Below are 144179 nucleotides of genomic sequence, written 5' to 3' on the forward strand. Positions count from 1 at the left end.
AACTGTTAGGAATATAGTATACAAACATGCACCAGTCACTCAAGCGTATCAGACAACGTATTGAATATATGCACTGACATGTGAGAAGGACAGTGCCGTAAAATTTTTTCTGAAGTAACCAGGACAGAGCAAAATCAGTATCAGTGCTTACCTCCGAATTGATAACACGTAACAGAACGCGAATAGACCGTTCAAACGAACTATATGAGGCTACGGACATTTGCTTACCGGAATGAGATGGTCTTATAACGTCATCTACAACGTTTGCAAATTAAACATAGAAACAGGCATTGTAATTTTCTACACGTTGCAAAACTATATGGGATCTCATATATTGTTTTGTATTAGTCACCAAACAGTAAGGTTCGTAATATCGTTTATGAATGTAAAATATTAAAGAGAAGGAGAAGAAATTTAATCGGAAGAAACCTTATCTTTGTCCACGGACGGAAGTAGGCCTGACTGACTCGCTCCCTTGTGCAGTCCCCGGATTCCAGTCGACAAGAAATGGCCTGCTGGTCTTACGTCGGAATTTTAACTGTCGCTCTCGGGTCACGTGGACTGCGGCTGTTTTAAGAAACGGCCTTATTTGTTTGACATCGCGTCTCTCGAAGCTCTAATGTATACCCTGCGGTTCAAAGAGCTGTCATTCCTTCACCAAATGGAAAGCTTCATAGGCGCGTCAATCATAAATACTGGTTCCCGTGGCGTAGACAGACCGTTGCAGGAGCCAACGACAGCTCTTACTGTCTGTGGAAAGCCTATTGAATAATACACTGACAAAACACGGAGCGCACCTTACGTGGACTCAAACAGTTTTAATCGCAGACCACTATACGTTTCTTATAGACATCTGTTGTTCGGCAGGTACTTATTCTATATGCATTGTATATTAAACAGTCGCGCCCGGAAGTATAGTTTCATTAATACAGATAAATTCGTTCAAAGTGGGATGACAATCAGATAACAACTGCGCCACACAGCACGGAGGTCTTTCCCGATGACATCGTCGCCAGTAATGTAAGGACTCTAAGAGCTGTTAAATTTCATTTATCTGTGTCGATATACTTATTCTAATATTTACACCGCATCCTAGAAAAGTGAAACTGATTCCGTTACCATGAGGGATCATGAATGTTTGTTGAAGAGCAGCGCATTCAATCTGGGCTACGGTAGAATTTTGTAATGCATATAAATGTTAATTGTAGCTCTTTACGAACATGTAGACATTACAGATACATATCCAGAATGATCCTTACACTTTAATGCTATTCCACGGACGCTGTTCCCTTCATTTTTTATCACTTTAGATTCCTTTATCCAGAACGATCGCCTGCCGGCGTGGCCATGCGGCTCTAGGCGCTACAGTCTGGAACCTCACGACCGCTACGGTCGCAGGTTCGAATCCTGCCTCGGGCATGGATGTGTGTGATGTCCTTAGGTTAGTTAGGTTTAAGTAGTTCTATGTTCTAGGGGACTGATGACCTCGGAAGTTAAGTCCCATTGTGCTCAGAGCCATTTTGAACCAGAACGATCGAGCTATGTCTGTGACACCCAATTTATATTCTTATAGCTGCTGATTTGACTGGAGCGCTCTGCTTGCTTCCTGTAACATCCGAGAGAAAGTGTTCACATCATGAATAAGGTTTTGCATTGTTTGGCAGCCTTCCAAAAAGCGCGCGGGTCTGTCAGGCCGTTTACGTTACTAATTTCTGCCAGTACGATCCTATTATTCTTTTCGTGTAGGTCTACCACTGAGCTACTTTGCGAACTATTTTTGATGTCCTAAAACTGAATTATCATCGTCAATAGTTTACAATTTAAAGTGGCAAGAGAAAATCCTCCATACATTGAAATTTACAGAATTTTACGTGATGATGAGAGTGAAGTACACGATTCTGTTCTGACAGGGACCCAAATTTCGAAATAAACAGCGATCATGACAGTAATAGTGGAATAACTGGTGGTGCAGTGGAAGATGTTTGACTTTCTGTCAGCACCGGTGCACCTACTGTTGTTAATTCGAGTACATCTCCCGTAACTCAGCTACGTCACCTATGCGATTTAATAAAGGAAGGAATGGAGCAATTAAATGGAAAAAAACTTGTTTCCCACAAAGTGTTTGAACAAGACATCACAACATAGTACCATGCATTTGCCTGGAAGCATTCAAGTTGTGATGGATGTTCGGTGATAGTAGAGGACGATGTCTCACAAAATATTCCTTATATTCATTGGTTTCACATATCTCAGCAAACACACGTTGTAATTGAAAACACTGTAAATATTTCCAGAAATTAGTCTGATGTAATATTTCTGTGGAAAATATAATCAAAATCGAAGAAAGCTTCGCTCGCGTTGAAGTTGAACAACTATGACTTGGCATGAGACGTAAGTCATCGAAGTAAAGCCGAATGCGGTTCACTTAACTGCAGTTCTCAGCCAGTGCAGCCGTATGGATATGTAGGAGCTGATCGATAGCATGAGACTGATCTCATCTCATAATGAACAGACAGTTTTAAGTCCTTTTTTTTTAAAAAAAAAATACGACTCATGCAAAAATAAAACTAAAAGAATATCCGGAGTAATTTTCATTTGCCGGCCAGAGTGGCCGAGCGGTTAAAGGCGCTACAGTCTGGAACCGCACGACCGCTACGGTCGCAGGTTCGAATCCTGCCTCGGGCATGGATGTGTGTGATGTCCTTAGGTTAGTTAGGTTTAAGTAGTTCTAAGTTCTAGGGAACTTATGACCACAGCAGTTGAGTCCCATAGTGCTCAGAGCCATTTGAACCATTTTTTGAGCCATTTTTTTCATTTACTTTTTACCTACACATCCTCGATTTCGGTGATTAGCTAAGTTGAACTCTGCGTTCTGGTCGCGAAGGCCCTCTTTGGACCTACCGACCACCGTGTCACCCTCTGCCAATGGCGTCACTCGATTCGATGCGATATGTAGGAGAATGAGGTCAGCACACCGCTCTATTGGAATCTGTCGGCTTTCTTGACGTCGAAGCCAATTACTTCTCCCTGAAGTAGCTCCCCAACTGGCCTCATGAGTGTGAGTGCGTTCCTTACCATTTCTCCCATCAAGGAAAAATCGTTTGCAGCGCTGAGAATCGAACCAGGGTCCTTCATGTGGGAGCCAGACAAGCTGAGCACGGAATTATGGAGGCAGGCATTTTCGTGAAAGGCACGTACGAAAAGTATATCGCAAATCAAAGGAACTGTACACACATATCAGCAAGAACTGTGCCTGGCAGAGATGTCTCAGTTATTTCTAGATGCATTCTAATTTGCTGTCGGCGCCAGTGGTTAATATGTCTCACAACAGCCTTCAGCTCTTAGAATAGAAGTGTATTTTAGACACACACACCAAAAATTAAATGAAGCATATTGTTCGTGGTCATTCGGCTTCAGCCAACGAATTTATGTCATTTCCGCTACTTGAATGAGTGGTATTTTTCCTCCACTATTAACGGCAAGTCGTGACAGCAAAATACTAACACGAACTCTTCACAGAAGAATGGAAAAACTGCTAGAAGACGACCTTGGGGAGGATAAGATTGGATTCCACAGATATGTGGACACATAGGTTATAACTGACAGTACGACTTATCTTAGAATATAGGTTAAGGAAAGTTTAACCTAAGTTTATAACATTTGCAGACGTAGAAAAAGGTTTTGATATTTTTTACTGGAATACTGTAAAATAAAGGATATTTACAACTCGTTCAGAAAACAGATGACAGTTACAAGAGTCGAGGGACACGAAAAGGAAGCAATGATTGAGAAGGGAGTAACATACGGTTGTAGTTTATCCCTGATGTTAATATGTACACTGAGCAAGCAGTAAAGGAAACCAAAGGGAAATTAGGGGAAGGAAATAAAATTCAACGAGAAGAACTAAAAACTTTAAGGTTTACCAATGACACTGTAATTCTGACAGAGACGGCAAAGGACTTGGAAGAGTAGCTGCAGAGAATGTCTTGAAAGGTGGGTACAAGATGAACATCAACAAAAGGAAATCAATAATAATGGAGTGTAATCGAATTAAATCACTCCAACCTCAGTGAACTAGATTAGGAAACGAGACGGTTAAAGCAATAGATGAGTTTTGCTGTTTGGGCAGCAGAATAAGTGATGATGGGCGAAGTAGGGAGGGTGTGAAATGTAGGCTAGCAATGGCAAGAAAAGCGTTTCTGTAGAAAAGGAATTTTGTAACATCGTGTATTGATTTAAGAGTTAGGAAATATTTTCTGAAAGTGTCTGTATGGAGGGTAGCCATCTATGTAACTGAAACATGGACGATAAACAGTTTAGACAAGTAGAGAATACAAGTTTTTGAAATGTAGTGTTGCAGAAGAATGCTGAAGATTGGATAGGTAAATCACATAACTAACGTGGAAGTATAATTGAGGGGGGGGGGGGGGAAGAAATTTCGGACATCACCTTACTAGAAGAAGGGATCGGTTGACAGGACTCATTCTAAGACCTCAAGGGCTCACCAGTTGAGTGTTGACGGGAGGTTTGGGGGATAAAGATTGTAGAGGGAGACCAAGAGAGAAATGCAGTGAGCAGATTCAGAACGAAGTATGCTGCAATAGTTATTCAGAGATGAAGAAGCTTGCACAGGATCGAGTGGCAAAGAGTGACACACCAAACCAGTCTTTGTACTTAAGACTACACCAACAACACCACTAACTGTGGCTCCCTAGAATCCCTCAAGCCCCCTGCCGACGGTATACAAAGAAAGGCATCGGTCTGCTGATGGAATAGTGACCACTGAATGGTATCACTTTAAATGATTAGAGATCCCACAACACTATTGTAAACAACAATGTTTTCAGTATAAAATCCTCCTAGTCCATGTACAACAGGAGCCATGTGTGATTAAACTTGCATTTACTTTAACGTGAACGTAATGAGCCTTAAGGTTATTGAGGCTGCCATGGCAGCAATGAAGAGTAAGTTTTCCTATACAAAGTAGTTAGCTCATTATTGACCATTCTTGGAACGAATATAATTATACCGACTTAAATTAACCCCATTTCATATTTTCCATTCTTAATGTTCATTAATTTACTTCACAAAAACCGTATACCTAGTTAACCAATCTTTGACACAAAGAACTGTCCATAGGATAAGTTACAAATGTAATTCACATGTTACACTTTTCTTGATGTAGATGTGTGAAAATGAATCAGTATCATGTATTGTCGAAAATCACATAATAACCACAATCTTGGCATCAGGTGTTGTTGAGGAGTTCATAATAACGACAGTTCTCAAGTCAGATATATTTAATGTATACTAGATAATGATGTGTTTCACAAACTGTAAATAGATAAAAATGAAATGAAATTTACTTAAATCAGATCCCTGTAACTAGTGTGGGATGATGAAGATATCAAAATCAAGTCCAAACAATCAATACTGATTATTAATTTAAAAGTTCTGTTCCCTAGTATAATCAATTAACGGAAATTTACAAGATATGTATGAGAGCTGTGGATTGTACATGGTGTCTGTTCATTTGGACATGTCTGAAAGAACAGATACTATACATTCATATAAATAATCAACTCTGTCTGCCTGTCACTCATGGTAACAATAAGTAAACAGCATTATCAACAGGTAATAACGTACTCACTTCCTTTCTATTGAATCATCTTCAGTGGTCACTGTAATAATTGTAATTTTTCTTGCAAACAGTTTGTCAAGATTATATCAAGTTTTCATAATTTAAATTATTAATCAGTTCTCACATTTTAAATTACTGTTACTACTCATGTAGCTTTCGTGTCCCTACTTCATTTACTATCGTTCTCCTACACATACACTCCTGGAAATGGAAAAAAGAACACATTGACACCGGTGTGTCAGACCCACCATACTTGCTCCGGACACTGCGAGAGGGCTGTACAAGCAATGATCACACGCACGGCACAGCTGACACACCAGGAACCGCGGTGTTGGCCGTCGAATGGCGCTAGCTGCGCAGCATTTGTGCACCGCCGCCGTCAGTGTCAGCCAGTTTGCCGTGGCATACGGAGCTCCATCGCAGTCTTTAACACTGGTAGCATGCCGCGACAGCGTGGACGTGAACCGTATGTGCAGTTGACGGACTTTGAGCGAGGGCGTATAGTGGGCATGCGGGAGGCCGGGTGGACGTACCGCCGAATTGCTCAACACGTGGGGCGTAAGGTCTCCACAGTACATCGATGTTGTCGCCAGTGGTCGGCGGAAGGTGCACGTGCCCGTCGACCTGGGACCGGACCGCAGCGGCGCACGGATGCACGCCAAGACCGTAGGATCCTACGCAGTGCCGTAGGGGACCGCACCGCCACTTCCCAGCAAATTAGGGACACTGTTGCTCCTGGGGTATCGGCGAGCACCATTCGCAACCGTCTCCATGAAGCTGGGCTACGGTCCCGCACACCGTTAGGCCATCTTCCGCTCACGCCCCAACATCGTGCAGCCCGCCTCCAGTGGTGTCGCGACAGGCGTGAATGGAGGGACGAATGGAGACGTGTCGTCTTCAGCGATGAGAGTCGCTTCTGCCTTGGTGCCAATGATGGTCGTATGCGTGTTTGGCGCCGTGTAGGTGAGCACCACAATCAGGACTGCATACGACCGAGGCACACAGGGCCAACACCCGGCATCATGGTGTGGGGAGCGATCTCCTACACTGGCCGTACACCACTGGTGATCGTCGAGGGGACACTGAATAGTGCACGGTACATCCAAACCGTCATCGAACCCATCGTTCTACCATTCCTAGACCGGCAAGGGAACTTGCTGTTCCAACAGGACAATGCACGTCCGCATGTATCCCGTGCCACCCAACGTGCTCTAGAAGGTGTAGGTCATTTACCCTGGCCAGCAAGATCTCCGGATCTGTCCCTCATTGAGCATGTTTGGGACTGGATGAAGCGTCGTCTCACGCGGTCTGCACGTCCAGCACGAACGCTGGTCCAACTGAGGCGCCAGGTGGAAATGACATGGCAAGCCGTTCCACAGGACTACATCCAGCATCTCTACGATCGTCTCCATGGGAGAATAGCAGCCTGCATTGCTGCGAAAGGTGGATATACACTGTACTAGTGCCGACATTGTGCATGCTCTGTTGCCTGTGTCAATGTGCCTGTGGTTCTGTCAGTGTGATCATGTGATGTATCTGACCCCAGGAATGTGTCAATAAAGTTTCCCTTTCCTGGGACAATGAATTCACGGTGTTCTTATTTCAATTTCCAGGAGTGTAGATGTTTGATCTTTAACACACTGACACCTCAGTGACCCACAATATATTTCTGTTTTCATGTTTTTAAAGGTAAAATTCACCTTGTGTACTTTGTTTTCATCTCATGGAATCTGGCCATTTTTTAATTTGGTTTTACAGCTTTAGCAGCATCTGCTATGGTACTACTTTTTATCTTCCTATATATATCTTCATATGAGGTAGTTATTATTTATGTACTATATGTTTTACTGACTTTAAATACTTTTATGGTAATGTTTGTTAGGTTCTTTGGGATGTGTTTGATTTCTGTGCTTGCCTTTTGTGTTTGTAAATTTGTTCTAGTGTTGGATATTGTAGGATGGTGGTATCCTTATCAGACTTGTTCTGTGGATGCCGAATGGCTACTATCGAATTTTGCATGATAACTTATGCACTTTGAATCTCATGTAAAGTATTCTGCTGATATGTTCTAAGCACAGAGCATTATAACTGTTACGCTGAATTTGGTAAGCGTTAGGTTTCTTGTATATGGCAGTGTTACCCTCTTTTTTTTAACCTGTTCTGAAGGAAGCCATAATATTTTTAGGAAGCTTTATCCATTGTTTATAGATTAGTTTCCCAATTCCTCATCTCAGTTTCTTTTCACTTGTGAGTGTGTACTAGCTTCTATGTAGAGCTTTAAGTTGTGTTCTTCTAATGTAATAGTAATATTGTTGATGAGCGTTTGGTAAGTGTTGTGGGTTGCTGGATATATATGATGTTCTGCTGCTCTGGTTTAGCCTGTTTTATTTTTATATCTCTGTGGGATTTCTTACTTAATTCTGTAATCAGAAATGTCTTTTGTTTGTTGTTTCCCCATTATTTCACTTGTGCTGTTGAGCTACTTACTGCAGATATGTTTTGACTAATGGTTCTGTGTTAATTTGTGGTGCATTTATTTGAGAGGTTTTGTTTGTGAAAGTTAGTGTGGTTTGATGACTGTTATAGTATTGCATTTCTGGTGACTGTTTTCCCATAAATACTGTATGTCAATTATTGTTCATTGTGGTAGTTGTAACTAGCAATATTATTTGTGCTGCTTTTGTCCCTAAAGTGACTCTATGCTTTTGTATAGAGTGTTTATCTCTGTGCATATTTGGTCGATCTTAGTTTCGGGTTTATCCACCAAGTAGAGAATGTCATCTGTTTATCTCCACCGATATAATATGTTTTATTTTCGCGGTAGTATTTTTTGTAGTAGGGAATAGCATTCTAGAATTTGAAGAAATTCTAGTTTAGAACAAGGTATAAGAGCGTGTTTACTTCAGAGATGTATTGTTGTGCTAAGTTGCTGGGAGCATCTGTCTTTTCCTTTTATCTTAATTTTTTATTTAAATGGTATCTAGAATACAAGTTCTCCACATCAAATGAGATCAGTATAGCTGTATTTTGAATATATATGGCTTAATGTAATTTCCTTGTTCCTCTGTGTTTTCAGTGTTATGCCATTTTGTGTATTTGTATTGTGATGTGATAGTGTATAATATGTCATTTGTTAGTATAAACATGCTTATCTTTAATTTATGACTGTTATCATGCAAGATGAGTGTGTATTCCAGTCTTCAGACCATTTTCCATTTTTGTGCAACCTTTTTCAAGGATTGATGTAACTTTTGTGATTTCCTTCTGTGTAAAGGTAACTTTAGTTTCATTAATGTTCTCATGTTTATCTATGGGAACAACTGCGTTGCCCTTGTCCACCTTTGTTATAACAGAAGTCAGAACGTGTCACTCCTCTTCCTTTTACACACAAATATATTTACGAAACATTAACATAAAAACTGTATTGTCTAAGTAAAGTGAAATGTTCCGAAAAATTGAACACGCTTTTGTAGAAGAATGCTAGGAATTCTGCTGTAAGAAGAAATTTAATTACAGTCGCAAAATGCAGCATATATCACATATCACTTATTTACGGGGACTGCAGAAGAGAGACCTAAGAAAAAGAAACAAAAAAAATTTCATCCGTAAGTTTCTACCAATCACACCAGTGCAAGTGAATTCGCAATTGATCCAGATGAACAGGCATATTGCATTTATCTAGATTTGCGGAAACTCTTTGACACTGTAACTAGTTTGTAGCGGCACCACAGTTCAAGATAGGGAAGTTAGATTTGGTGCAATATTTCGGAGCACAGAACTTATAGCCAGGTGCGGGCTGGATTGTAGTAAGTTACGCTGACCAGTAGTTGCGAAGTGGAATGAAGGCCACAGGAGCCATCGAACCGCTGAAAAGAGTAAACGCAGCGGTTCGCGTAGTGCAAGCTATAGGCAGAAGGGGCCTACTGGCGCAACCAGGGTGTGGGGCGTACGTGATTCGGAGCGGTGCGTTAGCGAAACAGAGGCCACATCTGGCGTCTGATACCACTACATTTGGTGTCGGAACTGTGGATGGAACTAAGATACCTCAATAATAAGACAGTAATGGACGCCTACCCCATTCCAAACATATCGGATACTTTGGATCACTTAGGACAGTGCCAGTACTTTTCTACGATGTATTTGACAAGCGGTTATCATCAGTTAGAGGTGGCTCCAGAGGATCGTCCAAAAACTGCTTTCTCTACACCTGGAGGCCCTTACTAGTACATTAGAATACCATTCGCTTTGGAAAACGCTCCAGCAACGTTTCAGAGGTTGCTAGACTGCGTCTTGAGGGTTTGAAACAACGGCAGCGTATTGTCTGTTTGGATGACACTATAGTGTTTTCAAGTAGTATGGAGCAACATAGACAGCGGTTAAGAGCAGCTCGTTGGACGTTGAGCCTGGAGAAATGTCATTTCGCATTAGAAGGAGTAAAATATTTGTGTGATATTATCAGTGAGGACGGAGTGCGAACAGATCTGAGGTTCGTACAGGCTGTAAGGGATTTTCGGGAACTGAAAACAGTTAAGGAAGTGCAGTCATTCATCGCAATTGGCAGTTTTTATCGAAAGTTCATGAAGGGTTTTGAAATTTAGCACAGCCGTTGACGTGATTGTTAGTGAAGGGTGTGAAATTTGAATGGACAGAAGAGTGTCAGAAAGCATTTGACCAACTGAAAGAATTGTTAACATCTAGTCCGGTTCTTTGTTTCCATATTTTGAAAAGGAGTTTATACTAACATTCGATCCATCGAAACTAGCATTAGGGTGTGTTGTTAATCAGGAAACTAATGGGAAAGAGAATACTGTGCCTTATGCGTCCAGGCATTTGAATGCCGCAGAGAAGAATTACTCAACAACAGAGAGGGAGATGCTTAGCGTAATCTATGGAATCACTTATTTTAAATGTTATTTATTTGGGAGAAGATTTCTGGTAGTGGCGGATCATGCTGCATTGAAGTGGTTGCTGGGGTTGAGGGATCCGTCCACTAGACTTGCTCGATGGGCTGTGAGGCTTAGTGAATTCGACTACGAGGTGGTGCACAAGCCTGGGAAGAAGCACGGTAATGCGGATGCACTAAGTAAGAAGGTGGCAAAAGTGGGAGTCTTGGGTTATGACCTAGCAGTACGGCAAAAACTACAGGACGCGGACAACGATTGTAAATTGTATCGGACACAACCACAGTTTAATGTGGACGACGGTCTTCTGTCCAGGGAAACGAAGTTAGGGCCAAGGGTAGTAGTGCCATTGAAGTTGAGGGATGATGTTTTCAAGGAAGGACATGATCACGTGTTATCCGGTCATGGAGAGTGTTGAGTGACGAACAGGAGAGTGGCGGAGAGGTATTGGTGGAGAGGTAGGAAAGGAGATGTGGATCAGTATTTTAAGAATTGCATACCATGTGCGCAGAGAGCAGATTTGAGTCGGAAACAGATACAGCTACAATGATTACTGAAAGCAACATGTCCATTCTCTTTCCTGGGGATCGATGTCTTATGACCTTTTAAGCAAACACTATCTGGGAACAGAATCGTTCTGACTATAATAGACCATTTTTCATGGTATGAGGAGATGGTCGCTATGCCAAATCAACAGGCAGCAGTGGTCACGCAAGTGTTAGTAAACAACTGGATTTTGAAGTTTGGTGCACCAGAGACAATAATTACTGACCAAGGACCAACTTCATGTCGGATTTAATGAAAGAGCTGCGTAAATTGTTGAACGTAAAAAAGTTGGGGACGAGCGCGTTGCATCCACATGCTAACGGAATGACAGAATGAGTACACAGAAGAATCGGGAAGATGGTGAGTTTTTCTGTGGACTGTCATCACCATCAGTGGGACGTGTATTTGAAGCATATTGTATGCGCATACAATGCAAAAGTCCATACAAATACCAGTTTGTCTCCATATGAAGTAGTGCACAGGCGAAAAATGCCGTCACCATTTGATTTAGTGAAGCTACAGGAGGGAAGGACTGGTGAAGCTGTATGTCAGTTCGCAAGGACTATTCAGGACGTTCGGAAACGAGTACAAAAGGTGAATACAAAGGCTTTGGAAAGGCAGGAGGATACAGTAAAGCGGAAAGGAGGTTAACCGCAGTATAGGGTGGGGCAATGGGTAATGCAGTCCAGCCCCTATACGCTAAAAGGGTAAACGAAGAGGTTCCTCAGGAGGTATCAAGGGCCTTACCAAGTTGTTGAAACTACATCTCCTGTGAATGTTAAGCTTCAGCTGCCAACTATAACGACGATAGTACATGTTGGGCGATTACGGCCATTTAAGGGTTGCCCGGATGTGATTCCAGGCGTGTCACAGGAGGGAAAGAGGAAGAAAGAGAGAGTGAAGAGAGGTGCTAAGCACAGAGTAAACCAGGAAGATAGAGTACAGCAGAAGTACCATATGCTTTGCGTTCTAGAAAGTAGTAGTTTTTTTGTGTTTTCGTGTCATGAATCATTGGGTTTGTGTAGATTACTTAGTCATTGTTTTTTATATGTGTTTTGGAGTATTGTGAGTCCGCTAGGGGCATCAATCTTTTTGAAGAGGGAGGAAGGGTGATGATCCCTATCCCCAGGTCACTGAAACGGGAAGTGTATTGTCTGACGTATGTGGAGTGTTGTTGGAGGAGAAATAGAATGCACTTCTAGAGAAATAAATGCGTCGGGAGTAAATTTTGCGGCAAAGCCGTGATAAATTTGTCTTGAAAGATAGAGTCGTACGATTTCTTGTTTAAATGTTTAGTAATCGACTATGCTGGGTCAGGAAAGTAGTGTTTATTGCACTAGTTCATATAATGTAAATTTAAGGGTGAAAGCAGTCACACAATCGATGTTCGGTTTGGATAAAAAATAGTGAATGTTGGAGGAGAATCTGTGAAGCTACAAATATGGGACACGTGCACTGTGGAAAGGAATAGACGGTTCAAGGACATCGTGGAGCCAAAATTGATCTTGCAACAGGTCGAGATGCATTGGATCTTCTCCGCCTACGAGAATCTGGTAGTAGTAGCAAGTTGTTTGAGCAAAGAATGATTACGGAAGTGAAACGTGTAGTGCTCGAATGAAGCGGAATTTTTATCAGTGGAACTAAGTGTAACATAATAGCACCAACCTTCCATCCGCCAGCATCAATTTCAGGAGACACACAATTGAATGTTACGCAGCCACAGATTTACTGGCCAGAAACCACTTTAGAGTTATGCCAAAGCAGAATCATGAAATTAAACTCTCAAGCCAGGTCTGTTGAGATCCATAAACCAGTTCGTTATAGACCAAGAGGGGTGCAAATCAAGCCGAACAGCTTGTTCAACATGTCATGCAGTATAGGGAAAGGCAACGGCAAATAACGATCATTTTGAACACCTCTGTGCCAAGTGTCATCGCAGCCTTAACTTTGTTAATAACCGTTTGGGAATTGTTTGGAATCGGTGTTTCCTGTCGACCCTCTTGTAGACGATCAAACTTCTTCTTCTGCCTATTGGAAGACACTTCTGCACTAATCTCCATAGATCTAAATGTTAAACTGTCCACTTTGTTCCAATGACAAAACTGCATAGTATTGCTAATAAGTAAATGAAGATTTAGCAGTTGACCATCACATACCGCCAGTCCTCGTCGTGTCTGATGTATCCGCTCACGTAGTAATGCCTACATGGAATGATTCGACGCCTCTACGGGGAGGAAATGTCAACTAGGGTACGACGACTGGAGAACCTACGCAAGAAGAAAGGTCAACAACTTTGCTCACTCACGTTTCTGCTACGCTGTCGTGATACCGGTATAGTTCCCAAGTTTTTAAAAGTTAGAAGAATGTTTCATTCGGCACAAGCTAACCGTATTTACTCTCGTATGGAACTGGCATTACTACGTGAGCGGATACATCAGACACGACGAGGACTGGCGGTATGTGATGGTCAACTGCTAAATCTTCATTTACTTATTAGCAATACTATGCAGTTTTGTCATTGGAACAAAGTGGACAGTTTAACATTTAGATCTATGGAGATTAGTGCAGAAGTGTCTTCCAATAGGCAGAAGAAGAAGTTTGATCGTCTACAAGAGGGTCGACAGGAAACACCGATTCCAAACAATTCCCAAACGGTTATTAATTTATCAGAAAAAGAGTTGTCTAAGGAAGAACTTTCTGTTCTGTCTAAAGGAGGGAATTTTGCAATAACTCCATCCAAGATTCCTATGGAGGACATTATTGCTAATATAGAGGCAGGAATTCGTCAGTTACCATCATATTCTGCTGACGAAATTAGAATGGAAACCTCCAGGATATTACGCAAAGCTAAGCCACCCAGTAGCAATCTATCTCAAGGGGAAAGGAAGGCATTGCGAGAGATCAATGCAGACAAGAATGTTATTATAGTTGCCGCTGACAAGGGAAATGTTACTGTTTTAATGAATACTGAGGATTATCACAAGAAGATCAGTGATCTCCTGGAACCCAGCACATACAAGAAGTTGAAAAAGGATCCCACAACGAATGTGCTGAATGCCACCAATCGTCTGATAAAACAGTCTTCCATTCCTACAGAAGTTAAAAAGTATCTTTGTAAAACGGAGGCTTATCCTCCGAGATTATATGGATTACCAAAGATACATAAGCCTGATGTTACTTTGAGACCAATAGTCAGTGCAATTGGAGCTCCTACCCAAGAACTAGCCAGACACCTTGCCTCTTTGTTACAACCTTACATAGGCAAAACTGAAAGTCATATTAAAAACTCTCTACATTTCATTGAGAAATTGAGGGAAATTACTGTCGGTCCTAATGACATCCTTGTCAGTTTTGATATAGTGTCTTTGTTCACGATGGTTCCAGTTGATGAAGCTCTCTCCCATATAGCCGATATGTTCCCTACTGATGTAGTAGCCTTGTTCCAACACTGTCTATCCTCTACCTATTTTCAGTACAATGGCGAATTTTATGAACAGATCGATGGGGTAGCCATGGGAAGCCCCCTAAGTCCCGCAATTGCGAATTTATTCATGGAATATTTTGAACATCAAGCACTGCAGTCGGCCAAAAAACGCCCCTCGAAGTGGTATCGGTATGTGGATGATACCTTTGTAATATGGAATCATGAGGAAGAAGACTTGAATGATTTCCTGGTACACTTAAATAGCATCAACCCAAAGATTAAATTTACTATGGAGAAGGAGAAGAACGGACAACTTAACTTCTTGGATGTATCAGTTATCAAACGGGCGGATGGGACCTTAGGCCATAAGGTCTACAGGAAAGGTACACATACTGATCGCTACCTCCATAAGAACTCAAACCACCACCCTAGGCAAAAGAGGGGGGTCATAAAAACATTAGTGGATAGGGCCAATAATATTTGTGAACCAGGCTACTTACAAGAAGAACTAAATCATTTACGAATAGCCTTTGCAAAAAATGGTTATACGAAAAACGAGATTAACCGAGCACTTCACCCAAATAGAAAAATGCCTAAAAATAGGAGAGAGCAACAACCATCAGCTGGAAAAGTATTTCTTCCGTTCATCCATAATATCACGGATCGCATTGGGAAAGTACTAGCCAAGTTTCACGTAGAGACCATTTTCAGACCTACTAAGAAAATTAGTGAATGCCTAAGATCAACAAAAGATGCTCGTCACCCCTTAGCCACCCCAGGGGTATATAAAATTCCGTGCAGTTGTGGCAGGGTTTACATAGGAACTACAAAAAGAAGCATCAATACACGGTTGACGGAGCACAAAAGAAACTGTCGCTTGGGACATATCGACAAATCGGCAGTAGCGGAACATGTTTTTAAGGATGGAGATCACGAAATAAAATTTGGTGAAACCAGCGTGCTAGCGAGGACGTCGCATTATTATACACGTATGTGTAGAGAGGCAATTCAAATCCACAAACATCAATACAATTTTAATCGTAAAGAAGAAGGATTAAAATTGGATAAGATATGGCGTCGACGTTGCATCAATCACGTGACAATCGATTGCCTGCAATCGAGAGAACAGACGATAGCCAGAGATAGCTGCACATCGACGCCACGTGACGTGCGGTGGCGCCCTCTACGATATCCATATAAGCGGCGGCCCCAGCTCCTAGCAGCCAGTCGTTGACTCACCTCCGAAGATGTTCTCCGTAGTTGAGAACGAAACGTTAGGGAGAAGAAGTTTTACAGATCGACCACGGCAACTTAGCCCGGAAGTGTTTATTGATGAAGACGCCGGCCGTGAAAGCCTACATGGAATGATTTGTTATGTGTTGTTTTCTTTCTGATCAGGCGGAGAGCCAATTCCCAGAGGGATACGAGGGCAATCCACGGCCCAGTGGATTGGATACCGAGGGCATGAGACGAGTAGGTAAGGGGTTGATCGAGCAGTGATCGTCCAGTAAGGAATTTTTACGTTCTGTTTTATGTCATGGTTTTAAGGGGGCACTATATCACATTTAAGTTTTCTAGTAGTAAGTAAGTATGTAGTAAGTGCCAATCCAAATAAGTTTAAGAGTTAGTTAAAGGACGAGTGGGGTCCGGGTCTTTCCAAAGAGGGGAATAATGTAGCGACACCACAGTTTATGATAGGGAAGTTAGATTTGGTGCAATATTTCGGAGCTCACAAGTTACAGCCAGATGCAGGCTGGATTGCAGTAAGTTACGCTGACCAGCGGTAGCGAAGTGGAATGGAGGCCACAGGGGCCATAGAACGGCTGAAATGAGTGAACGCAGCGGTTCGCATGTCGCAAGCTATATGAAGAAGGGGCCCACTGGCGCAACCAGGGTGTAGGGCGTACATAACTCGGAGCGATGCGTTAGCGAAACAAAGGTACGCAGTCGAGTATAAATAGGTGTTGTTTTCTAACGAGATTCATTCAAGTGTGGCAGCTCTCCTGGACGGCGGGGCGTATCACACTAGCGGCGACACACGGCAGCAGATGGGGCGACAGCGTCCCAGTCCGCGGCTTCGTTGGTCGACCCTCTGAGGCCAACGCGGGGTCCGCAGCCAGCCAGGGCATGCCACTCTTCGGCTCGCTACCCTCGACTATCGTCTCGCCTCCCAACACACGTCGGAGACTTTCGTGGCGAGTGGCCGCAGATTCTGACGCCGGAACGGGGGCGGTCGTTTCCGCTGCGTTCCCAGCTACGGCAGCCGAGGAAGAAGCAGCAGCGGGGCCGGCCTACGGCTCCCGGTGGAGCAGCGCAGAGTCAACGAGGACGGTGCCGCTGAGCTGGCTGCTGGTGCAGCCATCCTGACGCAATCGGAAATCTACAGTTGGCGTACAAGGCTGGCACAACCCAATTACCATCCCTCCCAACCACGATACCTTCTTCTGCTTCGCTCATTCCCAAGCCACGAACCTTCCCCCCACCTCCTCTTTCTTGTCTTGTACCTCTGTCTTGGAAATAGGCTACTAAGAAAACTTCCATGTCAATACACATTTAGCTCTCCCAATCACAATCTGTATTTCACTGCCAAACCAATTCATCCCAACATATTATTCAATTGATTCGTATGTGAAACCACTTTCCTGAAAATAGGGCAATCAGAGATCGTCTAATCCAGTTTCTCCACACATACGTAGATATCTCAATCACAGATCAGTATTTTAGTGGCATTTCAGGTCAGCAAATCACATTTTACAATCCTTATTAAGACACATCTCCTTCTTTGAAATAGACCAATCAGAGTGCTCCTAAAAAAACTGTGTGATGCATATTTAGATCTCCGAGTCACCGCTCACTTTGTTACTTCAATGAAAGTGAAAGAACAAATCAGGCATCCCCCTACAGCAAGAACGTACGAGGAGGCGTGACATAGTTTTCATCCACTATTTCGCTGCCATATCAACTCGTCCAGTCACATTTTTCAACTCCTTCTTGAAATCACGCCCCTCTCTTGGAAATAGACGTCATAGAGCTTCTAATCCTACAACCTATTCGTATTTATCTCGCCCAATCACAGTTTGAGATTTTACCGACACAGAAATGTAACAGACACTCAATTAGCTACAACACATAGACATCAATAACAATGAATTGTAGTTTTCTAGATCCCCATTGAGAATAACGTGTCCTTCATGTTGTCAATTTACAGATCTAAATGCTCTATCTATGATTGTTGCGAATGGTTTTAGTGGTATCTAATCTCTATACCTGAGCCGAATTTCAATTTTAAATATCTTAAATGTCGTAACGGAGTCTAATGGATCTACAGCAGTGATGTATTCTTTAGTATACTAAAATGGCTTCAATGAGAGCCATGTTACTCATAAGCTACCAGTATGCCTTTGTTAAAACGTAATCCAGGGTTTTCTAAAATGTATAAATCCGAGACAAAACAGGTTGTATATCGAAACCTGGAAATAAATTTACGTGAACATAATACGAATTGAGCTCTCTCTTTAGAGATTAATACAGAAGATGAAATTTGTGACTTTGCTCTTGTTAACTGAGCTGAAATTAGGAGGTTTTATCATTATGAATAGTAAAGTAGTTGGGGGTGTAGAGGCGCACAACGGCAAGGTTATCAGCACCATTAATAGCACTAATGTGTGCCAGGAATTAAAACATATCTCAAGAAAAGACAGGAAACAACAATAAAAGGTGGTGGTCAGGATATCTGGAGGCGCTTATTGAAAATTCTTATACTGTCTGTTTCTCTTCCCACAATCCTGATCACAGATACGCAAAGAATATTCAGTCTGGTCCAGGTGAGGTTACCCATAATATGGGCCTAAACTAAATCCCCAATGAACGTGCAATGGCCCTGACTAGTAGCCTGCATCTGACTACGTAAAATGTTGACTAATCTTCTTCCCTTCTCGGTTAATCTGAAAGATGCTATTCTTTAATAATGTTTATGAATTGCAAGGAGTAAGTGAACATCACTAGTCATAGTTATTTTCACACATTAAATTAAATGTGAATTCTTCTTCTTCTTCTTGTGCCTTTGTCCCGCATCTGCACAGAGTCAGCATGGTTATGAACAGATTTGGCGTGGTTAATTTGAGGGGCGCCCGGGTTCCCTTCCTGTCACCATCATGGTGTGCCACACAGCGGTGTATGTGTACTCCTGTCATTCACGGGAAATTGAGTGAAATTTTTCGAAATGTTAGCGAATCGTGTAACTGAGAGGGCGTTTGGCTTAGCCTGGTATTCACCTACTGGGATGAAGGGAAACCTCCGAACACAACGTCCAGGGTGGCGGGCATGCCATCCCTAGTCCTTAATATGCGGACTCGATCCGGGACTCATGCACATCTCCGTGCCAGAAGCGGTGCTTAAACACACATGGCTTTCCAGGATTGGCAGTTGGTTAAAGACAACTGTTCAGTATTCAACACACTGAAGTACACTCTCACTCCAGTACTCCAAGCTACAAAGCTACTAATCAAAAACTGTGTGTGAATTCCTAAGGGACCAAACTGCTGAGGTCATCGGTCCCTAGACTTACACACTACTTAAACTAACGTAATCTAAGGTATGCTAAGAACAACTCATACATACATGCCCGAGGGAGGACTCGAACCTCCGGCGGGAGCGGCCGCGCAATCCGTGATATGGAGCCTCAAACAGCGCGGCCACTCTGCGCGGCCTCTACTAACCACAAACATTACAAATGCTCTAATATGTTGTATCACATGTTCGGGAAAACACGAGATACATGAAACTGGCCGTATTTCCCCTGCCACAGTGAAATATTTTAAATGAATCAAAGATTCAGAGTTAATCTAATAAAAGACTGGCATGACGAAAAATATAGTACTATGTCGGGTGATAACGAGTTCATGAACAAGGCTGTCTGTACATTACTTTACATTTTATTTAATGATAAGCAGCAGTGGCGTCTCGACGTACTTTGATTGCCAGTATGGTCGAACTTCTGTCATTGATCGCCCAGGTGAGTGCGACGTAATTCCATTTTCCTCAGCCCATCTGGATACTGCGTGACTCTTTACACTAAATACTTTTCCGAAATATATTTTTGGAAACATTAATACTTCTAGTTCCGCTTGTACGCCCAGCAATATCGATCGTTAAAATCTCCTACGTTTATGACGTACAAGTGCACTAAAATTACATCCAGAGGGTCGTCATACGCCAGAGTCGGCCACAACTTGCCAACTGCACGCGAGAAAGACGTACGAGCTGAGGGTCGGCCTGTGTCAGCTTCACTCGATCCTTCTCGGAAGTACTCGCTAATTCGCGACGTTTGTTTTTCGTTCGGCCCGATTTTCTTCAGTTTGGCAGAATCGTGGTTTCAGCGCAGTTTATCCTTCGCTGTTTGTCTAGAGGTTATATGCACGGAAGAGACAGTCTAAGGAGCTTTCGTTAAAAGCCTTTAAAAATGAATGGGAATGACAGAAGAGAATGATGAGAGTTCTCAGTATCCGTTACACAATCGCATAGTCGACGGGTACCGCAAATTCGTTATGGAACATTATCGCAAGACTATGCAGAAATATTTAAAGATCCGTTGGACAGTGAAAGAGCAAAGAATTACAACGATTGACAGACGGAATTAATTTCTGTGTACATCACGAAACATTTTATGATAAATTCACAGACTTGGAACACACGATGAAACTGGTGGTACGAATAATAAATTTACAGAACCTTAACGCATTATTTCGACGTAGGTTGCAACAGTTTTCGATGGAACTAAACTGAGATTTGTAGATTTTATATATTGCTGTAAAGTGCATTCATTGACTCAAGGGGCTTTCTTGGGAAGATTTTCCCATTTAAAACACGCTATTGCGAAAATTATGAAGGAAAAAGAAGAGCAGGGACCAAATCTCGGTCATCCGGAATGGATTGCAGGGCCTCGCATTTTAACTGGACTTCATTACACACTGCCCACAGTAAGACCTTCTAGGTGAGGAACAACTTACTTCTGATTTGATGGGAGTTGCGTTTAAAAAGAAATTTGGATTGTGGAAGAGATAAATTCCGACAAAAAAAGCACTGTCAATTTCCCTAAGGTCACTGGTGTTAAAGAAAATGTGAAAATTTAGAGAAACCACCGTGGCCGTCAAAGACATACAAGAAACGGTTTCTAAATGTTTTGAGGACACTGCCCATTACATCCCTTTCTGAGCTTTCTTCGAGAGCGTTTGCCGTTTCATTTGAAAGCGGTCCTTTGCATATGCAGATGGAACTGACTGATCCGCAGTTGAGCTCCCATTTGAAAGACTGAGTATTTTAAATTAAAACTGTACAGGAGGTCTACATTCTTTTCCGCCAGAAGAGTTTTCAAGTCTCCATAATGAGGTTGCTAGTGTGACAGGATATTCCAATGAACATATGTAGGATAGTTGCGTCTTTAGATTTTGAAAGTGTTTAAGATACGGTTAAGTGGCAATGTGATTACGAAAATCTGTGAAATTGCCTGTATCTGTCCAATGCCAACAGTTTCAACAGTTACGAATTATGTTTCAGAACGCAAAAAATAATTAAGTAAAAATGAAAATTTGTTCTGTTTCTGATCTGTTTTTGAGAACCATGAAACCAAGTCATGTGCAGTACTAATGAACTGTCATTTAAATGCGATTCTTTGGCACTTTTTCCCTCCTCAGGATCAGATAGCATGGCAATGGGCCGTTGGGAAGATTTGCAGACAGGTGAGTGTGCTGTAGCACACGGACCAGAGTCTAGGCTCGTGTGCCAAATTGTTGGCCACCCCTGTTGTAGACGAACCACCATTAACATCTATTTCTTTCCAGTCATGGAAATAATGTAACATCAGTATCCATTTGCCCCCATTTAACGCCTTAGGTCAGGATAGCCAGCAGAGAGTCCTCTACCATTTGTATACTGTCGTCATTAAAGGTATGAGACATTCTGTTGTAATGACATGTTTGCTGTAACAGAAATTTTCTATTATGTAAATTTCGAATGGACAGCAATAGAAGTGTTTCAATATTTTACTGATCGGATACAATAGGAGGTAGTAAAAATAAACAGATCGTTGAGAACGAGAATTCGTACAGGAGTAACTTAACTGTTTCTCCCTCATATTTGCTTCAAATTAACCACTTTTGAAAAACTATATAATACCTAGTAAATTCATAGCATATTTTCAGTTATGTTTCCATTTAGCGGGAGACACTGTTTAATATCTTGTTTGCCAGTCTTGGGAATGAATACATCCCTCATTCTACGTATCAGGGATCCGACAGTTTGTTGATAGGTTTGTGGAGGTATGTAGCATTAGACGGGGTACACGGTGATGGCGCCCAGTAGTGAGCAAGATGTGTTCCTTAGGATTTACATCGGGCAAATCTGGTCGCCGGTACATCAATGTGAGTTCACTTGAATGCTCCTCAAAGCACTGCAGTGCGGTTCTGTGTCCGAGACATGGACAGTTATACTTGGTTGGTTGGTTTGGGGGATTAAAGGGACCTGACTGCTACGGTCATCGGTCCCTTTTTCCAAAACTAAAACACTCACACAGAATAAAAACCACAATGGAAAGGACGACAGACGACACAAGACAAGAAAGACTTAGAGACCAGACAAAACGAATTAAAATCACACAGAGTGTGACGGTGGTTGGCCGACCATAGAGACAAAAAAAGGAAAAGCCAACCACCGAGGAACACAATAAAAACTCAGTCTAAAACCGTAGGCTAAATGCCAGACTCAACACAAAAAAAGACAAACACTTAGATTAAATGATAAAAGCCCCCTGCCCGAATAAAACGCAAAACGAAGCCTGTCATGGCAGTGTCATCTGTTAAAAGGGCAGGGAGCGTATCAGGCAGCGCAAATGTCTGCCTGACCACAGCTAAAAGGGCACAGGCCAACAAAATGTGGGCCACTGTCATAGCCGCCCCACAGTGACATAGAGAATGGCCCTCCCGACGCAGTAAATAACTGTGCGTCAGCCGGGTGTGGCCAATGTGGAGCCGACAAATGACAACTGAATCTCTACGATTGGCTTGCATGAATGACCGCCACACAGTCGTCGTCAGCTTCATAGCATGGAGTTTATTGGGTGTGGTCAGATTGCGCCATTCAGCGTCCCATAGTGGAAAAACTTTGCGGCGTCAGAAGGCTCGCAAATCAGTCTCCGGGAGGCCAACGTCCAGAGATGGTTTACTGGTGGCCTCTTTCGCCAGGCGGTCAAGATTTTCATTACCAGGTATCCCAACATGACCTGCGGTCCACACAAAGACCACAGATCGGCTGCAACGGAAAAGAGCATGGAGGGACTCCTGGACAGCCATCACCAGACGATAGCGAGGGAAACACTGGTCGATAGCTCGTAAACTGCTCAAGGAGTCGCTACAGATAATGAAGGACTCACCTGAGCAGGAGCGGATATACTCTATGGCACGAAAGATGGCGACCAGCTCAGCAGTGAAAACGCTGCAGCCAGCCCTTCAAGGATCGTTGTTCGTAATGGCCCCCTGGAGTTAGAACATAACAGACACGACCAGCAACCATCGAACTGTCAGTGTAAAATACGCCAGAGCCCTGATACATGGCTAGGATGGAATAAAAGCGGCGGCGGAAGGCCTCCGGAGGGACTGAGTCCTTCGGGCCCTGCGCCAATTGGAGCCGAAGGCAAGGGTGAGGCACACACCACGGGGGTATATGCAGAGGGGCCCGGAAAGGAGGTGGAACAGGGAAAACCACAAGCCCGGAGAGAAGCTCTCGGACGCGGACGGCGATCGTACAACCCGACGGGGACCGACGTTCTGGGAGATGGACGACTGACTGCGGGAACAGAAGACGATAATTAGGATGCACGGGCAAGCTACAAGCATGTGCAGCATAAGCGGCCAGTAAATGTTGGCGCCGTAACCGCAGTGGAGGGACACCTGCCTCCACAAGCATGCTGTCCACAGGGCTGGTCCGGAAGGCACCAGTGGCAAGTTGTATCCCACTGTGTAGGATTGAGTCCAGCACCCGCAACGCAGATGGGGATGCTGAGCCATAAGCCAGGCTCCCATAATCGAGACGGGACTGGATTAACGCCTGGTAGAGCCGTAAGAGGGTAGATCGGTCGGCGCCCCAGCTGGTGTGGCTCAAGCATCGCAGAGCATTTAGATACCGCCAACACATCTGTTTAAGCTGCCGAATATGAGGCAGCCAAGTCAACTGGGCATCAAAAACCACACTCAAAAACCTATGTGACTCAACCACAGCAAGAAGTTCGCCGTCAAGGTAAAGCCGCGGCTCCGGATGAACAGTGCGTCGCCGATAGAAATGCATAACGCAGGTCTTGGCAGCCGAAAACTGGAAGCCATGCGCTACAGCCCAAGACTGCACCTTGCAGATAGTGTCCTGCAGCTGACATTCAGCAGTGGCAATGCCAATGTATAATAGAGGCAGAAGTCGTCAGCATACAACGAAACGGAGACAGACGTTCCAACCGCCGCAGCGAGCCCGTTAATTACAATTAAAGACAGGCAGACACTTAAGACTGATCCCTCTGGTACCCCATTCTCCTGAACTTGGGAAGAACTATGGGAGGCCGCGACTTGCACACGGAAGGTACGATGCGCCAGAAAATTGCGTATGAAAATCGGCAGCGGACGCCGAAGACCCCAATCATGAAGTTGTGATGGCGCCACGTCGTATCGTACGCCTTCCGCATGTCAGAAAAGACAGTGATGAGGTGCTGACGGCGGGCAAAGGCCGTACGGATGCCTGACTCCAGGCTCACCAGATTGTCAGCGGCAGAGCGGCCTATACGGAACCCACACTGAGACAGAGCCAGGAGTCCCTGGGACTCGAGTACCCAACTCAATCGCCGGCTCACCATCCGTTCGAGCAACTTGCAAAGAATGTTGGTGAAGCTAATGGGGTGGTAGCTGTCCACCTTCAAAGGGTTCTTTCCAGGTTTCAAAACGAGGATGACAATGCATTCCCGCCATTGCGAGGAAACTCACCCTCGACCCAAAGACGGTTGTAAAGGTCGAGGAGGTGTCGCTTGCAGTCCACTGAATGGTGTTTCAGCATCTGACAGTGGATGCGATCTGGCCCAGGAGCGGTATCAAGGCAAGCAGCTAGGGCACTGTGAAATTCCCACTCACTGAATGGAAGATTGTAAGTTTCAGGATGGTGGGTGCGAAGTGAAAGGCTCTGATGTTCCATCCAGTCATTTATGGAGCGGAAGGCCAGTGGGTAATTCGCAGAAGCGGAACTCAGAGCAAAATGCTCTGCCAAGTGGTTGGCAATTAGTTCGGAGTCAGTACAAACTGCGTCATTCAGTGAGAGCGCAGGGACGCTGACAGAGGTCCGATAGCCATAGAGGCGTCGAATCTTGGCCCAGACCTGCGATGGAGAGACATGGAGGCCAATGGTGGACACTTACCGCTCCCAGCACTCCTGCTTGCGTTGGCGGATAAGGCAGCGGGCCCGCGCATGCAGCCGTTTGAAGGTGATGAGGTGTTCTATGGAGGGATGTCGCTTGTGACGCTGGAGCGCCCTCCGGCGATCTTTAATCGCCTCAGCGATCTCAGGCGACCACCAAGGCACAGTCATCCGCCGAGGGGACCCAGAATAATGGGGAATGGCAGATTCTGCAGCAGTAGGGATGCTGGTGGTGACTGAGTGAACCACCGTATCAATGACTTCATGAGAAACAGCGTCAATAGCGGCAGTGGAGGAAAACAAGTCCCAGACAGCCTTATTCATAGCCCATCTGCAAGGGCGCCTGGAAGAGTGACGCTGTGGCAGTGACAGAAAGATCAGAAAGTGGTCACTACTACACAGGTCGTCATGCACACTCCATTGGACAGAAGCCAAGAGGCTAGGGCTGCAGATCTAAAGGTTGATGGCAGAGTACGTGCCATGCGCTACACTGAAATGGGTGAAGGCACCATCATTTAATATCGAAAGGTCTAGGTGTCAATACATTCTCAACGGTGGCGCCTCGACCTGTTGCCACTGACCCACCCCACAGAGGGTTATGGGCGTTGAAGTCGCCCAGTAACAGGAAAGGCGGCGACAGTTGTGCTATCAGCGCAGCCAGGACATGCTGCAGGACATCACCATCCAGTGGAAGATACACACTCAGACGGTAAGAGCCTGTGGCGTCCACACCCGAACAGCGACAGCCTCTAAAGGTGTTTGCAGAGGGACAGACTCGCTGTGAAGGGAGTGGAGAACATAGATGCCCTTTCATAAGCGGCCCGGCTCCAATAATAACCCCGATAGTCACGGAGGGCGGGGGTTCGCATTGCCGGAAACCAAGTTTCGTGTAGAGCAATACACAGGAAAGGTTCAAATGGTTCAAATGGCTCTGAGCACTATGAGACTCAACTGCTGAGGTTATTAGTCCCCTAGAACTTAGAACTAGTTAAACCTAACTAACCTAAGGACATCACAAACATCCATGCCCGAGGCAGGATTCGAACCTGCGACCGTAGCGGTCTTGCGGTTCCAGACTGCAGCGCCTTTAACCGCACGGCCACCTCGGCCGGCACACAGGAAAGAGTGAAGGGTGATAAATTGTCGGAGCTCAGCTAGATGGGGGAAGAAACTGCTGCGGTTCCACTGGAGGATGATATTGTTCATGGCTGAGAAAGGCGTGAAGGGACTGGGGAGGCAGATTACGCCTCCTGAGCCCCTGCTGCCACCAATTCACTAACTGTGCAACAGCTATCCATCGCGTCTGAGGGACTGGAGATATGCAGGTCCTCAGCGGACGCCAGAATCTCCACCTCATCCTCAGATGCAGAGTTAGAAGGTTGCAGTGGGACAGGTGCCACCGTAATGTCAGGATGCTTGGGAGCCTTTTTTTTCGACTGCTTTGCATGCTGTGCCTTTGGTGGGTCTTGCTGGGAGGGCCTCACTTGGTCAGTCTCAGGGACGGACGACGACCGTGAGGTCTTATGACCAGCGACCGGTGGTTGCTTCAGAAATTTGTGGGTGTCTGCTTTGGCACTGGGCAAAGCCTGGGATGGGAGGGCTCCAAGGGACCCCTTCCTGGCGACAGTAGCCGAAGAAGTCTCACGCTTCTCCTGATTGGAAGTGGGAACTAATGTCCCTGATGGTTGGGGTGGTGTTGCTCCTGAAGTAGATGGAGCAGGAGCAATGGGGAGTGAAGTGCCCCCACAATCAAGGGGGCCGGTGAATTCTGACATAGCTGAGAGACAACTGTATGTGAGGACACAGTATAGGATCATACCGGTGTTGCAGCAGCGGCATAGGTTGATGTCATTGGCACAGGATGTAGCCGCTCATATTTCCACCTTGCATCTGTGTAGGTCAGGCAGTCCAGGGTCTTATATTCCATCATCTTTCTTTCTTTCTGGAATATCCTACAGTCCGGTGAGCAGGGGAAATGGTGTTCTCCGCAGTTAACATAGATTGGAGGCAGAGCACATGGAGTATTGGGATGAGAAAGACGTCCACAATCTTGACACGTGATGCCGGAAGTACAGTGGGATGACATGTGCCCGAACTTCCAGCATTTAAAACACCGCATCGGAGAAGGGATATACGGCTTCACATCACAATGGTAAACCATCACCTTAACCTTCTCGGGTAAGATATCACCCTCGAAGGCCAAGATGAAGGCACCGGTGGCTACTTGATGATCCCTTGGACCCCGATGGACGTGTCGGACGAAGTGAACACCTCGTCGTTCTAGGTTGGCGCGTAGTTCATCGTCGGACTGCAGAAGGAGATCCCTGTGGAATATAATACCCTGGACCATGTTGAGACTCTTATGGGGCGTGATGCTAACTGAAACATCCCACAACTTGTCACAAGCGAGCAACCTCCGTGACTGGGCAGAGGATACTGTTTAGATGAGCACTGAACCAGAACGCATTTTGGACAAGCCTCCACCTCCCCGAACTTGTCCTCTAAATGCTCCACAAAAAACAGGGGCTTGGTCGACATAAATGATTCACCATCAACGTGCATACACACGAGGTACTGGGTGAATAATCTCCACTGCCTTCTTTAGCCATACGTTCCTCCCATGGAGTGGCCAGTGAGGGAAATGATCTTGGTTCGTATTTCTTGGCATTGAGGTTAGACCTCGATCGCTTAGAGACTGCTGGCGGACGCCCACCAGCGAGAGATAATGTACCACACGTCATTGCGGATCATCCACCCTGATGCCACCCACTCTGACCAGGGGCTCTCCCCACTGGCACCACACAACTACAGCAAAGACCACATGGCAGGATGGCCTTTGCCGGGAGTCGTGATGCCGCAGAGGGATAGGCATCGACTCCTCAGCATACGTGGGGAGGTAGCAGCTCAGGCATCACCAGTGCGATCCCTGTATAGTCAGGGGGCTACCACCGAGAGGGTACATGACGACCCCACCACAACGGACTGGCTACCGTGCTGGTTGTCGGGTGTCGAATATCCATTAATAAAGGAAGCAAAAATGGAAGGGCACAATGGAAGGAATATAGGCTACCTGGAACACACTGCAGCCGATGTGGCCGGAAGCTCAGTGTGAGTCCAACTCCATGACAAGAACGAATATGCCAGAACTTAGGGCAAGATGGATATAGAATGCACCACGTAAGGCGTCCTTCCCCAAATGGTAGGCACTAACGGAAAATTTTGAAATGGAGTGGTCAGACCCCTTAGGGGACCATCACATTAAATGCCGAAATAGTTGAGACTCCTTTTAGTCGCCTCTTACGACAGACAGGAATGATAGTTACACTGCTGAAGGATGGTATCGCCTTCGAGGAAGACATCAAGCATGAAGGAATGCAGGTGGTTAGCAGGTGTCAGAGTTTCTTCGATAACTAATAGCATAATACTGCTCCCACCATCTTGCGTCCCTCGCGCGTTGCGCGTTTTGAGCCGTCTTTCACTTCGATGATAGGTTTTGTGGAGACGAACATCGACCTAGTGTAACAAAACTGTGATTCACCTGAAAAGCCGACACGTTTCAATTGATCGACGGTAGAATCCTGACGGTCTCGCTTCCACTGCAGTCCTAACTTACCATGTCGCTGAGTCTACATCTGCACACCTAGGGGTGTTCTGCTGAGGAGCTCTACGTTCACTCACGTACGACGAACGGTATGCTCCGAACACTTGTGCGTGCACCAGTAGAGATGCCACAGATCACCATCTACACTACTTTACAGAGGAGACTAGCATCCGAGCCCCACGTCCTGTGAAGAGTCGTGGATGTCCAACCACTTAGCGTAAAGTGGTAGTTTCATTGCCCTTATTCCGATTTCTGTATATGCTCACGACAGTAGCAGGTGAACATTCGCCCAGCTTCACAGTTTACGAGATACTCGTTCACTTGTTCTGTGTCATAATAATCTACCTTTTGTCAAAGCCGGTTATCTTCATGGATTTCCACAATTGAGCCAATATCTTCGCTAGCGTCCTCTTGCATACTTTTCTTACCGCATCACGTGTACGCAACGCTATCAGGTGGCTTCCAAAGTCGTGGTAGGCAGAGGTTGAAACGTTTTGGCTGATCAATGTACCGGGTGATCAACAAGTCAGTATAAATTTGAAAACTGAATGAATCACGGAATAATGTAGATATAGAGGTACAAATTTACAAACATGCTTGGAATGATATGGGGTTTTATTAGAACCAAGAAAATATAAAAGTTAAAAAATTGTCCGACAGATAGCGCTTCATCTGATCAGTATAGCAATAATTAGTATAACAAAGTAAGACAAAGCAAAGATGATGTTCTTTACAGGAAATGCTCAATATGTCCACTGTCACTCCACAACTATAGCTGTAGTCGAGGAATAATGTTGTGAACAGCACTGTAAAGCATGTCCGGTGTTATGGTGAGGTATTGGCGTCGGATGTTGTCTTTCAGCATCCCTAGAGAAGTCGATCGATCACGATACACTTGCGACTTCAGGTAACCCCAAAGCCAATAACAGCACAGACTGAGGTCTGGGGACCTGGGAGGCCAAGCATGACGAAAGTGGCGGCTGAGCACATGATCATCACCAAACGAGGCGCGGAAGAGATCTTTCACGCGTCTTGCAATATGGGGTGGTTCTAATAAAACCCCATGTCATTCCAAGCATGTGTTTCAATTTTTACCTCTCTATCTACATTATTCCGTGGTTTATTACGTTTTGAGGTTTATACTGACTTTTTGATCACCCGGTATATTGACACAGGCAGACAGGAATGTGTGTCTAAAGTGGGAAAAATAAAATAAAAGAAAGTATCAAATGTTTTAGAAAAGTTATTAAGAAAGCAATAGCTTGAAGTGCACAAAGACAGATCCCTGATAGAATATATTCTTAAGAAAAACATTCGGAAATTTCGAGAGGATCTGAGGTGGTATAGTGCAATTTTATGTAGAGAAGGGACTGAAAACTTTAAGAGTAAGATGAAGCCAAAAGGGCTCTTTATTTGATTAGATAATATGGCTGATGCTAAGCTAAACATCAAGAGAGGCAGAAGTGTACCAGAATTCGAAGGTAGTTTTAAATTCTTATATCTGATGACGTGATAAGTCAGAAAGGTACATAATAAATCATGAGCAAAACTATGACGTGGAAGTAATGAAAGATTATGTAAATAATGTGCTAGGATGTATGAAGAGAGAAAAACACGAAAAGACATTGGAACTTAAAATAGAAATTATTAAGAACAAGAACATGTTTCACGACACCGTCTCTGGAGGGCCGCTGTAATTCGTGTTCACAATGGCCTGATCGGCTAACTTCATTGCTAACTAACTTGGAAACGGCGCAATCAGTTGAATTTTTTCTGAACATTTTTTCTCAGCACAGCCTACCCTGCAATGCCCTTACGAGCTTTTCGAATAGTCTCTGACCACCATATGTACTATTAAGTGGATGATTGTAGAGAATACTGGCACAGAAATTGCGAAAGACTGATCAGCAAAATTGTGAAACGTCCCTCAATTTCAATACGCCTACGCATCTGAGTGTTCAGTGTGTCCAGCTGTCATGAGGCGGAACCGAATTCAGTTCCCTGTACTGCCACACCTTTGTACTTTTGTGGACACACTCAGCCTCGTGATGCCCATTGAAGAGCGATTTCAATAAGAAGCAGCGGCTCAAATATCTGGAACGTAGTGTACAACTAGCCTAGAGAACTCGGTCCATGTCCCTCCATACCGCATCGAAATTACGTCATAAGGCAGAGCATGACACGGTGACCGGTAGGTATTTCACGTGTTTCTGGGCCTAGTTTTTAGTTCTTTTGTGTTAATTCCCACCGATTCTGTGGCATTTCTATGATTTATTAATGTTATGACTTTGCCGGCCGTTGTGGCCGAACGGTTCTAGGCGATTCAGCCTGGAACTGCGATACCGCTACGGTCGCAGGTTAGAATCCTGCCTCGGGCATAGATGTGTGTGATGTCCATTAGGTTAGTTAGGTTTAAGCAGTTCTAAGTCTAGAGGACTGATGAACTCAGATGTTAAGTCATATAGTCCTCAGAGCCATTTGAACCGTTGTTATGACTTTATGTTACTCATTCATGCTGGCCATGTCTCCTTGCTATTCGCAATCAGTACCTGGTAAGAGGCCACAACCTTGCGCCTTTTGATTACGTTTTTGGTGCAGTGAAATAATCGGTGAGGTAAGTAATCACATTTATCTCCTGGACTAGTAAAGGCCCATGACTGAAAGTAGGTTTAAAGTGGAGTACTGAGTGGATACTTTGAAAGACGTGTGTGGCACACAAAAAGCAAAGCTACCTCCATAGTAGAGATAATGATGAAACATAGAGGTCGTTGCATTGAATTAGGGAAGGAAACTTCAGTTTTACAACATCTCTTCGCAACTCCGATGTTTGGTGCTTCTGTGGTTGAAACTAGAGGGAAAGATGAATGGGTGTGTGCGTGATTTAATAGTCTCAGCTGGATTTCTACACAGAGAGAGAGAAATTTCTGGCTTTATAATTTATGTTTCATGTTCTATATGTTTCCACATAAACTGCTTATTTTGTATCTATGCTATATCTCTCCTGTTCCTACTTCAATCTGTTAGAGTGAATGTGTGAGTTGTCTATGTATGATACTTCAGTATTCTTTGATTATAAGAGTTTGAAACGTCCCTTAGAAAAATTATTGAATTACGGAGCTGATAAATCGTTTACATTATTTGATTTTCAAACAGCTGACCAAAACTGAACGTACTCAGACATTTCGCTCTTTACCTATTCTGATCAACACTAAACTGATACACAATATTTTTTAGCACAACGCAATCTGACTTTCAATAATCCCTACAAAAGAATGGCCCTGACTAACATTAACCTATACCTTTCACAAATCACTTACCTCAAAAAAATCTTCGTTACTCTAACTACTGCAATACAGCGAGCGCCACTACTGCCAGCTAAATAAAAGATTCAAACTACTGAAGGCACTAACTACTGATAGGCATAGTTAGCAAATGAAAGATTTTGATAGAGAACAAGCAATGTATTTACCTTAATAGTGTTCAAAAGTCATAATATATATAGCAGTTCATGACAACCATTCTTACAAATGTACTGTTTCTGATGGACACACGTTCAGATCATCCGCTCTCAAAAATCCGCCATCTCACTTCCCCACACCCACCACTGCTGGCGGCTCACCTCCAACTGCACAACGCTACGTGCTGTTAACATCCAGCTGCCCAACACTACAATAGCAAACAACAATGCAAACCAGCCACAGACTGCACACAGCACAGCCAGTAATTTTCATACAGAGCGCTACGTGGCGTTACCAATATAAAAACCTAAACAGCTTACTTACAAGGTTTCTGTTGACGTTACGATAGCTAACATTTGTTTTGACTTTGAATAGAAATACGTCACGTCAAAGAGACATTAGTGGCCAGTTAACAACAGCTATTGTCAGAATGAAATATTCACTCTGCAGGGGAGTGTGCGCTGGTACTAAACTTCATGCCAGAGTAAAACACTGTGCTGGATCGAGACCCGAACTCGGGACCTTTGCCTTTCGTGGGAAAGTGCTCTACCATATGAGCTATCCAAGCAAGAATTTCATTCCGGAAATAGGCTGTGACAAAGCCATGTCTCCGCAATAGCCTTTCTTCTAAGAGTGCTAGTTCTCCAAGTTGCACAGGAGAGCTTCTGTGAAGTTTGGAAGGTACGAGACGAGGTACTGGCTTACGTAAAGAGCTTTACGTGGTCGTGAGTCTTGGTTGGGTTGCTCAGATGGTAGAACACTTGCCAGCGAAAAGCAAAGGTCCCGAGTTTGCGTCTCTGTGCGGTACACAGTTTTAATCTGCCAGGTTGTTTCAGCTATTGTGAGGTTGGCACAGGTAGCCACCGTGCAGAATCTTTTAGCGTTTCCGGATTCTGAGAGGATCCCGGCTACGATAGCGTGTAAGTTTTACTTTTTCCTCGGTCAGCGGTGAGTAGGCGTGGTCTGAGTGGTCAACTAAGGCAGCATAAGGCGATATGTGTAAGTCTTAGTTTAGTTTGAGGAATCGGAATCATACTTCAGGAATCATTCCAGTTAGAAAACTGTGTTACTTTTTAACTTAATGTGATTTTTCGTTCAATTGCAACATGGCATTACGAGGGGTAACGCCAAGTGATGTAAAGACTCAGTTTTGTACACCATGCATGAATATGCATCGTACATTTTGTGTACCTGCGCTAAATTTTATTAGATTCTCATGATTGATTTTCATGGGTTCAATAGCTTGTATTTTGCTGATGTGGAATGTCTTAAATATAATACTGTGCATTTAATTCAGAGTCAAAATTCGTAAATGTTCTTGGTTACGAGAAGTATTATGCTGGTCGTACCAAAGCACTGTGTCTGGCATTTTGTGGATTTTAGTACCGCATAGAGAGGTTACATTGTGACATTCGTTGGACCTTGATCGTCAAACGCTAGAAGCGAGAGTTGTACAGGGAGGACGCAAGTGGTGGGTCTGTAATTATGCACGCTCCAGTACCACAGAGAGACGCTCACAGCACTAACCACGAAAAGTGGTCCAACTTAACCATTCGTATTTCTTTACGTACTACACGAATATGTAATAAAAAATAGGGGTTCCTATTTAAAAAAAACGCAGTTGATATCCGTTTGACCTATGGCAGCGCCATCTAGCGGGCCAACCATAGCGCCATCTGATTTCCCCTTCAAGCTAGACGAGTTTCGTTCTTTGTAGTTTTTTCGTTTGACGCTTATTTCGTGAGATATTTGGCCTGGTCACAATCAACGGACTACCTTGTATATCGAGACGAGACATTCAGTTTCAAACTTTCTTCTTTTCCATTTCATTTCCGAGGCATGGAAAATTCGACCCAAAACTTCAAAATGGTGTGCTGTCATTTAGGAGAATATGTATTATCTTTTTATCGCCATTTCTTATTTACAGTGACAACTGGGTTCTTAAAAAATATCAGGAAATGTATATATGAATGACGGTAAAATTGATTCATGTTTGTTTTGTGATTGTGTTCTCGATGTCATAAAGTCACAATGCAATACGTTCTTGCCCGTGACACGCTGTGATGCCCGAAAATCTGTCATCCCCTGCAGTCCACAGTGGCTACTGCCCAGAGTCGTAGCTGGCCGCTGAGACTGCAGCCGGCAGCCACCACCACCAATACTCAAACAGTTGGCGTTGATGGTGGCGCCGTACATTTCTCCAAAATTTAATGGTTTCCGCCCTTTGGAACAAATAGACATATAATACCATTGCTACTGGACGAAAAAACACTTTGTGACGAGAAGGGTACACGAGTCGTCGGTAGCGAACTAACGTATGAGGTGAGCCGCAAGGACCACAGACCACCGTAAAAATATGTGTTTTCAAGTTTCGTGCCACGATCAGTTGTGTTAGGATGTGACTCGCTGGTTTCTTTCTTGACGAGTTAGGTTTTGCTAAAAAACACTGTTATACTGATAAATCTGTGATTATGGTTTATAATTTGCTGGGCTTCCAATTACTCGCAGTTATTTTTAGCGAGGGAAGTATCTGATGAGCTGTGAGGAACAAGACCTAACGGTTGTGAGTTTTGGTTTGATAGTACCGAACTGGGACACGTAAGCTTCCATGCTGTAAATCTGAGTTGTGGTTTCTTCGTGGTGTGGCACACTCTGAGGTAACAGAGTTTTGGCTGTTATGTTGCTGGTGAATTGTCATTTTGGGCTTTCAGTGTAACAATTGAACAGCGTTATTTTATTGTGACAGACCCTGTTGTGTGCACATAGAAGTTTGGCTTGTTCCTCCAACTTTAATTTGGCCGAGCATTAGTAAAGATCTCCCCTAGCATTGTTAGAGACAGTCCACGAACATTGAAGGAACCATTAACAGCAGCAAATTTACAGAACAGGTGTCATATATTGACTGTGTGACCGTTCAACCTTGGGACTGTAGCAGGGCGCATAACACCAACACCTGAAGAGGGTGTGAGCTTTGAACAAATGTGTGATTGTATGGTTAAAATTGGTAGTGTCACTGTTTCTTCTTTAATTCTTTTGTGCTGTTAGTTAGTGGGGTTATAAATTTTTGCTGGCGCTAGTACACTGCAATGATTTTTGCCTTACTGTATTGGAATGGGAGAAAAAAATAAAATGACGTTACTGAATAGAAAATAGGTAGTTCCCGACTTATAATTCTGAATAGAATTCCGTTCTACGGCTTATATTTGAAACAAAGTCGAAAAGTCTGAAGAATGTATTATTTGCACAAAGTCATGCTAAGAAAGGCAAAAGCAGTTAATTTTTCCTAGGTAATCATAATTGCACTGAAGTTTTCATTAGACGACTGTCTAATTGTGAAAAAGGAAACTACTATTCTTAAATGAAATTGTATGACAAACGTAGCTTCACAAATCTGATCGAATCGTTCAGACAGTCTATACATTTTACGTAAAGGGAAAGATATACAGAAGTGGAAAAAATAAGATTTTATTGTCACAACAGAAAAATAAAAGAAATTCGGTAGGGGTGCTGAATTACGTCGCTGGCCCTATTTGTATCATAATCTCTGTTACAGTATCCAACTGACGGAACAAATGATCGTAATTTTCATTGGGTTTAATTTTCTTTATGAAATTAGTTTACGTTAAGTCATGTTACTATTCAAACTGACACACTGTCAAGGAGTGAAATATTTTATTTACGATGCAGAATACAATATCAGTTTTTAAGTGAATGAGCTTCTATAGATAACGTGTATTATTAATACAAGTATACGATAGCCAGTTCACAGTGGGATCAGCTTTCAAGTGTCTTAAGTTTTATACATAGACTCAGTTAATTCCATTTAGCAAGCTATCGTATTACTAGCCAGACAATGGGTTTTAACTACATTTTTTGTAACTCGCTAGCTACCTCTCGTTGTTTCCGTATGCTATTGCCCAATATCTTCAAATTCATGCACACATATGAAAATTCCGTAACAACTAGGAAATCCTTTCTGACAGTAAGACAGTCAGATGCGTTTAACAGTGCTGATGCGTATAATTTTTTTCAGTTATGCTGTAGAAACCTATATTAAAGGACGTGGTACGTAATAACTCGTAAATCGGCCTTGATTATTGAGGTGCAATAGTGCAATGACTAAACAACATTCTCGCAGTGTACTTTTTTACGAGAGTGCTAGCCCAACTGGGTACGAGGGGGAGAATCAGTGAAAAGCTGGAAAGATTTTCTGCCAGGCTTAAAAAAGATTCGTCGATGAATTCATAGGGAATGACCACTAGGTTGTGTACAGACGGATGCAGTCGTCTTCGGGATACGATATTTCGACAGCGTACCTTGCCAGCATCTTTAGGTGATACCTGTGGTCTGAGCCTCTTTGTTACATCCCAACTCCTTTATTCTGTGATGTCTCCCCATTCCTTCCTCCACTACCCGGTCGCACGAAGTATCGGGTGGGATGGTGGTGGGACGGCGTCGCTGAAATCTGGGTGCGAACCCCGGTCTCTCAGTGCCTCTCTAGTTCTCTTCGGGAGCGAAAGTGGCTCTCGGCTGACGCTGTGATTTTAGTTGGATGTGCGCTAGGTCCCAAGCTTTGCATAGAATCCAGACACTGTTTTTGTTTGTCAGCACAGTGGACCATAATCCTGAACACCTGGCCAAAATTGCCAAATTTGCTCCAGCATGCGCTAAAATGGGTATAATGGGATTTCTGACACTTATGTTAACGATTTTTACATCAAAATTAAAAAAATTAAAAATCAAGGATGAAGTATGGCCAGAGGAATGTGGAAAAATTTAATCAAATACACAAAACATGTCTTCTGTAAACGTTTATAATTTTAATGGTAGACTTTACTATACAACTACTTCTATTACTTTCCCAAGTTTTATAAGTCTTCTTAATTTTCTTCCTTTAGTGCTTCTTGTTCTTCATCGTCATTCCTCTCTTCATCAACTTCCTCACCGAAATCGGTATCTTCTTCTTCATCCTCAGATATTCTTCCTCGCAATCCTCTGCAGTAGGTACCAAGGGGGCAACAGCTGCCGACGACAAAGTTTTCACTTTCGTCAGAGATGGTTTCCGTGAAGAAGAAATATAAAATAGTAAAACAAAATGAAATGTATCAAAGAAAGGTTTATGTATGCGAAATAATATAATTATTTTACAAAGAGTACTTTTCATAGTTTTAATATATTTAAAATAGATTTTTATGTTCAGTAAATATATTTTTATATTGCGCCAGTTTATTTGCAACATTGTATAAATAACAATTTTATGATTACATGTGGATATGTTTTATCCGTAATTTAGCAAAATTTTCATTTCTGTTTTTTCAGTGTAAATAATGGAATTTGGCAACTGTCGCTTAACAATGACTAAAAGCCAGAGTTGTGATAGTTGTTGGATTTTAAGGCTGATCGCGAAGGTAATAGCACACACCTAAGGACGAAATGAAAAAAAGGGGTAATGTTGTAGAATCTAAAACACATATCTTTTTTTTCTCTCGCATTTCACAATCTTTTGCTTGATTCCCACTGAAAAGTTAATTAACAAAACTAGATGTTTAATTGATTAATAAATAATGAAATAAGTGTTCGTAATTAAGTACATACCTAGTGGAACAGCTTACATTTAAAAATAAATTCAGTATGATTTCTTTGAAGAAAAATATTTCAGCCGAACGAAACTGAACCTTCGGAAGAAAGAGATGGCCGCTTCTACGACCGGGAGTTAATGGTCGCAACATTACTCTAGACCACCTGTTAAAGGAAACTTTTTAACTGCGATTTTTTTATTTGTAGCCAATTAAACGACATTCTGACCCAACGTGAGTGGGCCAATCGAAGTTCAATAACCTCATTCAGAACACAGTCCCAAAACGACGAGATCTGTCTTAACAGTTGGATTACTTCGTACTTCATTGAGTGCCCTGTAGCCATGCAATGTTCTGCAACCTCAGATTTTGTTGATTGTGCCTGCTGCGTTTACATTGTCTGAATTACCTTATTTCGGTAGTACATTGTCACTAAGGGATTTACAAATAACAAATTTTCTGTTTTGTAAGTAATTATTTCTTCATTTATACTTACTGTTGTTAAGGAATATGTTAACTCGGTAATACTTAAACTTGAACATTAACAAATGAGCACAATTCATTGACTCTCAGTACTGTTAACGTGTCAGTTCATTGAGGTAGCTGGTGAGAGCTTATAATTATTCGTACAAACCTTTATTAATATAGATGTCCTTGTCATTGACGTAGTCTACGTCTTAATCATATTCAGATCACTTCTTTTCGACCGGTATTACAATAATTTCAGTTTGTGTTTAAGTTGAAAGGAATTAAGTGTATTATCAGCTCAAAAAGACTGTTCTTAAACTGTGAGTGTGTTTCCCTAATCTCATACTCATATACTACACAGGTTGTTGTCTACCTCACAGTTTAAGAGCAGTCTCTTTGTGCTGACAATATACTTTATTTCTTTCAACTCAAACACAAACTGAAATTATTGTAATAGTCATCGAAAAGAAGTGATCTGAATATGATTAACACTGAATCTTCCAAACAAACAAAGGACGGTTTTGGCTTCACTCTTACATGGGTACAAGGACTCGCATGGTCTAATTTTGGAGCCCCCTAACTGGCAAGATACTCCCTGTATGACAAACACTGTTGCAGTTCTTGTCGCATTTTTCAGCTCTGTGGCTGTGGCATGTACTATATTCAAAAGGATATCTCATCCAAAAAGACAGTAAATTACACTACTGGTACAAACGTACAGTGTCTCTTGGTTTGGCACTTTCTGGATACACGAGTGGCTCTGACGTGCGCTTATTTCGTTTGCGGCGTTGGCAAGCTATTTCACATTGTCGTTCATAATTTAATTGTTTTTGTAAAGTGCGAGGGAGGAGACAATCAGAAGTTTTCAAGCTGTACGCTCCCGTAAGTTTATGTATTTCTTAATGCAGCTGTTGGCTTCGATGCAGTGTATAAGTGAACTCCTTAATTATGAGAAGCGAATTAAGAGAGGAGATGTAACATTGTAGGAAGTTGACTTGTGCTACATTCTGGGTGTTGCTAAAAGTTGTATTCAACCCTCAAGAAGTATATAGGAACGCTAATCAAAACAGTAGCTTATTTGGGAGTAAGCGTGAGAAACTGATAATAATAGCGTGAATTACACTACAAATTAATGGTAACATCCAAATGGCCTCGTAGGACAGGAAATGCATTGTACGTAGACATCTTGTTGTCACCAATTAAACTAAGTTGTGCTGAACTACAGGCATCTATCTGGAATATCTTATTGTTATTCATGAAGGACATAGCATAAACTGGTCGTGAGTTCTCTTCCAACCCTCTTCTCTCAATGCGAATTATGCCTCTCCTAAATAATTCGCCACAATAATAATAAATTGACAAGAAGTGAAAATTACAATACACGGTAATCACTTGCAGTTCGCTTACGAATGTAGGATGTTTGATGTCTGTAGTATTACTTGCTGACAACGTCACTACTCAGGTGTACTGATTGACTTTTGAGTCAAAGGGGACTAACAACACAGTGAATACAACTGGTAATAGAACACTGTGCTATGCAGCTTTGTGGAACATCTTTTGTTTAGCTTCTGAATATTAGTGCAACCCAAATTTAAACCTAATGTTTAATCAACCATGGAAGAAGAAATAAATTTAAATCATAATGTATATCCAGACCTCACATTATTTGTTGGAGAAAAGTTAGGTGGAGAAAACGAAGAACAAATTTCACGCGCCCCAGGATCGAGTTATTTAGAGAAAATCTTAGGAGCTACGGTGGCGATTTTGATAATGTTCGCACTAAGAGACACACCAGTTCAGGAAGACAATTAATGTATATAGTCTATAATTCTAGTAATGTTAAATGTTTAAAATGTGTATTGTTACTTGTTTCATATTTAACTTACTTTAGGAGCGACATGTCGTGACAATGAAGGGAGGTACGAGCTGGTCAGTTACAGACGAGTCGGTACCTGATGGGAACAACTATTAAGTGAACAGCCAAAGTAACACCAGAGAACAGTGAAGCTTATCCAGATTCTATATATCTTTACATATCTTCACTACATATTATAAAGCTACTCACCAGAGTTTCCTGTATGCATGTGAAGACTAATCTCAGGAAAAACTGTAGAGAATTAATCCTATTTTGATTAATAGATAGACTGATTTACGATTAAGGTTTATTTATTACTGCAAGGCGAGACAGGTCGTGGGTATCTGCATGGTGCAGCAGCTGAAATTTTGTTTACGATCCACTGTGTAAAGCTGTGATTAAAATCCAGACAACAGCGTTAGGCAACTGAAAGTCTTCACATGCCAGTTTCCTGAATCCTGTGCAAGTTTGGTTGTCAATAACGTTTTGTATGTAAACTTTTCGTCCTTTTTCCTTCCCGTCCTTGTATACGTTCTTAGCTATCTACTATAATACGTCCTGCACTGAAGGTTGTTTAGAAAGTCGTTGTTAACTCACCCCGACTCCTGGTACCAGTAACTTGCGCTCGTGTATTGATGCAGTCGGGCGGCATTACACCTGGTATCTGTTGTGCACACAAACCTTCCTCTTGAAACAGTCTGTCAGTGAAACCCGCATCATAATCCTTCAGTAGTTCATGAATTAGCCTTCTAGTATAGACAGAAAAAATTGCGCCAAGGAACTTCAATTTTTACGGTATATGTTTGAGGGAAGAGAGGCAGATTACGATTTAACACCCATTCGACAACAAGGTCATCAGAGAAGGAGCACAAGCTCCGATTGCGTCAAGGACGTGGAACGAAATCGGTCATTACCTTTCAAAGGAACGATCCCGGAATTTGCTGGGAATGATTTAGTGAAATTACAGAAAACCTAAATCTGGATTGTGAGACACTTATGTGAACCATCGTCCTTCTGAATGCGACTCCAGAATGCTAACCAATGCACCCACTCACTCGTTATAGAAAGACCGGAGATAGAAGAAGATTAATACATGGCGAACCAGACCTCCACAGACAAAATTTCAGTTGTTTAGGGATACTTTCTGAATATTTTTGTACCAGGCAGACACGATCTCCGGCAGATCGTTATAAAATTGTTGCATTTAGTTTGGACAAAAATTGATTGATCGCAGTAATCTTGCTCCCTGGCCAGCCCCGTCACCAGACATAAAATCAATGGACTTATTCTTCCATAGGTATGCGAAGGATCTATTGTACGAGACTCCGGTCGACATCCACACTGACCTGCTTGCAAGGATTCCCACAGACAAAAAGTAGTATGCCAAACTTGTGTAATTTTAAAGCTGGCAAGACTGTCAGTGGTTGAAATTTTGAACAATACTTGTAAGGGAACAGTTCTGCATTTGCTACATGCTGTACTGTACACTAACAGAACAGAATGAATGCGCTATGATAAAAGTGCACGTCTTCCTTCTGAAGATTGTTGCATTAGTCTGCTTTGTGCGTTGTATGGTTAGTTCATCGCATATTACACGTTTCCTCACTAATCTGGAAGGTATATTCACAGAAACAAGGGTGCATGCGGTAACTAATTGAACAGATCTTAATTACATTATAATTCTGTAACAAACCTGGCCTATAAAGCTCAGAACGTTTTGCAGAAATCCTCTGAAACATTCCCAGTGGAGTTCTTGTTCACGTTTTATACGTTGCCAGAACAGAAGAAAGGCAGTTCTTTAGATTATGCAAAGGTGTAAATGCTAGAATATTTTGTTGCGTTGACAGTTATACAAAGATGCTGTGAATTATAGTACACCTCACTTCATCGCAGCCTCATCCCTTATACGTAACATAAATATTACTGTTCATAAATATGACAGACGCAATGTATTAGAAGGAGAAACAACTTTTAACTTTCTTGTTGACTACATAAACCATGCTTATGAAAAAATTTAAGACACCGATAGGCGTAATGGTGATTATTTTTGCTTTTTTTTTAATCAAGTCATCTTTTCTTCTGCGAAGTTTGGAAGATAGATGACGACGTACAGGCTGAAGTAAAGCTATGAGGACAGGTCATGAGTCGTGCTTGGGTAGCTGAGTCGGTAGAGCACTTGCTCGCGAAAAGCCCAGGTCCAGCGATCGATACTCACTCTGCACACAATTTTATTCTGCCAGCGACTTTCAGGGAGGTATCTGGTTGGCTGCTTCATAAATAGCTAAAAGCTGTAAACCAAAACCCGAATTGCAACAGTTCTTGAGAAAACATAGTATTAAGATTTTGTCACAATCATATAATGCTTCATATTTAGTAAGACAGGCAGAGACAGGCATTACACGTTAGACAAAAACATTCATAAATTTTTTAAAGGCACAAATGCGATATTTCTCGCGAGTGACCACTGGGATAAACGAAAATAAAAGTGCAGTTCACCAGAAGACAACTGGAAAATAGTGAGAGGGAAGTATAATACCTGGACAAGCATTACAGTAAAATGGAGATTCATTAGATACAAAAAGCTGAGGTACTGGGAATAGTTCAGTAGACTACAGAAACGGTAGTCGATCTAATGCAGTGGTATACATTTCAAGATTTTAGATTTAACAAAACAACATAAAACATATATCGTCGATATACCTTTGCAGGTACTACAGTTTGGCAGATGTTTAGGAAATAGAAGAAATTGTTAGGCCGATGTGCACTTATGTAACAGCAGGCATGGCCAGGGTTCGCCCTCCCGGAGCACCCTCGCGCTCCGCTAGTGCAGCCGCGTCTGCTCAGCGCTCTGGCTTTCAAGCAGGTGAGTGGTAGGCTGCACACGCGGGCAACTCAGGGAGACATGTTTGCAAAACAGTGCGGCCACTTCTGTGAGGTGAATCTAGCAGCATACTGTTATAGCCAGGCCGGGCAGAGTGGCCGTGCGGTTCTAGGCGCTACAGTCTGGAACCGAACGACCGCTACGGTCGCAGGTTCGAATCCTGCCTCGGGCATGGATGTGTGTGATGTTCTTAGGTTAGTTAGGTTTAAGTAGTTCTGTAGTTCTAAGTTCTAGGGGACTGATGACCTCAGAAGTTAAGTCGCATAGTGCTCAGAGCCATTTGTTATAGCCAATGTTTACATTCAACTTTTTATTTTCCTGCCAAAGCAGTAACGATTGTTGAGTAAATAACAACCTCTCATTCTACTAAGAGAGTGAGCAGAATTACGAAATATTTGCATACAGCCATCTAACGTAAGATCAGATATTTGTAAATTTATACACATTTCGATTTTTGAATGTGTTATATGACTGGAAATATGTTTCGTGATTATTAGAGGCCGGATTATATGCATATCCGTGTTTCATAAACATTTGCATATTTGGGTCCTTTTCACCGGTTATTGCATATTTTAGCTAAAAACTAGTGACGAGGCATAGTTTCGCTCTATGTTTAGTTTACAATATTTTCCAAACTTAAACAGACGGTCTCATGCTCGATCTAGCTTTTGTGTCTACATCTACATCTCACCGATTGACCGCGACCTAGAACTGCGTGCAATCGCGAAATGAGAGGCCATTGCCTATCGAAATCATTACAGAAGAGGAACAGGCAGACACAGTCAATTTTCCTGCGCCCGCGCCCCCCGGTTAATCCTCGCCGCTGTCATAGAGTACGCGTCGGCAACAATTAAAATAAGCAAGCCTTTACTCGCTGGTCCATTGTTTCAGTGTAGCATTCTATTTAGCTGTAAACAGTTGAACGCGTTTACGACGTTTAGTGTGTAACGTGTTGGGCTCCATGCCGGCCGAAAAAAGTAACGTCGTTTCGTGGATACCTGACCATCCCTGAACATTGATATATGACGGAATTGTTTTATATTGTCGAGCTTATGAGTTAACGACCAGTCAGTTGAGCGAGGACAGTCGGCGGGCGGGAAACGCGGCCAGAGACGGGCAGAGGGACAGTGCTGGTGCAGACGCGAAAGCGGACAGTTCGGCTGCAGACACCAAATGGTACAGTTTGGATTGAGACGTGAAAGTGGACAGTTGGTCTTCAGGCAGCTAGGAAGTGAAACAGACTTACAAAATTTCGTGCTGTGTGTTATCGCGGGTGTGAACTCAAAGTTTTCGTGTAAATATCGAGGCGGAGTATTGGAATTGTGTTTCGCGATGAGATTTTGAGTGATCGAACTGTGTCAAATGGGTATGAGCCCGAGTGTAACAATAATTCTTTCGCTATTAGTTTTCTTTCTGAATAAACATTATTCTAACGAAATCGCAACTGTTTGGCCTACATCATTTATGGATCGTTAATTTAGTTCCCGATATTAAAAAGTACTATTACTGTTATTATGTGTTGCATTAAATTTACTTCATACAATTCCTCAAACTTGCCATCAGACAGACAATTTAACCAAAGGGTCACAAGTGTCTAATTTAGGGCGTCTAATGCGAAACGTGCTGTCCAACTCCTAGACGAGTTTGAGCCAAGACATTTCGACCAAGAGGAACCGTACGCGAGCCCAAACATCTTTGGGATGTTAGCTCGCAGTTGGGGGCTCATCCGGGATAGGAATCTGGAAAGTGTTAGTTGCGAAATATGAACTGTGGAAAGTTTACGATTGGATATGAATTCTTCGCTGTTTCCGAAATATTATCTGAACTTCGATGGGCAGGACCTCTCGCAAAAGTTAAAGGTGAGGTCGGTTCAGGACTGAATATTGGGTTTCTTTAATGGTTGTGAAATAACAGTTCTAATACTCACAGTTAACGACATTCTGTGACCGAGATCCCAAGTCTGTGGCTGTTTGCGTGGGGCCTCTGAGCTACGAATTTTGCAACAGCCGTGTGCAACGCGTTTTGGCAGTGGTTAGGAGTGATGAGAAAATAACGCGGAAAAAGAGGTGACATCGAAATCACGTGGTTCCAGCCAGCAGCGGTATCTTCAACGGCGGTTCATCGCACAGCTGCGGTTGCAGTACCACAGCAGATGCTACGAGATCTTCAGCGTCGGCTTCAACTGCAACATCGACGGCAATACCATGGCAGAAGGATCCAGCACAACAAAGCTAAGTACCTGAGATTATGTATGATTCTGTAGTTCAATCGCAAATAATAGACGTAGCTAATATTAAGCAGTCGGCCAGTTTGTGTGGGTCCGAAAATACTAGCGAGCCGCTTAGTCCGAAGTCGGAGCGCGAGAGCGTGATCGGCGATGAATATAGTGGGGCAAATAGTCCGAAATCAAGCAAGGGAGATGAATTTTGGGGAGGCATGATGTCGGAATTAATGCAGATGGTAAGAGGATTGGGATCAAAAATTAATTATGTTAAAACTGATATGGGATCCTTAATTCATTCTGTTAGAACTAATATCGGAGACGTAAATTTAAAAAGTGGCTCTGTTAAAACCGATATGGTTGAAGTAAATTTGAAAATTCATTCGGTTCAGTCCGAAGTAGCTTCGATTGTGAAAGACGAAGTTGGTAAAATGGCCGGTGGAATCGAGGAATTGATAGAGGGAAAATTAAAAAGCATTCGGGATGAAATGGGCAAAATTTCTCATGAAGTTGGAATACTTGACTCTAACGTAGATCAAGCGAAGAAAAATTTGAGTGATAAGGTGGAGAAGTTGCAGGCAGATCTGAAAGGCAACGTAAGAAATTGTATGAGGAGGCAGGATGGTCTAATGGCTGAGACGACAGAGGCTATTAGCAACTTATCCATTTGAATAGGTAAAGGGGAGAAATAAGTAGATAATATAAGGGAACAAGTAGAATCTGGAATTAAAATTACAAATAGTGAATTTAACAAGCTAATCAATGGAATAAAAAGCGAATTGAATTCTTTAGCAGCACGTCAAACCTCTACAGTGATCAGTGTTCCGTGGATGAACTCAGAATCGCTCAAATGTTTTAGAGACGACGGGAAATATCACCCAGTAAATTTTCTAGCAGGATACAGGGATGGTTTTATAAGAGGATTGTCCCTCGAGGCGAAGATAAAATTCGTGGAAAGACATCTGGAACGTGGGCCGCAATCTTGGGCAAATATACACAGTGGTACGTTCACTACCTACGAAATATTTGGAAGCAGTTTCCTGAACAAGTTCTGGATTGAAGCAAATCAAACATGACTCCAAAATGTGTTTCTGAATGGGTCAACATTTAAATACGGGAATGGGTGGCTTTTTTTTTTTTTTAAATGGCTCTGAGCACTATGGGACTTAACTTCTGTGGTCATCAGTCCCCTAGAACTTAGAACTACTTAAACCTAACTAACCTAAGGACATCACACACATCCATGCCCGAAGCAGGATTCAAACCTGCGACCGTAGCGGTCACGCGGTTCCAGACTGAAGCGCCTTTAACCGCACGGCCACACCGGCCGGCTACGGGAATGGGTCTATGCCAGAATTTTGTAATTGTGAATTTGCGAGATTAGCGCATGTGAAACGCCCATCGGGTGTGCTTACCGAAATTACGACGTGGAAAAGGCGGTTACCGGAAAATTTGCAGTGGGGTATACTGTAAACTCCTAGCAACTCAATAGGCGAATTTTTCGTCTTGTAAAACAATAATTAGAACTGGCGTTGAAATTTAAGTCGACAAGTAAGCAGACAAATAGTTTTCAGAGTGGAAATCTTAACTACAGTCCGAGTGATTACTATGAAAGACACCCGGGAAGTTATCAACAGAACGCAAACAACAATTTTGATAAGGGAAATGGTAACAGGAACACATCCAATGAAAAATTTCAAAGGCATAATGGGAACGAATACTTTTGTGACAGGGACCGACACCAAGAACTTAGATTTGAGGGACCGGCTCCTGGCGAAATGAACCAACGTAATGGGAGATCGGGAAACTAAGTTTCGCTGCAACTCAGGTCCGGAGATGGCAAAATAAACCGGCGATGAACAGGACGCGAGTAAACGGAAATGTGACACGTGTTAATAAATAGGCAGAAAGGCGTCAGAATAGTGAAATGAAATTAGTAAGAGATGAGAATCAAATAGATAAATTTTCAAATCAGATCATGCGTAAAAGGTGTAATCCTAAGATAATGGAAGATAACGATAAAGGCGATGACGACGATCTAGAGCTAAATGATTTGTTTTATGAATGTGAGACAACAGAGTGTGTTGTGTCTAGACAAGACAGCCTAGACACAATGAGAGGAAGCCGAAAGGCACGCGCTTAAGCTCACGCAGGCTGGCGTGAGGTCTGAAACGGGATACTTAATGAATGCTATAAAGAAAAGTACGTAGCTTCTGGAATACTTAACTTTAATCCACATTTGTAGAACATCGCTCTTGATGATACATGTTATAACCACAATATATATAGCAAAGGATTATGGCGCCTTGCTAGGTCGTAGAAATTGTAGCTGAAGGCTATGCTAACTATCGTCTCGGCAAATGAGAGCGTATTTGTCAGTGAACCTTTCCTTGCAAAGTCGGCTGTACAACTGGGCGAGTGCTAGTAAGTCTCTCTAGACCTGCCGTGTGGTGGCGCTCGGTCTGCAATTACTGACAGTGGCGACACGCGGGTCCGACGTATACTAATGGACCGCGGCCGATTTAAAGGCTACCACCCCGGCCGCGGTGGTCTAGCGGTTCTAGGCGCTCAGTCCGGAACCGCGCGACTGCTACGGTCGCAGGTTCGAATCCTGCCTCGGGCATGGATGTGTGTGATGTCCTTAGGTTAGTTAGGTTTAAGTAGTTCTAAGTTCTAGGGGACTAATGACCTCAGAAGTTGAGTCCCATAGTGCTCAGAGCCAATTGAATTGAAAGGCTACCACCTAGCAAGTGTGGTGTCTGGCGGTGATACCACAGAGTGTGTGAATGTTAATAGAATGAAAGATTGTATGTGCCAAAAGGAGGCTGAGGGGGAGCTGAATTTGGTGAGACAAACGGTATAGAAAATTGTCAAGAGGTACTAACCAGCGGTAACGATTATTGTGATGAATGTGATGATGTTTCAAGTGATACTGGGCTGCGAAAATTGTTACGGAGGTAAACGAGGGCGGTATAGCTTAGTCTCATAGGCTGTTGATGAATTTGTGTGTGTATCGGCGGATATTGGTGAATTATTTTAATGGAAGGTAGTAGTCATGTTTTATGTGATGAAGTTACGAAAGTTGAAGCTGCTGGTATTAATAATTCAGAGGAAGGAATTTGTGCGGACCTTTCTACTAATAGAGGTGAACCCGACAGTCTGGGTGGAACTGTGGATCTTGAAAGTTTCTTTGAGAGTGAATGTGGATCTGAATCTGATGTGCGATCTGAAATTAATTTGGTGTAGGAGCGTGTAGAAGAGGAAAAAGTATTATGCTCAGGTTTAAGTCAATACTCTGCAGAATTTAGTGGTACTGTTGATTCTGAAATTGCACGAAGCTGTAGCTACAATTTATGTGATGTAACGGCAGAGGATGGTGACTATCTGAGCGGTTCTTATATCTGTGATTTGTCGACGGAGGTAAATAAGGTTTTACTAGCGAGTTGTCTGATGTATCAGCAGCTGTTGAAAGTGCTGTTTGTGAAGGTGTTTGTGATGACATGGAAATGAAAAGTAATGCTTTATTTCGTGATAATGATGTAACTACTAATGTCGATAATTTTAAGGGAGAATACAATGATTTTGATTGTAATATACAAAGTGATATTTGGACAGAATAGTATCTTAAGAAGAAATGTGATTTTACTGTAACTGATTGGTAATGGTACGGTAGAACAAAGCGATCGTTATTGCCTCATTTGTGGACTCGAGAGAAGTTTAAGATAGTGAGAGATTTAGAAGGGAGAAAAAACGAAATTGAGGCTAAAGAAGCATTTAATTAATTGTTTTGGGATGAGAACGAAATTGAGGGGTGGATCGAACACGTTATGTGTACTCGAGAGATGGAAGAGAAGGAACAACCCTTAGAGAAGGATTTATTGAGGGAAGAGTGCTTGGATCGAAAAGAAATGAATAATGTATAGCCTATCATTGAACTGAAAGTAAATGACGAGGAAGTGGATGCGCTGCTCGATTCTGAATATGCCGGCAGTGTCAGAAGGTTTTGTACATAGGGTAAAGAATAAGAAATTAATATCATTGTCTGTAAATTAAAATGGCAGTTCTCAGTTCATGTAAGCAAATAAGGTAGGGGAAAGTAGCTTAAGAAATATGTGTATCTTTGTTTAGATTATAAGATTATCTGGAGGGGTAATTTGCAGTGTTTTATTGCAGCATTTATAGCAGCTTCTTTGTTGTTTTGTCACATAAGGATTTTTTTGGGCATTTATAAAGAGATAATTTAGACGCACATTTGGGTGCATGGAGGTCAGATAACTCGATTATTTGGTGAGTGGTATCAAGTCAAAAATCCGTACACACTGTACGTATAAATTAGGTTCTCGGGAGCATATAAGGAATTTATTTATGTACACTCCTGGAAATGGAAAAAAGAACACATTGACACCGGTGTGTCAGACCCACCATACTTGCTCCGGACACTGCGAGAGGGCTGTACAAGCAATGATCACACGCACGGCACAGCGGACACACCAGGAACCGCGGTGTTGGCCGTCGAATGGCGCTAGCTGCGCAGCATTTGTGCACCGCCGCCGTCAGTGTCAGCCAGTTTGCCGTGGCATACGGAGCTCCATCGCAGTCTTTAACACTGGTAGCATGCCGCGACAGCGTGGACGTGAACCGCATGTGCAGTTGACGGACTTTGAGCGAGGGCGTATAGTGGGCATGCGGGAGGCCGGGTGGACGTACCGCCGAATTGCTCAACACGTGGGGCGTGAGGTCTCCACAGTACATCGATGTTGTCGCCAGTGGTCGGCGGAAGGTGCACGTGCCCGTCGACCTGGGACCGGACCGCAGCGACGCACGGATGCACGCCAAGACCGTAGGATCCTACGCAGTGCCGTAGGGGACCGCACCGCCACTTCCCAGCAAATTAGGGAGACTGTTGCTCCTGGTGTATCGGCGAGGACCATTCGCAACCGTCTCCATGAAGCTGGGCTACGGTCCCGCACACCGTTAGGCCGTCTTCCGCTCACGCCCCAACATCGTCCAGCCCGCCTCCAGTGGTGTCGCGACAGGCGTGAATGGAGGGACGAATGGAGACGTGTCGTCTTCAGCGATGAGAGTCGCTTCTGCCTTGGTGCCAATGATGGTCGTATGCGTGTTTGGCGCTGTGCAGGTGAGCGCCACAATCAGGACTGCATACGACCGAGGCACACAGGGCCAACACCCGGCATCATGGTGTGGGAAGCGATCTCCTACACTGGCCGTACACCACTGGTGATCGTCGAGGGGACACTGAATAGTGCACGGTACATCCAAACCGTCATCGAACCCATCGTTCTACCATTCCTAGACCGGCAAGGGAACGTGATGTTCCAACAGGACAATGCACGTCCGCATGTATCCCGTGCCACCCAACGTGCTCTAGAAGGTGTAAGTCAACTACCCTGGCCAGCAAGATCTCCGGATCTGTCCCCCATTGAGCATGTTTGGGACTGGATGAAGCGTCGTCTCACGCGGTCTGCACGTCCAGCACGAACGCTGGTCCAACTGAGGCGCCAGGTGGAAATGGCATGGCAAGCCGTTCCACAGGACTACATCCAGCATCTCTACGATCGTCTCCATGGGAGAATAGCAGCCTGCATTGCTGCGAAAGGTGGATATACACTGTACTAGTGCCGACATTGTGCATGCTCTGTTGCCTGTGTCTATGTGCCTGTGGGTCTGTCAGTGTGATCATGTGATGTATCTGACCCCAGGAATGTGTCAATAAAGTTTCCCCTTCCTGGGACAATGAATTCACGGTGTTCTTATTTCAATTTCCAGGAGTGTATATGTATGTGTTAGGCCTACGGTTTTGGATGGCTTTATGTTTGTTCTAATTTCGAAATTATGAAATGTGGCCATATCATTTTGTGTGCATGGAGGTCAGAGAAATTTCTGAAATGAAAATTAATAATGCTTACCTAGGAAGACAGATGTATGTTTATCTACTTAGGTGAGAATATTTTTGGGGAATAATTTATTGTTGTATGGAGTAACGATTTGCGTACGCAGTTTCACTGCATGGAATTGAATGAGGGGTGAGATTTGTCCATATTTGTTTTTAGTTTTAAGTCTAAGGGAGTTATTTAAATTAAAAGAACATATTAATCAGCCAATAAAATCGATTGGGAATCTGTTACGAGATGCATGTCTCAAGTGGGACTTGAACAACGTGTCAGAATCATTGAAGAATTTACCAGCATCTTGCAAACACAGTAAATCAATTGTTTACTGTGTTGTTTGGATCTGTTTGTATCGATTCCACTGGGGGAAGCGTTCAGCGCAGATCCTGGGTGGTTCCTGAAAATGTTTGTTTTCTGGTCTCTAAACCCGATTCAAATTTCAACAGATTTGTTCCCGAAAAACTTTGGCGATGGAATGCAGAGCCATACAGAATTTCAACGGGGTACTCGGTTCTGAATGTGTGGAGCGCCGCTGGAGACTTCGTTGTGGCAAAAATGTTTGTAAGTAGGCTGTTTAGGTTTTTATGTTGGTAACGCCACGTAGTGCTCTATATGAAAATCACTGACTGTGCTGTGCGAAGTCTGTGGCTGGTTGGCATTGTTGGAATATTCGCTATTGTAGTGTTGGGCGTTTGGATGTGAACAGCGCGTAGCGTTGGGCAGTTGGAGGTGACCCGCTGCAGTGTTGGATGTGGGGAGTGAGATGGCGGAGTTTTGAGAGCGGATGATCTGGACGTGTGTCCATCAGAGACAGTAAATTTGTAAGACTGGATGTCATGAACTGATATATATATTATGACTTTTGAACACTATTAAGGTAAATACATTGCTTGTTCTCTATCAAAATCTTTCATTTGCTAACTATGCCTATCAGTAGTTAGTGCCTTCAGTAGTTAGAATCTTTTATTTAGCTGGCAGTATTGGCGCTCGCTGTAATGCAGTAGTTCGAGTAACGAAGATTTTTCTGAGGTAAGTGATTCATGAAAGGTACAGGTTAATGTTAGTCAGGGCTATTATTTTGTGGGGATTATTGAAAGTCAGATTGCGTTTCGCTAAAAATATTGTGTGTCAGTTTAGTGTTGATCAGAATAAGTAAAGAGAGAAATGTCTGAGTACGTTCAGTTTCCTCAGCTGTTTGAAAATCAAATAACGTAAGGGGTTTATCAGCACAGTAGTTCATTAATATTTCTAAGGGGGTGTTTCAGGTTCTTTGATACTGAGCCAAGTGGCGCTAATATTTCTGCGGCATTTCAATAGACAGTCTATTTTGATAAATGTATAGTTCCATTTAGCATTTAATTAACATGCCCAAATTCATAACTTATGTTAGATATGACTTCCTTTAAGCTTAAAGCAAGCTGCATCAACACCACTATAAATAATTACACTATTGATCTGGCGCTTACGATATTTATGTTATTGTATGATAAATTTGTATCTTATAATTTTGGGTGCTACTTCATACATACATGGCACGCCAACATGTTATGAAGTGGAGGTGTGTGAGTTAACGAGCATTTCGCTATCATTTAAGTATATGGCCGAAAATAGTTAGCCTTCAGGAATTGTGGAAAGAACCCTGTCGTCCAGAACTCTGTGCCTCAAAGAGCGCAGATTCGCCACGAGATAGGGAAATTCGCAGGCACCTATTGTGCTGTAGTATGCGAGTGAGACAGGCGAGAACCTTGTCATAGGGAAACCCAGTAGAAGGGATTTGTGACCAGGGAGACGTAGCAGTCGAAAATATGGCGGACCTAAGATCAGCCATAAAAGGAAACATTTATGGAAACTATATAATTCTGAAGTAATACAGGGAATGCTGCAATAGTAATTTTAATCCGCCATCCTCCATAAATTTGCATGTTGATCCCAATAAAACTTGAGTATTGATAATATCTATAATAGTTTAGGATTTACTGTTAAAGTGAAATTAACAAGTTTTGTAACAAAGATCTGAATGCTAAAATCTGAACGCTTTGATGAATCTTAACGATCGACATTTCATATAGAAGCGCATCATTAAAATGAAAAACGTTGTAAATATCAACTCTGTAACTTTATTTGTTTAAAAGGTGTAGTATATTTAAATTATCAGTATTTTCAGTTAAGCATCAAATCATCACCTCCTCGACACAAACCACGTTAAACTATTGTAGCATGACACCTTATTGAATCTTTAGGTAAGAGAATTTTTGTTGTAAAGTTTAGTGCGCAATAGTCACGTTTGTTCTTTATTTATTTATCAGAAAGGACACTGGTGCAAGGCTACTTGCCGTGGCATTCAAAGCTAAGAAGGAAATGCTACTGGTTTTATGTAAAAGAATTTAACGTTTATTATGTAATGTAGTTTTTATTATGTAAAGTAGTAAAGGAGTTTTGCTATTTGGGGAGCAAAATAACTGATGATGGTCGAAGTAGAGAGGATATAAAATGTAGAGTGGCAATGGCAAGAAAAGCGTTTCTGAAGAAGAGAAATATGTTTACATCGAGTATAGATTTAAGTGTCAGGAAGCTGTTTCTGAAAGTATTTGTATGGAGTGTAGCCCTGTATGGAAGTGAAACATGGACAATAAAGAGTTTGGACAAGAAGAGAACAGAAGCTTTGGAAATGTGGTGCTACAGAAGAATGCTGAAGATTAGATGGGTAGATCACGTAACTAATGAGGAGGTATTGAATAGAATAGGGGAGAAGAGGAGTTTGTGGCACAACTTGACAAGAAGAAGGGATCGGTTGGTAGGACATGTTCTGAGGCATCAAGGGATCACAAATTTAGCATTGGAGGGCAGTGTGGAGGGTAAAAATCATAGAGGGAGACCAAGACATGAATACACTAAGCAGGTTCAGAAGGACGTAGGTTGCTGTAAGTACTGGGAGATGAAGAAGCTTGCACAGGATAGAGTAGCATGGAGAGGTGCATCAAACCAGTCTCAGGACTGAAGACCACAACAACAACAACATGTAATGGATATTATTGTTACTTAATTTAGAGTGTGAGTGGTCAAGCTTTGATTATTTAAATATTTTAAAATGTAAAATAATGTAGAATAAGCAGTAGCCAATCAGATGTACCACTTCAGGCAAGGGAACTGCCCTAGACAGTTGAGCGGCCGCGGACGGACAGAGGACAGTTCAGAAGGAGACTCGAAAGAGGACAGTCGGTCTTAGGCAGGTAGGCAGCTTGTGCTAAATTGATAGTTTTATTAATGGGCTGGGCGAACTTTAAGTGCCAACATAGCACCCAGATTCAAATACTGCCCAGTTACCTCAGTTGATGTACAACGGTTCTTTCCAGCTTATAAGACAATCTTACTACTGAACATTTGGAACAGTATTTGGTCATTTATTTACAACAATAGAAAATTGTACAATAATGGTGTATGATGCTTTGGTCCAATAGTATTAATTAAAATTTAATGCTGTTAAAAATATTTCATGATTTTATGTCTTTTTTTTTAAAATAAAATATTACAGAGTTTTTGAGGGAGCTCCTCTATATCCAGTACATCTGGAAGTTGGTCCTGTACATATCGATTGTTTCGCTGCGACACACTCGCGTCTCAGCTGCTTGTTATCGACAACAATAGCTAAGTAGGAACAATTCTTGAAACACAGTAAGCGTACCCATTTTGCAGTTTTTTAGAAAATAATCCCAGAAAGGCCCCTTCTTGGGAAGGGGGCCTTACTGGGATTATAGAGGTTAGCCTCTACCAGAAAATGATATCAGCGTTCTAAATGTACAAATTTTTCTAATAGTCGGCGCCCTTCCCCATAACTGATATGCCCAGGTTTCACTTTGAGGTATAATGCACACACTAACTACCGTGTTTTCTTTTTTTTATGTTGCATATTTGGACACTTTTCATACATTTTTATGCATTTTTCATGCATGTTTGGATGCATATTCTAAGGTTCTTATGATGCATGTAATTCGGTCATTACTAATCAGTGTCTGATAATCAATCACATGGAGTTATGTAGATTAAAGTCTCTTAAATCTGAGCGTCGGGAGGAATTTGTCGGTTTCATAACAGAAAAAAAAACTCGCTCTCACACATATGTTGAAGGGTTAAGTTGGAAGTAAACAGGTACATTGGTAGCCAAAAACGAGAAGGGTCTGACAATGAAATCTAAATCTGTCTTTGGTTGTAAAGTATATGAGAATCTCTTTGAGAACTCATAGCGAAATGTTTCAATTACATAAATGCTGTTAGTCTTGCTTGGTCCACATACGATTGCCTCGAGTTATAGAAAATATTCCTTGTCATGAACTTGCAGCAGATTTTTCCGTAGGATTACTTTTTGTTTGATAGTATCAATCTTGTCATCCAAGCCAATTACCAAATGATTCTGCCCTTGGATTAAGAAACTTAACGAATTCAAATAATTGGTGACGTCGATCATAAAGATATTTTCAACACTCTATTAACCATTAACTCGGTTTTTTCTGTAATGGCCGCCTTCATTTCAACCAGAATTCACTGTCGTTCGTCAGAAGACAAGTGCACCATATTGTCTTTGTGGCTGGCGTTGTAATAACATTCTAATATGTACTTTTTCAGCACATAAGAGTGCGATGACCTGTTAAGCATTTTACATGACCTTTAAGCTATACCAATATTGAAGTAATTTCCTTTCGGCACTGAACGATGTGGCTCCGACACTCCAGTTTTTTGGACAACTGCGTAGATGCCACAATATTCACAGTGCTCGATGTAAACGTAATTTAATGCAAGTAGTACTGTTATCAAACTGCATGGCGTCTGACTACCTTGCAGTAGCGGCGTCCTGCTGCTGCCTTCGTTTCCCTCTCCCTCCCCGCCCCTCACCCACACTCGCTGCTGCACTCGGAGCTCTGGGCAGGAATGCGGCCGGAATGCTGTTTGGCCAGTATGATAGTGAATAGACACCTGATGTTTGGAACAGTGAAGGTAGAGATCAATTACTGGACTTCGTTTAACGCTATACGATTGAAGATCGTTAAAATGGGGCACACATTTAGAATGACGTTCATTGCAGCAGAGATAAAAATTTGGGCGTCAACTGAGTAATCAAGTCGACAATAAAACATAAGCAGCGTATTCCATCTCTTTTACATATTGCCTACTGCCTGCATGCGTTTCTATCTCACAATTCCTTTAACAATATTTAGTAACATACACTTTATTTCAACTTTCGCTAAAGGACTGTTTCTCATATACATTTAGTTGTACTGAATCAGTTAACGACAGATGTGATTTACATTTTTATATATTCTGTATTTTAAATGGTATGTGCACACAAAAATTGCCTACTCATAGTTTTGATAATCGTAATAAAATATACTCAGTTAGTTAGTCACAGCCCCAAAGAGACGTAACCAGTGTTATAAACCGCGTTGTTTTGGCGTGTGTCCATTTCAGCTCTTCGCAGGTGATGTACGCGTACTTAATCTTGATGATATTTTTCTCACTCATGTGTACATTTTAAATAATTTAGTTATTAAATGTACAATACGAACATCGGAAAATAAATCATTTTACGAAGTAAACCCATGGCTTTTATTTATTATTCAGATGAGTACAAAAAATGGAACTGTGTATAAGCCTCTGTCATGTTCCCAAGATATCACGTACCAAAAATCTTAATTGAAAGGAGGGTGTACAATACCTTAAAATAGTCTTTTCTTGAACACTTATACTGACTGGCACTGATATTTTTCATTAGCATGCACAAAATATACAATTTAACTTTTTCTATAGGTTTTCCCATAAAAATTCGTGTGCTGCAGTGTATGCTACAGTGAAGCAATTTTTAAAGCTTAAATACTTATGAAATAGATGTATTGCCGAGGTTTTACTCAGTGTTGCGTACTTGGAAAAGCATGTTGAGCAGGACGTATGTTCCGTTGAGTACCTGTCGGAAGAACAAACCTCAGTTAGAATAGGATATATATAGATACATAATAAAAGTCGTGAGAGGTGGCTTTAGGATTACTTGTAAAACCTTCAATTCAGTTCATTAATGATTTAAAGTCCTTACTTTTTTATACAATATTATGACCTGCTTCTCGTGTACCAACATTAATTTTCAATCTCTTTCTAATTATTTCAGTGCTAATTTTATCATTTTTACTACCTTGTTAGTGTGTAAGGTTATACGCTCCAAGGCTTCTACGAATTATCAGACCACATTCATTATGGTCCTAGGCCATCCCTTCTTTCTATGTGGTTTGCTAGCTGCTACTTATTTAACTATAGAAGAAATCCTTGTACCAAACACCTTTCTTGATGAAAGATTCTCTCGTGTAATGATCTCTGTAATAGATACGTATGCGTAAGTCGAATGTGATTCGAACACAAACTTGCTAGCTTCAAATTTTCAACTATTTAGCTCTCTAATAGTGGCACTTTCTGTATCAGTTGTACAAACAACGTGTGGATGGATTCATGTCTCTCCCACTTGTCACCACTTATTTAACGAATGGAGTGAATGTCAGAGTGACACTACGTCCATGAGCCCGCTGTCGATTTGCCTTGAAGCCGGCGAACAATCGATCACATACAGAGAGACCAGAGGACTTTTCCGTTGAATCCAACGGCTGTAGGATGTTTCAGTTATTTAATTACATATGTGCATCCTTTGTTTCGTTTCCAGTTCTGTTTGTGTGTACCAAATGAGAATATTTCTGTATAGGGCAAAATATCTATATGAGACAGCAATTAAAATTTAACTGTATTTTAAACTAAAAATTAAAGTATCATAAGAAATATGTCTTTATATTACGTCTTTGCCCACATATTGTATAACACAAAAATGAAAAGAATGACATAGGAAAGCCTGAATATGGAACATGGGAACGTACGGTCGCTGAAGAAAATCAGAAGTCGCGCTCACATCTGCTGGGTAACATCCTAGAACATGACGTGGGCAATGAAATGTGCCGTTGCTTGGGAATTTCCTTAAGGATATAAACATAGATTTCATGTAAAATTTTCAGCGGCTACGGACAAAGTGATCAAGAGCTGGAAATACGTTGGAGAATCGGATAAACAGTACTAGGGTCATGTAAGTTGAATAAGAACTAATTATCGAATTAAGGAAGAACAGACCTGACTTATTAAGCCACATACTCAGTAATGTTATTTAGCGTAGAAGGAGTCAGAATACACAATAAAATGACTTACAGACAAGGACAGTTCTCCTTAATGGAAGTGCTGTTTCAGTATCAGTACTGCAACAGAGTTGAGGAAGGTGTTTCTGAAACAATACCTCTGTTCTACGAGCAGATATACATAGCAGTGAAACCAGGTCTAAGAAGCAACCAGAGAGGAATAACTAGAAGCGTTTGATATGTGATGGAGCCATAGAAGAATGTTAAGATATAAAATGACAAAGTTCGAATTGAAGAGCTAATGGAATGAATAGGAGAGGTAAAGAAACTCAGGGAAATACTAAGCAGAAAAATAATGATGATGACAGGTTTCTTAGGCACCGATTTCAAAAAAATCGAGTGTGTTTATAACTGATGAGGTGACAGCCCTCATCTACCTGGAATTTTGCGTCACACTACTCTCTCCGCAGGGCAATTAGCTGTCAGGTCCGTTTGCTCACTTCTGTGGATTCTATCGCCCCCTTATGCCACGTACCTAGCATAGCGATTAACGAGGAGGCAATATAGTATACCATTTCGGGATTCCTTAGCATATAGGCCACAAAACTATCCCTATCATAAAATCGACAGTTATGTAGCACTTGTGCTATTTCATACAGGAATAGTTAACTTATCACTGCAGAGATCAACTGAGATAAAAAGATTGAGATTAGGATATGTACGAGTATATTCACGATTCATGAGCTGCTTGCTAACCTGGAGCAACATCTGCTTGGACAGCTGGCACGTCTTTCCGACTGTGATCTCGACCGGCCTTCCCACCATCATCATGAAGATGAGCAGGCTGCGTTTGAAGTGAGAATCGCAGTTGATCCAACCACAGCTGAAGGCCGAATGAGACAGCTTCTCACTCTGCAACATTTTAGGTGTCATTAACGGTGACGAGCACGGCAAAACTATTTATAATCTTTCTCTCGGTGATCTAGCACCTCTGCTTCAAATTCGATAATGATAGTTCTTATATTTACTCAAAGCTTTGTGTACACGTGTGTCCTCTGGGTAACAAATTTAAGGGAATGCCCATGTAAGACTACTTCGACTAACCATCGTTAGTCCAAGTAATCTTACATGGGAATTCCCTTAAATTTGTTACCCACAGGACATTTTTTACGAACACTTATTAAGGTTTTATATTGACGTGATATCAAACTGAATCCACTCTTACACTTTTTCAACTAGACACTGTCCAGTATTGTTTTCTCGTTCAGTATTATTTACTTACGATAAGAGTTCCAACGGACTTTTGCGAGTTCTCGGTGTCTGTGAAGACTGCATCTTGTTATTTGGTAGTGAATAACGTCCGACACCAAATGGTTTTAAACAGAGACATGTAGTACAGCCCGAAAGATCTGCCTGTGATTAAACTAACACTTTATTAGGGACATCATAATAAGAGAAAGTAAATACACTCCTGGAAATGGAAAAAAGAACACATTGACACCGGTGTGTCAGACCCACCATACTTGCTCCGGACACTGCGAGAGGGCTGTACAAGCAATGATCACACGCACGGCACAGCGGACACACCAGGAACCGCGGTGTTGGCCGTCGAATGGCGCTAGCTGCGCAGCATTTGTGCACCGCCGCCGTCAGTGTCAGCCGGTTTGCCGTGGCATACGGAGCTCCATCGCAGTCTTTAACACTGGTAGCATGCCGCGACAGCGTGGACGTGAACCGTATGTGCAGTTGACGGACTTTGAGCGACGGCGTATAGTGGGCATGCGGGAGGCCGGGTGGACGTACCGCCGAATTGCTCAACATGTGGGGCGTGAGGTCTCCACAGTACATCGATGTTGTCGTCAGTGGTCGGCGGAAGGTGCACGTGCCCGTCGACCTGGGACCGGACCGCAGCGACGCACGGATGCACGCCGAGACCGTAGGATCCTACGCAGTGCCGTAGGGGACCGCACCGCCACTTCCCAGCAAATTAGGGACACTGTTGCTCCTGGGGTATCGGCGAGGACCATTCGCAACCGTCTCCATGAAGCTGGGCTACGGTCCCGCACACCGTTAGGCCGTCTTCCGCTCACGCCCCAACATCGTGCAGCCCGCCTCCAGTGGTGTCGCGACAGGCGTGATGGAGGGACGAATGGAGACGTGTCGTCTTCAGCGATGAGAGTCGCTTCTGCCTTGGTGCCAATGATGGTCGTATGCGTGTTTGGCGCCGTGCAGGTGAGCGCCACAATCAGGACTGCATACGACCGAGGCACACAGGGCCAACACCCGGCATCATGGTGTGGGGAGCGATCTCCTACACTGGCCGTACACCACTGGTGATCGTCGAGGGGACACTGAATAGTGCACGGTACATCCAAACCGTCATCGAACCCATCGTTCTACCATTCCTAGGCCGGCAAGGGAACTTGCTGTTCCAACAGGACAATGCACGTCCGCATGTATCCCGTGCCACCCAACGTGCTCTAGAAGGTGTAAGTCAACTACCCTGGCCAGCAAGATCTCCGGATCTGTCCCCCATTGAGCATGTTTGGGACTGGATGAAGCGTCGTCTCACGCGGTCTGCACGTCCAGCACGAACGCTGGTCCAACTGAGGCGCCAGGTGGAAATGGCATGGCAAGCCGTTCCACAGGACTACATCCAGCATCTCTACGATCGTCTCCATGGGAGAGTAGCAGCCTGCATTGCTGCGAAAGGTGGATATACACTGTACTAGTGCCGACATTGTGCATGCTCTGTTGCCTGTGTCTATGTGCCTGTGGTTCTGTCAGTGTGATCATGTGATGTATCTGACCCCACGAATGTTTCAATAAAGTTTCCCCTTCCTGGGACAATGAATTCACGGTGTTCTTATTTCAATTTCCAGGAGTGTATTTAATTTGGAACACCATCATGGGAACACTAATCAAAGTGTAAGCTGCAAACGCAGCCAAAAGGTCACGATGACGTTCTCGGTTATAACTGTATGCACATTTCTGTTCATAAGTTTACGTTGAGCTGAGAGTCATTGGTCGTCTGTAATAAGTCACATAGCTAAAGGAAAGTGGTTCGTACTACGGCAAAAAGCGATCTGTCAGGAGGAAACTATAAATGACGAGATGCTACTAGTTACACCACTGACGTGATAATAATTGAGAAAATAATAACCGCACGAACGTCCATAGTAAAGTTTCAGATTAGAAATCACATATTAATGGTAATGTTGCCGATACAGCATTGGGAACAGAAGGTAACTGAACCTTCAGTGAAATCTGAAACTGTGATCAAAAGTATCCGGACACCCCCAAAAACATACATTTTTCATATTAGGTGCAATGTGCTGCCAACTACTGCCAGGTACTCCATATCAGCGATCTCAGTACTCATTTTACATCGTGAGAGAACAAAATATCCACACTCCTAAACATCCCTAGGTCCACTGTTTCCGATGTGATGGTGAAGTGGAAACGTGAAAGGACACGTACAGCCGGCCGGTGTGGCCGAGCGGTTCTAGGTGCTTCAGTCTGTAACCGCGCAACCGCTACGGTCGCAGGTTCGAATCCTGCCTCGGGCATGGATGTGTGTGATGTCCTTAGGTTAGTTAGGTTTAAGTAGTTCTAAGTTCTAGGGGACTGATGACCTCAGATGTTAAGTCCCATAGTGCTCAGAGCCGTTTGAACCATTTGACACGTACAGCACAAAATAGTACAGGCCGACCTCGTCTGTTGACTGACACAGACCGTCGACAGTTGATGAGGGTTGCTATGTGCAATAGGTAGACATGTATCCAGGCCATCACACAGGAATTCCAAACTGCATCAGGATAGACTGCAAGTACCATGACAGTTAGGCGGTAGGTCAGAAAACTTGCATTTCATGGTCGAGTAGCTGCTCATAAGCCACACATGACGCCGGTAAATGCCAATTGGTGTACGGAGCGTAAACACTGTACGATTGAACAGTGGTAAAACGTTGTGTCGAGTAAGGAACCACGGTACACAATGTGGCGTTCTGATGGCAGGGTGTGAGTATGGCAAATCCCCGGTGAACGTCATCTACCAGCGTGTGTAGTGCCAGCAGAAAGATTCGGAGACAGTGTTGTTACGGTGTGGTCGTGTTTTTCGTTGTTTTGCGTGGCACTATTACAACGATGTTTTAAACACCTTCCTGTTTGCCACTGCTGAAGAGCAATACGGGGATGGCGATTGCATATTTCAATACGATCCAGCACTTGTTCATAACGCACGGCCTGTGGCGGAGTGGCTACACGGCAATAACATCCCTCTAATAGACTGATCTGCACAGAGTCCTGACCTGAATCCGATAGAACACCTTTGGGTTCTTTTGGAACGCAGACTTCATGCCAGGCCTCGCCGACCAACATCTATACCTCTGCTCAGTGCAGCACTCCGTGATGAATGGGCAGCCACTCCCTAAGAACCTTCCAGCACCTGATTGAACGTAAGACTGCAAGAGTGGAAGCTGTCATTAAGGCTGAGGGTGCGCGAACACCATACTGAATTCCAGCCTTACCAATGGAGGCTGCCACGAACTTGTAAGTAATTTTCAGCCAACTCTCCGGATACTTTTAATCACCCCCTTTCCAGGGATACGGTGAATAGCGTCTGTTCTGGAATCCAGCGGGTAGTTTGTTGGTGCGGCTGCACCATGCTCTTCTTGATCTCAGCAATCAAGTCGTAAACATGTGACCTTCGTAGAAGAGCACCATAAAACAATTTTCAGCTTGAATAAGGATGATGGAACAAAAGGAAAGAAATCCACTACCCCAGGCATCAGTCTCTAGACTGATTTTTATGGTCATCGGTTTATGGACCTTTCATAAAGAAAATTGATTTTGTGAATCACCTATAATATCCCAAAGAACTGTATAATGAATAAGTGAAAGATGTCGCAGCATGCGCACGCTTCGATCTCACGTCTGCAAGCCACTGTCTCTATTAAAGATGTTATCACTGATTTTTTATTTCGATGACTTCTATAATTTAGGCACAAAACGTCATCCCAAATTGTACTGAATGCTGTCTCAGAAAATTGTTTTGAACAATTATTTCATGATCCCTATCGAAGCGAAAATGTTTGCGAAAGCATACTTGACCTCTTAACAACTAATAATCCTGGACAAATAGGGAGCATCATGACGAATACAGAGATTAGCGACCAGAATTCAGTTTCTGCTAGGCTGAATACCGTAACACCACAACCATCAAAAACAAACGCAAAGTGCATCTATTTAAAAATGCTGATAAAAATTCTCTTAATGCGTTTTGAAGAGACAGTGTCCACTCCTTCCGATCTGACCACGTAAGCGTAGAAGAGATGTGAAATGATTTCAGTGAGATATATCGATGGCAATTGAGAAATATATACCACATAAATTAATAAGTGATGGTACTGATCCCCCATGGTACACAAATCGGGTCAGATCGCAACGACAAAAGCATGCCAAATTTAAAAGAACGCAAAATCTCCAAGATTGGCAAAGATTTGCAGAAGTTCGAAATATTGCGAGTACTTCAATGCCAGATGCACTTAATAATTTCCACGACGAAACTATTTCTCGAAATCTGGTAGAAAACACACCGTTGGGAGGCTTGCGGAGTATAAATGTAGATGTAGATGTTTTTCTGGTCACACACAAAGCACACCAGTGGCAAGACACAATCAATACCTTCTCACTGCGCGATGACAACGGTGAAGCGACCGATGACAGTGCCACTCAAGCAGAGTTGTTAAACACGGTTTTCCGAAATTCCTTCACCAAAGAAGAAGAAGTAAATATTCCTGAATTCCAATTAAGAACAAAAAAAAAAAAGGTGAAACATAGAAGCAGATATCCTCGGTGTAGCAATGCCGCTTAAATCACTTAATAAAGGCACGTCCTCCCTTCCAGATGTATACCAGTCAGGCTCCTCTCAGAGTATGCTGATACAATCGCTCAAGTCACACTAATACCCAAAAAGGGAAATAGGAGTAATCCGCTGAACTACAGGCCCAAATCACTAAAGTCGATTTACAATAGGGTTTTGGAAAGTATACTGTATTCGAACATTATGAATTGCCTCGTAGAAAACGATTTATTGACACATAGTCAAAACTAATTCAAAAAACATCGTTCTTGTGAAACACAATTAGCTGTTTATACTAATGAAGTATTGAGTTCTACCGACAGGGGATCTCAAATAGATTCCATATTTTTAGATATCCAGAAGGCTTTCGACAGCGTTCCTCACAAGCGTCTTCTAACCAACCTGCGTACCTATGGAATATCACCTGAGTTGTGCAACTGGATTTGTGATTTCCTGTCAGAATGGTCAGAGTTCGTAGTAATATACTGAAAGTCATCTAGTAAAACAGAAGTAATATCCAGCGTTCCACAAGGATGTGTTATAGGCCCTCTATTGTTCCTGATCTATATTAACGACATAGGAGACAATCTGAGTAGTCCTATTCGATTGTTTGCAGATGATGCTGTCATTTACCACTTTGGAAAGTCATCAAATGACCTAAACCAATTGCAAAATGATTTAGGTAAGATATCTGTGTGGTGCGAAAAGTGGCAATTGACCGTGAATAATGAAAAACGTGAAGTTATTCACATGATCACCAAAAGAAATCCGCTAAATTTCGATTGCGCGATAAGTCACACAAATTTGAAGGTTGAAAATTCAACTAAATACTTATGGATTATAATTACAAATAACCTAAACTGGCACGATCAGATAGATAATGTTGTGGGTAGAGCAAATCAAAGACTGCGATTCATTGACAGTTCACTTAGAAGGTGCAACAGATCTACTAAAGAAACTGTTTGCACCACACTTGTGCGGCCTGTTCTGGAGTATTGGTGGGCGGTGTGGGATCCGCATCAGGTGGGACTGACGGATGACATCGAAAAAGTTCAAACAAAGGCGGTTCGTTTTATATTATCGCGAAATAGGGGAGATTGTGCCACAGACATGATACGTGAATTGGAGTGGCAATCACTAAAACAAAGGTGTTTTTCGTAGCGACGGGATCTTCTCATGAAATTTCAATCACCAGTTTATTTCTCCGATTGCAGAAACATTCTGTTGCCACCCACGTACATAGGGAGAAATGATCATCACGATGAAATAAGAGAAATCAGGGCTCGCCCTGAAAAACTTAAGTGCTCGTTTTTCCGGTGTGCTGTTCGAGAGTGAAACTGTAGACAGCTTCGAGGTAGTTCATTGAACACTCTGCCATGCACTTTATTGTGAATAGCGGAGTAATCACGTAGATGTAGATGTTCACAGTCCCAGAAGCCTTTAGGACTAGTCACGCAAGAGATTTCGTCAATTTTGATCGGTTCACGTTTCTCCAGAGCAAGCCGGCGTTCTGGAGTACTGTGGGCCATAAAACCTCTAATTTTTTTCCTGCATCATTCTAAAGTGCGTACTGCTTGTCTGACGTGAGAGTGACGACACTCGAAAGGCATCTTGTAGGTTCAGCTCTTCTGACACCTGTCACATGTATAACTGATCGGATTATTGTCATAGCCTTGAACATCGATTTTATTTTGTGTTTTCGAGATGAAATGTAACAATATTATGAAATGGATAGCTGCTACTCACTATACAGCTGAGATGCCGACTCGCAGATAGGCAGAACAAATAAACGGTCACACAATAAGCTTTCAGCCAACAAGAACTTTGTCAAAAGTAGACACGTACACACGCAAACGCAACTCACAAACACGTGACCACAGTCCCTAGCAGCTGTAGGCAGACTGTGAACAGCAGTACATGATGGGAGGGGTAAGGAAGAGGCTGGGGTGGGAAGGGGAGTGATAGTGAGGTAAGAGAGGGGGATTGTCAAGTAATGATGCTGGGGCCTACAGGGACGGGGCGGAGAGAAGACAGCGCAGCTAGGTGCTGTCGGCGGGTTAGACAGTGTGTGGGGCTGTTTGGGGGGGGGGGGGGGCGTTAGCAGAAAAGGAGAGAGGTACAAGACTGGCTGTGTCGGTGGGACAGAGGGCTGTGTAATGCTGGAATGGGAAAATCGAATGTGATAGATGGGTAAGGACAATGACTAACGAAGTTTGAAGGCAGGAGGGTTACAGGAACGTAGGATATACTGCAGGGGGAGTTCCCATCTGCGCAATTCTGGACAGCTTTTTAGAATTTGTGCTGGTGGGAACTCTCCCTTCTCCTTGTCGTTAGTATTCTGTGATTCTTGCTTGAAATAATTTCATTTATTTGATGAAAATTATAGGCGTTGTTGCTAAAGACTTTGTACGACTATGTGTATCATGGCTCATGGGGCAGGTTGTCGTCGTCTGATATCTTCCTTGCAGGATGTACCGATGTTTGCAATTATGTGCGATTCATGATGGATGATGGCGTGCAAGTAGAGATCGGCGTGGGTACATGTACTGTACACGCTGATAATGTGCGTTTTGAACTATGAACCATGAGTAGGGCAAGCTATTTAGTGACGTAGCTCGAAGGGCGGCATGAAAGTGATTATAATTAACACGGAACCTATTAATCAAGACAAATCACAGATTTGTAGTGGTCAACATGTATTATGGGAGCAGATCAAAATCAACCGATGCCTAATTCCATGCTTACGTATCTAAATAGTAGCTTGAATTCACTATTCTTAACGAATTGAATCACTGATTGTCCTACTAATTATAAAATAGCCTGCTATTCAAATTTAATGATGCTTGGAACAAATCTGGTTACGTTTGTGGGTGCGGCTCAAAGAGGTGCACAATTGAGGCGGTCCTGTATATCTTTTGCTACGTTGTGAGATTTAGAGGGCGGGCAGTGACCTGCACCAAGAGACTCATCGTTTGAGGTGTATTATATATGTGATTTGTGAATTAAATTTACGTGGTATCCGAAAATTATGCGTATGCGAGAGGTGAGAGAGAATGCGCAGCTTATAATGCTTCATAAACTGCGAGAAATTGGCGCGTGTGGCCATTCCAACGCTCTGTCTGTATGTGAGAGCTGTAACTGACGTGCGGTATAATACCTCACAAAGAGCTAGTCTGGGTGATACAAAACGTCGTGTAGGTTTCGGACTCTTGAACTTTCGACAACTTTGCGCAGTTTGGTAGTCATTCTGATTTGGAATACTCTCGATGTTGTGGAGCTTGATCATCTATTTCATTCCATTCCATGGCTGCAGGTATTACACTTACTTAGCAGACTTTCATTAAGTTCTCTTTTCCTTGCGCTGCATTGGGACATTGTGGCTAAATGCGTATCGCGTGAACTGAAGGAAGAATACATGAAAATTCAATTTAGAGTTTCCCTTCATTCAAAGAATCTTTTTTTTTTATATTTATTTCGCAAACTGTCTCCGAACTGTAACCTAGTATGTAACAAACACAGTACGTCTTTGTGTAAGACTGCGCGATCCGTCCCGCAGACGTATTATACTAGTCAGATTTAGTCAGACAGGTTCACACATTTTCCCAGTACTTTGTGAGTCTGGTAGAAGTTTCCTGTCTCAGAAAAAATGGTTCAAATGGCTCTGAGCACTATGGGACTCAACTGCTGAGGTCATTAGTCCCCTAGAACTTAGAACTAGTTAAACCTAACTAACCTAAGGACATCACAAACATCCATGCCCGAGGCAGGATTCGAACCTGCGACCGTAGCGGTCCTGCGGTTCCAGACTGCAGCGCCTTTAACCGCACGGCCACTTCGGCCGGCTCCTGTCTCAGAGATTTACTCTTAGTTAACCAACCAGCTGAGAAGCTTATAACCTTAGCGTTAACATTACCCATTCCTACAATGCCTATGATGTGCTTCCCGTTTTCTCTGTGACATCGACAAACATAAAATCGTGTTTCAGCTACAACCTTTGAATTACCATGAAATTACACCTTCTACATGACTGCAATCTGAGAGACCATAGAAACAATGCAAATAAAAGAAAATAGGAAATGAAATGTACGATCGCGATGTTCACGTGTGACAGCAGTTAGGTATTATCTTCTACGAAATTATCCATTTTGACAAAACAGTTGTGTCCAATTCCTACCGGATCTCCAACGAGTTCAGCAGTGTCCTCTGTATTAATACTTACCTGGTCAGTTGTGATTTGGCCGAAAATGCAGTACATCCCTGTCTGGAACAGGACGGGGGGTATCGTCAAGAACGCCTTCATCGCCTTCGTCAGATTTCCGTCTCTCTGCAGCAACTATACATAGCAGAATACTCGTATTTAACTGTCGACTGCCTGAGAGATCAGCTTGGCCAAGTTTCTAAAACACTATTTCTAATGTACAGTAGTGAATAGATGTATTTATGCAGTTACATGCATATGCACTCACAAATGCGCGCGCACACACACACACACAAACACACACACACACACACCCATGAGCGTTCGCAAACGCATTTCGTCGTACAAAACATCAGAGTAACGAGGATATGTGAGAAGTGACATAAAATTACCTCCACGTAGACTGGTATAAGCATGAGTACAACAACTAGGCGAAAGCCCAAAATAATTAACGTTCAAGTGATGTGTCTAACATTATACACGGCTTAGCAAATAATAGTGGCGACTCTACCACACGAACGTTTTCTCCCTAAAGGAAATTTAGATAAACTCAGTACAGCACTCAGATTCTCAAATCGTACTGCGAATAGTTACTGCCATCAAACAGAAGAGGATAGACCATCAGTGATACGTGAAACAACATAAAGCAACTCATAAAACTGAAGTCAGAGCTTTCCTTGGAGTTCATACACTACAATTGTATCTTATTTAGGGATTTTCTTTATAATTATGAAAACGTTCATTCTGGCAAACGTAATGAATTGAGGCGCTGAGAAACATATGGGCCTAAAGCACACCGTCTTTGATTTTGAGATTTTAGCACTTGTGAATGCCCCTTAATTCCGTTGATTCAACTGTAAAGCAGGTGTATCTCTAACTATAAGCCAACACTGAAGGGTAAGTTGAGGAGAGTTGGACCACTGGGTGGGACGGACTAGTGAAGTGTTTCACAAATGCGCTGCTAGAGAGCAGCTTCCACTACTTGTGGCCACTGAGATCTATATCTGCAGATCGAAGTCGAGGTGGTCCATCTCTGCAAGAGGATCAGGAGAGAGGGACCAGTGTTGCGTGGGAGAGATGGACCACATGTTTTAATGTAGGAGAGATGGAGCACTATTAATTTAGCTCAAGGCATGTACAGTAATACCACCGAAGATGGCCGCGGCTCCAGACTATGCTTATTTGTCGTAAGGTACCTCTGTGCCAACAAATGGGAGAGCAGAATCTCAAACAAAAGCCAATCAACCACTTCAAAACTCATCAAAAACATCTAGTGATCCAAAACACATCAAAAGAGCATAGATATCTGCACAAGTTAAATTTCTTCAGTGACACAACTTCGGACCCTACTCTTACTAAACATAAAACCTCCAAGAACAGCACTTCAAAACTGATTGCTCCTAAGCCAACAGAGAAAAAAAATGAAGAAATATCTACTGTTTCTTCTGTTGATAAAACCATTGATTCCAAGAGAAAGGCAGCAACTGTATCGAGACGGGTACTTTGCTGTAAATATTGAAACGGTAAATAAAAGAAGGATAATAAAAGACAGGAAAAGGACACATAAAGGTCACTAAAGGGAAATACTGGTGAAGAGAAGAAGTTAAAAAGGAAAAAAAAATTGCATCTTGCTCTTCAGATGCAGACGTTGCAGAAGATTAAAAAAATAACTTCGTCGAATGGGATGAAGATTGAAGTGCTGGCTGTTATAAACTCTATTACGAAATTAATAAAAATGGCGGTTGGATTCATTATGTTTCCTGTAGACGATGGTGACATGTATGTTGTTCAGCATTTGGTAATAAGTGTAACTACTGTAGTGAGAGAAATACTGCCTAATGTTAGAACAAAATCAACAACTCATTAGGAAACCCTGTATTCATTCAAGATTTATAATAAACTGATAATTCTGTCTCGGACAAAAAATTTAATGCTACAATTCTGTGTTCATTACAAAATATTCCAAATAAAAATATATAATTTTAATTGACTCGTTTCTTCTTCTGTAGTCATTTTTATATGGTCCGTCCCTTCCAGTACAATGGTCCATCTCACTTGCTCAGATACAAGTGAGGTGGTCCACCCATGTATATTTTCATTTGTCCATATATCTTGTATTTTAAGTGGCAATGCCTCAATAATATATAGTAGATAAGTTTATATGTCTCTCTATACGAACATGCTGCGAGAAATCAAAAAAGGTTGAAACACACATAATTTTTATGCTGGAGGGAGAAGTGGTCCAGCTCTCCCGGACTTACGCTACACATGAACATTCATGAAACGCTGTCACAACTATTTCTCGGATATTCATTAGCATATGGGCCCGAAGCACAAAGCTTAGTACTGTTGCTCTGCGTTGCTGAATTGTTATTTAGTGTCCACATCACGTGTGCAGTAGTAATACTTCGTAGTCGGAGGTATGTCGGCAGCTTTTTCTGAACCTCAGGTCACAGAATGTGCTCAACCAACATGATAATAATTGGGACCATGAAGTATTGCAATAGGTTATAATTGTGTGTGTAGTGCATTTCGTATCTGTTGTTAACATTCTGATTCCAGTTTCAGTTTAATTACAAACCTAACAACTGGCAAAACACGCTGTTGCTTAATATATGGAAATTTTTTGAATTAACTTTGACACCTGTAATCCTAAATATTAACCAATATTTCATAACATAATGTGGGCTCATTATTTTTTATAGTAAATATGGAATTTTGAGGACTGATTAAAGAAACAAGTCAGAACTATGGCAGTTTGTCCAAAAATTTCATTTTCACCACCTTTTATTTTTCTCGAAGCTTTATGCGAGTGCTTCGTACCCTTTTGGTTCTCAGTAACTGAATTATAGAATAACTGCTCCGTGAAGAAGATTCTACGTCTAACACTCTTCGAACTACCGAATGAAAAAAATCTGCGAGGATGACCATGACACAATGAAACACCTTTTGAATCCCCTCAATATAGTAGTCAAACCTTAATCAAACCTCAAATGGCAACAAGTCTCATAAAATCACTTAATGAAACCATTTTGAATACATAGAAGCAACTGTCTAAGCAATCATAAGTCTTTATCTTAGGTTTTCTCTGACATTACTGCTAAGAATTAGAAGATAAACAGTAAGAGGCAGTCAAATGAAAAAGATATAGGTGGAACAAAAGTAAGTTATTGTTTACTATTTCAAAAGTCGTCGCCATAGCTTTTAATACGTTTATTCCACTATGTGGCAAGTCGGCCAAAGCCTACATGGAAATGTGTTTGCGGTTGTCTACTGAACCATGACCGAACCCAGGCGTCCACCTCCTCGACCCGAGCAAGTCTATGGTCAAGAATATCTTTCTTCTGGGCTCCAAAAATACGAAAATTGTATGGAGAGAGATCGTAACTGAATGGAGGTTGTGTTAGAGCTTTCCAGTGAAACAGTCTTGGCTACATGTGGTTTGGTATTGTCCTGCAATAGAATGAAAGTCGAAAAAATTGTTTACACTATGCTGCAGAAGTTTCCCTGGAAAGCGCTTCAACATCCTCCGTATAGTGCCGAAATTTCCAAAGCGATTTACATACTTTTGGAAACTATGATAATGGCCTGTTAAATTTCAACATAATTTACCGAACATCACGTAAGATTTAAAAGAGGTTAAACACAGCAATACGCCAACGCTTTCGATTTTGTTTACACCAGCTTCTCTAGTTTGATCAGTAGGCTTTAACGAACAAGAAGTCGGTGCGCTGAACGTATGATACGCCAACGCTAATGTCGAGCACAAGCAGCTATTTTTTAGTGAGGTATGAGACCTAATCTCCACACTATAGATGGGATCTACCATGGCAGTACCATTTCTATGCTGACTAGTGATGTTACTCTAATACATTGACAAACACCGTTAGTGTCATTTAATCGAAATTATTGGAAAAACGAATGGCAAAGTACGACTTATTATTGCTCCCGAGTACAAGTTAGTGATACAAATGCAGACAAAAAGTTAGAAAACTTATCAAGAAATTTGCTGTTTGCTTCACTCCGAAGTCCGTTTTGATGCTGTTCTCTACGCTTCTCTATCCTGTGCAAGCTTCTTCTAGAATAACTACTGCAACCTATATCCATTTGAAATCGTTTACTCTATTCATCTCTTCGTGTTCATCTAAAATTTTTACCTCAAACATACCTTCAGTACCAAACTAATGATTACATTGTCATCTGTAAAAATAATACTTTTATTTCTTCTCTATAAACTTTAATTCACTCTCATAATTTTTCTTTTGTTTCCTCTTACTGCTTGCTCCACGTGCAGATGGAATTACGTCAGCGATAGGCTACAACCCTATCTTAATCCCAACTCAACTACTGTTACCTAGCATGACCATCCACTCTCCTAACTACCGCCTCGTTCCCATACAAGTTGTATGTTTTCCGAGGCTGTATTCTATCAATGTTGGACAAAGCTTCCTCTAAGCCTACAAATGCTATAAACTTAGGATTGGCTTTCCTCAAATTGTAGAGGCAATACTGACACGTGTATTCCTACATTTCCTCAGAGTCAGCCTCTACAACGTTTTCCATTCATCTGTAAACAAGTTGTCAGTATTTTGCACAAAAGGCTTAACAAACTGCCATGTTGTCAATACTAACATATCTCAGTATCTGATTTCCATAGTAATGCAATTGAAGTGCCTAGAAGCCAATGGGTTCAAGTGACATTTCTGTCAGAATGGAGTTAAGTGCAGAAATGAATAGTAAAAAGTCATTCTGTTGACTGGAAAAAAAGAGATCCAAGCTCACGTCTTGACAGGTGCTGCTACTCAGCGTGGAGACCCTAAATCAACTTGGGATAGTTGTTAGTCGTTTGGAGCGGTAGGGGTCCAAGTTGTCACTTGGATCCCTGAGCCACCAAAATGAAGGAGCAAATTGTTTTGTTGTTGTTAGGTAACGAGCATTAGTGCTACATATTATTAGCCGATGTCTGTTATTGAAACTTAACAGTTGTTTTTAAAAGTGAATTTTGGTGTTTACATTATAACTATGATGTCTCTTCGTTTTGAACCAGCTCATTGTTTTTTAAACTGAAAGAGAACTGTTTAAAACATCAAAAGTTAAAAGTTCATTGCAATATGAGTGATCAACATGTAGATTTATTTGAGTCAGGTTAGCAACCTTTCTAGATATTTGTTTATATGCTGACTAAAGAATATTTAAAAACTCTTCGGCTACTCTAGTTTTAATTTCTTAGATGCTGCTTAATTTTGGGACAGACATCATAGTAATGCAGATCCCAATTTTGTTCCCAGAAATGCAACTATAAGTGAAACCAATGAAAGTGGTACCTCAATATTGACGGGTTAATTTTGTTTTATAGGCCTTTGATGAAAAATTCATAACGATAACGTATTTTACTTTACAACGTATTTTGGCTCATTCATAGTCCTACTCTAACCTAATATAGCTCCTTGTCTAACTTAATCCAGACTTCTTACTCTAAACGAACCCACATTTATATCCTTCTATTTTCCTTTTCATCTGGAATACCAGAAGCTGAAGTGGCTAGCGGGATTATCGAGGATCTACCAGACAATGCAATACCACCACCGACGCAACCTGGAAGAAAACGAGTTCGGAGAGCGAAATTCTGGAATCGAGAATAATTCAAGAAGTTACGAAACTCTGGCAAGGCTTATCGTGACCGCAAATCGAAATATCATGCATTTAAGGAGGTCCGTGAGTGCAACCACGACTGCCCTTTTAAGTACAATAAAAATATTCCACAAGAGTATAGGCAAGTCATATTTGAGGCGTATTGGAACCTAGCTGATTGGGAACTGCAAACGGCCTACATACACAGTGCTGAAGAACTGAATCCTATCAAAAGGCAAAAACAATTAGCTGTAAGTAGAAAAGGCAAGTCAGTTACGTACAAGACTTTGCACAGCTTATTTTGAGAACCCGTGATGTATCGAACAAAAGAGTAAGAAATATCATTAAAAAAAAGAAAATCAGGTGTGGCTCTGCGAGACAAAAGAGGGAAAAAGGAACCTGCAAACAAAATTTCAACAGAAAGAGTGGCAGTTATTGCAGAACACTAAAGAAGCTTCCCTAAGTACTCGAATCACTACAGCAGAGCAAAAGCTGTCAAAAAATGTTCCTTATTCCAGAGTTAAACCTAAGAATTATGTACAACTTGTCATGCGAGGAAAGAGGAGTCGTGCCTGAAAAAGAAAGCTTCTATCGAAAAATTTTCAGCACAAAGTTTAATTTGGGTTTTCATAGGTTTCAGACAGATACCTGTGTCGCTTGCGACAAGCCCCAAATAAAAATGGCTCAGAAGAAGAAAAAAAGTTGACGATAAAACAGAAAGAATTACTCTTGAGAAAGGCTGAAGCTATAAAAGAATTAAAAGAAAAAAGCACAAAACACATGGCAAAATATACAGCATGAATCTGACTTTCAAAGAATGATGCCAACGCCTGCAGTTAGAAACTTAAAAGCTTATTATATGCGACAACTGCGGACATACAACTTAAATGTCCGTAATCTCAAAGAAGGTACCGGGAAAATGTACATGTGGCATGAGGGTCAAACCAACACGGGGTGTCAGGAAATAATGCGTAGCCTTCTAAAATACATTAAGACCCTCCATAGCTACATCAAACACATTGAGGCATTTGCTGACAACCGTGGGGGCCAGAACAAGAGCCACTTGACGTCAAAATTTTGGTTGTACATAGTAAGAAACAAAGGCATTGAGAAAGTCACCCAACATTACTTTGAACCTGGCCACTCGTACAGTGAGTGGTAATGTAATCAAGACTTCGGGCATATACAGATAAAGAAAAAAAAAAAAGAAAAAAGAGACATGTGAGTTTCGCACGACTGGGTGAAACTATTAGCATCAGCATGTCAGAAGTTTATTGTAACTAAAATAAGAGATGAAAACTTTGTTGACATTGACGCCCTCAACAATGTTTTTCCCAAAAAGATAAAAAGGCATCAGAAAAATGCAAATTCCTTAATTTAAGAAGAGTACCCCACGCATCCTACACTACAAGTATTCGGCAGGATACCTAGAGCCATACAGTCAACTTAGCCTGAAACAAATCCCCACTGGAAAACTACCTGCAAAACTCCCAACTCTACAACCAACAACATCAAAACCTAGACTAGAAACACAAAAAGTAAAAGCTGCTCCAGTTTGTATCACCTATCCATCATCCCTTTCATTTGGAGTTAAAAAATGTAGCCGCTTGGCTTCAAGCCCAAGCAGCAAGTCAGCATGATGAACAGGCTTTACTAAGTGATGAAGATGAAGAAGATTAAGCTCTGTACAATGTTTATGGAACTGACGAGGATGAATGAAAATTTGTATTTTGTTCCACCTTTTGGATTGTATGTTCAATTATTGATCTTTATTTTTTTTGAAATACCAATTATTAGGTCTTAAGACTAGTGCTTATCTACTTTCAAAATGATTTCATTATTGACCTACATACAGAATCCAAGAGGTACAAGTGCAGATGTACAAGACATCCAAGTGCAGCATGCAAAACATGGTGAACTTTCAGTATATAAAAATACGTTTATACATAGTTAAAATAATGTTTTAATATGTTTTATGATGAACTATATCCTTGAGGTATATGGTAATGTAAACAAAACTACCTGGCTCCTAACATGACCTACTGGAATTTTTTAAACTTTTAACTTCAATTATCTGGAAATAATTTTTTTGTACTTGGGTCTTTAGGCTTCTAGGCGCCACAATTATAACGTTCTTCTTGAGGTATCAGGGTATCTCACTCGTCTCATAAACCTCCTACAGCAGGTGTAATACTGCTGTCACTCCTGGCTCCACCGAGGATATCAGTAGCTGTAGGAGTTTGTCGTCTTTTCCAGCTACCTTCTTTATACTTAGGTCTTTCAGTGCTCTTTTAACTTCTTCTCACATTATCATGTGTCCCACTCCATTCTCATCTACTTCCTTTTTCCTTTCTTTAATACTACCATGAAGCTCATTTTCTTCATATAGACCCCCCATGCATTCCTTTCACCTTTAAGCTTTCCTTCTTTGCTTACATCTAAGATCTTTATATTCACACAGCTGCTGCTTTTTTCTTCAAGGTCCCTTCAGTTTCCCTGTGGTTCCTACATTCCTCATCTTTTTACCTGATTTTACAGACTTGCGTTTATTCTCTACCCATGCCTATTTAGCCATTTTCCGCTTTCTGTCAGTCTCATTTCGCAAACCTATGTATGTCAAATTGCCTACTCCATTTGCTGCATTTATATTTTGTACTTTCGTCAGTTAGTATCCCCTGCTAGGTCCAAGGATTTCTCTCAATATTCGTTTTTTTTACCTATTTGATCCCCTGCAGCCTTCACTCTATCAGTCTCAAAGCTACGTACTCGTATCCTACTGTATTTCATTGAGCTGTTCAAATCAGTCGTTGCCTAATGCTCCCTGTGATACTGTTAATAAGCTATAGTCCTTGCATTTTAAGCAGGTACCGTCGTTTTGCTTTCCTACCCTATTTGCAATATCTTCAAATTACTTTACAGTTCATAATCATCTAACTTTGATCAGAGTGTCATCTGTCCCTAGGATGTCTTACAGTTTCGATCTGGTTCAAAAATCTCTTACTTATCAATATAGGATTTATCACAAACCTTCCAGAGTCTCCAGGTCTGTTTCATGTGTACAGCTTCCTTCCACGATTATTAAACCAAGTGATAGCGGTGGTCAAATTACGCTCCGTATGAAATTCTATCATACAGTTTCCTCTTTCATTCCTTTCCCCTAGTTCGCATTCTCCTCTTCCCTTTCCTGCTACCGAATTCCAGTCCCCCATCACAATTGAACTTCTCTCTCCCTTAACTACGTGAATAACTTACTTCATCTCACTGTACATTCTCTCAGTCTCTTCATCATCTTTGGAGATTGTTGGCACATAGACCTGCAATACAGTGATGGGTGTATCTTGGTAATCATCGTGCGTTATAGAAACTTCCCTGCCTTCCTGTTTTCTTATTCATTATTACACCTACACATGCGTTACCCCATATTGATTTTGTATTTATAACCATCTACTCCTTCCACCGAACTGCAATAATTCCCATTATATCTAACGTCAACCTCTCCACTTCCCTTCCTAAATTTTTTCTTATCCAAATAAGGGATCCCACATTCCACGCTCTGACCTGTACAAAGCGAGTATTGTTTTCCCTGATGACGACGTTCTCACTTTAGCCCCCCCCCCCCTTCCCCTAAAGATCTGAATGAGGGAGTATCTTACCTCCAAAATATTATACTGAGAAGGAAGCCATTATCACTTAACTATTTAGTGGAGCTGCATGTTCACAGGAAGAGTAAGAGCTTTCCCTTGCTTTCAGTTGTTCATAGCACTAGTGCAACTAGCCCATGTTAACTCGTGTTACAAAGGTAGATCAGCCTATTATGCAAACTGCTGCACTTGCAGCTATCGAAAATCTGTTGCATTTGTTCAAGACTTACATCCTTGTCTGGCCTCTCCACATATACCCGCTCCACTGTGATTACACGTGCGATAAGACTACATGTATCACTGGGGCATGCAAGCCACCCCACCTCCACAAGATCCGTGGTTCATGGTGAAATATATCAAGTAATAATATATGAATTGCTTCAGTATGGCGCGCCCAAGTGCATGAACTAGCTGAGACGGAAATTACGTAGCTCTCAAAGCTATCAACTTCGGCGACTACAGCTTCTTACGTTCTAGGTACACTATGCGATAAAAAGTATCCCCAGACACCCATAAACATATGTTTTTCATATTATGTTCATTGTGCTACCCCTCCACTACTGACCTTAGAAGTTAAGTCCCATAGTGCTCAGAGCCATTTGAACCATTTTTTGAACGTAGTCAGGTCGTTCGGAGTCTCTTGTGCCACACCTCTGTGAGCGAGATTTCCACACTTCAAACATTCCTAGGTCCACTGTTTCCGATATGATAGTGAAGTGGAAACGTGAAGGGTCACGTACAGCACAAAAGCGTATAGCATTGGCGGTCAGAGACTGCCGACAGTTGAAGAGGGTCGTAATGTGTAATAGGCAGTCATCTATCCAGACCATCACACAGGAATTCCACACTCCACCAGGATCCACTGCAAGTACTATGACAGTTAGGGGGGAGGTGAGAAAACTTGTATTTCATGGTCTAGTGGCTGCTCATAAGCCACACATCACGCCGGAAGATGCCAAACGACGCCTCGCTTGGTGTAAGGAGCGTAAACATTGGACAACTGATCAGTGGAAAGACATTGTGTCGAGTGACGAATCACTGTACAAAATATGCCAGTCCAATGGCAGGGTGTAAGGTATGGTGAATGCCCGGTGAACGTCATCTTCCAGCGTGTGTAGTGCCAACAGTAAAATTCGGAAGCGCTGGTGTTATGGTGTGGTCGTGTTTCTCATGGAGGGGGCTTACACCCCTTGTTGTTTCGCTTGGCACTATCACATCACAGGCCTACATTGATGTTTTAAGCACCTTCTTTCTTCCCACTGTTGAAGAGCAATTCTGGGTTGGCGATTGCATCTTTCAACACACTCGAGCCCGTGTTCATAATGCACGGCCTGTGGCCCGTGGCGGTGTGGCTACGCGACAATAACATCCCTGTAATGGACTGGCCTGCACAGAGTCCTGACTTTAATCCTACAGAACACCTCTGGGATGTCTTGGAACGCCGACTCCGTGGCAGGCCTCACCGACCAACATCGATACCTCTCCTCAGTGCAGCATTCCGCGAAGAATGGGCTGCCATTCCTTCAGCGCCTGACTGAAGGTATGCCTGCTAGAGTGAAAGTTGTCATCAAGGCTAAATTTGGACCAACACCATTCTTAATTCCAGCAGTAGCGATGGAGGGATACACGAATTTCTAAGTCATTTTCAGCCAAGTGTCCGGATACTTTTGATCACATAGTGTACTTCGTGATTGAACGATGAGTTTGAACTTAGTAACGTATGGTGCGTTCCCAATAGCTAATACACGCATTCATTATGTGGACTTCCAGTTACGCAAAAACAGTTTACACTTTATTACCAATGAAGTAAAATCACTTACACCACTCGTGACAAACATAATTGAACACAAGTTTGCCATATTGAAAAACAGAAGAATGAAGGTAGAAACGTTCATTGCTGTCTGCAACAAAGAGGCTGACCTGCAACAAAAATTTGACATATGAACTGTGAGAAGAGTGAAAACAAGAATGTTACAATAGCGAAACTGACTAATTATTATACTGAAACTGCTACTCTGTTTGGTGATGATGAGAAACGTATGCTTGCAGTTATATATATTGCTTGCCGAAGATTCTTCTCATCTTCCCAGTTTTGAGGGAAAATATACTGTGTCAAAAAAATAAGTAAAGCACCCATATGACACTTCGGACGACATTATAACTTCGTACAGTGACACAACATCAGAAGGTATGTAAATTATTAAATATACAGTTCTCTGTGGTAGGTAGACCGGCCTCCAAAGTGTATTAGTGTCGTTCGTTTTTTAATATTGTTACCAGGTCTGGAACGGCATATTATTGGCGTGAACTGTTTCAGATGTTGAGTGATCACTGAGAAGGGCACTCGTCTGAGACAGTGTTATCGGCACCTGACGGAGTTCGAAACGGTCCTAGTTGTGGGTGTCCATTTGATCGGTTGGTCGAATCATTCAATTGTTTATTGTGACAGTGGCTCGATTTTGAACTGCATTTCACCGTAGAGGACAGACATCCTCCTCGTCAGGTTTCGGTCGACCACGTCTGAGCACCACAAGGGACGATGGCCGCATTGCGCAGCAAGCACATCGTAACACCTTCACATTTGCACCTGCAGTCCGGAAACATCTTGCACCATTTCCGCCATTGGCCGGAGACGAGCTGCAGCCAAAGCATGGAATTATTGCTTCATGTGTAAGCTGCCGTTAACACTACAACATACAGGGTTGATGAACGAGTCTACATTGCGCTCAGGTATAAACCACAGTTCTCCACCATCCGGGTGATTGTCGCGGGCGAATATGGGGGCGACCTGCTTAGAGGCACAGCGGCGTTACTCCTTCGATCGCGACGTCAGACAACCGGGTATGGCTTCACGTCACGGCTGATAGTGATTAGGGAACTCTGATGACTCAACGATATACCTCACACTTACTGCGTCCTCCTGAACTACCTCGCACTTGAAAGCATCGTGGTGCCACTTATCAACACGAAAATATTATTCCACATATGTCACGTGTCTCTGTGAACTGTCCGTTTGATGTTCTTGTATTCCTGTGGCCATGAAGATCTCAGATCAGTCCCTGACAGAACATATGTAGGAGCCTTTCTGATGTCAGCTTGTCTCAGTGCTACAACCAGGGTATCAAATACCACTTTTGGATCCGGTTGCTTCAAGAGAGGATAAAACAGTTTTGACACGTTCCCAACCGAACCAGCGCATGCATGCGGGACAGAGGGAGTGTAACATTGTACTGATAAGTGGGTTCGTACTGCCACGTACTTTATAAATTAGACTCGATTTTTTAATCACCGAAATAACATCACATATCCTTTCAATTCTTGAAGTTTCATTTTAAGTCCTCCTTCCTTACTGGCAACTTCAGTTTTTCTATCACACAGCATATATTCGCTCCACAAGCTTCACGCCAGAAGCAACTACAGAGCGCCTTGGGCAAACTGCTGCGAACGAATGTTAGAAACTCTCAATTCTATACTATTCGCCCACTGAGCGAAAGAATATTATCGTCCATACGTCTTTGATCGTATCCAAATCTTTCTTATCTTATTGTAATGATTCCTGCGCGAAATATACTGTGAAGGCAGCATCACATTTCTTCTATTTATTGTCATTTACGTTCGCCAATCGTTACTGTTACACTTTCGCGCGGAATATACTGACATGTTAAGATCCTGCTGGCGCGGTTCTGATTTCGTTCAATGTCTGCTGCCATGACAACTTCATAAGAACTCCAGCAACAGAGTAATGTTAAAATGGTAGCTGTTTCCTTCATCGTGAGGTACATCTACATCCATAGGATTACTTTGCAACTGACAAAAGCACATGGTACATTGAACCATTTTCACACTATTCCTTTACTGTTTCAAACTTCACGCGGGGAAAATGAGTACTTAAATCTTCCGCACGACCTCTGATTTCACTTATTTTATCGCGATGATGATCTCTCCCTATGTAGGTCGGCGTCAAAAATTTCTTTTCGCATTCGTAGAAGGAAGTTTGTGATTAATATTCCGCCGGCAGGAGAAACGCCTTTGTTTTAATGATTACCATTCCAATTCGCATGTCGTACCCGAGACAATTTCTCCCCTGTTTCGCGATAATACAGAATGTGCTGCTGTCCTTTGAATTTTTTTATGTTCTCTCTCGATCCTACCTAGCAAGGATCCCATGCCACAAAGCAATACTCCAGTAGAGGACGGAAAGGCGTAGTGTAGGTGGTCTCTTTATGGATTTGTTACATCTGTCACTAAATGTGGTCTTTGTTTGGTCTCGCCCTTTTCTAAGTGATCGTTCCAATTTATTTATTTGTGTATCCTATGTGACATGATTAGGGCCATCAGGCTATAACATACATAGTACCAGCACCGTTTTCACATCATACTTACCTAATAAATAATAATTTTAATAAGACAAGTAGTATTAAAATTGTGTGAGTGTCTGTAGTGACAATGTGAGTAAACAATGCCGACTATGAAGTGAGAAAGTTAATAGTAGTAGTATTTCTATGTATGCTTCTGTTGTCACTAATTGTGATACTAGTAATAATAATAATAATGATTGCGGTATATACAAAAAGAATTTATAGGTCTGCAAGAAAAGGTTTTCTTGTAAAGACAGTTCTGGATAAAGGAAAGTTTAGGAGTTTGCACTAGCTAAGAATACTGGAAAATGAGGTAGATCTAATTCGAGAGAAGGCTGTAGTAGGGTAGCAAATCCATACAGGGATAATGGTAATCACTGTCGTTGTATTAGTCGATATTTCCTTAACTGTCTTCTGAAGATTCAGGTCTCTAATATAATGCGGAAGGTTATTGCAGAGCCGGGTTTCTGCTATTGAGGGGGAAATGGCTGAACGATTGAGTGGGGCAGAAAAAATTTTGCTCTGTTGGGAACATGTGTTTCTGCCGTCCTGTTCAAACAAGAGCGTTAGGTTTGAGAGAAGATATGAGGGACTGCACGTTGGTAGCACAGTAGAGAAGGTAGATGATATGCAAATCTCTGCACTTGTCTGCACGCCGTCAGGACAGTTGTCCATATGATGGTTAAATATGATCAAAGAGTCGAATATCACAAATACAATGAACACAGGTATTCGTAATTAGTTCCACATCCTGTGAGCTTTCCTGCGTAGGACTAGGACAACTGACAACGGAGATAGCTGTGTGCATGCGGCACAGGTTAATGGACCGTTTTGATACGTGCAGTCATCACATGACACAAGTGCCACGACCTAAGTTGGATACAATATGTCTGTTTCGTGGTCAGGGGGTTTACATCGCTCATCACCTGCTGCCTGTTTCAGTGTGCAACAGACACTTGGGATCTTAGTGAGAGCGCGACAGAAGTACATGATCTCTTGCATTACACTCACTAAGACTGGTAGTCATCACCTTGAACGGTGACTACGAACTACACTTTTGTTATGTGGTGCATGCTATGTGTGTCCATAACTAAATAAGTATGCATTCCCCATCATTGGTTCCCTATCTCAGTACAATCGGTAGTGGGCCCACTATCAACTGCTCCACCCAAAAGGCTTGACACCTTGAAAACCTACTTGCTTATTTATCTGTAGCAGTGTTGGCTGCTTTAAGTATCTTGTGTAGTGTGTTCTTTGTTTGGTTTGGCGCACGGATTCCTTGTCTGTTCACAATTTTTTTATTCTTTTGATTACTTAGTTGCTAAAAGTCAGGATGTACAATGTTTTCCTGTTTTCCATCTTGTGTATTTTGTGTGTGCCAACGCCACTGCCTCAGTGGAAACACCGGTTCCCGTCAGATCACCGAAGATAAGTGCTGTCGGGCTAGGTTAGCACTTGGATGGGAGACCATCCGGTCTGATGAGCGTTGTTGTCAATCGGGGTGCACTCAGACCTTGTGAGACAAACTCAGGAGCTACTTGATTGAGAAATAGCGGCTCCAGTCTCGTAAACTAACATACGACCGGGAGTGCGGTGTGCTGACCACATGCCCCTACATATCCGCTTTCAGCGACGCCTATGGGTTGAGGATGACACGGCGGACCGTCGGTACCGTTGGACCTTCCAAAGCCTGTTGAGACGGGGTTTAGTCTAATTTTCGTATTTCTTGTGTTCTCTGATGTATGATCATCACTGATGTATTATGCTGTAATAATGTTGCATATCTTCTGTAGCAGTTGTGTCTGTGTTTTTTTTTTTTTTGTTTAATTTATCTACTGCGTTTAATTTGTAACGATTTTCTGTGGTAATCTGTCTAGTTACGTTTATTAATTGGTATTCTGTTCATTCTGTGTAGGAGGTACCTGAAGCTGACTTGTTTGTGAACTACGGGGTGGCTAGATCTGTTATGTATTATTTTGTGGGTTGATGACTGTTTTCTGTATACTGAGAATGTGTGCTAGTTTTTAACAGATGGTTTCCCAAGGAAACAATGAAATTTATCGTTAATATGAGATAAAAACCAGGATTAAATGAGGCATCAGTAATATGCAATTAGCAGGATTTTTTAAAAATGGTTAGTTCAACAAAGGAATAGGTCTAAATACACATGGCAATGAACACTGCGCTGTCATAAGTAAATATAATAAAAATTATAAAAAAAACATCATCTTGGTCTTCAACATGAACTTTTTCATCTTCAGCTTCATTGCCAGACCGCAGAGGGAATCTGACCAGCCTCTTCACATTTGATATATCAAGGACTTCGTGACATACCGAGCTGATACGCACTTTGCCGCTGCCAAGATTCAATCGTCCCGTCAATGACTGATTTTGCAGCCACTACACCTTCCATCTAGAATAAGACGGTGAGACTGAGCCGCAACTGAGAGTTGATGTATAGAGAAGCAAAAGTAATTTTATAACACTTCGGTCACTTCAAGCTTCACTTTGAAGACTTGCATTTCGAATCAGTGAACAGTCTTCTTTCAACTCCAACCACAGACGTGAGTGTTCCTTTCTGTTTTCAGTTAACATCATGATAATCACTGGACACTTTGCAACTGCAATTAATTAACTTGCATGACTATAAGCATCTTTCCCCCAACCCCTATGTCACATAAACCAAATGTTGGCACCGTTTGTCTTTCCTTTGTTAATAATTTTATAGTAATAAATTAAAGTAGTTGTGATTCATGTCTCATTTAATAGTAACAAGTTTCCTCGTTCATAATTTTGGAGGACACCCTAATTTGTGAGACATCTGCCATGCTTACAGTTCATTTAAGCCTGGTAAAAATGCAGCTGATTCACAGCATATTGACTGCCACTGAAATTAGATAAGACATGTTACATGAAATTATGTCTGCCACAAGAATCGACGATATCTCCATAAGTAATGCACAAGGTAAATTAATAAATGAAACTGACTTTTGTAATTTCTTGGGGATTTATGTTGAGAAGAACTTAAACGTGAAATCTGATGTTGGAGGTCCTCTTAAATGTTCAAGCTGTGCATCGATTGGGTTATGGGTAGCCTCATTTATCGCAGTCAAGAAACTGGATTTTTTTTTTTTTACTATTTTCATTCCACCTCGTAACTCATCCCCTTTTTCACCAACGACAGTAATAGGCCACGAATGAAGAACTCTTTTTCTTACAGGAAATTAGTTATGACATCACATAATTTGTTACTTAGAAAGAAAGCGTTTATTGCACTGAGGCGTGCAACAAGGATAACATTTGGTGCCCCTTTGCAACTTCTTGTGCACAGCTATTTAAACAGTTGAGACTGCTGACAACGGCCTCAGATTGCATCTACTGAATTCCATAGATTACAGTAAACAATCCTAAAGAGTTAAAGAAACCAAGTAGCTCATAAATGTAACACTAGAAGAATAAATATTTCAGTCTATCTGTATCTCAGCCATAGTGTATACAGAAATGAATGGTATTTACCGATTAAAATCTTTGACCTCATACCCAGGGATATAAAGAATTTAAGAAATCATAATATTATTTTCAGATTCGTACTGAAATCAGAAATATTTCACAGTTCTTTCTACTCCATGCAAGACTCTCTGAATGTGGTATAGTGAACGTGTGTTTAAACGAAGGAGGGAGAAATTGAGTATTAAGTAAAAACTAATCAAAGTATGTAAGAAAGAAAATAATTGAGAGAAGGAGAGAGGGAGAGAAGGTGAATATACTCAAGTAACAGTCACCATGTGCGTATAAAACACACCTTAAGAAATTAAGAAATTTGTCAAATGTTGCCTTCTTGTTAATTGAAAAAAGCGCACTCTAATTGTAAAACTGACTCGGTCTATTTTATGGACAGACGCCGTGATTGTGATCCATTGAACATGCAGTGATGTGGCTAACTCAGTGACTAACTGCAGCTCCAGTCATCGGAGTACGTTTTGTTAAGGTTCCCTTTGTATATCCTAGTGTTCATAAAATGAGATGAACCCATAAATTTACGTACACTGGACTATAAGTACCCCTTCTGTCTTTTGTCGGTTATGTAGATCAACTGGAGAATTGTATTATAACTAAAAACTGTAATCAATTAACATTGTCTCTATAGAGGAGAATAATGGTATTCCAAAATTGCTTTCTTCAATACATTGAAGGTGTACAGCACAATCAGCTAAATTTACCATTTTGGTTTATTAATTAGTTAGTTAGAAGTTTAACACTGTATTAATAGTAAATCACTACTGCCACATACCCTGCAGGCGATGTAGAGTAAAATTCATTACCAAACTAGATTGTCCCTATTGAACAAGTCGGTACGACTTCGGACGTAAATACCTAATCAAATGATTATGGATATAGCACTCTCCTAAGTGTTTATAGGACGATGAGAGTGTTATTTTTTATGTGTCACCACAATATTCTCATCTCTGACATATTTCAAAGAAATAGTAAATAAGGCGTTCGTTACCGTATGTACCAAATATGGGTACAACATATTCGAAGTTAATTGGTGATCATATACCTTACATATCGTTAGAAAAATGTTTCCCATATACATAAATATTTGTAGGGTAATACAGTGCAGTTTTCTGTATACAGGGTTGTCCACTGATAGTGACCGGGCCAAATATCTCACGAAATAAGCATCAAACGAAGAAACTACAAAGAACGAAACTCTTCTAGCTTGAAGGGGGAAACGAGATGGCGCTGTGGTTGGCCCGCTAGATGGCTCTGCCACATGTCAAACGGATATCAACTGCTTTTATTAGAATAGGAACACCTACTTTTTATTACATATTCGTGTAGTACGTAAAGAAATATGAATGTTTTAGTTGGACCACTTTTTTCACTTTGTGATAGATGGCGCTGTAATAGTCACAACCGTGTAAGTACGTGGTATCACGTAACATTCCGCCAGTGCGGATGGTATTTGCTTCGTCATACATTACCCGCGTTAAAATGGAAAGTTTACTAATTGCGGAAAAGATCGATATCGTGTTGATGTATGGCTATTGTGATCAAAATGCCCAACGGGCGTGTGCTATGTATGCTGCTCGGTATCCTGGACGACATCATCCAAGTGTCCGGACCGTTCACCGGATAGTTATGTTATTTAAGGAAACAGGAAGTGTTCAGCCACATGAGAAACGTCAGCCACGACCTGCAACAAATGATGGTGCCCAAGTAGGTGTTTTAGCTGCTGTCGCGGCTAATCCGCACATCAGTAGCAGACAAATTGCGCGAGAATCGGGAATCTCAAAAACATCGGTGTTGAGAATGCTACATCAAAATCGATTGCACCCGTACCATATTTCTATGCACCAGGAATTGCATGGAGACGACTTTGAACGTCGTGTACAGTTCTGCCACTAGGCACAAGAGAAATTACGGGACGATGACATATTTTTTGCACACGTTCTATTTAGCGACGAAGCGTCATTCACGAACAGCGGTAACGTAAACCGGCATAATATGCGCTATTGGGCAACGGAAAATCCTCTATGGCTGCGACAAGTGGAACATCAACGACGTTGGCGGGTTAATGTATAGTGCGGCATTATGGGAGGAAGGATAATTGGCCCCCATTTTACCGATGGTGCAATGTATGCTGATTTCCTACGTAATTTTCCACCGATGTTACTACAAGATGTTTCACTGCATAACAGATTGGCGATGTACTTCCAACATGATGGGTGTCCGGCACATAGCTCGCGTGCGGTTGAAGCGGTATTAGATAGCGTATTTCATGACAGGTGGATTGGTCGACGACGCACCATACCATGTCCCGCACTTTCACCAGATCTGACGTTCCCGAATGTCTTTCTGTGAGAAAAGTTGAAGGATATTTGCCATCGTGATCCATCGTCGACGCCTGGCAACATGCGTCAGCACATTGTCAATGCATGTGCGAACATTACGGAAGGCGAACTACTCGCTGTTGGGAGGAATGTCGGTACACGTATTACCAAATGCATTGAGGTTGACGGACATCATTTTGAGCATTTATTGCATTAATGTGGTATTTACAGGTAATCACGCTGTAACAGCATGCGTTCTCAGAAATGATAAGTTCACAAAGGTACATGTATCACATTAGAACGACCGAAATAAATTGTTCAAACGTACCTATGTTCTGTATTTTAATTTAAAAAACCTATCTGTTACCAACTGTTCGTCTAAAATTGTGAGACGTATTGTTTCTGACTATTACAGCGCCATCTATCACAAAGCGAAAAAAGGGATCCAACTAAAACATTCATATTCCTTTACGTACTACACGAATAAGTAATAAAAATGGGGCTTCCTATTTAAAAAAACGCAGTTGATATCCGTTTGACCTATGGCTGCGACATATAGCGGGCCGACCATAGCGCCATCTGGTTTCCCCCTTCAAGCTAGACAAGTTTCGTTCTTTGTAGATTTTCGTTTGACGTTTCTTTCATGAGATATTTGGCCTGGTCACGATGAATGGAGCACCCTGTATTCTGTGCATTATACTGTGTGGCAGGTGTGTCATTTTAACACCTTATGAACAGACAAATGTGTTCAGTTGTATTCTGATGCTAACCTGAGAATTGCCTGGTGATGAAGAACATTCTTCACTAGCTTAGAGAACATTTCATCTGAAGCGGTGTCTGAGGATTCGTCTACAGGTGGAGTCGCGTGACCTACACCGGATGCCGTAGACGACCGTTCGCTCCCGACTCCATATAGATAATCAAGCGACGCTGTATCCTTCAAATGGAAATAATGCATTGTTGAAATGCTTTGATCTAAGACTTCTATCTCGGCTGCAACGAACATCATGAGGCGAACAAAGAAAACATCCAGACACAGCGTGGCCTCCGCCGTTATCGTCAGACAGGTGGCTTGGATGATGAACAGCAGTTCATACGTCGGCGACGCGTGTGTGTCTGCAGGTAGCCAGAGCGGCAGCGGCAGCTGTCGCTGGTCCTGCTGACCAGCTGTCAGGGCGCCATTGGAAAGCAGCGGAGACGCCACCCAACACATCAGCGCAGGTACAGTCATCACCTGCAAAGTAGGGTAAACGTCACAAGCTTTATCTTCTGTTACTAGTCTTCTGCTGTTAGGAATGAATGAATATAAATAACATGTTGTGCACCGCTAATTATTTTGGAACTAACATGGTTACAATATGGTTTTAATTAATGAAGTAGTATCGTTTCGAATCTGTTCAGATGATTATCACATTGATATTCCAAGCAGAAACCGCAGTTCTTTTTCTTATTAAAGCTGATTTCTGTTCTGAAAGACTTACATATCTTTTTGTGGACACTCACAAGCGACGAAATACACTTTACGATGAAGGAAATTACCTACCAACAATTACTAAAGTTTCCAGATGAAGGAGCCAAGTCGAAAGTACTGTATCATAAGGCGCTGGGCGTTAGCAACTCTATATCGCAATAAAAGAAGCTACAGAGCGGTGCAACATGTTGCCAAGAATAAGGTTCCGGCATGCTTTTGGGTCTTTATTATCTTATTAAGGGATGATATGAATTACATACTCAACGAACATTACAATACGTTTTGTGCAAACAGCGTTAACTTTGCAACTAATGTTTGCGAAGGAAACGCAATAACCAGAGAGAGTATGGCGATCTCTACTTTCGAACAGATATCACGAGCTGAATTGCACATATGATCACTACTGTTATCTATGTATCGCTTTCGTTTATTTGCACCATTTTGTAATTTGGAAAAAGACGGTGAGTCTCAATAAAATCGCACATGACTCTAGGAAAAGTTTGAGCGGTGCCGAGAATACTGAAGAAAAACTAACTTCGATGGAAATATCTTTAAAAACTACAAGGCTTCCCCAGTTATCTGGGTAGAGTCGTGTGCACACCGTATGTTTCAAGAGGACAGGGCGTGCATTAGAAATAACAGCCACTTTCTCCTGAAGCAGCCGCATAGGAAGAGAACAGTTAACTGGGTTACAGAGCTTAATTCTTAGAAGGGTCAGAACGCTAAAAGAATTCTCCATGATTTCTTATCTGATACTGAGTATACAGAAAGCACTTTATAACTATTCAAAGAAGAAATATGCCTATGTACTCCACCAGCTCCACAACGGAAAAATTTCTACGAAAGTTATTTAATGTAGTGCAAAGGCCAGAGTGTTCTACTGTCCGCAGTCTCTACCCAGGAACTGGGTGTTTGTGATGTTCTCATCATTTCATCATCATCATCATCATCATGCGTGACAGTGGCAAAAATGGACTGAGAAAAAATTGGGACTCTCTATGGGCACTGATGACAGCATAGTTGAGCGACCCACAAATCAAACATCACGATCAGAGTGTGCTATCATCTCAGGTGCTTGCAGGACCTGAGTCAAAACACATCAGGACGGTTTCTGAAACTGTCAAATACTACGATAGACCACACGCTATTAGGGGACATAACGGTCTTGCGTGTGACCAAACACTACGGCCAGTACTCCAGGTACTTACAATAATTGTGTCAGTTAACTCTGGAGAAAGACTAAGTACTAAGAATCAGGGATTGTATGGAGTTTCAAGACCAATACCACATACTTTTTTAATTATTTTCTGTGTTCTAGAGTCTGTGCGAAGTAATGTATTTTCGTTTCTCACTAATAGGCGTGTAAACGTTTTGTGCAAATTTTGATGAACATAACGATTCCCTACGTGACAGACCGGAATGCGACCCACCTCGTGAGTAACAAAAAGTTATTCGCAAAATATGCAAATCGGCGTGAGGGAACAAGTTAACTGGCTTGTATTATTCTTTAACTCCGGTACCGTAAGAAAATCAAAATTTTTTTGCGTGAAGTTTCGAAAAATTCGTTATTTATCCACTTTAAAACACCTAGTTGTACAGGATTTGCAAAGTATCATCTTTCTGAACAACCCACCCTACGTCTGTTATCTAGCGTTTATCACATCCTATGAAACGCATTGTTGTCATTACTGGCATATATATTTTATTTTACTGACAAGCTGTTCTTTTTTTCGCAACAGTCGCCACGTAATATAAGGGAGGGCATCATCATTCTTTGAATCGTGTGAACTTTATTCAATATTTCATCGTATTTTAGCTGTTCGTGAATCGTGTTTTCAGAGGCGCCCATGGGTGACCAGTCCAACATTTGCATAAATGAGCATCTAATGTCAGCTATAAAACCGCATCAGACCGGTCGCTGTACCAGATAAAGATTGTTAATCTACCGTTAAGCCTTGTCTGGTTCACCTCTCCGTCTTGCAACGTGGCTCACTGCGTGTTCAGCTATACAGTAGTGGCAATCAGTATAAAGGCAGCGTTGCACGAAAATAATACTACAATGTCTGAAGGATACACGTAACGAATTTGCTATGAAAATGAAATTTCGTGTGGCGGCGTCCTCCCGTCTGGTACACGGGATCGCCTGGTGCAAGTCTTTTGATATGACGCCACTTCGGCGACATGCGCGTCCCTGAGCAGAGAAAAATCTCCTACCCAACCGGGAACTGAACCCGACACATGTCGTTATACTGGATTTCATACTGCTGCATATACACACATCAAAAAAAGGGTTACATTACCTCGGTTCAGAGAGTTCCGGAACCTGTACGAAAATTGGAATAGAAATCAACATAAACATCATGTCCGCAGTTTTCCTTAATCATGAAAACCACACATTGTATGTTGTACAACCATACAGTGAGACCTACAGAGGTGATGGTCCAGATTTCTGTACACACTGGTGCATCTAATACACAGTAGCACGTCCTCTTGCGTTGATGCATGCCTGTACTCGTCGTGGCATACTATCCACAGATTCATCAAGGCACTGTTGGTCCAAAACGTCCCACTCCTCCACGGCGATTCGGCGTAGATCCCTCAGTGGTTGTTGGGGCACGTCGTCCATAAAAAGCCCTATTCAATCTATCCCAGGCATGTTCGATAAGATTCATGTCTAGAGAACATTCTCGTCGAGCGATGTCGTTACCCTGGAGGTATTCATTCACAAAATGTGCACGATGGGGACGCGAATTGTCGACCACGAAGACGAATGCCTCGACAATATACTGTAAATATGGTGGCACTATCGGTCGGAGGATGGCATTCACATATCGTACAGCCATTACTGCTCCTTCCATGGCCACCAGCAGCGTAAGTCGGTCCCACATAACGCCTCCCCAAAACATCAGGGAACCTTCACCTCGTGGCATTCGCTGGACAGTGTGTCCAAGGCGTTCAGCCTTACAAGGTTGCCTCCAACATGTCTCCGGCGACTGTCTGATTGAGGGCATATGCAACACTCATCGGTAAAGAGAATTTGATGCCAATCTTGTGCGGTCCATTCGGCATGTTGCTGGGCCCATCTGTACGGCCCTGCATGGTGTCGTGTTTGCAAAGATGGACCTCGCCATTCGCATCGGGAGTGAAGTTGCTCATAATGCAACCTATTGGATTCAGTTTGAGTCGTAACGCGACGTCCTGTGGCTGAACGAAAACCATTATTCAACATGGTTACGTTGCTGTCAGGGTTCCACAGAGGCATAATCCGTAGGTAGCGGTCATCCACTGCAGTAGTAGCGCTTGGGCGGCCTGAGCGAGGCATGAAATCGACAGTTCCTGTTTCTCTGTATCTCCTCCATGTCCGAACAACATCGCTTTGGTTCACTCCGGGACGCCTGGACACTTCCTTGTTGAGATCCCTTCCTGGCACTAAGTAACACAATGCGGACGCGCTCGAACAGCGGTATTGACTGTCTAGGCATGCTTGAACTACAGGCAACAGGAGCCGTGTACCTCCTTCCTAATGGAATGACTGGAACTGATGGGCTCTCCGTCTAATAGGCGTTGCTCATGCATGGTTGTTTACATCGGGTTTAGTGGCATATCTGAACAATCAAAGGGACTGTCTCTGTGATACAATATCGACAATCAACGTCTATCTTCAGCAGTTCAGGGAATCGAGGTAATGCAAAACGTTTTTTGATGTGTGTACGTTGTGAACAATTATTCCTAACGACAATGTTAGTTTCCCGACAAATATCTATTCCTTTATTCTGATATCCACTACAGTAGAAGGTTAATTTAGTCCATTGTACTTAACCTTCAGATTATGCGTTTTTCTACAGGGTGTTACAAAAAGGTACGGCCAAACTTTCAGGAAACATTCCTCACTCACAAAGAAAGAAAATATGTTTTGTGGACATGTGTCCGGAAACGCTTACTTTCCATGTTAGAGCTCATTTTATTACTTCTCTTCAAATCACATTAATCAGCAACAGAACGTACCAGCGTGACTTCAAACACTTTGTTACAGGAAATGTTCAAAATGTCCTTCGTTAGCGAGGATACAAGCATCCACCCTCCGTCTCATGGAATCCCTAATACGCTGATGCAGCCCTGGAGAATGGAGTATTGTATCACAGCCGTCCACAATACGAGCATGCAGAGTCTCTACATTTGGTACCGGGGTTGCGTAGAGAAGAGCTTTCAAATGCCTCCATAAATGAAAATCAAGAGGGTTGAGGTCAGGAGAGCGTGGAGGCCATGGAATTGGTCCGCCTCTACCAATCCATCGGTCACCGAAACTGTTGTTGAGAAGCGTACGAACAATTCGACTGAAATGTGCAGGAGCTCCATCGTGCATGAACCACATGTTGTGTCGTACTTGTAAAGGCGCATGTTCTAGCAGCAAAGGTGGAGTATCCCGTAAGAAATCATGATAACGTGCTCCATTGAGCGTAGGTGGAAGAACATGGGGCCCAATCAAGACATCACCAACAACGCCTGCCCAAACGTTCACAGAAAATCTGTGTTGATGACGTGATTGCACAATTGCATGCGGATTCTCGTCAGCCCACACATGTTGATTGTGAAAAATTTACAATTTGATCACGTTGGAATGAAGCCTCATCCGTTAAGAGAACATTTGCACTGAAATGAGGATTGACACATTGTTGGATGAACCATTCGCAGAAGTGTACCCGTGGAGGCCATTCAGCTGCTGATAGTGCCTGCACACGCTGTACATGGTACGGAAACAACTGATTCTCCCGTAGCACTCTCCATACACTGACGTGGTCAACGTTACCTTGAACAGCAGCAACTTCTCTGACGCTGACATTAGGGTTATCGTCAACTGCACGAAGAATTGCCTCGTCCATTGCAGGTCTCCTCGTCGTTCTAGGTCTTCCCCAGTCGCGAGTCTGTGGGAATGTTTCCTGAAAGTTCGGCCGTACCTTTTTGTAACACCCTGTATATCTAAGAAAGGCGTTTTATATTTTTAAGTTACAATTTTTATTTACGGTTTAGCAGCTCGTAACTTGCTGCCTCGCATATGCACTCCAGTACCATTTCTTTAAGGCTCAGTTTTCTCAGTTTCTGTAATGCAGAGTGTTACAGCAATAAAGTTTCCTCCGCAGGCTACCTAGCACACCTTTCGAATGTCATACCCAGTTTACAAACCTGTTACATGTTTGCCACCTCGCGTCAGTTCCGTTAACTGGGCTCTGACGGCAGTCACGAAAGTCAAAACCTGTTAGTAAACAAAGCAAACACAGCAATACAGATTTGGGATGTATCATGCTACAATAATAACGTTATACCAGACACGGACGGATAGTCTAATCCATACTAATACAGAAAAACCAATAACAATACTTAAAAATGTCTGCACGTCTACGGCGCAACTGTAGGACTGCACATTTACATGAACATCATAATACGCTTCTCAAACTGGGACCTATTGTTGTTTAGCAATTTCCTAGATTTCCGATACTGACAGCTTATATGAGGACACTGAAACAAATTCCCAAATAGTTCTAGGTTCAGCAACTAAGTACCCCGTTCAGTATTATGTTTTAATGTATGTTGTAGATTCGTAAGAGGATTTTCTATAAAAATGTTTAGCTGAAAATTTAGAGTCGCTTCAAACGTCTGAAGTCACACGAAAGATTTGTTACTGAGCTATTGTTTTCCAGATATTGTTAAAAAAGGAAATCTGATTAACGCCTACTGCAAATCATCTTTCTGAGGTTACTTCATGTTATCCATATATTTCACTCCAAAGAAGGGCATTTGCACTTCTTCAGTATGTGTGGTATTCCAGTAGTTTGATGTCTTATAACGTTCTGCAACTGCAAAACCCTGGTCAGGAGATACTGACTGAACTTTCTGTGTCGCCCGTACAACTGTGTTTTTTTTTTTTAAGAGATTTTCTGAGAAGAGGTGCTTGCCGGTACACAATAAGCAGTTATGAAAGAAGAGGTTTATCGAAGTTCAGGCAACGACGATCCCTGAACTAGTTTCAAAACTAAGATCTGAATATCTGCGTAATTTGAATTTAACGAGGCTGAATCTCAGCTTTATGATCGCAGCTAACAGAAGAGGCCTTTGCCCAAGATCGTAGTTCGATTGTATGCTACTAAATGAACGCGTCCGCAGCTCGTGGTCTAGTGGCTAGCGTTGCTGCCTCTTGATCACAGGGTCCTGGGTTCGATTCCCGGCCGGGTTGGAGATTTTCCCTGCCCGGGGACTGGGAGTTTCTCATGTCCTCATCATCACCATCATTCGTGACAGTGACTAAATTGGGTTGCGTAATAATTGGACTGTGAAAAAATTGGGACTTTCTATGGGCGCTGACGACCGCGCTTGAGCGTCCTACAAATCAAAAATCATCATCATAATCGAACACAATTTGAAGTCCGTAACTGGCATAAGGTCAGGATTCGGATGCCGTGCTACAACTTTACATCGAGTTGGAATTCTACGTTTTGGAAACTGTAATTACTATTATTATTATTGTTACTAAAAGGTTAATTAATCAGAGATCAATTAATAGCAATATGTTGTTGTATTTCTGTTATCTTCAGCCAAGCCTCTCTATTCAGGGCCTCCTCCTCGCGTATCCCGAGATGGAGCAATATTCAGTTGACAAGGTAATTCCAAGAACGTCTTGGTCTCCTTCTTTTATGTCTGATTGGTGGTCTAAGGTCTACGTAGGAGCCGCGACTGTCTGGAGAAGTAACTGGTACATGTAGCTAACTGCTGCAAATGAAGCATTTTTGATTTTCACAGTGGTTTACATTTCGCGATCGATCGAAATTTACTTCCCGAATAGCTCTCGTGTATACGGGGGCGTAATATGACCATTTTATTTTTTATACTTTCGCTACTACATGTGCCCAACTTTGTAGCCTGTTAGAAATATTTGTATAATTGAAAGTAATATCTTTATAAATTAGTTAAACTATAGCAAGTGCCGGCTGCTAGACTTATGTGCGTGGCTGCCTTTTAAAATGAGTAAGAAAAACAGTCTGATGCAGAACGACAGCAGTTACAGAAAAGAAATACCAGGCACCAAATACCGTAAAATTTGTACTAAATCCACACGAAGGATAAAATTATGTTGCAAACTGGTTTTCGCGGTACTTGTAGAAAAAGTTCTTTAATGGATCAGGTGATATTGTTTTCTTGTCAATGATATTGACATAATAGTTTAAAAGGATTCCATACTAGTCGTTTTCAGATAGCAAACAAACAGCGAAGTTTTGTATAACTTAAATATAAATAAAAGTCAATAGTATTACTTAAAAAGCGCTACAAAGCAAGAATAATTTACATAAGATGCCGAAGAGCAAAGCAAAACACACACCTGGAAGTATCGGTGCAGTCTATCCACTATTCTTGTATAACGGATGCGGATGCAATGACTGCTGTCGCCGCTGCCATACTGTCTCCTTGTGTCGCTCAGTAGGCGAACCAGCTCGCGTAGAGTTCCCCCTTCTCCAATCAAAAGAGCAACCTGAAAGAAATGCAAGGACGTTGTTAAACTCCGTCGGCTTGTTACACCATCACCTCAATTGCCTGCATACACGCTTGCAACAAAGTAAGCGGTGTCGGTGAAGAAGCTATTAACGAGGAAGAGGGCTTTATTCAGACAAATTACCTAGCATATTCAGCTCTCTTGTATATTTACCAGTATATTAGCAAGTCAAGATTTAGAACCGCTATGTTAGTGAGACGTTATCGCGAAGACTGGCAACTAGCACAAGTTCCGTCCTCCCCAAGGAAATTTTTTCTTCGGCGATCAGGCTGGTTTAGCAGCAGCCGGCCGTGCGTTTCTGTCTTCAGCCTTCCTTTTGAGAGTGGTATAGCTGGTCCATCTGGTGCCATTCAAGATCTGTTTGATGTATTGTAGTCTCGATCTGCGTTTTGCATTCTTCCCTTCTACTGTTGCGTCAGCGTAACTTCTGATGACGACCCTGTCTCAGCAGAGACCAACCCATGTGTCCCTTTAGTCTTCGATTACCTTCAGGAGACAAGGATTCTCTTCGTCCACTCTATGGAGCATGTCTTCGTTTGATATCTTGTCTATGTAGAAAATCTTGAACATTCTGTAGCAGCTTTACATCTTGAAGGATGTTATTTTATGTTTTTCTGCTTCTCCGGTTGTCAATGTTTCACATCCGTACAGCAGTACACTACAAACAAACGTCTCTATGTGGTCTTCCCTGAGATGTTTATCGATGCTGCTGGATGTGAAAAGGCTTCTACTCTTGTTAAAAGCAGCTTTTGCCTACTAGATTCGGCTTATAATTTCTTTCCTATTAGTTCATTTGTACGATAGATTAACCCAAGCAGACAGCAACTCTAACGATGAAACTCGGCACTCCTGACAATGCTGCTATATACATCGTGGCACTATATCACGGTTAACCATATAGCTGAGCTGAGATGCTTACGTCCTGATATTAACTGCAAATAGGAAAAAAGGATCAGTAAGAATAAGATAAACGTATAGCATAGTCTTAACAGCTTGAAGCGATTGAAGTAACAGGTAAATATACACTGAGTAATGCAGATAATAATAATGATAATAATGACTAAGTATTACACTACGAGAAGATTCATACTTATCTTCCTAATTTTCTTGTGCGTCAGGAGATGTACTGGTGGTAATGTCCACAATCACCACCACATACATATCCAATAAGACTTTATAGGTTGTTTATTTATTGTCAATTAATAAAACCACTCTTTGGAAATATACAAGCTCTGTTGACACTATTAGTTGTAATAACAAGAGATTTTCATCAGCCTTGTCATTTAGTGTCTTACTAAGTATCTACGGTTTCAATTCATCGTATGAGTAAATTTTCGAAAATAGCACTTGCTATTTTAGTGTGGTATTCCAGTATTTTCGATTTTAGCGGCAAATGTCTACGACGGGAGCGCTGGTAACAAATACGTTTCTTCTTGTATAAGCGGACAAGTGTTAACTGAGATAAGCCACTATACACGAATTTATGTTGAATTTATAATTATAAATTTATCTTTGAGCTGTGTTTGTTATATGACACATTGTCTAATAACTACACCATCTTTTGTAAATATGCTAACAACAAGAACAAGACATTCGTATTTGATTAGTTTTGTGCCGTAGAATGACTATATGACAACACACAGATGATGAGAATGACGGAACCTTATATTATGTGTGATCTTGAGCATTCAGTTTGGTATGAATCTCTAACGTTCCGCAGTAGCGTCTCCAAACGTCTCCAAACGTCGTTATATAGCACCAGAGAACGTCTGGATACCTTCATTACTAATCAGTTTTTACTCGGTTAGTTCTTGACAGCATGAAGCGTGAGACGTTGGTTCGTTTGCCCAGTCAGCAATGTATGCTACCGGTTTTCGGTGACCACAACTGCAACTGACAGATATTCGCCCATCAATGTAGTATCATCACTCCTCCAGAAGCACTACACTTCGCTACTCAGCAATCCAGCGACGGGGTTCACTTGCCTATTGCACTGTGGGGCGTTCCTGATTGCCACTTCAACGTTGATACTGTGTTCCAAGATGACAGGGACCCTTTTCACACAGCTCGCACCGTCCAGTACTGGTCTCATGAGAGCGAGGATGAGTTGTCTCCAGTCTCCTGGCCACAAAAGTCACCAGATTGCAATATTGTTGAGCAATGCTGATCTACTGTGGAGAGAAGGGATCGCGATCGCAATACACCTTCGATATCATTACATAAACTTGCTACTGTTTTACAGGAAGAATAATACAAGATTCCAAAGAAAACCGTACAAGACCTGAAATTGTCCATTCAGAGAAGGTTGGAAACTGCTTTGAATCACAACTGATTTCCTACGCTCTGTTACGGTAACTAATTTGTTGTCTTTTTGGTGTTTCCACACTTTTGTCCACCGCCTGTGTACAATACTCTAGACATCTACGTACTTACTCTGCAAATCACCCTTAACTGCCTGGCAGAGAGTTCGTCGAACCACCTTCACAATAATTCTCTATATTATTCCTCTCTTGAAAAGCGTGCAAAAAAAAAAAAAAAAAAAAAAATCAACACCTATGCGTGCGAGCTGTGATCTCCCTTATTTTATTATCATGGTCCTTTCTCCCTATGTAGGTCGACAGCAAAAAAAGTTTTCCGCAATCGGAGGAGAAAGTTGGTGAAGAAATTTTGTGACAAGATTCCGCCGCAGCAAGAAACGCCTTTGTTTTAGTGATGTCCGTCCCAAATCCTGTATCACGCCCGTGACACTCTCTCCCCTATTTCTCGATAGTATGAAACGTTCGACCCTTGTTTGATCTTTCTCAATGTACTCCGTTAACCCTATCTGGTTAAGTATCCCACATCGCGTAGCAGACAGATAAGCGTAGAGTAGGCATTCTCTGTAGTAGTTCTGTTACATTTTCCGAGCGTTCTGACAAAAAACGCAGTCTTTGGTTATCCTTCCCCACAAAATTTTCTATATGTTCTTCCCAATTCGAGTTGCTCGTAATTGCAAAACCTAGATATTTAGTTGAATTTACGGCCTTTAGATTTGATTGATTTATCATTTGGCCAAAATTTAATGAACTCCATTTAGTACTCGTGGGCATCACCTCACACGTTTCTTGAAACAGGGTGGTCGGAAATTCCCGTTACAAACTTCTAGGACATGTAGAGGGTAGTGAGTACATAACATTTTGAATGGGAACCCACGTCCGGAAATGTACTGTTTCCGTTCTATGACAGTTTCAATGCAGATGATTATCTCATCGAAACCCACGTGAGGAAAATACTTATGCGTGATCCAGTACAATTGTAGCAATCCATTTTAAAAGAATACTGACTCTTTCCTTTATTACTTACGCATTTTCATTACAACTTATACGTTATGGTTTACATTAGCCGACAACAACAAGAACCCAGCATCTACGGCACCAGCTGCAACTTACCGATGCGTTACAACAGCGGCTCGATGTGGCGACCACCAACGTTGTTAACACATAGTACTTCCGTAGCATGATCTGGTACACTGTCTCCATCCCACCTGGTGTCTCTTCAGTATCTTGTGCAGGGGTCAGAACTCGTGCGAGCAGATCTTCCTCTGTCTCTACAGGTGTCTCACAAATTAGGCTCTTCATACAACCCCACAAGACGCAGCCCAGAGGGGTTAAATCCGGCCATCGTGGCGGCCACGCGGTTGGACCACCACGGCCTATCCATCTTTCGCATACCGTCTGTTGAGATGTCTCCGGACAGCCAGTGAAAAGTGAGGTGGTGCTCCATCATGCTGTCGTAGAACGGAAACGATACGATTCCGGACGTGGGTTCCTATTCAAAATGTTCTGTACTCACAACCCACTACAAGTCGTAGACGTTTGTAACGGGAATTTCCGGCCACCCTGTATAGGGTCAATTGCCAATTTCCGCACCTTGTAGATATCTTTCCTAAATCGATTTCAATTTGTTTTTACTTTCTGATGGTTTTAAAAGACGTTAAACAACAGTATCACCTACAAACAACATAAGACGCATGCTGAGATTGTCTCCTAAATCGTTTATATAGAAAAAGAACAGCAGAGGACATTTAAATCGCCAGAAATCGCTGCTATTTTACTCGTTTACTTTCCATCAATTACTACAAACTGTGAACTCTTTGATAGAAAACCACGAATCAAGTTCCATAACTGAGACGATATTCCACAAGCAAGCAATTTCACTACAAGCCGCTTGTCAGGTACGGTGTCAAAATACTTCTCGAAATCTCGAATACGGATCAGTGTGAAATCCTTTGACGATAACAGTCAACACAGTGCGAGTAAAGCGCTAGTTGTGCTCCACAAGACAGATGTTTTGTAAATCCGTGTTGACTATGTGTCAATAGACCATTCTCTTCGAGGTCATTCATAATGTTCGAACACAATATATGTTCCAAGAACCTGCCGAATATGGATGTTAGCGATATGAGCCTATAATTTAGTTGATTACTCATAGTACGTTTCTTGAATATTGGTGTTTCCCGAGAAGCTTTCCAAGCCTTGGGTAGGGATCTTTCTAGAAGTGAGCAGTTATATATGATTGTTAAGCACGGGGCTACTTCATCAGCCTATTCTGATAGAATAGTCTGTACTGGAAGACTTGATTTTATTAAGAGATTTAAGTTGCTTCACTACTTCAAGGACATGTGCTTCTAAGTTACTCATATTGACATCTGCTCTTGATTCAAATTCTGTAATTTTTACTTCGTCTTCTTTGGTGAAGAAATTCCAGAAAGCTGTGTTTAGTAACCCTACTTTAGAAGCACTGTCATCGACATGTTTCCATTGCTCTTACGTGGAGAAGGCATTGATTGCGTCTTGCCGCTGGCATACTTTACATATGGCGAGAATCTTCTTTGATCTGCTGCCAGGTTTCGAGACAAAGTTCCATGGTGGAAACTATTATAAGCATCCCGCATTGATGTCCGCGCTAAATTTCGAGCTTCCGTTATATATATTGATATATTCCAGCCATACTAAAGGAACTACTGGTCACCAACGTATGGTATATTCGAATACATAACAGATCACGTGAGAAATTTGTTTCTAAATGAAGCGTTACCCATTTCTTCATCGAGCCTTCCATTTCATCGCTGGACAGGACCATCATATGTTCTCCGGTTCCGCATAAACAGCTGCATGGTCTGTAAGAGACTAAATATCATTGATCACCTCTTTTCATGACCCGAATCTTTACATACCAATCTGCGAGAATGCTGATATTTCCGGTTATAGAAGGAGGTCGTCACTAAGACTGTGTGAACACCGCCGCTTTACCTACTACTTAGGTTACTGTTGTTACAATGTTCGTACACTCCCACTAAGACTGAATTTATTCTGGTAATTCTTTCTGAGAGTTTCAGTTTTGTGTTACATTACAAATGCCAGAGAATGACTGACACAATAAGCGTCATGACAGACTTAATCTTTCAGTTGGGCTTAAGCGGGTGGCTCATCTGGCAGAATAACGCTTGAGAACGTGAGAGGTCTGTTTTAGAATCCCAATTTGAGGTACAAGAACTGCATTTATAACTACTCTTCCGATCACGTGGTAATTCGATGACATACAGAATATGTTAGAAAAGCAACGCGATGGAATGGGGACACAGTGTTCAGGTGAAGCCTCGCCGATTACGCTCGTACTCCACCGCTCACCCTTATATGGAACAGTGGTAATTAACTGATCAGCACTAAAATAGTATAGGAAATACTTCATTTCAGAAGTGTTCTCCTAAGATAATTGTCTCTTTTTGCAGAGATATCGTTCTATGAAACCCTATAAGCCTCACCTTAATCAGAGATCCGGAGCAAATAATAAACATGTAGCTGCAGAGCACCAATTCCTCGAGTTCTTCTGGAAAATCTGCACACAGTCTGAGAGCAGCTCCAGCAGGAACTACAGCGATCGAGGCCAGAGTTATCGACGCAATCAGAACTCCAGGTAAGTTCCCGCCGCCTTGATGCTGTCTCCAAAGTCCCAAAACTCGCAGCACTAGCGCCTCTGGACCCAGTAGTTGGCCAGAGGCACCTTTTCTATTTTCCATGTTTCTGCAAAGACGAACGAACTTTTCTTACCCAAAACGGTAAAACGTAGTTGAATTTCAGCGACCAAGTTATTTTTTGTTCCTTATTACTTAAATGTGAGAGGAAGTCGTAATACTTCAGTTATTGCCACGACTTGGAGTTGGTCTTTCACTAGATACTCACCCTCCATTGTAATGTTGCAGTGGATGATAAACAAAGGAGTCGTGCTGTGAGAACAAATGGGACCCTAGACCACCACCACTCCTGGATTTTGCGCCGTATGTCGTGTTTCAGTGCAATTGGCATCCCCCCATTGTCCAGGACATCTCTGGTCATCGGCGCTCATTTTGAATCGGGACTCATCAGCGAAGATAATTCTACACCGTTGAGATTCCAAGCCAAAGACATGTCTAGAGACACCTTTAACACAGGTCTGCGCTGGCATTTCTTTTCATAGCAGAACGCCTTTGGTCCACAGGACCGTTGCAGCACAGCGACAGGTTAACGATTCTCTTTACACTGTTTTGTTGCCCTTCATGGCAAGCCATCGTGGGCTTATCTTTCAGCAAGGTAAGGCCCGTCCACACACTGCAAGACTTTCTACTGTTTGTCTTCATGCCTGCCAAACTCCACCTTTGCCAGCAAGGTCATTGGATTTCTTCCGAACTGAAAAAGTGGGGAGCATTATAGAAAAGGGGCTCCAATCAGCTCAGGATTTCTACGATATAATGAACCAATTGGACAGAATTTGGCATGACACCCCATAGGACGATATACAACACCTCTATAAATCAATTCCAAACTAAATAATTGCTTACATAAGGATAAGAGGGGTGGGCCAGTGCACTACTGACTTGCTCAATTTGTGAAATTTGTTCTTTTGAATCACCCAGCTTTTGTCAAACTGTAATGATTTATTTGTCTGTGTACATCAGATCTACGGATTTCCATTCCATCTGGATATTTCCTTCGTGGTGTGTGATCTTGTACATTTTTTATTGAGTATGTTGTAGCACCATCTTACCATCTTCCCTAGCTCCAGCAAGGCGTGTCAGCAGGCTGTCTGCCAAGCTCAGCTGCCAGTGCCAGAAGAGTGCTCAGCTGTCGTTGTGAAAGCCTGTTGCCAGGCAGTGAGGCTAGTGTGGTTGCCACACTCTGCGCCGCGATATTGGGTGGCTTGGCCCTGTACGCGAGTACAAGTGGCGGTTTCTCATAATAACTCGAAGGTGAGCAAGTATAGGTATTAGCCACATACCTAACGCTGTCAGCTGTCAGCTCCTGCATACCAGCCAGAGACCCAATGTGGAAGTAGCTGCTGCCTCTAATATCTGCTTGTCTATGAACCATGCCCAGCCCCAATGCTTCTCTGACTCGAACTGCCGTCTTCCCATTGGTTCGAGAGCTTTCGAAAGGTGTCTCCTCCACCTGACACACTTAGAGCTGCTGGCTAGCGCACACAGAAGTCTGATGCCTCTGTGCGTCTGACAGCATCAGATCTGACGTAGCTGCGCACTCGCTGAGGAGCTGGCACCGCTCACTTGCAGTGGCCACGTTTCTAGTCGCCTCGTTCAAAATGGCTCTGAGCACTATGCGACTCAACTGCTGAGGTCATCAGTCGCCTAGAACTTAGAACTAATTAAACCTAACTAACCTAAGGAAATCACACACATCCATGCCCGAGGCAGGATTCGAACCTGCGACCGTAGCGGTCACACGGTTCCAGACTGAAGCGCCTTTAACCGCACGGCCACACCGGCCGGCAGTCGCCTCGTGATGGCGTGTGCTTCACTAGGCAACTGCTGTCGCCCAGGGTCGTGCACATGCGCTGGAACACTATCTACATCGCCTGTATCAATTGCACTGACAAAACATGTTGTAACTGCTGCATTTATGATCCCACGGTGACGGAGGAACTGTTTCTTTGTACCTGCTGGCCAGTCAACCATTCTGCAAAATCATGTACGCATTTAACAAGGTCAGCAATGCTCGCTCCATGATGAATTGTGGAAGCGTATCTGAGATCCACCCATTAACCGTGGACCTGACGGAGGGGTATCTGTTGAGAGGCCACACGAACGTGTAGCTCCTAAAGAGGTCAGCAGCCTTTTCATTAAGTGCAGGGGCAACAGTCTGGATGATTGACTGATCTGGCCTTAACATTAACCAAAACGGCTTTGCTGTGGTGGTACTGTGAATGGCCGAAAGAAAGGGGAAACTACAGCAAAGGCTATCACTAGTTGTAAAGGAATTTTGTCTACCCCCAAGGCCCAGTTTCGACTTAGGTCATTCAGTGCTCTGTCCAGTTCCGCATGCTGTGTCATATTCCCTTTTCGTTTTCATCTACGTCCCCTTGTATTTCCTTAATATAGTCCTCAAGTACATCTCCCTTGTGTATAGACCCTCTAAGTACTCCTTCCACCTTTCCGCTTCCCATTCTTTGTTTGGGAGTGGTTTTTCATCTGAGCTCTTGATATTCTTACAGGTGGTTCTCTTTTCTCCAAAGGTCTCTTTTAATTTTCCTGTAGGCATTATCTATGTTGCCCCTAGTGACATATGCCTCTACATCCTTACATTTGTCCTCTAGCCAGCTCTGCTTAGTTATTTTACAATTCCTATCGATCTCATTTTTGAGACGTTTGTACTTTTTTCTCCATATTCATTTACTAAATTTTTATATTTTCTCCTTTCATCAGTTAAATTCAATATTTCTTGTGTTACCCAAGGATTTCTACTAGATATCGTCTTTTTACCTTCTTGATCCTATCCTGCCATCACTAATTCATCTCTCAAAGCCACTCCCATTTCTTCTACTGTATTTCTTTCCCCTGTTGTTGTCAATGGGTCGCTAATGCTCTCTCCGAAATTCTCTACAACTTTTGGTTCTTTTAGCGTATCCAGGTCCAATTTCCACAAATTCCTACCTTTTTCAGTTTCTTCAGATATATTCTACGGTTCGTAACCAATAAATTGTGGTCAGTGTCCACATCAGCCCCTGGAAATATCTTACAATTTGAAATCTGGTTCCTAAATCTCTGTCGTACCAGTATATAATCTACCTCAAGCGTTCTAGTGAGTTACGCTCTGTACAAAATTCTACCATTCAGCTTCCTATTTCATTTCTTACCCCCCGTCCATATTCACCTACTCCTTTTCCTACAACAGAATTCCTGCCTCCCAAGACTATTACATTTTCGTCTCTCTTAATTATCCGAATAATTTCTTTTATCGCATTGTACATTTCTTCAACCTCTTCACGATCTGCGGAGCTGGTTGGCATATAAACTTTTACTACCGTGTTATGCGTGGGCTTCGTGTCTATCTTGGCTACAATAATGTGTTCACTATGTGCTGTTCGTAGTTGCTTATCTGTGCTCGTATTTCTTATTCTTTATTACACGTACCTTTGCATTACTCTTAGTTGATCTTGTATTCATAACCCTATATTCACCTGACCAGACGTCTTGTTCCTCCAGTCACCGATCTTCACTAATTCACATTACAACTAATTTTAACATATCTATTCCCCTTTTTATATTTTGTAACCCACCTGCCCGATTCAGCGTTCTGACATTCCATGCTCCAATCCGTATAACGCCAGTTTTGTTTCTCATGATAACGACGTGATCTTGAGTAGTCCCTGCCCGGATATCCGAATGGGGACTTTTTTACCTCCAGAATATTTTACCCAAGAGAACGCCTTCATCACTTAAGCATACAGTAAAGCTGCATGCAAAATTAATGATCTGCAACATGCTCATTTACATCATTCTCAGTCATCCAGCTATATTCAACGTTTATTAATCACACACAGAATTAGAGCATAAAATAGTAACTACACAGAATCACACAGCAGGGAATACTGTAACAAGCCACAAGTCTTTTAAATAATTTTGTTGTACCATTACTAGTTGCAGGCCTGAGCGCATCGTCAGATAATAGCAATGACTTCTTCGGAATGAAAAGGATGATGGTCTTGCAATTGGCAGTTGCCTAGCTACACTGCTAGTCAACATTTATATAAATCATTTGGAAACATCCTTTTTCGATGCCAATTTGACAACAAAGAACAAAATCATATATTACAGTACCAATTTGTATGACACACATATCTTATTTGATGGAACAGCAGATGAAATTAATCAGTTTTCAAAAAACGCTTAACAAACTCCACTAAAACCTAAGATTTACTGTTTAGCATGAAACTGATGTTGGCATAACTTTCTTGGATTTAAAAATTAGTAAATAGAATAGTAAACATAAATTTAAAATATAAAGGAAGTCCACTACATCAGATGTCAACAGCTTGTACGTTATCCTAAGCAACACGAAATGGCATATTATGGGACAATGCCCAACAGAATGTGAAAAAATTCCTTTGCAGCTAAATGACAAGAACTAAAAACAATCACATTAATAGCCCACAATAGTGGTTTCAGATCCAACAACATCACTAAAAAGATAGCTCTAAGTCCAAATGAAACACTACTGTGACACAAATAGCTCCTCTAAACTGTATGAAATATATCTGCATATCATTCAATGACAAAGTGTCATACCGGACTGCAAACGTAATCCGTGCGAAAAACATCAAAATTAATTTTTCCACAGTCAGTCAAGAAAATGAAACACAAAATCGTTCAAAACTGGTACGCCACAGGTCTGGCATTTATAAACTAAACTGTTCTGTGTGTTCCAAATTTTACATTGACCAAATTGTTAGCAGTTCCAACGAACTGCTCTCAGGCTCAACAACCTAAATAAGTCAAATTTTGCTACTCACAGAGATAAACGTCAAGGAAAGCTTAGGGATATTACGTTTTGCCGAAAAAGTAGTACAATGAATTCGTTATACGAATTAGGACTACACAGTCTCATTCACAATAGACGTTACTGCATACTGAAGGATCACATAGAATTAAAACGCCAAATGTATCTCCTAAATTTCATACAACTTCTATAATTTTAAATGACAAAAATAATAATAATTGACAGATAGAAAATTCGATATTGGCCGTTACCAGCATCTTTCAAACGTAGATAATTAAATGTCTAACAGTATAAAATTATCTGTATTATGAAGAAGTATCTCTGAAGTAGCTCAATAAATGTACCATATCTGTCCACACACCACGTCCTTTGGCATATCAAATCAGCAAACGATGTGTATATATATATACACTCCTGGAAATTGAAATAAGAACACCGTGAATTCATTGTCCCAGGAAGGGGAAACTTTATTGACACATTCCTGGGGTCAGATACATCACATGATCACACTGACAGAACCACAGCACATAGACACAGGCAACAGAGCATGCACAATGTCGGCACTAGTACAGTGTATATCCACCTTTCGCAGCAATGCAGGCTGCTATTCTCCCATGGAGACGATCGTAGAGATGCTGGATGTAGTCCTGTGGAACGGCTTGCCATGCCATTTCCACCTGGCGCCTCAGTTGGACCAGCGTTCGTGCTGGACGTGCAGACCGCGTGAGACGACGCTTCATCCAGTCCCAAACATGCTCAATGGGGGACAGATCCGGAGATCTTGCTGGCCAGGGTAGTTGACTTACACCTTCTAGAGCACGTTGGGTGGCACGGGATACATGCGGACGTGCATTGTCCTGTTGGAACAGCAAGTTCCCTTGCCGGTCTAGGAATGGTAGAACGATGGGTTCGATGACGGTTTGGATGTACCGTGCTCTATTCAGTGTCCCCTCGACGATCACCAGTGGTGTACGGCCAGTGTAGGAGATCGCTCCCCACACCATGATGCCGGGTGTTGGCCCTGTGTGCCTCGGTCGTATGCAGTCCTGATTGTGGCGCTCACCTGCACGGCGCCAAACACGCATACGACCATCTTTGGCACCAAGGCAGAAGCGACTCTCATCGCTGAAGACGACACGTCTCCATTCGTCCCTCCATTCACGCCTGTCGCGACACCACTGGAGGCGGGCTGCACGATGTTGGGGCGTGAGCGGAAGACGGCCTAACGGTGTGCGGGACCGTAGCCCAGCTTCATGGAGACGGTTGCGAATGGTCCTCGCCGATACCCCAGGAGCAACAGTGTCTCTAATTTGCTGGGAAATGGCGGTGCGGTCCCCTACGGCACTGCGTAGGATCCTACGGTCTTGGCGTGCATCCGTGCGTCGCTGCGGTCCGGTCCCAGGTCGACGGGCACGTGCACCTTCCGCCGACCACTGGCGACAACATCGATGTACTGTGGAGACCTCACGCCCCACGTGTTGAGCAATTCGGCGGTACGTCCACCCGGCCTCCCGCATGCCCACTATACGCCCTCGCTCAAAGTCCGTCAACTGCACATACGGTTCACGTCCACGCTGTCGCGGCATGCTACCAGTGTTAAAGACTGCGATGGAGCTCCGTATGCCACGGCAAACTGGCTGACACTGACGGCGGCGGTGCACAAATGCTGCGCAGCTAGCGCCATTCGACGGCCAATACCGCGGGTCCTGGTGTGTCCGCTGTGCCGTGCGTGTGATCATTGCTTGTACAGCCCTCTCGCAGTGTCCGGAGCAAGTATGGTGGGTCTGACACACCGGTGTCAATGTGTTCTTATTTCCATTTCCAGGAATATATACACTCCTGGAAATGGAAAAAAGAACACATTGACACCGGTGTGTCAGACCCACCGTACTTGCTCCGGACACTGCGAGAGGGCTGTACAAGCAATGATCACACGCACGGCACAGCGGACACACCAGGAACCGCGGTGTTGGACGTCGAATGGCGCTAGCTGCGCAGCATTTGTGCACCGCCGCCGTCAGTGTCAGCCAGTTTGCCGTGGCATACGGAGCTCCATCGCAGTCTTTAACACTGGTAGCATGCCGCGACAGCGTGGACGTGAACCGTATGTGCAGTTGACGGACTTTGAGCGAGGGCGTATAGTGGGCATGCGGGAGGCCGGGTGGACGTACCGCCGAAGTGCTCAACACGTGGGGCGTGAGGTCTCCACAGTACATCGATGTTGTCGCCAGTGGTCGGCGGAAGGTGCACGTGCCCGTCGACCTGGGACCGGACCGCAGCGACGCACGGATGCACGCCAAGACCGTAGGATCCTACGCAGTGCCGTAGGGGACCGCACCGCCACTTCCCAGCAAATTAGGGACACTGTTGCTCCTGGGGTATCGGCGAGGACCATTCGCAACCGTCTCCATGAAGCTGGGCTACGGTCCCGCACACCGTTAGGCCGTCTTCCGCTCACGCCCCAACATCGTCCAGCCCGCCTCCAGTGGTGTCGCGACAGGCGTGAATGGAGGGACGAATGGAGACGTGTCGTCTTCAGCGATGAGAGTCGCTTCTGCCTTGGTGCCAATGATGGTCGTATGCGTGTTTGGCGCCGTGCAGGTGAGCGCCACAATCAGGACTGCATACGACCGAGGCACACAGGGCCAACACCCGGCATCATGGTGTGGGGAGCGATCTCCTACACTGGCCGTACACCACTGGTGATCGTCGAGGGGACACTGAATAGTGCACGGTACATCCAAACCGTCATCGAACCCATCGTTCTACCATTCCTAGACCGGCAAGGGAACTTGCTGTTCCAACAGGACAATGCACGTCCGCATGTATCCCGTGCCACCCAACGTGCTCTAGAAGGTGTAAGTCAACTACCCTGGCCAGCAAGATCTCCGGATCTGTCCCCCATTGAGCATGTTTGGGACTGTATGAAGCGTCGTCTCACGCGGTCTGCACGTCCAGCACGAACGCTGGTCCAACTGAGGCGCCAGGTGGAAATGGCATGGCAAGCCGTTCCACAGGACTACATCCAGCATCTCTACGATCGTCTCCATGGGAGAATAGCAGCCTGCATTGCTGCGAAAGGTGGATATACACTGTACTAGTGCCGACATTGTGCATGCTCTGTTGCCTGTGTCTATGTGCCTGTGGTTCTGTCAGTGTGATCATGTGATGTATCTGACCCCAGGAATGTGTCAATAAAGTTTCCCCTTCCTGGGACAATGAATTCACGGTGTTCTTATTTCAATTTCCAGGAGTATATATATATATATATATATATATATATATATATATATATATATATATATATATATATATAACCGCCATCTTGTATTTAGTTCAGTTCATTGATCAGTAAGATTCAGAATTTGAGTCGCTGTAGAAGGATAAAAGACGACTTAGACAACATTTCTAATTGGTGTGATGAGTGACAGGTAACTCTGAATCTAATGAATTGTAAGTTAAATGGGGATGTGTACCATAAACAAATTTGTAATGCTCGGATACAGTATTAGTACTGCCCTACCTGACATAGACACGTCGTCTAAATATCTGGTCGTAACGTTGCAAAGCGATACGAAATGGAAGGAGCGTGTGAGAATTGTCGTGGGAAAGGCGAATGGTCTACTTCGGTTTATTGGGAGAGTTATAGGAAAGTGTGGTTCATCTACAATGGAGACCGCATACAGAGCGCTAGTGCGACATGTTGGTGAGTTGTGTTAGAAAGTTTGGGCGATCCGTACCAGGTAGGATTAAAGGAAGACATTGAAGCAGTTCATAAGTGGGCTGCGGGATTTGTTACTGGTAGATTCGGACAACACGCTGGTGTTGCGGGCACGCTTCGGGAATTCAAATGGGAATCCCTGGAGGGAAGGTGACACTCTTTTCGAGGAAGATTGAGAAAATTTTGACAAGCGGTATTTGAGGCTGATTGGAGGGTGACACTACTGCCTCCTACATACATCGCGCACAAGTACCACGAAGATAACATACGAGAAATGATGGCTCACCTGTGGTCAGTTGCCGGCACTGTAGCTCAGTGTGTTCGGTCAGAGGGTTAGCTGCCCTCTGTATTAAAAAACTGATTGAACGACCCAACGATGAACTTTAACAGGTGTCATGGGACATCCGCCCCGAGCATATCCAACAAACAATTATGAACAAAATGAAATCAGCAACAAAAAATGTTGTATCGTCTTGGATCTTAATCAAAACTTCCTCAGTCCTGGTTTCGAATCCCACCGCTGCTTAAATTTTGATTAATATTCCGCTCTGGCGGCCGAAGACTTACGGCATAAGAAATCACCCTCATTCAGCCAACGGCCTTGTCAAAGAGGGCGGAGGAGCGGACAGAGGTTCAGGACACTCTCTTGTCCTAGGGGTGGGTAACTACCCCTAAAGGCGGAAGAATCAGCAATAATCAACGGCATAAGGCTGCAGAAGGCAATGCAAACCACTGCATTGAAGACCCGTAAAGTGTGTCCACAGGACATATGGCCTTTAACTGAAGAAGCATCATGATGATCTCTCCATTGGAAAAGGATTCCGGGATAGTACCCCATTCGGATCTCCGGTAGGGGACTGCCAAGGGGGAGGTTACCATGAGAAAAAGATTGAATAATAAGCGAAAGGATAACGTTCTACGAGTCGGGGCGTGGAATCTCAGAAGCTTGAACGTGGCAGGGAAACTAGAAAATCTGGAAAGGGAAATGCAAAGGCTCAGTCTAGATATAGTAGATGTCAGTGAAATGAAGTGGAAAGAAGACAAGGATTTCTGGTCAGATGAGTATAGGTTAATATCAACAGCAGCAGAAAATGGTGTAACGGGAATAGGATTCGCTATGAATAGGAAGGTAGGGCAAAGGGTGTAACACTGTGAACAGTTGAGTGATAATGTTGTTCTTGTCAGAATCAACAGAAAACCATACCAACAACGATAGTTCAGGTATACACGCCGACGCCGACGTCGCAAGCTGAAGATGAAGAGACAGGAAAGTGTATGAGGATATTGAAAGGGTAATACAGTATGTGAAGGGGGATGAAAATGTAATAGTAATGGAGGACTGGAATGCAGCTGTAGGGGAAGGAGTAGAAGAAAAGGTTACACGAGAATATGGGCTTCGGACAAGGTATGAGGGAAAAGAAAGACTAATTGAGTTCTCTAACAAGTTTTAGCAAGTAGTAGCGAATACTCAGCTCAAGAATCAAAAGAGGAGGAGGTATGCTGGGAAAAGGCTGGGTGATACCGGAAGATTTCTGTTAGATTACATCATGGTCACACAGAGATTTCGAAATCAGATACTGGATTGTAGGGCACACCCAGGAATAGATATAGACTCAGATCACAATATAGTAGTGATGAAGAGTAGGCTGAAGTTCAAGACATTAGTCAGGAAGAATCAACACGCAAAGAAGTGGTTACAGAAGTGCTAAGGAATGACGAGATACGCTTGATGTTCCCTAAGGGTATAGATACAGCAATAAGGTATACCTCAGTAGGTAGTAAAGTTCAAGGGGAATGGACATCTCTAAAAAGAGAAGTTGGGAAGGAAAACATAGGTATAAAGAAAGTAACTAAGAAGAAACCACGGGTAACACAAGAAGTACCTCAATTGATCGATGAAAGGAGGAAGTACAAACATGTTACGGGAAACTCAAGAATACAGAAATACAAGTCGCTGAGGAATAAAATAAATAGGTAGTACTAGGAAGCTAAGACGGAATGGCTGCAGGAAAAATGTGAAGACATCGAAAAGGAAATGATTGTCGGAAGGACAGACCAGCAACAGGAAAGTCAAAGCAACCTTCGGTGACATTAAAAGCAAGGCTGACAGCATTAAGAGTGCAACGTGAATTCCACCGCTAATGGAGAAGAGAGAGCGGATGGATGGAAAGAATACACTGAATGCCTCTATGAGATGGAAGATTTGTCTGATGTCATAGAAGAAGATACAGGAGTCAATTTAGAAGAGATAGGGGATCCAGTATTAGAATCAGAATTTAAAAGAGCTTTGGAGGAGTTAAGGCTAAATAAAGCAGAAGGAATAGATAACATTCCATCAGAATTTCTAAAATCATTTGGGGAAGTGGCAACAAAACGACCACTCACGTTGGTGTGTAGAGCGTATGAGTCTGACGACATCCCATCTGACTTTCGGGAAAGCATCAGCCACACAATTCCGAAGACGGCAAGAGCTGACAAGTGCGAGAATTATCGCACAATCACCTTAACAGCTCACGTATCCAAGTTTCTTACAATAATGATACACAGGAGAATGGAAAAGAAAATTGAGGCTGTGCTAGAAGACGATCAGTTTGACTTTAGGAAAGGTAATGGCACGAGAGAGGCAATTCTGAGGTTGCGGTTAATAATGGAAGCAAGAATAAAGAAAAATCAAGACGGTCATGGATTATGTCTACTTGGAAAAAGCGTTCGACAATGTAAAATGGTGCAAGATGTTCGAAATTCTGAAAAACGTAGGGGTAAGTTACAGGGAGAGGCGAGTCATATACAATATGTACAACAGCCAAGAGGGAATAATAAGAGTGGAAGACCAAGAACAAAGTGCTTGTATTAAAAAGGGTGTAAGACAAGAATGTAGCCTTTTGCCCCTATTATTCAATCTGTACATTGAGTAAGCAATGATGGAAATAAAAGAAAGATTCAGGATTGGAATTAAAATTCAAGGTGAAAGGATATCAATGATACGATTCGCTGATAACATCGCTATCCTGAGTGAAAGTGAAGAAGAATTACGTGATCTGCTGAACGGAATGAACAGTCTAATGAGTACAGAGTATGGATTGAGAGTAAATCGAAGAAAGACGAAGGTAATGAGAAGTAGTCGAAACGGGAACAGCGAGAAACTTAACATCAGGATTGATGGTCACGAAGTAGATGAAGTTCAGGAATTCTGCTACCTAGGCAGTAAAATAACCATTGACGGACGGAGCAAGGAGGACAGAAAAAGCAGACTAGCAATGGCAAAAAGGGTATTCCTGGCCAAGACAAGTCTACTAATAAAACCAAATATCGGCCTTAATTTGAGGAAGAAATTTCTGGGAATGTACGTCTGGAGTACAGCATTGTATGGTAGTGAAACATGGACGGTGGGAAAACGGGAACAGCAGACAATCGAAGCTTTCGAGATGTGGTGCTACAGACGAATGTTGAAAAGCAGGTGGACTGATAAGGTAAGGAGAGGAAAGAATCGGAGAGGATAGGAACATGTGGAAAGCACTGATAAGGGGAAGGCACGGGATGATAGGACATTTGTTAAGACATGAGTGAATGGCTTCCATGGTACTAGAGGGAGCTGTAGAGGGCAAAAAGTGTCGAGGAAGACAAAAATTGGAATACATCCAGCAAATAAATGAGGACGTAAGTTGCAAGTGCTACTCTGAGATGAAGAGGTTAGCACGGGAGAGGAATTCGTGGTGAACCGCATCAAACCAGTCAGAAGACTGATGACAAAAAAGAAGAAAAAAATGGAGGCATATAGACAGTTGTTTGCGAACGGAACAGGAAAGAAATTGACGTTTAGTGGTACGGGTACACTAGCCACGCGCCGTACAGTGGACGGCGGAGTATATATGAAGACATAGGTTGATCGTAAAAGAAAATCAAACCTCCATCTTATAAAATGCAAAGGAGGGCTTTTTAGGAAATAAGTACAATGTGTAGAGCATGTACATGTATAAAATTATGCAATCACAAAAACTTACATATAATTTCGGACGTAAATATAAGACGTCTTGTAAAGTAAGAATCACGAAAACTGTATTAGATTAGGGCTCAAAAGTAGAACTTGCAAAGTTCCATCTGACGATAGGTTCAGGCCCGAAACTGATAATGGTACAATAAAATCATTTCAAAAAATCTTGTGGCTGGTTGCAGTATTTCCTACAGTGTAATTTACAAAATCGATGTTCTCTAACCAAATTTTGTAAAATAGCTATGCAGAATCACTCGACAACATTCTGAACATAATAATCACACCACCAGAGTTACGGAAAATATTTCGGGTTGGAACTGAAATGTTTTTGTGTGCCTACCGTCTTTCATTTGATGAAAAGAAAGCCAAGTACAGTATTAGGCAAAATTTCTGTATTTTACTTCTAAAAGTTGATTTATAATACTACTAGTACCATCTATACATGTTAATAATTCAAAGTCTCTAACCACACTTTTCGCTCTCTATGTGAGGACTGATCTCTGGTATGCTTTCCACTAACAGGCAGACTTATTCAGGAGAATATGTTCCATGCATTGCTTTTTAATAATTAAAAATATTAATAATTATTGCAGTAATGATGAGTGCATAATATATGTAGGGGAGTCTGAGGCTACTTACCATATATTTTAGTTGATATGCATAAAGATACTGTGGTAGTACACAGCAGTTTTGGAGGAAAAACATTTTATTGTATAAAAACTTGGAATAAGTACCTTTTCAAAATAAAAATTTTCAATAAAGTAAATTGCTCGTGAACATATAATACCCTGTCGAGTTTTCCTATAATAATTAGAAATAGCTACACTACAATTTTTATTGTAAATAGTGAATGACCACAGAAGAGTAAAGGAAAATAGTATCGTCTAAGTCGAAAACTTTCATGAATTTCAATAAATAGGGGGAATGAATGGAAAAGAGGCGCATATGAACACAAATGGGAATGAAACAGCATCTCCGGTGTGACAAGTTTTGATGGAGTTGCAATTGTCACTGGGCGGTAAAGCAGACCATCGAAATTTTGAACCACCGAAATTTTGCCTTAAATTAATTTCACACCAGTTTCTTGAATGGTTTGCACCAATTTTAACATAGTGTGAGTAATGCATGATGTTGTTTTGTGAATCAAAGAGTGAAGCATTGCAAGCACTGGGTTTACGCTGATGCCGTTTCCATAGTTTCGGAGCGTCAGCTACACTGTATATAACCATCTGCTGTTGAAGCTCCCTGTGTCGAGTCTGGACAGTTCTTTCGTAATATAGCAAATAGCAAGGTCAAATTGTGTGTTAAAAACGCTTTGATGAATAATACAATTTCAAAATAATCCGAACAGAGTCATTAATGAAAGCACAATGCAAAACAATGACGGCCAGAGACACAATTTCTGAGCTTCTTCTTAAGAACTGTATAATATCCGACGGCTACTGGGTGTGGTCCCAAAAGGCATCACCAAGAGATTTTGCGTGACGAAGAAACTAAGTTGGAGCGGTGATGATAATGAGCGTGCATCTTTCCAGTGGTCGCCTGAAGGAGATAGCGGAATCAACATTATGACATTAGAGAAGTGTCGTCTTCCTGACGGTTTAACTGTGTCATTTAGTGACTAGAGTCACAAGAAAGCACAAAAGTCGTGGCTTATTTTCAACTGCGCAGAAATTACGCAAGAATATTTTAAATCCGTTATTGCGCTCTTAATATGTGTGCCAATAATATATCGACGCCTTATGACAACTTTCATCTGTCACTGTCCATGCCCAATTAAAGCCACATTCTAGAGTATATGATTAGTGGACACTGCCCTCTACAGCTACACGTAGAAGGATAGGTGGTACGAAAGCGGTGTAGATGAACTCGGTGCTAGCTCGATGGTTTCGTATGAAACATAGGTTTCTATGTTCAGATCGCTACATTAAGCATTCCCACAAGTTGAGCTCAAGCGCCATAAGTTAGGGATATGTAACAGTAGACTTTAGCGACGCAATATGCAGGACCGCTAACTATCATTCTAGATTTACTTTTATTTTCCTCTTTCTACTTAAGCTGCGGCTAGGAACGTTGTCAAAGAAATGACATTGACAGTTTCAGAGAAAGGGTCAACTGCATGGTGTGACACCTCCCGAACTGTTAGTGTAGTTTGTTACACTTGTTCGCGAAATTTTTTTCTAGTATATAAGTTTTATCTTTTAATATTATGACAAAAATGTAAGTGCGTTCTAAATTCTAGCCACTATATTGTTTTATGTAAGTCTGAAGGCTTTCGTGGCCGTTGTCACTGAAGTTAAAATATTCTGGGTTATTAGGCCGCCTCAGATTTCTTCCAAAATGATCGACGTTCCGACCACTCTGCTGTGATCTTCCCGATCTTCTGGTGTCCACTATGGCTAGAACAGTGTTCTAGCAGTAGTGGACACCAGAAGATCCTGAGGAAGATCCCAACAGAGAGGCCGAAACGTCGATCATTTTAAAAGAAATCTGAAGCGGCCTAATAACCCAGAAGATTTTTTCACAGTATTGTTTATTTGCACATCTACCGATGTCGTAACGCTGTCTTACTTTAAGCGTTCACTTGACGTAGTGATGAATATGAGAGAACCTCAAAACGTAAGTTACACATTATTATGGGATATCACTGTATTTCACTTCAAAGTGACGCAGACATATGATACTATTTTTCAACACTGTCATCAAGCCTCTGCAAGCAACTGTAGGAATCGTCTACCAAATAGCTCAGTTCCTCGACGATGAGAATCAGTTTCATACTCACAGAGCAATTCGATAACCGCTGTATGCGGTTACATGGTCCATGTAGCGCCAGAATTTCAGAGTAAATCTGTGTGTAATTTAGACGCTTTCCTCACAACAAGGGCAGTGTCCCGCTTTCTGGGACTTCACTGTACGTTTCACTTGCCGCGCCATTTCAACCCAAAATTTCACACGTTATCTGTACCGCGGCAGAATCTGGAAATTGTTCTCCATTTTGACTATGGGTCACACTTGTTCCGTGTTGGTCAACTTACTTTTTTAAGCCTTTTGCTGCTGTCCTGGAAAAAATACTCTAAAATTGCATTTAACGCAATATACGTGACACTAACGACTTGCAAAAAAAGTCTGGATGATAAATAAATTACAAAGATGCATAACGTTCACTCGGAGTAAAGCTAACATAATCACACTGGCCTAGGCGAATTACATACACTACTCACATGTGACACCATGTCTTACATAATGCAGTTGTGGGGAATGGACTTACGAATTCGACATTTAAATTCGCTGATACTACGTGGTATTCATAAGATCACTACCGACAGTTATAATTTCTTGTTTCTAGGCTAATGCAGTACATTCTCTCAGAAACAAACACAACGTAAACTGCAGGGCAGACGGTGCGTACCGAAGTACAGAAGCCAGTCTACTGTGTCAGGCACTGAGCCAAACAACATCATAAAAATGAAATCTTCTGATGTGAGCAATAGCGAGCAAAACAAATTAATCCCAGTTGGTAGCACATGAGAGACCGCGAATAAAACCTTCAAATGAGCTAAATATGTATCTGAACTTCAGGATGGTGATTATAATGCCACCTACTGCGATTAAAAATGAAATTACAAACACGTTAAGTGATGACATTTTTTTGTCACAGTATACAATTAAGTAAATTTTATTTTGCTCTAGTCAGTGAACTTTAAGCATCATCCTGCCGTTTATCAATGAAAAGTACTAGAAAAAAGAGGAAGAAAGTAAATAAGTGTAAACCTTATCTTTCTCTTTCGACACGTACGGAAACAGATTTGTCTCGACTCGCTGCCTCGCGTCGTCGCCGGGTCCCAGTCGACAAGGAACGGGCCGCAGGTCATTCGCTGGAATTTTAAGCGTCGGCCTCTGGTCACGTGGACTGCGGCAGTTTTAAGAAATGAGCAAGAAGCTCTTATTTGTTTGACATGGCATCGCTCGGAGCTGTAATGTGTACCCTGCGCTTCCCAAAGCTGTCATTCTTTCACTAAATGGAGAGCCTCTGAGGCACGTTAATCATAAATACTGGTCCCTGCAAACAGGCCTGTTCAGGAGTCAACCGCGGCTCTCACTGACGGTAGAACGGCTGTTGAATAATACACTGTCAAGACACTGAGCACACATTACGTGGGCTCCAACAGTTTTAGTAGCAGGCCACTATAAGTTTCATCTGGGGCTTTTATTGTTCGGCGGGTACTTATTGTTTGGAGACTGGCTATTAAAGAGTCGCACCAGGAAGTAGTTTCATCAATACAGACAAATTCGTTCAACGTGAGATGACATAATCAGATAACACCTGTGCTACACAGCACGGAGGTGCTTTCCAACGACCTCGAGGCTCAAGTAGTACCCCGGCTGTAACGTAATGACGAAAAGAGCTATTAAATTTCTTTTTCCGTATCGGTATGCTTATTCTAATGTGTGTACTGCATTGTAGAGAACTTAAACGGGATCCATTACCATGAGGAAAAAGAGAGAATTGTTTAACACAGTAATGTATATGCTATGGCAACGCTTACAATCTCAGCTGCAGTATGATCTTCCCATCTATTTGAGAATATGATCAATCATCGAACTACACAAACACGGGGCCCGTTGAGGGCACATCTGCAATATTATTTTTATCCCTTTGAACTTGTCGAGCAATGTCATTTTCTTCATTTTTTTAATATGCAGAATGTCATCAATTGCGGACATACAGTTGTGTTAAAGCCCTTATCTGAGTCCCTTTCTTAAATAAATAAAAATAAAGTAAAGTACCATATTTGGAACAACTATGTGGACACGGTTGGCGGTGAAAAGACGGTCCCACCTTTACTTAAGGGGGTAGGACGTCAAACGGGCCGACTTGGAGCAGGAGAGGCACCACAGGACATTTTAATTTCCACTGTCTATACTTTTATAAATATATTCATAAAACTTTGTCAGCATGACCAGGAAGGATTCAGAATTCACACTCATATCAGTGGAAGTTCGAAAACATAACGATGTAATTTGTTTTACATGTGAAATTTCATCATTTTCTCACTTACTAATGACAGAATTTGTTGCTATAGGTGCACTTTTCTTCATAAGTAAGAGGGGCGGTTCGATGAATTTTGCACAGCATACAAACCATACTTACAGGTGTATGAAACTCTAAAATTTTCCAAATCTATTAAAAACTGTGGTAAAAATTGGGGAAATTAACTACAAAATTTGTGTTTTTTCAAAAAATGAAGTTTAAAATGCAACAGATCATTCATTTCTTCATAAATTAAATAAATTATCATATACCTGTAAGTATGGTATGTATGCTGTGCAAAATTCATCGAAGAATCTCTCTAACTTAAGAAGAAAAGTGTACCTATAGCAACAAATGCAGCCATTAGTAAGTGAAAAAACGATGAAATTTCACACGTAAAAAATATTTTGTTATGTTTTCGAGCTTCCACTGCAATGAGTGTGAATCCTGAATCCTTCCTGGTGATTCTGACAAAGTTTTATGAATTTATTTTTAAACGATATACACTGGAAATTAAATTGTCCTGTGATGCCTCTCCTGCTCCAAGTGGGCCCGTTTGACGTCCTACCCCCTTTAATAAGCACTCTTCGGCCTTACTGTTTGTGGCTATTACAGACTCTACCGTTTTTAAATCTAAAGGCTTGTTGCCACCTGCTACTTTTTAAAGCCAGTCGCCAAAAAGTATTATTAACGAAGGGTGTGCCTTAAAAAGCAAAGTAGTGGTTGCATTGATTCTCATTCCTCAGAGAACACGAGCTCCTTGAGACGCAGCTGGAAATATTTTGAAAAACGTCATTGATATGATCCATCACGGAAAATTCTAAAAAAAAAAAAATTTAAGCAACTGTTACTGGACACGAGACGCAAGTAAACTAAGATAAGCAGAATATTGACCATTTAATTACATTTCTCAGCCAGTGCCACCGTATAGACCAGTAGTGACACATCCAGCGCAAAACATTGCCCTTGTCTCATGATTTACTGAGAATTTTAAACACTTCTCAAAAGTTTGCGATTCATGCGGAACTATGAGTGGAAGGAAGAGACACTGACTAACTTCCATTTAATTTTTGTCCACATATTTACCAATGCAATGTTAAACACATAACAAATATGTGTCGTATCTCACTGGAGCCGTAGTCACGTAGAAGTAAAAATTATACCTAACAGAAGGGTCCAGGTTTCGATTTACAGATTCTTTCCATTTTTCTGTCAGCGGTCGGCGATTGATTTAGCTCACAATAGCCTTAAGTACTTAACAATAGAAACGTATTTCAAACATATTCACAAGAAATTAAATCAAGTGTGCTGTCTGTTTACAACCGACTGCAGCCAATGAATTTATAATGTCTCAGCTGGATGGAAGAGCGGTCTTTGCTCTCCAGTAGTAACGGCAACTCTTCAGTATCCCAGAAGCCCTGCTGGCGGTACACTAGGAAGAAAACACTCTTCTGGTGGAACTACGGTCGACAAATGTGATACCTGAAATGGTCGCGAATCCTACAACACTGTTATAAACAAGAATTCCTTCACACGCAATTCTTGCTAGTATATGGACAATACAGAATCGCACGCAAACAAGTTGCAGTTATTTTAATGCAGCACAGTGTTTATTAAGACTGTCATGGAACCACCTAGGGAATGCTTGTACCTAGACTGGTACTACGTACATCGATGTGGTTGGTAGCAGACAGGAAATAAAACATATTGTTAAGAAATGAATCGCAGCTATAGTAAGAAAGTCTTGTCAACAAAAAATAACAATTTCACAAAATGCTGATGGAAGAAGATATAATTTTCAGTCCAAGGGATATTACATCAGCTGATCTTCAAAGAGTATATTCCACGCTTGATTGCTGGAAAATTAACCAGTTCAGTGGCTACAATTATAAAACATTACGCTCAATCAGTATCAAGTTCACCTGAAATTTGTTGTTAACATTTTGTTCCCTAATGATACGGGATGCGCAAACCGAAAAAATTTTACTTACTGGGACACGGAAAACGACCATGTTGGTTTGGAGCAACCGCTAAACCAATCCAGTTTAAATGTGGTGTAATAGGAAATTTCACTGGAAACAAGAAGTTACACCAGGAATGGATAATTATGACGAACTCTCCTTCCAGCATGTAAGTTACTCCTCGTTTTGTTTAAGCTAATTCACGTATTTCGCTGACTGAAAATTTAATAGGCGATCTGAATTGATGATTATGGCAGCATGGAAGGCAAACGTATTACCAAGGTAAACTCACGAGTTCGGGAAAATTCTTTGCCGTGTGCCAACCGACACATGCCCTATCTACAACTCCCACAATTTTAATCAAAACTCCAACCAAAATAGTGTAATTAATATGGTCATGTTAAATGAACATAAATCTGTGCTTTAATCACAAGTGAGATAGTCCACACAATCAACAAGGATTTAGAAAACATCGCTCTTGTGAAACACAGCTAACTTTTTACTCGCATGAAATGCTGAGTGCTATTGACAAGGGTTGGTTGGTTTGTGGGATGAAAGGGACCAGACTGCGATGGTCATCGGTCCCTATTGACAAGGGATTTCAGATTTGTTCCATATTTCTGGATTTCCGGAACGCTTTTGACTACCACATAAGCAGCTTGTAGTGAAATTTAGTGCTTAAGGAATATTGTCTAAGTTATGTGACTGGATTCGTAATTTCCCGTCAGAGAGGCCACAGTTAGTAGTAACTGACGGAAAGTTATCGAGTGAAATAGAAGTGATTTCTGTCGTTCCCTAAGGCAGTGTTATAGGACCTTTGCTGTTCCTTATCTATATTAACGATTTGGAAGACAATTTGAGCAGCCGTCTTACGTTGTTTGCAGATGACGCTCTCGTTTATCGACTAGTAAAGTCATCGGAAGATCAATAGAAATTGAAAAACGATTCAGAAAAGATATCTGTATGGTGCCAAAATTGGCAATTGCCCTGAATAACGGTAAGTTTCTACTATACCTAGGAATTACAGTTACCAACAACTTAAATTGGAAAGAACACATAGAAAATGTTGTGGGGAAGACTAACTAAAGACTGCGTTTTGTTGGCAGAACACTTAGAAAATGTAACAGATCTACTAAGCAGACTGCCTACACTACTCTTGTCCGTCCTCTTATAGAATACTGCTGCGGGGTGTGGGATCCTTACCAAATAGGATTGACGGAGTACACCGAAAAAGTGCAAAGATGGGCAGCACGTTTTGTATTATGGCGAGATAGGGGTAAGAGTGTCAATGAAATGATACAGGATTTGCGGTGGACATCATTAAAATAAAAGTGTTTTTCGTTGAGGCGGAGTTTTCTCACGAAAGTCCAATCACTAACTTTACGAAAATGTCTTGTTGACACCGATTTCCATAGAGAGAAACGATCACTATGATAAAAGAAGAGAAATCAGGTCTCGTACGGAAAGATATACGTGTTCGTTCTTTCCGGGCGCTTTAAGACATCGGAATAATTGAGAATTGTGAAGGTGGTTCGATGAACCCTATGCCAGGCACTTAAACATAATTTACCGAGTATCCATGTAAAAGTAAAAACAGTCCGAATCACACTCGCTCAGCAATCACTTATCACTTTCCAGTACTTTTCCATTGCTAGTTAGTTCCTTATGGTCGCCCATTATTTAACATCATCGCTTGACTATCTACATAATTTCATTTCCCAATAGCGTAGCGCGCGCATATCTACGATCTGCTTTTTAAGAAGGATCGGGCAGAAATCAGCTATTTTCTCACCAACAAAAAGTACGTGCGCCAAATCACATCGTTTTGCTGTAATGGAGACTCTCCGTCAATGGCTCTAACGCACTGGACCAGAGATACGATAGGGCAGTTTCAATCTGTTCGGGACAGGGTCAACATGTGTACTCCTATACCCCCTCAGTTCATGTTTCCAAAATCTACAAGAATTATCGATTTTCTGAAATATTGGAAAAGTTCCGAACTTCAATGAAAAGAGGGACAAGGAAATAAAATTGCCCAAACGTAAAGGAAATGCACTGTAAACATAAATCTAATCAAGGATTGCAACGGCTCCATCGTTTTCGGATTGATTGTCTCAATGTTAAAACGTTACTATTTTAAAATAGCATACATACCGCATTATTCCATCCCGCTGAATTTACAGTTCTTACTAGAAGACATAAACTGTATAAGAAAAATCATGACATCTTACAGTCTTATTTAGTTTCCCTTGTGTATGACTTCTGACGTGTATGGGTCATCTGAGCAGAACGGCTCACACATGTACCTTTCGGTATAGGATCTCCAATGTGGACGGAGCAACTTTGACAGTGTAAACAAATTAGTGATACCCAAATACACACTTTATTGCTCTGCGATACTTAACTAAAGTTGAACAGCGACTCGCTGGCTTACTTGTGGATAGACATAAGTAAACAGTGGCCTGTCAAGGCGTGCGTTACTGAATATAATTTCAACAAGATTATCCCCGTCCTGGCCGCCACACCTTCACTCACTCTTCTAAACACTTAATCCTGTTCGAAGATTGTAGGTGCCTCCACTAGCACACCAAGAACACCAAGACTCGCAGACTGTTCACCGCTACAATCTGTAGCTACGAGCGGCAAACGTTGAACTCCGTACTATGTTATACGCCAACACTGAAATTGGACCCTCGAAGCTGTCTTTGGGCGCTGCTTCTCACAACGTAGGAGTCCAACTCATTGGCGGCCCCTCAGAAATTGGATATTAGGCCGCACTTGTGGCGAACTTCGAAGCATCACAAGTAGGCCTGTCAATCGTAAACCGGAAACTCTGACTGCATAGATTGCCGAGGACAAATCAATCCTGCCTCCCGTCCCCCAAACTTCCTCATTGCCGTCGTGTAGTGTCGGTTGTTGCTGCGATGGTGCGGGGAAGACATGGATGGTAGCAAGTGACAGAGAATGGGAGCCGAATCTGCAGCTAGTGCCGAGCCCCTACCTGAGCCTCAGCATTCGCCTTGCAAGCCCTCGGAACGCCAGCCGAAAAACGAGGTGCACGACACATTCCTGCATCCGACAATGGAGCGCAATCATTCATGGAGTTGATCCGCAACGGCTTCATAAAATGGGATGGCGTCCCTTTGATGATGTGCCGCGTGGACTATACCATCCCCAGAAGACGTCTGTTGTCCACTCAGTGCTGGCTGAGGCGTAGCGTCCAGGACCATAGAATCAGAGCCTTGTAGTGGCGACGCATGGACCTAGGTCGCTGGTTGGAGCGCAGGTGCATCATCGAGGCAGGCAACGAATCTGTAAACAAAGAGTCGGCCACAGCATCATGCAAATTACAAGGGCCAAGTTGATACTGGGGCCGCTGCTGCAAACCTCCTGGACCCTTTACAAGAAACATGGATCTGCCTAATGATTATAGAATACTACCGCGCTCCAATGCCATCCATCTGTCGTACAATCGGAAAAAAGTTCGTTGTTGATTAACTTTATATTTTGCCTGAGCGGTCAGAGTAGGCGCCTGCCTCCGTGGTAGGTGCAGCAGCTGAAGCAGCTTGTGGTGGCAATTTCCATGGACCAACTCCACTCGCGATAGCCCATTATGGGGCTGGGAATGGTAAGACGAGCGGACGAGCAGCAGAGGTCTTGCTAATATGGTGGGTACGTCGCTTGGCCACCTGCTGTCTGAAACTGTGCACCAATTGCACTGCCTCTCCAGTCGGTTGAGGGTGAAAAGGGCGCTGGTGATGGACGAATGCTGTTTGTTGCACAGAAGTCCTCAAATTTTGCTGACACAAACTGAGGTCCGTTGTCAGTCACTAGCAACTCTGGTACGCCTTCAGTCCAAAATATGGACTGCGGAAACTGGAGTGAGCAATGTGCCGATGTTGAATTCACGGATATAACAAAAGGAAACTTGCTACATGCGACGACGAGAACCAGCCAATGAATGTTCCAGTAGGATCCAGCAAAGTACAAATGAATGCACTGCCAAAGCGCTTCTGGTTTTGGCCAATCAAAGACACGTTGAGGGAGGGGGGGAGGGGGTAGGGCAGGTGTCCCACATACGTATGGTACTGTGCCGTTATCTGTTCTATTTCAGTGTCCATTCCCAACCAGGTGCACTGTCTGTAAGCTAATTGTTTCCTGAGGACCAGGAGGAGAAAGATGAATACATGTCTCTGGAGAGTCTTTGGGATCTCAACACGTGATTGGTCTAATCACTACACAGCAAAATAACACCTTGAAGTACTGACAAGTCATGGCAACATGCAAAGAATCGGCAGATCACCGGGCTAATTCTCTGTTTCACTGAGTGAGGCCAACCCATGCGGATGTAGCGCAGCAAAGTCTGCAAACCTGAGTCCTATTTTATTGTCTGGCTGACCTTTTGGTGATCTCAGGGGAACTGATCCAGAGCATCTAACTCCAGTACATCGATGTGAGAACATGGTGCTTCTGAAGTGGTAAAGTCTGCTTCCGGTCCCATGGAAAGACGCGAGAGCATGTCTGCATTTGCATACTTGGATCTGGGCCTGTAAATTATCTCGTATTGATAGCGAAAGAGAATAAGAGCCCATCTTTGCAATCTTTCTGCAGTGTCGTTTGGAACAGGCTTGGCCGGGTTGAAAAGCGACTGCAGTGGTTCGTGATCAGCGACTAAGTAAAATTTCCTTCCATGAAAGTACAGATGAGGTTTAGTAGACTAGATGTGGCTTGAATTCAAAGAAATAATATCGGCAGTAATTGGGGGGATTCATAACAAATAACAAACGACGGAGATGATCTTCCCTGGTACACAAAACGGAATAGAACATTGTTGCAGAAACAACGAAACTAACATGCCAAATTTAAAGAGACGCAAAATCATCAAGCTTGTCGATGTTTTACAGAACCTTGAAATCTAGAGCGGTCTTCAATGCGAGATGCTTATAACAGTTTCCACGACACTTTTTCTCGAAACCTGACAGAAAATCCAAAGAGATTCTGATAGTATGTGAAGCATGATAGCGGCAACAAACAGTCAATGCCTTCTGTGCGCGATAGCAATTGACATACCATCGAAGACAGTGCTGCCAAAGCAGTGTTACTAAACACAGCCTGCCGAAATGCCTTCAAAAAAGAAAACGAAGTAAATATTCCAGAATTCGAATGAAGAGCAGCTGTCAACCTGAGTGACGTAGAAGTAAACATACCTTGAGTAGAAAAGCAAGTTAAATCACTAAATAAGAGCAAGTCTTCTGGTCCAGAATGTACACTAGTTAGGTTCCTTTCAGAGTATGCTCCATACTTAAGAATCATATACAACCGTTCACTAGACGAAATATCCGTAAACAAAGACTGAAAAGTTTCACAGGTCACACCAATGTTCAGGAAAGGTAGTAGGAGTAATCCACTAAATTACTGGCCCATATCATTAACGTCGATGTGCAGTAGGATTTCTGACCATATATTGTGTTCATACATTGTGCATGACCTCGAAGAGAATGGTCTATTGACACACAGTAAACACGGATTTAGAAAACATAGTTCTTGTAAAACACAACTAGCTCTTTACTCTCTATTGCGAGTGCTGTGGACAAGGGATTTTAAATTGATTCCTTTTTTCCGCAATTACGGAAAGCATTTGACACTATACCACACAAGCAGATTGTAGTGAAGTTGCATGCTTATGGAGTATAGTCTCAGTTATGTGAGTGGATTCGTGATTTCTTGTCAGAGAGATCGCAGTTCGTAGAAACTGACGGAAAGTAATCGAGTGAAACAGAAGTGAATTCTGTCGTTCCCCAAGGCAGTGTAATAAAAGCTTTGCAGTTTCTTATCTATAGAAACGATGTCTGCAGGGGATATTCAAGCTGGTGGAGGCTCTGTCATGGTGTGGGGCGCTTGCACTTGGAGTGATACGGGATCTCTGATACGTCTAGATACGACTCTGACAGGTGACACGTACGTAAGCATCCTGTCCGATCACCTGCGTCCATTCATGTCCATTTTGCATTCCGAAGCACTTGGGCAATTCGAGCAGGACAATGCGACGCCTCACACGTCCAGAATTGCTACAGTGTTACTCCAGGAGCTCTCTTCTAAGTTAAATACTTCCGCTGGCCACCAGACTCCCAGACGAGCATTATTGAGCAGACCTGGAATTCCTTGTGACATGCTGTTCAAAAGAGATCTCCACCCTCTCGTACTCTTACGGATTTATGGACAGTCCTGAAGGATTCAAGGTGTCATTTCTCTCCAGCACTACTTCCGATATTAGTCGTGTCGATGTCACGTCTTGTTGTGGCACTTTTGCGTGCTAGCCGAGCCCCTGCACGATATTAGGCAGGTGTACGATTTTCTTTGGCTCTTCATTGTATATATGCAACACTCTGTTTTTGTAGAATCTTAGGTTGCTTAAGGATTTTATTTGTCAGCTAACAGACCAATATCTAACCATGCAATGTTTAATTAATAATTTTATTAACAAACTACACTCCTGGAAATTGAAATAAGAACACCGTGAATTCATTGTCCCAGGAAGGGGAAACTTTATTGACACATTCCTGGGGTCAGATACATCACATGATCACACTGACAGAACCACAGGCACATAGACACAGGCAACAGAGCATGCACAATGTCGGCACTAGTACAGTGTATATCCACCTTTCGCAGCAATGCAGGCTGCTATTCTCCCATGGAGACGATCGTAGAGATGCTGGATGTAGTCCTGTGGAACGGCTTGCCATGCCATTTCCACCTGGCGCCTCAGTTGGACCAGCGTTCGTGCTGGACGTGCAGACCGCGTGAGACGACGCTTCATCCAGTCCCAGACATGCTCAATGGGGGACAGATCCGGAGATCTTGCTGGCCAGGGTAGTTGACTTACACCTTCTAGAGCACGTTGGGTGGCACGGGATACATGCGGACGTGCATTGTCCTGTTGGAACAGCAAGTTCCCTTGCCGGTCTAGGAATGGTAGAACGATGGGTTCGATGACGGTTTGGATGTACCGTGCACTATTCAGTGTCCCCTCGACGATCACCAGTGGTGTACGGCCAGTGTAGGAGATCGCTCCCCACATCATGATGCCGGGTGTTGGCCCTGTGTGCCTCGGTCGTATGCAGTCCTGATTGTGGCGCTCACCTGCACAGCGCCAAACACGCATACGACCATCATTGACACCAAGGCAGAAGCGACTCTCATCGCTGAAGACGACACGTCTCCATTCGTCCCTCCATTCACGCCTGTCGCGACACCACTGGAGGCGGGCTGCACGATGTTGGGGCGTGAGCGGATGACGGCCTAACGGTGTGCGGGACCGTAGCCCAGCTTCATGGAGACGGTTGCGAATGGTCCTCGCCGATACCCCAGGAGCAACAGTGTCCCTAATTTGCTGGGAATTGGCGGTGCGGTACCCTACGGCACTGCGTAGGATCCTACGGTCTTGGCGTGCATCCGTGCGTCGCTGCGGTCCGGTCACAGGTCGACGGGCACGTGCACCATCCGCCGACCACTGGCGACAACATCGATGTACTGTGGAGACCTCACGCCCCACGTGTTGAGCAATTCGGCGGTACGTCCACCCGGCCTCCCGCATGCCCACTATACGCCCTCGCTCAAAGTTCGTCAACTGCACATACGGTTCACGTCCACGCTGTCGCGGCATGCTACCAGTGTTAAAGACTGCGATGGAGCTCCGTATGCCACGGCAAACTGGCTGACACTGACGGCGGCGGTGCACAAATGCTGCGCAGCTAGCGCCATTCGACGGCCAACACCGCGGTTCCTGGTGTGTCCGCTGTGCCGTGCGTGTGATCATTGCTTGTACAGCCCTCTCGCAGTGTCCGGAGCAAGTATGGTGTGTCTGACACACCGGTGTCAATGTGTTCTTTTTTCCATTTCCAGGAGTGTATATATTTACACAATGTACACAGTGAAATTCCTTGTGTTGTTGAGGTGGTCATCAGTCCAAAGACTGGTCTAATGCAGCTCCTCATGCTACTCTGTACTGTGCAAGCCTCTTCATCTCTAACTACTGAGACCTGCATTCTTCTGAATCTGCTTACTGTCTTCATCTCTAGGTGTCACCCTCCGCCCCCCACCAATCTTTCCTCCAGTACCAAATTGGTGATCCCTTGATGCCTCAGAACGTGGCCTACCAGTGATCCCTTCTTCAGATTGTACCAGAAATTTCTCTTCTCACCAATTCCATTGAGCACCGCCTCATAAGCTATGTGATGTACCCATAAAATCTTCAACATTCTTCTGCAGTATCACATTTCAGAAACTTCTATTCTCTTCTTGTCGATGCTGTCAATCATCCATGTTTCATTTCCGTACATGGCTACACTCAACACACTTTCAGTAAGGAGTTCCTGACACTTAAATCTACACTCGATGTTAACAAATATCTCTTCTTTAGAAACTCTTTTGTTGCCATTGCCAGGCTACATTTTATATACCCCCTACTTCGACCATCATCAGTAATTTTGCCACCCAAATGGTAAAACTAATCTAATACTCGATCTGTCTCATTTCCTAATCTAATAACCGCAGCATCACCTGATTTAATTCGACTACATTCCATTGTTTTTGTTCATCTTCATCTTGTATCCTCCTTTCAAGCCACTGTCCATTCCGTCAACAGCTCTTCCAAGTCCTTTGCTGTCTCTGAGAGAATTACAATGTTATCGGCAAACCTCGGTTGTTTATTTCTTTTCTTTGGACTTTAGATCGTACCCCAAATCTTTCTTTTGTATCCTTTACTGCTGGCTCAATATACAGATTGAATGAGATGAGGGATAGGCTACAAGTCTGGCTCATTGCCATCTCAACCACTGCTTCGCTTTCGTGCCCCTCGACTCTTATAACTGCCAGCTGGTTTCTGTACAAATTGTAAATAATCTTTCGCTCCCTGTATTTTAGGCATGGAACCTCTCGAATTTGAAAGAGAGTATTCCAGTCAACATTGTCAAAAGCTTTCTGTAAGTCTACAAATGCTATAAACGTAGATTTACTTTTTCCCTAATCTATCTCCTATGAGAAGTAGCAGGGTCAATACTCCCTCTACTGTTTCTACATTTCTTGGGATCCAAACTGATTTTCCCCGAGGTCAGCTTCCACCAATTTTTCGATCCTTCTTTAAAGGATTTGTGTTAGTATTTTGCAACAGTGACTTATTAAACTGATAATTCGGTAACTTTTACACTTCTCAGAACCTGCTTTCTTTGGAATGGGAATTATTATATTCTTCTTGAGGGTATTTCGCCTGTCTCATACGTCTTGCTCACCAGGAGGAAGATTTTTGTCATGGCTTGCTCTCGCAAGGCTATCAGTAGCTCTAACGGGATTTTGTCTACTCCTGGGGTCTTTTTTCGACTTAAGTCTTCAGTGCTTTGTCAAATTCTGCATGCAGTGTCGTATCTGTCTTCTCATCTTCCTCTGCGTCCTCTATTCCCATAATATTGCCGTCGGGTACATCTCCATTGTATATATCCTCTATTATTCGTTTCATTTTTCTGCTTTCACTTCTTTGCTTAGGGCTGGTTTTCCATCTGTGCTCCTTTCTCCAAAGATCTCTTTAATTCTCCTGTAGGCAGAATCTATTTTACTCCTAGTGGTATATGCCTCTATATCTTTACAGCTATCCTCTAGCCATTCCTGATTATCCATTGTATGCTTCCTGTCGGTCTCATTTTTTAAACGTTTGTATTCTCTACCGTCTGCTTCATTTATTGCATTTTTTATACTCTCTCCTTTCATAGATTGAATTCAATATTTCCTGTGTTACCCACTTTTTCCTCTGATGTCTTTACTATTTCATCTTTCAAAGCTATCCATTCTTCTTCTGCTGTCTTCCTTTCCCCTGGTCTGGTCAATCGTTCCGTAAGGCTCCCTCTGAAACTCTCTATAACCTCTGGTTCTTTTAGTTTATCCAAGTCACATCTTAAGTGCCTGCCTTTTTGCAAATTGTTCAGTTTTAATCTGCGGTTCATAACCACTAAATTATGGTCGGCGTCCACATCTGCCACTGGATATGTCTTACAATATAAAACATGATTCCGAAATCACTGTCATACCATTGTATAATGAATCTGAAACCTTCTGGTGACTCCAAATACATAACGTTCTCTCACGATTCTTAAACGAAGTCTTACTTGTGATTAAATTATGCACTATGCGAAGTTCTACCTAGCGGCTTCCTCTATTGTTCCCTTCTCCCAGCCCATATTCACCTATAGTTTTTCCTTCTCTCCGTTTTCCTGTTATCGAATTGCAGTCCTCCAAGACTATTAAATTTTCGTCTCCCTTAACTTTCTGAATAAATCCTTTTATTTCGTCGTACATTTCCTCACTCTCCTCCTCATCTGCGGAGATAGTTGGCATATAAACTTGTCTCCTGTGGTGGGTGTGGATGTGGCCTTTGTGTGCATCTTGGTTACAATAATGCATTCACTGTGCTGTTCATATTAGCTTATCCATATTCCTATTTTCTTATTCATGGTTAAACCTAGTCCTTACGCCTATTTCTTTTGGTATTTACAGCCCTGTATTCACCTGATCAGAAGTCCTGTTCCTCCTCCCACCCAATTTCACTAATTCTCACTTTATCTAACCTATTTATTTTCCTTTTTGAATTTTCTAACCTACCTGACCGATTAAGGGATCTGACATTCGACACTCCGATCCGTAAAACGCCAATTTTGTTCCTCCTGATAACGACATACCCCTGAGTAGTTCCCGCCCTGAGATCCGAACGGGCGACTATTTTACCTCCGGAATATTTTACCCAAGAGGATGCCATCATTATTTAGCCATACAGTAGATTTTCATGCCCTTGGGAAAATTTACAGTTGTAGTTTCCCCCTGCTTTCATCTGATCGCAGTATCCGCAGAGCAACACCGTTTTGGTTGATGTTATAACGCCAGAGCAATCAGTCATCCAGACTCCTGCCCTACCATCGGCAAGGTCCATGGTTCGTGGGGGTTAGGTGGAGGGGGCAATTCTTTATGGTTTACTATATGTAATTCTGTTGGTTTTATCAACTGATTAGCTTAAATCCACTTATACACTTACGGAGTATTATTCTTGATTCTTATTCTGTTTTTAATCTGTCTTTGTATTTGCATGGTTGGTAAGTTTTGGATGCTGTAATTACTTTTTCTGCATACGGCTTGTATCTGGTGTACTGAGCCAACGAAGCTGGTTGATGTATAACAAAATAACATCTAAACGATAGCTGCAGTTGTTTCATTTTATTACGTAAGAAAACAGGTGAAGTCCCACAGACCATCGATCACTCGATCACATGGATGGACATACAGAAACTTGAAAAATACTCCAGCCACGCATTCAGCTTCTGCTGGCAGGTAGCAGACACGTTACAGCAGCTCCCACCTGCCACATGACCTAATGAGTGCTTCAAGTGCTGAGGCCACACCGTTCTTATCACAATTTAGTTCTCTCTCATTTAAAGCTTAGGCGTTCAACATTTCTTTTCCATAACCAACAGCATGGTTAAAATAAACACATACCACCTTCTCAAAAAAAGAAAAAGTTTAAAATGGCTCTGAGCACTATGGGACTCAACTGCTGAGGTCTTTAGTCCCCTAGAACTTAGAACTAGTTAAACCTAACTAACCTAAGGACATCACAAACATCCATGCCCGAGGCAGGATTCGAACCTGCAACCGTAGCGGTCTTGCGGTTCCAGACTGCAGCGCCCTTATCCGCACGGCCACTTAGGCCGGCCGAAAAAGTTTAAAGAAACTTAAATAGGTTGGTAGTGCTCCTTCACGGCAGTCAGTTGTCGTTGACATCTAATGACCGAGTGCACCGACGTCGATTAAATGTTAACCATTGTATAGTCGCCAAGTAATCATTTTTAGTGCCAAATTCTAGTCAACCGACCTCGATGGAAATTAGACGGGAGCTCTGAGAGCATTTCAGTATGGCCGTGGCTCCCGTCCAGTTTTCTGGAAACGAACAGGACCTTTTAAGCATATGTCATTAAAATGGCGGCTCTTTTCGATGTATCCTATTTCTAAGATGAATCCAAAAACTCATTAATGTATAAGTCAAAATTACTAGAAGAAGCAATAGATTGTGTCTTGCTATGCGGCAACACTGCCTGATTTTGTCCAACATGGGAACCACACAACAATCAGAGCCTTGCATTTTTTTATATTTATGATATGTGACACTCGAAACACAAATATACCTCTCCCAAAGAGGTTCGAAGCAAATCTTAAAAATTCTCTAGAAAATTGACTTGTAAGTTTTCCACAAACTTTAATACGCTAGAAAAAGGACCAAATGCTTTTTGGGAAGCAGTGTATGGCTTTGATACCATGTTTGCTCGCTGCCTGGGGTTTTGGGTTCGATTCCCGGCTGATTCAAATTTTTAAACTAAGATGTACGTTCTATGCATTTTTGTGGAGAGTAAGATACGAAAAAACATATTTGTTGTTTTTTAATCATACAACGTTGATTAATAATCTGATATAGCTCTGTAATTAAGAATTTTTGTTTGCAATTAAAACTGGATATTTTGTGTGCAACACATAGCTGGAAGAAAGAAGAAGCACATTTTTCATAAAAAATCATAATTACTTGTGTTAACTATGTTATATTTGACGAATTTCATATTTAAATGATGCAGATTTTTGAACTGAACGGACAAAAATATAAAAAATAATGAACGAAATGAGACTCTGCACATTTCTTCTTTTATACTTTAGGCATAAGTTGCTTTACTTTCAAGAACTGATGCATTCTCATCACCCATTTTAAGAATTCCATGCAATATTTATCTCATACCTCGAAAAATTTTGTATTGTTCTTCTGTTTTCCATTTCGCCAAACATGAATGAACGGACTAGCCGGCCGAAGTGGCCGTGCGGTTAAAGGCGCTGCAGTCTGGAACCGCAAGACCGCTACGGTCGCAGGTTCGAATCCTGCCTCGGGCATGGATGTTTGTGATGTCCTTAGGTTAGTTAGGTTTAACTAGTTCTAAGTTCTAGGGGACTAATGACCTCAGCAGTTGAGTCCCATAGTGCTCAGAGCCATTTGAACCATTTTTTTTTTTTTGAACGGACTAGAAGCCAGGTGTAAACGCACTTTTGCTTGCTGGCGAAGGTGAGGGCATGTGACGACGGCGCTATTCACCAGCGATTGTCTAAAACAACTTACGTATGTTGGCGGCCGTCTGCAAATTTATGTCTCTTTTAATGTCTTTGCATTTCCAGAGCACCTTCCATTGCAATCCACGGAGTTAGCCACAACCAAATGCACACTTGGTTGACGCGATTTTCTGACTGTCGATTAACAGACGTTTTTAATGCTGTTTACTTTTAACAGTGATCATGGGACATCGTTTATCTTGGTTTTTTTATTGCGGCTGGCACACTCGGGCTTATGTTTGGCATTCTAGATATCATTGCCTTCTTCATAGTCCTCGTTGGTATCAGATCTTTGGGTTAATACCACTGCATATTGTCAACGTTCGCAGCCATGCCACCTACGGCAATGACACACTTGAAGCTCCCTTATAAAGCTCCCATGTATTAATATGCTTCAGTTATATGATTTTGTACGGTTATTTAGGTATATGATTGAACTTTCTTATCTCATGTCCATAGTTTCTAGATTGATGTGTTTGTATCAACACTGAGTAAATGACCTTCTACACTAACGGACGTAAAGTGCAACATTCTGTTTCTTGCATTCCTCTGCCCTTCTCATAATGGTTTGTTCTGCTTTCTCGATTTTATTATTCCATTTAATATTCTGCTGTGGTATGTTTCTCACTGCAACTCTTCTTAAGCTGTATGCTACCTGGCTGAAAAAATATTCCCGCCGGCGCATATCAGCTATGGAGTAAAGTTCATGTCTTTAAATGGTTCAAATGGTTCAAATGGCTCTGAGCACTATGGGACTTAACATCTGTGGTCATCAGTCCCCTAGAGCTTAGAACCACTTAAACCTAACTAACCTAAGGACATCACGCACATCCATGCCCGAGGCAGGATTCGAACCTGCGACCGTAGCGGTCACGCGGTTCCAGACTGAAGCGCCTAGAACCGCACGGCCACACCGGCCGGCCTGTCTTTAAATGTACGAGTACTAATACACTGTGTCCACCAACAGTGCCTGTTGTGACAATACACACGTCAGCACCTATTTATTCGTTTCATCACATGTGTGGGCTTAGAGGCCAGCCGTAGTCTTGAAATACATATGTTGGCTCCAGATACGAAGAGTCAGTGCATCTGTGCAAGCTATATTAGTAAACTGGCTGACGTTGTCATCTTTAACACGCTGGGCTTGTACAACTTCTTAAAATAACTCTTGGTAAAAGTTTCTATAATTTTGCTTCCTATGGCGTTTCTTAGTGAGTATAACCATGTGTAACGAGACAGCAAATCGATCGTTGCTAGACTATATTCCACACACCCACTAGATCCCGGCAGAAGGCCAGAAGATCCACAGAGACTGTTTTCCTAGGCTATACTGTATGGATGAAATCCTTGTGCTGCACTGTTATTGTTTTCATCTTCTGGCACAATTAACAACTTCAGACTATAATGGAGAACCAACAATCTCGCCATATCTTTCCCACAACTTCCTAGTTATGAAATGCCTGTAGCTGAGATGGGTATACCAAACTACAGTTTTTTGTTCAGATATATGTACTCTCAATTCCTCTCTATTTTCGTTTTCCTGTAGTATAACATCTTACCTTGTATAAAATAATGAGTCCTATTCTTTATTTCAGTAAACTCGTATTACATTAAGTTTTTTTTAGTACCAATATCTCGTGTTCATTCTGCACTCCTAGTGTTCTTTAATACCTACAGTATCGTTCCCTTGTGCACAAGCCCTTTTTAGCACACAAATTTTATAATTCTGTACGTCTGGAGGTGTGGGTTGATTTTCTAGACCTAATAGCAAGCGTGAAGAGCACCAGGCTTTATCTGTTGTGTGCCCGACGCATATTGTAGGACACAATCAAATTCATGGAGAGCAAGCATACATCTCGTTAATCAACAGCGGCACAGCGTACCTGTCAACGCAAACGACATAGCTTTGTGATCCATCAGGGCCATTAATTTTAATCGGATAAGGCGATACCTCAACTTCCCAAAACTATAGTCATCATCTTTTTTTCCATTCAGAAACTTTTTCTTCTGAGTGGTTTACATACAACTTCCAGAACCCTTTCTCTTTATTTCTCTCCATTCTCCTCTCCCTTATGATACAATTGGAGGTACAGTCCGTAATCCGACGCCTCACATCCTATGTAAAGGTTTTTGTCATCTCATGGTGTGATAATATTGCTGCTCTATACAATTTCTTTTTTTTTTTTCTTAAATTTCTGCGAATGTCGCCATCCAAGACAACGCTTTGTTTTTCTTTAATTGTTTAGTGCTTCACTATTCAAGAGTGGTTATCCGTCGAAGCGATACTAGAAACGGCAGATACCATGGAACTTCTTAGCTGCATCCGGTATTTCGGTATCAGAGGGTAACACATAGACCTCAGCTTGTCTGTTTGATGAGCGATTCTTTCCTTATACCTGTCTCTTTCCACTAAAACTATGTCTCGCACCGATGAGTTTACATCTTTCAAATATCTCTTTCAGCATCTTTATGTGCTCCTCCTAGATCTTGGTATCTATCAAAATACCGTCCGAATACAGCGTAATCTTCTTTAGTAATTTCCTCCCCAAACACTCGGTCCAGCTTCCTAATGATCGCCAACAAAGCCATATAGACAACATCGTCCATCATATAACAAGGCGCAGTATGTTTTTCATTTTGGGAGTATTTGGACTGCATCCTGATGTTAGACTTGTAAAGATTTTAGCTACCCTAAGCTTTTATCTGATTTCGTAAATATTTGCTTGGCGATCTCTTTCTGGTTCGAATATTTTGTTAGCTTCTCGAGTGTTCAGAAGGAGTCTCACGTGACCATTCTTCTTGGCCACAATGATCAGGAGGCTGTTATATTGACTACGAGCTCTTTTCGTAATACCTAGTGCAAGTGTTTTCTTTACGGCGTCTTTCCTTTCCCGAGGTGTTTAGTAATGCAGATTAAAATATGGTTATGGGGTTTTATCTTCATCCCTTAATTTGGTCACTTGCTGCCTGCTGATTTCTTTGCAAAGATTTCTGTGTTTTCCAGTTAATTCTGTCACCTGTTCTGGTTATTCACCTCTTATAGTCAAAATTCCACTAATTTTTCTGTTAAGTTCTTCCCAAGTGAGTTCACTGGTCGTGGTACCCTGCCTCAGTTAGTGTCCTCCTAAATGTCTTCTTCTACTTCGTCTTCAGGCGCTGCTACATAGTATCCCCGGGGAAAGCCTGGTATCCTATCTACTGTCGTTCCCACAAAAAATGCCACCATTTTCTCTTACTCTTTTCCGTAGAACTTTATTTAATTTCCTCCATACCTTATTTCTGCATGGTACTCCATGTTAACGGGTACATTCGGTATTTCCGTTCTGGATTTCAGTAGTTAATTGTGTACATTACTTGCTTTTAAATGTAACTGACTTCCCAAATCAAGTAATGACGTTGTTTTCCGACCACGTATTTTTAACCGCACAATAGGCATCATCATTCAGGTATCATTCAGTAAACTCGTCTTTTCCTTTATCAGTTCTATCTCTTCGCCTCTTAATTTCTCTGTCTTTATAACATAGACATATCACATGCCGGCGCTGACCTCTATTGGTTCCGCAACAATTGTATCACGTGAGTTAACGCAGAAGCTACTGTTTGTTTTCTACACGTTCATTGACGACCGGTTTCGCGCCATTTCTCAGCCGCTATCCATCTTATGAGTCTTTTCGCGGGCCGCGTCCTTATTCTTCCCATCCCTCTGCTCATTGATGTTCATGGTATCAGAAGCCATAACGACTGAGTCCTTGTCCTCTGATTGACTGGGTCATTGTGCATTTGTGGCCCTTTTTATGGGACATGGTGTACTTGTGGCTGTGGTCCCACTCCACCAAAGTTTCTTTTCCCTCCATTCTCGTTCTAACTTTGCGAATATTAATCTGGCTTGTTTTCTGGATTCGGTTATGGTTTCTACTAGCTAGCTATCTATTGCGTGCAGCAGACATTTGTATTACACAATACACTACATTTCTTTCATTGTATGAGGCATCAAGGTACTGGTTTGGTTCTAGTTCTTTTTCTAAGAACTCGCTATGTGTCACATCCCATCTTCGATTATACAGGCGATTGATACCGAATTTAATATACCGTCCTATTTGCTCTTAAACCAATATTTGCTTAAGAACATATTCTCGTTCATCGTTTAAACGTTGCTTCTGCAAACGCGTAGTTCAGTTATATGGCTTATGATCCATTTCGTTAGTGACTTAAGCAGTTTTCATTTTATCATCTGATATTACCGCCAATAAATCGTAGAAATTTTTTCTGAATGGAACTGAACCTAATTTCCCTTTACGGTGCAATTAATTGAACTTGCAGCTGTATATAAAATCCAATTTTGGGTCACTTTTAGCTAGTGTTGTCGCCCCATCCATTGATTCTGCGTGACTGCGTAGTTTGCTGCTTACTGCCTGCTCGACTTGTTGTTCGCTTGTTTGCTGTTCTTGTTGATCGATTTCATTTAAAAGTACAGTAACTTCCCCTTTCTCTTGCATGTTCATATTTGCCAGAACCTCTATCGCATCTGCTTCATTTACGTTTGTTGTTTTGTGGTGCTACCGGCTGCTGTGTCCTGTGATGTGCCATCTGCTTGATCGATCGGCTCGCTCTGTAGTGTTGCTTCTTCTTCTCTATTCTTTCTTGTATCAATGTTCTCAGAGATCCCAACATATGCAAACTATTCCTACACTCGTTATTCCTTTACAAAGATCGCATGTGAAGAGTAATGCTGTGGCTGCTCCTTTTATTTAAGCCAATTCCCGTATTTTGGCTCACTGGAATTTTAATAGGCAATTGGACTTGATAGTTGCAACACCATGAACGGCGAAGTTACTCCCAAGGTACATAGGCCGGTTCGAGAATGTTCTTAAACGTGTGCCTGGTGACACAAGCCCCATGAACAACTCTTACAATATTAATCCATAATACTATCAAAATACTCCCATTAATGTGACCAGGTTAAATGAAGTCCACACTGATTTGGCATCTCTCGATTTACTGTACTTTAAGCATAAGCAAGATTATTCTTATAAGCCTATTACAGTCACTCTGTAACCGCATTCATGCTGTAGCGGCACCACCGTTTAGGAAAGGGAAAGTTAGTTTTGTGCAACATTCTGAGCACAAGTTACAGCCAGGTGTGGGCCGGATTGCAGTCAGTTGAGCTGACCAGCGGTTGCAAAATGGAATGGAGGCCACAGGGGCCATCGAACCGCTGAAAACAGTAAACGAAGCGGTTCGCATGTCGCAAGCTACAGGCAGAAGGGTCCAACTGGGGAACCGGGGTGTGATGTACGTGACTCGGAGTGATGCCTTAGCGAAACAGAGGCGGGCAGCCGAGTATAAATAGGTGCCATTTTCTAAAGAGATCCATTGAAGTGTGGCAGCTCTCCTGGACAGTGGTGCGTGTCACACTGCCGGGCTACACGCAGCAACAAATGGGGCGACAGCGTCCCAGTCCCTGGCGGGTCGTTGGTTCGACCCTCTGAGGCCGACGCGGGGTCTGCAGCCATCCAGGGCGGGCCACTCTTCGGCTCGCCATTCCAAACAGAAATGTTACTTTCATGTTGTAGCTGGAATAAATATAATGTATTTCCAAAAGAATGCCGCACCCACTTCAACATAGCACTTATACTCACTGGAACTGTTACACATTTGTTTCAGGGGCTGTGGTTCGGGCGTGGTGTCATGTGCGTGACACCAGTAAAATTTATGTTTTGGGGAAGATTGCAAACTATTTGTGTGTATGTGCCGTACTCAGTTTGTTGGATATTATCAGTTGTGGCTCTGTTTCAGCATGACTGCCAAGGAGGTGCTCGGCATGGCGGAACTCGAAGGAAGAACTAAATCTCGACATAAAGAATCGCAGGGCTGATACACTGGGAGACGCGTTAGAGTTATCACGCCGTTTACGGAAGGTTGTCGATCACCTGGTGGCCAGCTGGAGTTGCAGGAAACTCAGGTGAGTGATGCCGTGTCCCACGATAAACGTGCATTAACGGACATATAATAGCTTTTCTCTAAGGTTCGTGAGCTATCTCGCTCGCAGATTCACAGTATTAAAGTCCGTGTTACGCCTTATGTCGGGTGGGCGCTGGATCTGTGTTGCATGAAACCGTCAGACTGCATTTGGAAGACGTTGCGCGAACAGTTGAATGAATTGGTGGTACAAACCCAGGGGATGTTCACCCGAGTGGAAGAGTTTAATCCGAGGGAGTTGTAACAACCAATGCGGGTGCAAACCCCTCATACGTCCCCTTCTATAGCGATGTCTAATTTATTCGTTAAGACACCAAACCCGTTAGAGGTACTGTTGTGGGGAGTTTAGATGTTGTCATTACATTCTACTGATGAGATACTGAGGGCATTAAGTTTTTACTGAAATTGCAAGATAGAGGGGAGTGTTCTGGATTAAGTGAGCATAATCTGTTGCTCTGCTCTGTGGTAAATGTGCGACTGCAGTAGGTATTGGTGGACGTTATAAAGCGTAGACTGTGGTTCACTGCATTTCGTAAGTTAATATTCGTGAACTATTTCAGCAGCCACGCACGACATGAGCTTGTCGGCAAAGGCTGTCCAGAAATGCATCATTGTAACTAACCGTTACAAAACTATATCTAAAGGATAAGAGATTGTGTTATAAATTGTTTGAATTATAACCCATGGTAGACAACTGATAATGTTCTATTGCAAATGCGTCCAGTTGATCGCACGAGGACGTGGTTTTGCGAGTGGCCTCTAAACATCCGCCCATCAGAAGATTTGTTGACCCGTGTACAATGTGCAGGCTAGGCATGCGGACCAGGGACGGGGAAAAGTTAGACATGCGTGGCAAGGAAATAAAGTGATTTAAGTGTAAAGTAAGTGGGCTAATTACGAGGAGCTGTACAGGGCACGGAGGCTCTAAGGCAGTTGACGGTACCTTAAGTGGGGATCGAGAAGAAGGGCATATTGCAGAAATATGGCGATCCCTGGGGCTCGAGATCCTTTTGTTTGTATGTCTATGAACGAGGAGTCCTTTTGCGCTCTGATAGATACCCGTAGCTCTGTCTCCCTGATCAAGGAGGAATGGGTATTAACGAATCTGGGGCACTTCAAGTTTCCGGAATTGCCGAATGGAACTAAGTCCTCACAGCTAGCCTATTCACCACAAGCGTAAAAACTAGGGACGATTAAGATTAAGATCCGCATAGGTGATTTTACTTGGAAATATCCAGTTAAGGTGGCCTGCAATCTTCGCGTACCAGCTATTTCGGGTCCGGACTTTACCTACAAGGTTGGATTAGTTAGCCAGACGGATTAAGGAAGATTTCACTTCGTTTGCTGGCCAAACGATTTTAAATTTTGTAAACATTTGGTGAATGTTGGTGTAGGCGGCCGGAAGCTTATAATTAATTCAGTGGGTACCGATACTACGATATATGATCTCGGAAATTTGTCGTCTGAACAGAAGGTTGAGATTAAGTTATGGAAATGTTTTAGTAATGTACCCTCTGATAAGTTAGGGGAAGTTAAAGAATCTGGGTATGTAACTGAATGGAGAGATGAGATAAGACCCCCTAACGTATCCAACTAATTGTCACCACCTCGAGTGAAAGCGCTGCAGGCCACTATTGATGAAATGGTACGTGAGAGTTACTAGGCCGTCCGACTCCCCAGTCTCCTCTCCTATACTTGTGGTGTGCAAGCCGCAGGGAGAGGGGGCTTCATCCTATTGTTGATTACTGGCAAATTAATAAAACGGTAGTCTTCCAATATGTACCGCTTCCTGATTTACATTCGCACTTCTCGCGGTTCCCAAGGTCCAAGGTCTGTATGACATTTGACATCACATTGAGTCTATGTGATTGCCGTAAGCTTTGTGACCAATTTAAGTTATACAATATAGCACTGAAGATGGTCACTCAGTGACAGAAAATCGATTTTGCAATAGTAAAAAATATACGACCAATGCTGTCTCTTTTTTCAAGTATACCTGTTATCTGGTCGTAGTGCACAAGACAACATGGAGTCGCCAATCAATTACTTCTGAGAAGTTTAATGAAATGTCTGTAGGAATATTCCATGTACAATTTTTCTGTATTCTGTGTGCAGTATTATTGTGGATTTTGATTTATCTTATAGTGTGGGGTTTTGGATGAAGGATCTTGTTACTGGTTCACTGCAGTTGTGTTTGTGTAAAAGGGTACACCTTTGGATACGCCATCTATCTTTTCCCATTTAGTACTTGAGGTATTGTAAGAGGGATTCGTTACTGGATCTTCTTTAGGTTGTTACGACAATTAGTTTTATTATTTCTGGAAATGTGGAGTAATTTTGCTTAACTATTCGTTGTTTCTATAACAGGGAGTTTGGTCCGTGGTCTCTAGAATCGTCAGATTAGCGTCGTCTGGAATGTAGTGGTGAGAATCTGTCAGACCCCTGAAAGCGTTAGGGAAACGTTGCTATCAGTTTACGCATTTATTAATAACTGCAGCATCGGCTTCTCCAGATCGTTGGCAGCCGGGCGAGCCAGCAGAGCGCTCCCCAGTGGTATTCGCTGACGCTGGCGCTCAGCTCAGTGTCGGCGCTGCAGTGGCAGCTCACGTAGCAGCTGCTGCATTATGGACTGCCGGCGAACCAGAAGCTCCGGGACCACAGTCGGCGATGTTAAGCTGTCTGCAGCTCTGTTCACCAGGCTACCTGGGTGCTCTCGTTAACGTCGTAGATGGCGCCGCGAAAAAGCAGCCGTCAGCTCTCCACGAGACGACTGCAGTTATGGAGAGTTACGCCACGGCCACTGAGCGAGAGGCTGGCTTCTGACGCTAGAATCTAATCTTAATTGCGAGTCGGGGGGCAGCAGTTACTTCGCTCCTGTGGGACGGTGGTGGCTGACAA

At 42.4% G+C, this 144179-nt stretch overlaps 1 protein-coding gene across 1 annotated transcript; it reads right to left on the bottom strand.

Annotated features, from left to right (window-relative positions):
* Positions 1 to 56814: 56814 nt before the first annotated feature.
* Positions 56815 to 103995, bottom strand: LOC126200663 (odorant receptor Or1-like). The gene is made up of 8 exons (XM_049936730.1): positions 103904 to 103995; positions 102414 to 102672; positions 96440 to 96589; positions 88370 to 88833; positions 79225 to 79324; positions 68154 to 68267; positions 58829 to 58984; positions 56815 to 56874 (listed from the first exon to the last, which is right to left on the bottom strand). The coding sequence occupies exons 1-8, from the start codon at positions 103993 to 103995 to the stop codon at positions 56815 to 56817; spliced, it is 1395 nt and encodes a 464-aa protein (XP_049792687.1).
* Between the last annotated feature and the right edge of the window lie 40184 nt (positions 103996 to 144179).

The sequence above is a fragment of the Schistocerca nitens genome, chromosome 1 (assembly GCF_023898315.1).
Source record: "Schistocerca nitens isolate TAMUIC-IGC-003100 chromosome 1, iqSchNite1.1, whole genome shotgun sequence".
NCBI classification, from domain to species: Eukaryota; Metazoa; Arthropoda; class Insecta; order Orthoptera; family Acrididae; genus Schistocerca; species Schistocerca nitens.

Coding starts and splice junctions, on each gene's coding strand:
- LOC126200663 (XM_049936730.1), bottom strand. CDS start 103,995: ATGGTTCATAGACAAGCAGATATTAGAGGCAGCAGCTACTTCCACATT. Junction 88,834..96,439: donor GACTGCACCGATACTTCCAG/GTGTGTGTTTTG, acceptor CCTACTTTGCAG/GTGATGACTGTACCTGCGCT. Junction 56,875..58,828: donor CCAAGCAGATGTTGCTCCAG/GTTAGCAAGCAG, acceptor TTCTTCCGACAG/GTACTCAACGGAACATACGT.